Source organism: Orcinus orca, chromosome 20, assembly GCF_937001465.1.
Source record: "Orcinus orca chromosome 20, mOrcOrc1.1, whole genome shotgun sequence".
NCBI classification, from domain to species: Eukaryota; Metazoa; Chordata; class Mammalia; order Artiodactyla; family Delphinidae; genus Orcinus; species Orcinus orca.
Genome location: NC_064578.1, coordinates 33285365 through 33423030, shown reverse-complemented (window position 1 = coordinate 33423030; position 137666 = coordinate 33285365). Strand labels below are relative to the sequence as shown.

At 44.0% G+C, this 137666-nt stretch overlaps 3 protein-coding genes across 23 annotated transcripts in view; 2 read left to right on the top strand and 1 right to left on the bottom strand.

The window, feature by feature from the left end:
* The window catches only part of SNX20 (sorting nexin 20), an 11250-nt gene extending 467 nt beyond the window's left edge, over positions 1 to 10783 (bottom strand). Inside the window, exons 1-5 of one of the 2 annotated variants that reach the window (XM_004264887.4) lie at positions 10569 to 10782; positions 7619 to 7737; positions 4334 to 4472; positions 2716 to 2867; positions 1 to 1451 (exon numbers count right to left, since the gene is read on the bottom strand). The exon at positions 1 to 1451 is cut by the window's left edge and continues 467 nt beyond it. In XM_004264887.4, the coding sequence (XP_004264935.1) occupies positions 783 to 1451; positions 2716 to 2867; positions 4334 to 4463 (951 nt within the window). In that variant the 5' untranslated portion in view covers positions 4464 to 4472; positions 7619 to 7737; positions 10569 to 10782 and the 3' untranslated portion in view covers positions 1 to 782. Of the gene's footprint in view, positions 1452 to 2715; positions 2868 to 4333; positions 4473 to 7618; positions 7738 to 10568 lie in introns of both variants that reach the window. The other variant, XM_033418922.2, reaches the window with a different exon arrangement.
* A 6137-nt stretch (positions 10784 to 16920) lies between these two features.
* On the top strand, positions 16921 to 45660 carry NOD2 (nucleotide binding oligomerization domain containing 2). 15 transcript variants are annotated; one of them, XR_007474077.1, is made up of 13 exons: positions 16931 to 21536; positions 23383 to 23488; positions 26842 to 28657; positions 32532 to 32615; positions 32847 to 32930; positions 35201 to 35284; positions 37175 to 37258; positions 37778 to 37861; positions 39525 to 39608; positions 40862 to 40949; positions 41426 to 41513; positions 42739 to 42822; positions 44310 to 44343. XR_007474077.1 is itself a non-coding variant. In XM_004264889.4 (12 exons), the coding sequence occupies exons 2-12, from the start codon at positions 21078 to 21080 to the stop codon at positions 44380 to 44382; spliced, it is 3042 nt and encodes a 1013-aa protein (XP_004264937.1). In that variant the 5' UTR covers positions 16945 to 20190; positions 21070 to 21077; the 3' UTR covers positions 44383 to 45660. The 15 variants fall into 15 exon arrangements, 8 of the variants coding, with proteins under 8 accessions (XP_033274818.1, XP_033274815.1, XP_033274819.1 ...); XR_007474078.1 differs by lacking the exon at positions 41426 to 41513 and having other exon boundaries at positions 44310 to 44328; XR_007474076.1 differs by lacking the exon at positions 44310 to 44343 and having other exon boundaries at positions 42684 to 42812.
* Positions 45661 to 54110: 8450 nt separating this feature from the next.
* Positions 54111 to 116050, top strand: CYLD (CYLD lysine 63 deubiquitinase). 6 transcript variants are annotated; one of them, XM_004264892.4, is made up of 18 exons: positions 54111 to 54240; positions 54872 to 54952; positions 60578 to 61229; positions 62601 to 62903; positions 65076 to 65181; positions 87143 to 87241; positions 88810 to 88926; positions 93721 to 94100; positions 94992 to 95157; positions 96307 to 96448; positions 97738 to 97860; positions 100539 to 100630; positions 101791 to 101857; positions 106607 to 106739; positions 107645 to 107753; positions 108779 to 108897; positions 109178 to 109394; positions 111042 to 116050. In XM_004264892.4, the coding sequence occupies exons 3-18, from the start codon at positions 60726 to 60728 to the stop codon at positions 111224 to 111226; spliced, it is 2862 nt and encodes a 953-aa protein (XP_004264940.1). In that variant the 5' UTR covers positions 54111 to 54240; positions 54872 to 54952; positions 60578 to 60725; the 3' UTR covers positions 111227 to 116050. The 6 variants fall into 6 exon arrangements, with proteins under 6 accessions (XP_004264940.1, XP_033274826.1, XP_033274827.1 ...); XM_033418932.2 differs by having other exon boundaries at positions 54195 to 54332; positions 54872 to 54932; XM_033418931.2 differs by having other exon boundaries at positions 54195 to 54332.
* Positions 116051 to 137666: the final 21616 nt, after the last annotated feature.

Here is a 137666-nt window from a genome sequence, read left to right as displayed (position 1 = left end):
CAGAATCCACTTCACTTGGGGGGCCTGACAGCGGACTTCGTTAAGGGCATCCCAATCCATTGTCCTTCAGATGGGGAGGCTTCAAGCATTCAATCTCTTCTACCCAGAGGTCCCACCTCCTGTCAGGGCTATGTCTACGTAATCCAGAAAGTCCATTCAAGGGACAGTTGCCTTACAAATGGAAACCAACCCCAGGCAATGATTGCTGGTTCTAGCCCAGGATCCTCTCACCCTTCAAAGGATGACGTATGGCTCACCCTGGGGACAAAGCTGGCTTTGAGGAGCAGTAGGTGACCTTTTGTCTTGCTGAGTTGGGCCTACCAGGGAAGAGCTAGAATACTTAGGATGATAGGTGGGAATACTTACCAGCAAGGTTGAGGGGGAGGAACAAAGAGGAAAGCCTCAGGGCAGCTAAAGAGAGATGTCTCTGAGGAAATGGATCAAGCTTTGTCTGTGATGTGCAGTTTAAACCTCTCCTCCAGCTACCTACAGAAACCTCAGTAAGGTTGATATGACTCTCTAGTGTTTTGGCGGCTGGGTTTGTGGTTTTGAGACGAAGTGGGCCTGGCATCAAGGGGACACAGGACACAAGTAGAGGCTTCCAAGGATGCTCGGAAGCATCTCCGCTCAACATAGATGGGGAGACGGAGGACCAGAGGAGGGGCTTGTTCAAAGTCATCCCACAAGCTAGAGCCCAAAGTGGCTCTTTCCGCTCAGAATCAACCCCCAAAAGCCCACGAGCCATGGTGATCCCCAGTTCTCCAGCTTCCCCGGGGAGTGGCTCAGTACAGATACTCTTGGACGGTGAGTTCCTTCAGGGTGAAGCCCCGGGGGGCGGGCTTCCGGAGCTGGTTCTCCTCCAGTCTCTTCTGCAGGGACACGAAGTCCTTGCCCAGCTCGTAGGCCAGGCGGGCCATGGCGTCCAGCAGCGGGGCGTAGTAACGGTGGCCCTCCCGGGCCTGCAGGCACTGCAGAGCCCTCTCCCCGGCGGCGAAGGCCTCGGCGGGGCACTCCAGGTCGCGGTGGCACACCAGCATGGCGCACAGGGACGGCACCACCATCACGGGGCAGTGGGACGTCAGCTTCTCCTGTAGCGGCACCGTGCGCACCAGGATGTCTAGGGCCTTGGTGTACTGCCCCGCGCGCAGGCAGCCGAAGGCCTCCTTCAGCTCGGGCCGCGTGAGGAAGTCGATGAACTCGCGCGAGCGACGCACGCAGCGGATGGCGTAGAGCAGACCTAGGTACTCTTTGAGGGCCAGCTTGCGCTCGGAGATCATCTCCGGGGTGAAGTTCCCCATCAGGTGCTTTTTGGGGAAGACGACATCTTCGATCTCTTCCCGGAAGGTCTTTAGGAGTTTCTTCTGGAGCATCTCGAAGTCTGAATAACGCCGTTCCAGGATGGCTTTGTCGCTGTCAAAACTCCCCGTCTGGATGACGACGATTTGGTACATCTGCGGTGCAAAGAGAGAGGGCCTTTGACTACACTGTCACGGAGGGTTTGAACTGACAGAGAGAGCCCGGGAAATAAAATAACGATGACCTTAAAGCATACCCTGGAAATGGGGGCTGGTTTTCTGCAATTCTGTTTTAAATTGCCATTAGCCTTTGCTGAGCTGTAACAGCGAATCGTGACAAGAGTCAACCGGAGAATAACAAACACAGCGACGTGGAGGCATCCTGGGGCAGAAAGGCCATACAGGAACCTGCCGTGCGGGGGACCTGGGGCGTTCTTGGTTTTAGTGGTCAAAACTGGGCCTCAGGTTCCTGAACTGGGAGGCTTGAATTAATAAGATCTGTGTTTTCCAGGTGTGGAACTCCTGGGAGATGGTTTTAGGTGATATACTGGCAGTGATGTTATAAGTAAGAAAACTATTCTCTTCTCTTCTCTTTCAAGACAATGCTGATTAAGGGTGCAGACTGCCTGGGTTATAATTCCAGCCCACCACGGTCTAGCTGTGTGGTTTTAGGTAGGTACTTTAACCTCTCTGAGCCTCCGTTTTCTCATCCAGAGAATGAGGATAGTAGCCTGCCTCACTGGGTGAGGATTAAATGAATCAATGCACTGAAACCGTGACGTGCAGTCAGCACTCAGGGTCAGCTATTATTATTACTCCACTCCCATTTGGGGAATGGTGGGGGGCAAAGAAAGGCTGTGTGGCTCTTCCATATCATTAACCTCTCCCCCAACATAGGCTGAAATTCCATTCCAAAGAAAAACAGCCCCAAGCCCAGCTTTCCACCAGTCATGGTAACCAGCTAGAATTTAATAACAGCCCTGAGCTTTCCTTGTATTTACTTTTATAATGACCTTTTCTTATGCTGTGTGATACTGGTTTTCCATTTAAGGTATTTCCCTTTGAAATAAATCCATTCAGTGTTTTTAAAAAGTGATCCACTTTAAAGAAAAACTGAGGTACATAATAAAAATGATATGAGGATATCAAAAACAATGAAGAAGGGACACAGATGATAATACCGGGTAACATGGGATTAAACTGGGCAGTTTGCTTCTTAGCCTTAGGCACCTTGACTCTCCAGTCGTCACGGTGCTGAGCGTGAAATCTCACTTTTGGACCATTTTTTTGCCAGAAGACTTCTGTGAGTTAAAGTGTGTCAATCCATTTCCTGGTCAGGGAGACTGAGGTGCAACCAGCCTTGCCCAGGGCCAGGAAGGAGGCCGTGAAGGCGCGCCATCACTTTTTGGTCTTTGCTTACCACAAACTTGGAGACTGTCCCCTCCTCGATGCGGGCGGAAGCGATCTCGAAGAGCAGTTTGACGTGCTTCCAGCAGCGTTTCTGGGTCCGCCAGTACTCCTGCAGCTCCCGTGTGGTCATGCTGGAGTTGGAGCTTTGGCTGTCGTGGGCATCTGGAAGGACCACACTCTTAAGGACTAGCACAGGTCAGTGTGCTTTGGGGGCAAGGACTTGGGGAGATGGCTGGGTCTGTCTGGGATGAGCCGTGGGAATCTGGAAATGCTGTGATTATCCCTCTCCTCCATTCCACCCTGGAGAGGCCCAGTCGGGCATCAGTCAGACCCCTACACCCAACCTGGCTGAATCCATCTCGCCGTGGGCAACCTGGAAGAGCCCAGCATCCCCAAGAGGCTCCTTGGTTGTGAAATGCAGTGTGTTTGTGGTACGTCGTCCACTTCTGCCTGTTGTGAAACCCCATGCTCCGGAAGAGCAGGGATGTGGCTGGTGGCTTCCCACCCTCCCTACTGTCGGCTGAGCGCACACCAGCGGATGATGGGGGGAGCTCTGAGGATGCTGGGCTCCAGGTTCAGCTTGGTCGGCCCTTCCTCTCTCCTCTCATTTCCCACACTCCCTGCTTTTTCTTGCACATACCACTTCTTCTGCCTCAAATGCCATCCTCTTTCCCTGCCTCAAAAAGTAAGTATTTCTTAAACCTCACTTGAGCCCTAGGCCATTCTGAGAATCTTGGGAAAGCTTAGAATCCTTCCTCTCCCCAAACGCACAAACCACTGTACATTTTATTTCAAGGGACATGTGTCCCAGGAGCCCTTCTCCAATGTGTCCTTCAAGACCCAACCCATATATCATTTCAACTGCCCTTTGGTGTTAGAATGAGAGCCTCCCACCTTGTCCCTGTGCCTTTTCCATGGCATCTTACATTGTTTTCTACAGATCCGTTTCCTTACTAAACTTGAAGGCCAGCACGGTGTTTGACTGTTCCTGCTTCCCCAGTGCCTGCACAGGGCCAGGAGCAGAGCAGGCGGTCAGCCAGCACATCTTGAAGGGTTGCATGCACATGGCAGATGTTTGCTCCAGGAGCTGGCGCTATAGCAGACACTGTCAGTGCCCGGCCATGCCCCCTCACTGGCATTGACTGTTGTGGAACATCCCACTGGCTTCTTTCGGAAGCACCTGGGACTCTCCCCGTGAGGGCTTTCTTGGGCCATTGCAGCACGTTGTGGAGCGTACCTCTGCCAATGGAGGATGGGACCAGGGGATAGCAGGCTGGCCTCCTCGCCGCCGGGATGGGACAGCTCTAAGGTGTGATCCATACGGTCTCCCAGACAACCCCCATTGGGACAGAGCCCGAGTTGCCCACAGTGGTAATCTTTTCATCGACACCCCGTACTGGTTTCCTGCCCTTCCTTTCCTCGGTTTCCCACTCCCCTGCCATACCTCCTGGCCTTGTCTCCTGGATAAACCACTTGCACCGAATCCCTGTCTCAAGTGTCTACTTCGGGATAACACAAGTTAACTGAGCTGCCCTGTTTCTCACGGCATCCACTGAAGTATGCACATTTGTATTTCAAATGTCTTCAAACCTCTATCCCCCCGACCAAGCCCCAAGCCTCAAGCCCACCTAAGTGCTCTTCAGGTCCTGGACGTGGGAGGTCTGGGCCAGGGGCTGATGCTTTCGGCTTGGTCCCTGCCATGCACTGGGCTATGGGTGTTGTCCATCCAGGGCTCCTGGCGTGCCTGGGACTTGCCATGCTCCAAGGCTGCCAGGAAAACAAGAGAGAACAGTGAGTGCCCACTTGTGTTGGGGTTCCTGGTGGGTCCTGGTGGGTTCCACAGTCCCCACTGCTGAGCCCTCCACTGCCCACCTAGCCATCCGCCCGACTGTCAGATGTGAAACCTGGGCCTGGCTCTTTGCTGGACTGATCGCTCCCAGGCTGAGCATGACCTTCTCTTAGAGTTAGCATCCTTATATTATCGAGTTGCTCTGAATTTTAAATGAGGTGACTTTAAGCAAAGGTAGTAGCTTAATGATGACTTGAGAGAGAGCTGCTGGCGTGTCCAGAAAAACCAATATTTCATTTCATATTACACGTGTAAACAAAATCTCAGTGTCCAAAGCAAAGAGGCTGGAATGTATCCTTCCCTTTTCTCTCCCTTCATCTTGAAGCAAACATTTACTAACAACTTGTTATACCCACTTCACATACACGCAGGCTCTTCACAGCCACTATCTGATTTGACACCCACGATAATCTATCGGGACTCCAATAACACATAAGGCAACCGAGGTTTAGCCCGAGTCACGTGGCTCGTGAGCGTGACCAGCCAGCCAAGCCAATGCCTGTGGTGTGCACGCTACACATCCTGCACTCAACACCCACCCCCTCACTTCATCTGAAGCTGTGCGTGGTAGGAGGTTTTTGTCTCCATTTTATGGTAAAAGAACTGAGACTTTGAGCTGCCCAGGATCGAGAGCTGGTAAATGGTGGGCAGGGCACCAACGCAGGCTGGTCTGACTTCAGAATCATCTCCCTGGTACTCAGGGGAGGGTGGGCAGCGGGAGTCCTGGGGTTCATTTTATGCATAACTCTGTCTGTGACCCAGGTAAGTGAACAAGATAAGCTGGTGCCTGGAAGTTATTTAACTTCTCTGAGCCTCAGTTTCCTGCAAAAGGGGCACAATAACCTTCACGAAGCTGGTGTGAGTGTTAAGTCAGGCACCAGATCAGGGCTGCGCACACACCAGATACCGTATTAGTCCCTTTTATTAGTACCTGACCCGTGATAGATGCTCTAGGAAATATTTGAGAAATAAATGGCTGAATGAAGATGTGAGTTGGAATACAAGTTAAAATGTCTGAGACAAATTAGAAAAAGAGCCAATTAAAACATCAGCTCAGGGGCTTCCCTGTTGGCGCAGTGGTGGGGAGTCCGCCTGCCAGTGTACGGGACGCGGGTTCATGCCCTGGTCCGGGAGGATCCCACATGCTGCGGAGCGGCTGCGCCCGTGAGCCATGGCCGCTGAGCCTGCGCGTCCGGAGCCTGTGCTCTGCAACGGGAGAGGCCACAGCAGTGAAAGGCCCGCGTACCGAAAAAAAAAAACCAAAACAAAACATCAGCTCAGATGGAGCGAGTAGCTGGGGCACCATTTAGGCACAGAAATTCAAAATAAGAAGGGTGCAAGTGCCCTGACCTCCTTCTTAACGTGCTCTTGCTGTGTCAGGTGAAAGGAACCCTGGGGCATCCTCCAGGGGGCTCTGTGCTGGTGTCCAGTGGGGGGCTCTCAGGGACCCTCTGTCCAGCCTCATCCTATATAGATGGGAAACTGAGGCACAGAGCAGGGCATGGCTGGACCAGGGCTGCACACGCTTGAGTACCCTATAGCTTTCTCCCCTTAAGGAGTCAGGTCTTCCGTTCTGACCAACTGTGGGTCCGTAGGCAAGTTATTTAATATCTCCAGTCCTCGGTTTCCCCACCTGAGAGGTGTGGCCACCAACCCTGTCCTAGATGATGGATGGCTAGGAACAGGTTCCCTATATTCTGGTAGGTGCCCAGGCAAGACAGCAAGTGGTCCACACACTCTTATCCAACGGACTTTGGGTAGCCAGGACTCTTGGGGGCTCAGTGATTCCTGTGGGCACTCCTATGTACCTGCTTCAGTTAGCTCATCTGTAAAATGGGTGATGGCGAGTAGAATTGGCCTCAGTGGTCCCAGCCCTTCCAGCTCTGCTGTCTTGATCAGGCAGCTGGGGCCAGGTCAGAAGCAGGGCACTGTTTGCCCAGAGACCCCATGAGACCCCAGGAGTGATGGCCTTGGCTGGGTATCCCAGGAAAGACCTGGCAAAGCTGAGCATGAACGCAGAGCTTAGAATAAATATCAAGTTCAGCAGCCAAAGCCAGCTCCCTTAGGTTTTCTTTCATGGGATTGGCTGAAACTGGAAAGCGGCGGAGAGAAAGTGGTCACTGGTGCATCTATGGAGTCTCTAGTCCTCAGTTTCCCCATCTGTGAAATGGGGAAAGCAATCCTGTGACTCCAAGAGCTCCTTGGGGACAGCTGTACATGGTGTTCTGTGGGCCCTTCCCTCCCATCTCTACACCCCACAGAGCAAAGATTTCTAGGCTTTACGACAAAATATGACAAGTGTTGGTACTCCTGGCTCGAGGGCCTGTCCTTGGCCCGGCGGACAGCAGCGCCCAGCCCCTCCACCATCCAGCTCCGGGAGCGGTCACCCTTGCTCCTTCCTTCCCAGGTGCCCTGAGCATCACTTCTCCCTCTAAGGGATGCCTGCCATGTCCAGGCTTCTTCTGATGGGCACACAGGGCCCCCTTTGGAGCCCATGCTACCTCTCTGAGGGGGCAGGAGGGGACATTCCATCAGGGGTGAAACTCCAGCAGAGTAAAGCACCCTGGTCCAACCTAGGAGACAGAAGATCCTAGACACTGGATGGGCACACTCCCAAATGTAAGCATATATCAGAACTTCCTCAGGCGCGGGGGTGGAGGTGGAGGTGCTGAGGGGCAGACTTCCTGCTCCCAACATCAGAGAGTCCCATCTAGCAGGTCCTGCGGTGAGCCCTGGATTCTGCATTTTGCACCAGTCCCAAGGGCTGTGCTGATACAGGCTTTCCCTGGTACCACTTTTTGAGAAACACAGGTTTGGTAGATTATTCCCCAGGCTCAAGAGAGGTTGGAGAAGCATCTGGTACTTCAAAAGGCATTGATGAGATGGAGGGTCGAGGAGCTGCTCCCTGCTCTGCCCCAATGCGCTGAGGGGAGTCCTGCGTATCTGTCACCAACCCTTCTCCCTACCACCCTGCCCCCAAGAGGTACCGAGGGACGGTTACAGGAGGCAGGGCCTCAGGCCACAGGTGGGCAGAGGCCCACTGAGCTTGGGGTCAGACACTGACCTGAGGTCTCTGGTCCTGTGCGTGTCCAGGGGTCCAGGAGGGATGTCACATGGCCCCCTTCAGCTCTCTGTTCCAAGCTCTGGGTGAGCAGGCCAGTGGCTGCCACTTTGCTAAGTTCCCTGTATGAAAACAGGAAATAAGCTGTGTGACCCGCTCCTGGTTGCCCCAGCCCATTGGCTGATGAAAGATGCTAGTGAACTCAGCTAACAGTCTGAGGCCGCCCTGCTGGGCAGGACCTAGCATGGCAGGGCGGGCCTGGATCTCAGTTCCCACATCAGCTTGTCTGACCCTCAGGGTCCTTGACAATCTCTGGCATTTCGGACCTTAGTTCCCAAAGCTCTTTAATGTGCATTATCCTACCCTACTGAGCTAGGCATGATGGGGGCCATCCTGCTCTAAGGACAGATGGGGAAACTGAGGCTTGGAGCAGAGAGCTGGTGGGATGCAGAGCCAGGGCCGGATTGGGGGCGGGTAGACTCAGAGTGCCTTTCTCTGGTGGAAGCTGCATCCCACATGCCAGAAAGTACCAGGGAAGCCAAACCTCTGGGCAGTTACGTGATTTGTAGCCAACCGTACTGTGGCCTGGAGTGCAGGAGGCTGGAACAAGACAAAAAATTAAACCTCTCCTGCTCCCCCCGCCCCCAAGAAGTCTACCATGTATCTCTCCCCAGCTATGATTCCTCCCCTCCCCAGTCCTGATTTTGATGGGGAACAATTCCTTGCTTTTCTTTCTTTCTTTTTTTTTTTTTTTTTTGTGGTACGCGGGCCTCTCACTGTTGTGGCCTCTCCCGTTGCGGAGCACAGGCTCCGGACGCGCAGGCTCAGCGGCCACGGCTCACGGGCCCAGCCACTCCGCGGCATGTGGGATCCTCCCAGACTGGGGCACAAACCCGAGTCCCCTGCATCGGCAGGCGGACTCTCAACCACTGCGCCACCAGGGAAGCCCCCTTGCTTTTCTTTGTAATTTATCACCTACTAACAGACCCCAAAACAATAGTTTCATTTGATTCATTTTTGAGTTTTATATTAATTGAGCCACACATACTCTTTGTATGCTTTGGTGCTTTGCTTCTTTCATTCCGCATTTATGTGAATAAGATTCATCAGTTTTTGTGTGTCGCTAAAGCTTTTTCCTTTTTACTGCTGTATTGCTACATTACTTGAATATATCAGTACTTACCTTTTTTTTTTGTCTATTGGTGCACCTTTGGGTTGTTGCTAGTTTGGGCCATCATGATCAGTGCTGCTGGGAATATTCTTACACATTCATCCAATGCACATATTTATCTGGAGCGAAATTACTGGGTCTCAGAGTATGAATAGCTTCAGCTGTACTCAGTCATGCCAGACACTTTTCCTGAGTGGTTGTGTCATTTTGCAATCCCACCAGCAGTGTATGCAGGCTCTAGACGTTCTGCATCCTCACCTACACTTGATATGGTCAATATTTTTTGTTTCAGCCATTCCAGTGGGTGTGTAGTGGTATCTCGTCATGGTTTTTAGTTGCATTTCCCTAATGACTGGCGATGTTGAGCATCTTTTCGTGGGCTTATTTGCCATCCTTATATCCTTTTTGGTGAAGGATCCTTTTTGGTTCAAGTCCATTGCTCCTTTGTTTGATTGGCTTCTTTTCTTCATGGTTTATAGGTGTTCTTTATGTATTCATGTGGGTATATGTGCTTCTCAATAATATCTTTCCCATCCTATGGTTTGCATACTCTATTATAATGGGGTCTTTGGATAAATAGAAGTTGCTAACTTTAAAGCATTCAACTGTGTCAATCTTTTCTTTCATAGCTGGTGTCATGCCGTAAGACCATGGACATTACTCCTTTATCGTTCTTTCTGCAGCCACTTCACAGGCCACTGTGAGGCTTAAGATGAGTTAAGATGCTCAAAGCACTTAGGACGATGCTGGTATCTCGTAAGCACTGTACAAGGGTGGGCAATTCTTGTTTTTCTACAAACCTTTCTAGTTTGCCTTTCTTACTTGCGGCAGTATAATGCCCTTAGAGTAAGTAGATTTTTGTGTATGGTGTGAGGTAGGAAGTCCATGTTTTTTCCCCACATGTTCACCTACTGGCCTTATTTATTGAAATGGCCGTCCAATCCCACTGCTTTGCAGCGCCATCACTGTTATAAAAAGAGTATCCACACATGTCAGGGTCTGTTTAGCTCAGCGGAAGGGGCATCAGTCGTGTGCCTCTGGCCTGCTAACTGGTGAGCCCCTGGGGTACAGGGGCCGTATCCCGTTCACCTCCACCTTGCACTGCCCCATAGAACACCTGGTGTGGCGTGGAGATGCAGGCTGTGTATAGAGAGAGGCTAGAACTCCGTCTCTCCTCCTCTCTGAGTCCTTTCCTGGGCCTGGAACCTGCGAGATGCCACCGTAGACTCTGAGCCCTTCTCTGCAGCCCTGAGTGCCTCTCACCCCCAGCCAGCAACCATGGGGAAGAGTGTGTAGAAGCCACTGCTTCCTCTTCTCAGGGTGGGAGATGCTTTTTGGAAACCCCCAGGCACGCAGGAGCGTCTGGCCTGCATAGGAAGGACCTAGCTGGACCACAGTAACCAGGAGAGGCCACACTTGGCCACCTGCCGGGTGTTGGCTTTTCTCTGCAGGACAGGGCTCGAGGTGGCAGAGGACTTCTATATGTCTACAAAGACAGGCAGGGTCCCGCTGTCATGGTGGGGGGGGACAGGAATGGGCATCCCCGCACTGCACTACTGAAGCCAAAGGGGACACCAAGGGGCCTTGGGAACTGAGGAAGGGAAGTGCTGGCAAGTCAGAGTCTAGGTGTCTTCCCTAGAATTCACCCTGCTTGGACCCTTCATTGGCCTCCACCCGCATTCCGAGTAAACCCAGCCCCCCCACATCCCCCCGCTGAGGCCTCCGTAATCCGGTGGTTGCTCCCTTCTTAACCTCATTCGCACCCCTCCCAGCATCACTTACCACACACCAGCCATCCGGACTACTTTCTGTTCCTCAAATGTGCTTCACAGCCTTTGCGCTTGCAATTCCTTCAGCCGTCAACGTCCTGCTCTCGGTTCCTTCCACGACAGCCTCTTTTCTCTCTCATCCTCAGGGTGCAGCTCGATTGTCTCTACTTTGTGCAGCCCTCCTTGACCCCCCATCAAGAACTATCATTGTCTCGCTTATTTGTTTACTTGTTTAGTGCCCGTCTGGGACGCCTCGATCACGGGGACTCGGTCTGTGGCAGCGTTCTGTCCCCAGTACCCACCGCAGCGCCTGCCACCTAGCGGATGCTCGGTAATTGTGTGAATGAATGAATGAGTGGGCGAACGCAGAGAAGTGGAGATCGGGCTGGGACTCCAGATCCGCCCTGACTCACTGTGCGACCTGGGCAGGCCACTGTCCTCTCTGAATGTCAGTTTCCTTAATTGCGACATGAGATTAAGTTAAGCATCCTCCCGGCACCAAAGCATGCCCCACTGGGCAGATAACAATACGGTAAACTACCACTCACTGCTGCTCTGGGTGTCTGACAAGCTTGGGTCTCCAACACCGAAACGCCGCTTTTGAGAAATTCAGTAAGAATTGATTGATCACAGGCGCGCCTCCACGTGTCTGGCAAAGAAAACCCAAACTGGTGAAGTGTTTGTTCGTAAGTAGGTGATGCAAAACCTGGTCACGTCAATCTTGTTTTTCCATAGCTGGGTATACAAACATTAGCTTTTAAAAAATCTCAAAAGTTCTTAATACTGCAGGGTTTTAAAATTAGGGCCACAGACAGAGTGCGCTGTGGGGCACCGATGTGGTTATACTGAGACATACCAGAGCGACGGGTGGGCCGGGGGTGGGGTGGGACTGGAGTGTGGGTTTGTATTTCTATACTGCAGGCTGGGGAGACACCTCAGCCCTTCCTGGGCCTCACACAAGCTCTGTCAGTCCTTCTGATCTGTGTAAGAATTCATGGCTAAAATGTGGAGAAAATCTAACTTTAATTATCAGCAGGACACAAACATCTTGTGTTCCTGGGAGATCTGTTTGCTTAGGTAAAAGGCTTTGGGCTTCCCTGGTGGCGCAGTGGTTGAGAGTCCACCTACCAATGCAGGGGACACGGGTTCGTGCCCCGGTCCGGGAAGATCCCACATGCCGAGGAGCGGCTGGGCCCGTGAGCCATGGCCGCTGAGCCTGCGCGTCCGGAGCCTGTGCTCCGCAACGGGAGAGGCCACAACAGTGAGAGGCCCGCGTACTGCAAAAAAAAAAAAAAAAAAAAAAAAGTCTTTGATGAGTTTGCCTGGGAGTTTAGGGCCATCGCACGTAGTTTGAAGGTTTGTGCCCTGCCGAGAGCGCCTCAAGAGGGCAGGAGTGGGGCTGAAATCCAGCCCTCACTCTGCTTTTCCAAGCTGGCTCCTGTGTTCCCTCAGGTAAAGGGGTCGCCTTTTTCTAATCTGAAAAGAAGGGTGATGCGAGCTGGCTGTGAGTGAACTAATGACGGAGGATTGAGAAACTGTTTTTCAAAGACACTAAGTTCAGCTGATGGAATATTCTGTTTTGCTGAAGTGGAATTTTTAAGCTTGGGGCTAGAAGGGAAGGGTTTGAGAAACTGAAGGTGATTCTAGAAAGCATATGGGGGAGGGGAAGAAGAGAGGAGACACTGTAAGGGGTCTGCAGAAGAGGAGGCCCACCCATCAGGGGAGCTGGATTTGTTGGGTGTCTGATCTGCAGCAAAACCCGCCTGACTCACTGATGAGCTTGGAGTTGGTTAGGGCTGGAGGTGGGGGGAGGGGACAAAATGTGGGTCTGGTCTTGAGATGGGGATGGGTAAGACCAGAGGCCGTCCAAAGGCCCCAGGTGCATGGGGTTCCCCAGGCTTGAGGCAGCTCAGTAAAAAGATGCCTTCTCTGCTGTGCCTTTCCCTCATGCATTGTCTCTCTTTTAATAAGTCACTCAACAAACTTGGGCCAGGCACTGGGCCAGAGGTGGAGATCCGGCAATGGCGAAGGGATGTCTCAAGCCCTCAAGGACTCACAGTCTGGTGAGAAAACAGGATAGACGCATGAGCTGAAACAGAACACCATGTAGGCTGAGAGCAAACAGGAGCACAGGCAGGCTGCTCCTTGGTAGCTCAGAGGACTGGAGAGTTCCGTGGGGACAGTGGAAAGCTACCTGGAGGCAGGTGGGCATTGAAGGATAGGTAAGTCCCAACAAAAGGAGTGAAAGAAAGATGTGGGCTTGATTAACAGCTCCACCATCCTGTAGCTGAGTCATCTTAGGAAAATTATTTACCTCTTGGAACCTGTCTCTTCATCTCAAAAGAGTGGGGACAAAGAATAGTACCTATTCCATAAAGAGGATCATGTGATGGATGAGAGTACAGTGCCTGGCATATAGTAAGTGCTCAATAAATAACATTCATATTATACAGAGTTTAGGGCTTACTCTGTGCCGAGCTCTATGTTTGTACTCCTCACGACAAGATCTAAGTGAATTGTCAGCACCACTGAGCTGTTAGGGAAACTGAGGCCAAGGTTAAATAACTGGCCCAAAGGTATAGAGAGCTGGGATTCAAATCCAAGTTCGTTGGAGTCCAAAGTCTATGCTATTCAACCTGTTGCCTCCCACTGAGGCCCAGAGTGAGCAAAGCACAGAGGTGGGGGGACCAAGAGCTATAAGGGCACTGGTGCATCATTTGGGCCTGGTTGTAGAAGGGTTTGGACACTGGTGGGTGGGTAGGCTGCTAGGAGCAGGGGACCAGCGTGGAGACTGCTGCACAGTGTGAGGTTGAAGAGAGACTAGTTAGAATCATGGGGAATGGCTGTGTGCTCTTGCCAGGTGAGAGATGACAGTGATTTGGACCCAAGTAGTAATAGTGGCTATGGTAAGAAGTGGCTGATTCTGAATATGTTTTGAAGCTCAGGTTGACAAATTTGCTTCCAGGTTGAGTGTAGAGTATAAGAGAAGATGAATCGGGTAAGTTTTCCAGGTTCAGTTGCTCTGTTACTTTTCTTAAGTAATCTGCTATTACTGGGCATTCAGAAGGCTTCCAGCTTTTTGCTGTTATAGATAAGATGGTGGTGAACATCCTTGCAGACGGATCTGTACACCATCTGGAATGATTTTCCTGGGGTTAGATTCAGTGCTTCTAACACAGCATTTCCCAGCCTCAACCAAATGTGCACCAGCAGTGCAGGTATTTACCTGGAGGCAGTGTGGGGTAGTGGTTTTGAGCATGAACTTTGATGTCAGACATCTGGGGGGCAAATCTCGGCTCCGCTGTCATGACTTGGATAAAGTAATTAACTTTTCTGTGCCTCAGTTTCTTCCTCTACAAATTAGGGTAAAGATAGTCAATATCCTGTAGGTAGGATTAAATGAGTTAGTATCTGTAAAGCACTACGTCAATGTTAGTTATTTTCCTTGAAATTGACTTTACATTTAAAATTTTCCAAGTACAAATTTTTTTTTAAATTTATTTTTATTTTATTTATTTATTTTTGGGTGTGTTGGGTCTTTGCTGCCGCATGCAGGCTTTCTCTAGTTGTGGCGAGCGGGGGCTACTCTTCGTTGTGGTATGCAGGCTTATCATTGCGGTGGCTTCTCGTTGCGGAGCATGGGCTCTAGGCACATGGGCTTTGGTAGTTGCAGCACGCAGGCTCAGTAGTTGTGGCGCATGGGCTTAGTTGCTCCGCGGCATGTGGGATCTTTCCGGACCAGGGCTCGAACCCGTGTCCCCTGCATTGGCAGGTGGATTCTTAACCACTGTGCCACCAGGGAAGCCTCCAATTACAAGTGTTTTAAAAGGAATGTTTATATTAATACCTTCAATGAAAAACTAGCAATCACTTGCCAGGAATAAGAAATCATAAAATAAAATAAATCTAACGTGAATTCTAGTTAGATAATGTCACAGAGCCAAGTAGACTAGGCAGCGTTAGAGAGGAGTTCAAGCCCTATTAGTACTAAACTGAGATGGCTTGCCTCAACTTAGAAGAATGGAAAGAAAAATGTAGAAAGAGGAAGTTTAAATGCCCTGTCCACTGTTACCTAACACGGAACCACACTCCAGAGAACTCCATCCTGGGACTTCACAAGAGTAAGGCTTTAGATGACTATGAACTTCCTGACCCACAAAGGGTGCGTTGGGTAATACTGACCCCAACAGCTTTCCTAGCTTTTCAATTCACAGGATACCTCCGCCGCCCACGGTCCGGCTGGCTCTCTCGGGAGGGGCGGGGCTGCCAGGCAGAGGGTGGGCAGTGGGGGTGGGGCACGTCGGGGGCGGGGCCGGGGCCTAGCGCCCGCGCAGCCAAGGCTGGAGCTGAGCCGGGGAGTCAAGACTCGAGCTGCGGGGAGGAATCGGGGGGCCGGGGGTGAGTGGTCCTGAACCCCGCGCCGGGGCTGCAGGTGTCGAGGGTCCCGCTCCCGGGACTGGGACACCTGACTTCTGAGCGGTCCAGGCCGCCAGCCTTAGGATGGGGCTGCCTCGGTTTCCCCTTCGGGAGTCCCGGGGTCTGGAAGGAAAGGGGGGTGTTTCGAGGTTGGGGAGCCTCCTGGTGGGCTGTGACTACAAACGATGAGGGGGTTTGGGAGAGTGGGCAGAACTTCTGCCCCAGGAGCCTCTGAGGTCTGGAGAGAGACCATGATTTGGGGATCAAGGGGTTTGTGGGGGCAGAACATGCAGGTTGAAGTTTCGAGGCACCGGGCCGGCCTGGGAATGAGGAGGCCAGGCTTCAGGTCTGAGCGGGAGCTACTCTCCGTTCAGTCCCCTCCTCTCTCCCTCAGTTTCCCCATTTTCACCTTGCTTGTGGATGGGTGGGTATAAATGAGAGCGCCTGGATGATCTCTAACCCTGCCTGTGGCCTTGTAACTCTCATGGGGGTCTCCTACCTCCTCCTCCTCCCCCGTGGTGGGTGTGGAGACCCCTGCCCATTCTGCATCCCACCCCTGCCCAGACCCCCACACCAGGGCCTGCCGGCATCACATCCTTTGTGCTGTTCATCCTCTCCTCTCCTAATGTTGAGGAACAGCCATCCGGTCCTACTTGCTTTGCAGCAAACTCAAAAGCCTCCCTCCATCCCCTCCAGGGAGGCCTCCCACAGCTGGACCCTTGGTCCTGAGTTTGCTCTTGCTTCTCTCTCTCTTTTGGAGCTCTTAGTCTCCTCCCTTTGGTGGGCTCCATCGCCCCATGGGCTGTTCCCTGGCCACAGGGTCCTTGTTCCATAGAGGGGAGAAGCCTGCCATGTCACCCGTCTCCTGACCCCTTGGTGAAGACCCGAGTGACATTCCGGTTGCTTCTGCTCTCCTGTCCCAATCACTCTCCCCCTCTCTTGGTTACTCAGATCCCCTTAGCCAATTGGCACTCTGAGATCTGAGGCAGGAAGGGACCCCATCTAGCCTACTGACCTCCCACATAGCGCAGGATCCCTCTGTTGCATACGCTCAGTGATGGGAAGCTCATTCCTTATGAAGCGCTGTTCAGCGTCCTGCAGCTCTGGCTTCATTTAGTCAAAATCTGTGGCTTGCAGATTCCACCCCTTGGCTCCACTTCTGCCTCCTGGAACCATGCAGAGTTAATTCATTCTTTTATTCATTCACACAATCTTGATCAGTGCCCTGCATGAGACACTGGGGATATAGCAATGAAAAAAGCAGACAAAATTCCCTGCCCTCATGGGGTTGGTTTTCTAGAAAGGAGTTGGACAGCAGTCCAATAAGTAAATACAAGGTATGTCAGGTGGTAAGAAGTGCTATGGAGACTAATAAAACAGGCAAAGGGGATGAGGTATTGGTCTGGGGGTATTGTAGTTTTATATAGCTTAGTCAGGGAGGGCCTCTCTGAGATGGTGACCACCGAGCAAAGCCTTGAAGGAGGCGAGGGGGGAGCTATGTGAATAACTGGGGGGAAGGACAGTGCACCCACAGAGGGAAGAGCATGTGCAAAGGTCCTCGGGCAGAAGCATGACAGGTGAGAGCAGGTCTGGCTTGTTCTAGGAACAAGCATGGCTGGAGCAGCGTAGGTGAGGAGCCAGTGAAGGATTAGTAGGAAATGAGTGCAGAGACATAAGGGGTGGGGAGGTGGGGATCCATTGCATGGGGTCTCGATGGCCACTGCAAGGGCTTTGGTTTTCACTCTAAGCGCACTGAGAGCCACTGGAGGTCTTTGAGAAGAGGCGTCACCTGCTCTTACCTAGGGGTTAGCAGGTTCATCTGGCTGTGAACGGGAGAGAGAATGCAGGGAGGTGAGGACAGAAGGGTGGGGGGACCAGTGAGGGGACCACTGCTGTCATTCTGGGTAGAGACCGTGGGGGCTTGTTACCCACGGCATAGAGGTGATGAAAAAATATCAGATTTTCAGATCTGGGATATATTTTGAAGGTAGGGGGTGATAGAATTTGGGATGTGAGAGAAAGGTGGAGTCAAAGGTGACGCGGAGGTTTGGGGGCTGAGCATCTTGAAGTTTAGAGCTGCCATCGGCTGAGATGGGACCTGCTTAGGGGGAAGATCTGGAGTTTGGCTTTGTGCTTGTGAAGTTTGCGATGCCTATTGGGCATCCACATGAAGATGTCCATTAGGCAGTTGCAAAAGTTTAGTGGGGGGCTTCCCTGGTGGCGCAGTGGTTGAGAGTCCGCCTGCCGATGCAGAGGACACGGGTTCGTGCCCCGGTCTGGGAAGATCCCACGTGCCGCGGAGCGGCTGGGCCCGTGAGCCATGGCCGCTGAGCCTGCGGGTCCGGAGCCTGTGCTCCGCAACGGGAGAGGCCACAACAGTGAGAGGCCCGCGTACTGCAAAAAAAAAAAAAAAAAAATGTTTAGTGGGGAAGTTGGAGCTGGAAATAAAATTTGGGGCTTCATCACCATATAGCTGGTATTTAAAGCCATAATAGCAGGTAAGCTCACTTAGGGAGAGTGATACAGAGAAAAGAGGTCCCACCAGAGAGTTCTGGGGCTCCCAGCATTAGGAACTAGCCAAGGAGACAGAAAGAGTGGCCAGTGAGATGGGAGGAGAAAGCAGAGAGTTGGGGTGTTCTGGACGGCAATGAGGCAGGTGCTTCAAGGAGGAAAGAGGGAGTGACTATGACAGATGCCTTTGCAGAGCCAGTGAGGTGAGGGCCGAGAATCCAGCAACCTGGAAGTCACTGGTGACCATGACAGAAGTAGCTGGGGGCCAGAGGGGACACGATCGGAGGGGACAGGAGGGGTGAACTTCAGGACAGCAGTATAGACAACAGCTAAGGAGTCCTGCTGTGAAGGGGGCAGAGAAATGGGGTCAGATGCAGAAAGTATAGTACGTGTATGTGCTGGTGAGAACTGCTCTCCCAGAGAGAAGCCCGGTGAAGGGGGCAAGAATGGAGGATGCCGCAGGAAGTGAGAGGGATGGGTCCACTGCCCCAGCAGGGGCGTGGCCCCAGCTGAGAGCAGGACAGTTCGGTTGAGCTTCCAGGGCCTCCCTCTCTTCTGTCTGCAGTGGCCCAGCAGGCTGAGATTTCAGCACTTAAGGAAATCAACTGGCTCATGGCTCCAGAGGAACCAGACTGGCTGTGTCTCAGGAGGGAGGGAGATGTCAGGGCTTGGCCTGGGCTTGGGGATAAGGGGTGCCCACGTGGGTTACCCCTTCCACTTGACCCTCTGTTTCAGCAAGGAAGTGCCCTATTCTTTGCACAGGCCTCACCTTCCTCGAGAAAAGGCTACGATGACTCCAAAGTTGCAGTAATTGAAGCAGAGAAGAAAAGGCAACGGAGAGAGGCTGATTTAGTCTGAAGAGGGGAAGTCTGAGCAGGGAGTAAAGGGGCAAGAGGTAGGATTTTAGGGACAGTTTTTATGAGATAGGTGATGAATGGACATCTGTTTTCTCCCATTCCCAATGTAAACTGAAGCAGGAAAAACTTCGGTTCAACATAATGAGGAACTTCCTGTGCTGGTTAGTGAGGACAGCAACAGGCCAGGTCCTCTGCCCTGGATGTTTAAGATGGGAAAGAACAATGCCTTCTTAGAGACAGGGTGCTGGCCAGATTGGCCCTTGGGGATTCTCCCACCTCTGAGGTTTCCGGAAGAAGGCCAGGACAGAGTTGGGACTTCCCAGCTACTGGAGGGGAGATAGAGCAGCAAACCTTCTGGCTTGGGCCTTCCTCTTTCTCCAGGTGCCCTGACATCACGAGTTGGATATGTGTGGCTCAAGCGTCCATCTGCTGACCCAGACTCGGAGTGTTTGGGAAGGGCCCCTGCTTCCCTGTAGCTTGTCCACTTGTGGCCTGGCACGTCTGCGGGTGTGTCAGAGATCACTGGGCTTGGTGGGGTCTCCCAGTGCAGCTAATGGTGGAGGGTGAAGGCTCTGTGCCAGAACTGCTGAGAATTGTGGAGCTCTTCACAGCTGGTTGGCCACCTCTGGCTTCTGCCCATCTTTTCGGGGGTTCCCCCGGGAGAGATGTGGGATCTGTGGGCAAATCTAGCCCTGCCAGTCCTGTGCCACTCAGCCTTGCCTTCCTGCTCAAGGCCTGCCTGCAGATGACTTGGCCATGCCTACTCTAAGCCTAATGATCTTTGACGGGGCGGGGAGGGTGGTCCAGGCTCTCCCGATGCTGAGGAGAGGACAGCTGTCCGTCCTTAGGCATCCTCTGAGTAAAAGGGGCAGGGAATGTCCTATCTCATCTTAACTCTTCAACTTCTTTAATTTCTGGCTGCACACATGCCCTCCAGGCATTGGGTTGGAAAGAGAGTGCTGACCCCATTTCTGGGCTGTTTCCGGAGGGGTGGGTGGTAGTTCTTTTCCCCAGGACCTGGGCAGGGGTGGTGATGGGGCTGAGAACCACTCCAGGGTCAAGCCCAGAGCTCTTCCTACCCCATCCTGTTCTCTCCTCTCCCGTCTCCCCACCTCTCCCCTCTTGACTCCTCTGCTTGGCAGTGGGCTCAAGAAGGAGACCTGCTTGGCCAGAGAGAACTATTTTCCTTTCTGGTATATGGTGGCCTCTGCACTGAGGATGCCCTCCCTCCCAAGCTGCCAGACACATGGGTAAGCTCGCTGCCTCAGTTTCCTCATTTGGCCAGCGCAAGGCTTCCAGCCTAAGTGTTGGCAGCATTCCGAGCTGGTGATTTCTCCTTTCCCTTGCTTTGGATGGCATATGAGGACAGGCGCAGGAAGTTCCAGCCCCACCCCTTCCCTCAGTGGGTTTTTGATTCATGGACATTCCCACTGTACTTCCCCTTGGCCCAGCCCCATGCCAAGCTTAGTGATGCCAGGATGAGTAAAACCCAGGCTTCCGCTTGGGCCAAGATGGGAGTTAGACGCATAAACAACCAATAGGAAATACACAGACTTTCCAAGCCCCTTGGCGTCTGCTCCTTTGAGTATCCTGGAATGTCCCGTTTTTGTAGAAAGAAGCTGGCGTTCCTCTTCTTTTTCCATGCCTACCTCCTTTCACTTTCATTTTCTGCGGGCACTGCCCCAGCTCACAGCCCTAGGTTCTGTGACTGTCGCAGAAGGGGCCCCGCTGAGAGATTTTCTCTGCCGCGTGGGGACACTCCCAGGGCCTGAAGCTCTGTGAGATCGCTTCCCCACAGATTCCCAGGACCCAGAGTCTGAAGGCTGAGCCCAGAGCAAGCCATCGACAGAGGTGACGGCACGTAGTGTGTGGTGGAAGGCAGTGGGGAGGTGGCAAGGGCCTGGGCATTTGGGGAGGGGGCAGTGGACTGGGGTCAGTACACCCATAAGCTTTGAAACGTCTTAGTTTGTACCATGAGTTTCGCTTCACCTGGGTTGGCATCTTTATAGCAATGTTCTGGGTCTGTCCCTGGCGGTAGCAGTGGGTTACCTACACAGGCCTGGGCTTGGGCCCCTGTGGAGAACCCAAATATAAGGGAATTAAAGACACGTCTTCTGGAGTTGCACTGCTTGGGTTCAAATCCTAGCTCTACCTCGTCTACCCTGTACCCTTGTTCAAGCCTCAGTTGTACTCAGTCCTCTCTGTGCCTCAGTTTCTTCACCTGTATAATGGGGCTGATCCTAGTACCCACTTCAGTGGTTGGGAGGGTTAATGAAAGCACTTAGAATAGTGCTTGGCACGTTGTATGTGGTTAATAAATGTTAGCCATTGTTGAAAAGAGAGCTGCGGTAGCCTGAATCCAACCAGCATGTAAGGGCCCTCTCATATGGCCTCAAAGAGAATTGATTCCCTGATCCCTTGGGAGACATCGCTCCTAGTATTAACTCAAGCCTTTTAAAACTTCGTAAAGCAGGGATGAAGCATGGATGTGGGAGCCAGGGGCCTTGATTTAACTCCTGGCTGCTTCAAACCCTCTGTGGGAACTCAAGCCAGTTTCTTGCCTTCTCTGGGCCTCAGTTTGTACATCCATACAGTGGGGAGCTTGCATTGGTAATGTCTGAGGGTAGAACTGTGGCCATCTTGGTCTCAGGGTGGGGCTGACTTGCCCTCTCCACTGCCGCCTGCCTGCTTCCTGAGAAGTCCTGCACTGGACCTCATTCTCCTCCACAGATTGTGAAATGTACGCACAGGACGCTTTCCAGGCACAGAGGAGCCAGCTGGTGGAGCTGCTGGTCTCGGGGTCCCTGGAGGGCTTTGAGAGCGTTCTGGACTGGCTGCTTTCCTGGGAAGTCCTCTCCTGGGAGGACTACGAGGGACTCAGCCTCTTGGGCCAGCCTGTCTCCCACTTGGCCAGGCGCCTCCTGGACACCATCTGGAATAAGGGTGCTTGGGGCTGTGAACTACTCACTGCGGCTGTGCGGGAGACCCAGGCTGACAGAGAGCCCCCCGAGCTTCCCGGCTGCTGGGAGCCCCACTCACCCCACCCAGCCCGTGACCTGCAGAGTCACCGGCCAGCCATCGTCAGGAGACTCTACGGCCACGTGGAGGGGGTGCTGGACCTGACACAGGCGCGGGGTTTCATCAGCCGGTACGAATGTGATGAAATCAGGCGGCCCATCTTCACGTCATCCCAGCGGGTAAGGCTCTTCCCTCTTTGCTCATCAGAATTCAAAGGAAAAGCGTGCTTAGTTACCGAGACTGGTTTGTGAAGTCGGCCCTGCGGGGAGACCTGGGTCGTGGCGCTTCCCCTTTAAGGGAAGCCAAGCAGGAAAAAGGTGCTCTGGATTTTTGGTATCATGCCACTTCTGACGAGAGGCAGCCTTATATGGTGGCGAGCATCTTGGATTCTGGAGTCAGGACGACGCAGGCTCAAAGCCTGTGACTTTAGGCTTCTCTATGGAAACTCACCATCCTTCATCTCTCCTGTCTCGGATTCCTCATCCGTGAAACACAGATGGGAGCATTCAATGAGGTGAGCTACGTGACTCTTAGCACGGTGTCTAGCACGGAGTAAGCGCTCCTTAACGTTACCGCTGGCTACTATCAATTCTGTTATCAGTGATATTCTGTACTTGTACACTTTTAATGCTGTCTGCTTTAAATGAATAGCTCAACAGATGATAAAAATTCATTAAATTAAACCTGTGTTTAATAATGAATATAGCATACTATGTACTAATATAGTTTAAATGCCCACATAGGATTTCTAATAGGAAATTGCATTAGATCATAGACGTTTGGAGTTGGGATAACTGCCTCTGAATGTGACATTCCACAAGAACAGAGAGTGTCTTTTGGGTATTTTTGAAACTCTTTGTTTTATTTTCCCCCAAATAGTGAACCTCAGGCCTCCCATGATGCAGATGGAACAGTCATTAACACCTCACTTTATGGATTGGGAAATTTGAGTCCCAGAAAAGTGGTTTGAAAAAGCCCACAGTAGGGGCTTCCCTGGTGGCACAGTGGTTGAGAGTCCGCCTGCCGATGTAGGGGATGCGGGTTCGTGCCCCGGTCACGGAAGATCCCACATGCTGCGGAGCGGCTGGGCCTGTGAGCCATGGCTGCTGAGCCTGTGCATCTGGAGCCTGTGCTCCGCAAGGGGAGGAGCCACAGCGGTGAGAGACCCGTGTACCGCTAAAAAAAAAAAAAAAAAAAGCTCACAGTAGTTCATGAGAGGGCCAGTGCTGGACACAGTGCTTTGACTAATTCATTCACCATTAATTTATTCATCCAGAATCTATTTTGATGCCTACTACGTGCCAGGCTCTGTCTTAAAGCGTATTGTGTTGAGAGCCTTGTACGTGGTAGGCACTCAAGAAATACTTGTTGAAGAAATAATGAATTATTGAATGAATGAACTGGAATTACATTGCAGTGTTAGGAGGGGCTGGGTTGGGGAACTTTCTAGTTACCGTTTTTGTCTATTTTTTAAAATATGTATTTGGTGTCCACGTGAGTTTAGGTAAGCCTGGTTGAGACTGATGGAATAAGTCTGTTCAAGGCTGGTTTAAAGTATTTGTAGTATTTATGTTCAAGTATTTATAGAGCAGACATGTTCTGGTCCTCTCTCACTAGTGCACCTGAAACCTACAGTTGTACCCTGAGCACTAGCTCCTTGAGGCTGGCCCTGGAGGGATTATAGAGACTCAATGAAATCACCTCTCAACCAAGTGATTTACATCTTCCAGAATTGTTTTTCCTATCCTTTATAGGGTTATGGCTCTTTTTTTCCCCCTATTTTCGGTTATTCACTCTTTCAATGGGTCCTGAGCGGGAACCAGATTGGATGTGTATATTCAACTGTTCATTTCACTACCGGATACTGTATTGACTTCTTTAAATGCATCTTGTTTAGGGATGTCTTTCTGGCCTTTTATTGTGGTGGGAGAGAGATGCCCATGGTATTGTCGTAATCAGTAGAAACCATCCCACACTTCTCCATCCGCCTTTCTGGAGAAATAATGACTTTTGCTTTCCCCACAGGCAAGAAGGCTCCTTGATCTTGCCACAGTGAAGGCGAATGGGTTGGCTGCCTTCCTTCTACAATGTGTTCAGGAATTACCTGTCCCGTTGGCCCTGCCTTTTGAAGGTATATATGTGTTCTTCTCAGTTCATCAGAAAGGGAGAGAAAGACTTTCAGATTCGTGCTTAAGAGCAAAAACTCCAGCATGAGACTTGTCAGAATCCCACTTACTGGCCGTGCAAACCCCCCTAAGACTCAGTTTCCTCATTTTAAGGGCAGCATCACCACTGTTTCACTGGGCTATTGGGAGGATTAACTGGATTAATGTATGTAGTATTAGGGCTTGCTTTTATTTCTTCCTGCACTGCGGAGTGATCACTGGAGGTACCTTGTCCTGAGAGCTGATACAGCTGTTCCTTACTAGCCATGCTCTTGTATTGGAAAGATGCGGGTACACTTTTTAATGGCTGGTATCTCTTGATCTCTGCAGTTTAGCTACTCATCATCAGAAACTCGGGAGCCAAATGGATTTAGATAATGTGATATCTCTCATTTCACATGGTCACCGACCCAGTTCAGGAATGGGAGAGGCTTGGACGGCCCAGCTCGAACATCCTAGGCATCCTGCCAGGTGCTTAATTTACGATGTCTGTCCTTGGCAACAAACTTGAGAAGTAGGTGTTGTTTTTTCCACTTTACAGATGTGGAAACGGGGACAGGGAGATTGAGTGACAAGGTAGGGGAGGATGGATCTGGTTTTAGGCCGTCTGCACCTACACTTCCTCTTTTCCTGGGAGAAGAGCTTGTCGGTTGTAAAGAGAGGATGCAAGCCTCGTGTGTCTTATTCCCACGTTGCCGTCAGGAAGCCTCATGAGCACCCAGGGTCCCTGAACTGTGCCTGGAGCTGACGGATGGATTTATCACCCTGGGCCCTGTCGGAAGGATGTCGGAAGCCTGTGCTTGGCACCTGGCTGTGCGCCCTCTCACCTGAGAACAGAACACAGACGTCGGTTTGTGACGGGGATGCTGCCCAGAGCGTGGTACCTGGCTTGACCCTTGGTTAATGTTTAATGTTGATATCATCAAGCACAGCTGGCTCTTCACGCATTGTAACACTGTGTCATGGTGCCAGATTCCCCAGGGTGACGATTCCAAAAGTGATGACCGACATGTGTTTGTTTTTCAAATGAGAGATATAGGGGCTTCCCTGGTGGCGCAGTGGTTGAGAGTCCGCCTGCCGATGCGGGGGACACGGGTTTGTGCCCCGGTCCGGGAAGATCCCACATGCCGCGGAGCGGCTGGGTCCGTGAGCCATGGCTGCTGGGCCTGCGCGTCCGGAGCCTGTGCTCCGCAAAGGGAGAGGCCAGAGCCCGCGTACTGAAAAAAAAAAAAAAAAAATGAGAGATACATTTTTTTTCCTGGAGAATTTTGATAGCAGCTGGAAAACCTGCATGGGAAATCAGAGTATTGAGAAAATATGTATATTTCGGTCTCCGTTCAGTGCTCCTAGTTTATCCAGATGGCGTTAAGAGCAATGACAGGGACTTCCCTGGTGGTCCAGTGGTTAAGACTCCACACTCTTAATGCAGGGGACCTGGGTTTGATCCCTGGTCAGGGAACTAGATGTCACGTGCCGCAACTAAGAGCCTGCATGCTGCAACTAAAAGATCCCACATGCTGCAACTAAAGATCCCGCATGTGGCAATGAAGATCCCGCTTGCCACAGCTAAGACCTGGCACAGCCAAACAAACAAGTAAGTAAGTAAGTAAATAAATAAATAAATATTTTTTTTAAAAAAAAAAGCAATGACAATCATCAGCTTTGGGAACAGAACAGGAAGCACAATCACAAGGTGTGTCCTTTGGACGACCATAAGTACAGCTTCAGTGTGCTCAGAGCGCTCGGTGAGAATTATCTGTTAGTCTTTGAGCTGAGAACAAATGGGTCAGTACCTGGTTGGGGGCAGTGAGGCTGTGATGCTCTGAGGTCCCACCGCCCTGGGCTTCTGGACCATAATTTCCCCATTTCCTATAAAAAGAACTAACCCCTGACACAGGGAGTGTTTTGCTCAGGCTGGTATTAGGATGATAAAGGAAAAACAGCAGCTCTGTGGACACATCCTAGACATGAGAATTTTTATTGCAGAGGGTTGTATGAGGAGGATGGGGAAGTGTATATTTATCAGGGAATCTTGTCTAAGTCCTTGCCTGGAGCATCCCAGCGACCCTGACACAATCCAGTGCTAGCTCCACCCACGTAATCCAGGATACTCTTCCCATCTCAAGGTCTTTAGTTTAACCACATCTGTCTAGTCCCTTCTGCAAGTAATTTAACATTCACAGATCCTGAGGATTAAGATGTGGGCCACTGTTGTGCCTATCATACCCAATAACAATAATGATAATCAACACCATTTTGTGAGAGTTAACCATATGTCAACATTCTTCTAAACTCTATTTTATCTCATTTCTTTCTAAAACAATCCTTCAAGGTGTGAATTGTCTCCAATTTTAGAGATAAGAATACTGAAGCCAGAAAGGATGAGAGGCTTGCCCAAGCTGATGGTGGACCCAGATTTCTTTCTTTCTTTTTTTTTTTAGATTTATTTATTTATTTTTGGCTGCATCGGGTCTTAGTTGCGGCATGTGGGATCTTTCGTTGAGGCATGTGGGATCTTTCGTTGCAGCGCGTGGCCTTCTCTCTAGTTGTGGCGTGCGGGCTTTCTCTCTCTAGTTGTGGCGCGCAGGCTCCAGAGTGCGTGGGCTCTGTAGTTTGCCGCACCCCGGCTCTCTGGTTGAGGTGTGCGAGCTCAGTAGTTGTGGCGCGGGCTTAGTTGCTCCGCTGCATGTGCAATCTTAGTCCCCTGACTAGGGATCGAACCCGCGTTCCCTGCATTGGAAGGCGGATTCTTTACCACTGGACCACCAGGGAAGTCCCTGGCCCCGGATTTCAAACTTAGGTGTATCTGACTTCAGAAACCGGGCTCCTAAGCCCGGTTTGTTTGCCTTTAGAAAGAACAACTGAGGCTGAGTGGTGAGGGGACTTGTCTAAAGCTCCTGAACCAATATGGTGGGACAGGCATCAGAATGTGGGTCTTCTGACCCCAGCCTGGTGCTCCTTCTAACCTTCTACAGCTCTTTCCAATGTCAGTAATGATAATGGTGCTAGGCAATGTCTTTTGACCACTTTGTGTGGGACGCTGAACAAAGAACCGCCATGCGTGATCGTCACTGGGCCATGGTTTCTTACATGGGTCCCTATCCCTGTAAGGTAGGAACCACTGCTTCTCCCATTTCACAGGGGAGAAAACTGAGTCTTGGGAAGGTTACGTGACCAACCTCAAAGTCCCTAGCTTGTGAGTGGAGAGCCAGGATGAGCACCGCCCGTGTGCCACATCCCATTCCCCCAGGCAGCCCACCCTCTGGTCAGGTCCCATCTTCATCATGGTGCCACCTCATTTGTTTCTTCTGTCTTCCAGATGCCGCCTGTAAGAGGTACCTGTCCAAGCTGAGGACCATGGTATCGGCTCAGTCTCGCTTCCTGAGCACCTACGATGGGACAGAGAGCCTTTGCCTGGAGGAAATATATACAGAGAATGTTCTAGAGATCCGGACGGAGGCGGGCATGGCAGGGCCTCTGCAGCAGAGCCCCGCCACCCTGGGCCTGGAGGAGCTTTTCAGCACCCGCGGCCACCTCAACGAAGACGCGGACACTGTGCTGGTGGTGGGCGAGGCGGGCAGCGGCAAGAGCACGCTTCTGCAGCAGCTGCACCTGCTCTGGGCTTCAGGGAGGGCCTTCCAGGAATTTATCTTCGTCTTCCCATTCAGCTGCCGGCAGCTGCAGTGCCTGGCGAAACCGCTGTCGGTGTGGACACTGCTCTTTGAACACTGCTGTTGGCCCGACCTTGGCCAGCAGGACGTCTTCCAGGTCCTCCTCGACCACCCCGAGCGCATCCTCTTAACCTTCGACGGCTTTGACGAGTTCAGGTTCAGATTCACGGATCGAGACCGTCACTGCTGTCCGACCGCCCCCACGTCTGTCCAGAGTCTGCTCTTCAACCTTCTGCAGGGCAACCTGCTAAAGAATGCCCGCAAGGTGTTGACCAGCCGTCCGGATGCGGTGTCGGCGAGCCTCAGGAAGCATGTGCGCACAGAGCTCAACCTCAAGGGCTTCTCGGAAGAGGGCATCGAACTGTACCTGAGGAAGCGCCATCGCGAGCCTGGGGTGGCCGAGCGCCTCATCTGCTGCCTCAGAGCCACCTCGGCCCTGCACAGTCTGTGCCACCTGCCCGTCTTCTCCTGGATGGTGTCCAAATGCCACCGGGAACTGTTGCTGCAGGGCGGGGTGTCCCCGAAGACCACCACAGATATGTACCTGCTCATCCTGCAGCACTTTCTGCTGCATGCCTCCCCGCCAGACTCAGCTGCCCATGGGCTGGGAGCTGGCCTGCTTCGGGGCAGTCTCCTCACCCTCCTGCACCTCGGCCGCCTGGCTCTGTGGGGCTTGGGCACGTGCTGCTACGTGTTTTCCCCCAGGCAGCTGCAGGCAGCACACGTCGACAGTGAGGAGGTTTCTCTTGGCTTCCTGGTGCGTGCCAAGACGGTCGTGCCTGGGAGTACAGCCCCCCTGGAATTCCTGCACATCACTTTCCAGTGCTTCTTTGCTGCGTTCTACCTCGCTCTCAGTGCCGACACGCCGCCATCCTCGCTCAGACACCTCTTCAACTGTCACGGGCCTGGCTGCTCGCCGCTGGCCGGGGTGCTGTCCAAACTGCACATGCGGGATTCCGGGTGCAAAGAAGGCAGCGTGGCCGCTTTGCTGCAGGGGGCCGAGCCGCACAACCTCCAGATCACAGCGGCCTTCCTGGCGGGGCTGTTGTCCCAGGAGCACCGGGGCCTGCTGGCCGAGTGCCAGGTGTCTGAGAAGGCCCTGCTCTGGCGCCAGGCCTGCACCCGGCGGTGTCTGGCCCGCAGCCTCCGCAAGCACTTTCGCTCCATCCCACCAGCCGTGCCGGGCGAGGCCAAGAGCGTGCATGCCATGCCCAGCTTCATCTGGCTCATCCGGAGCCTGTATGAGATGCAGGAGGAGCGGCTGGCGCGGGAGGCTGTACGTAGGCTGGACGTCGGGCATCTCAAGCTGACATTCTGCAGCGTGGGCCCGGCCGAGTGTGCTGCCCTGGCCTTTGTGCTGCGGCACCTCCAGCAGCCTGTGGCCCTGCAGCTGGACCACAACTCTGTGGGCGACATGGGTGTGGAGCAGCTGCTGCCTTGCCTCGGCGTCTGCAAGGCTCTTTAGTGAGTGTTGCTGGGCGATGCTGGCTGGGCACAGGGGGAATGCCACCATCGGGGTGCAGGTAGGGGAGCCCCATGCTGGGAGCCAGGAATCCAGGCCCAGCCCCAGGCCCTGCCACCCCTTTGGTGCAACCCCAGCCGAGTCCCCTCCCCAGTCTGGGCCTTAGTTTCGACTTATGATAGCGATAGTCGTAATTCATGAAATGGTCCACGTGCCAGGCACTGTGTTACGCTCTTCCCAGAAATACCTCCTTTAACCCCCATGACCACCCTGGGCTATAGGCAGGGACATTATTTTCCCCATTGTCCTCAATTAGAGGCTCCGAGAAATGAGGTAACTTGTCCAGGGTCACATAGGAGATGGCAGAGCTAGGATTCACAAATCACATCTTTCTGGTTACCAGTCTCTGCTCTCCACAAGCAACCTGTGTATGGACGGGCTTCAGAGGCATCAGGGCAACCTTTAAGTCACAGGCAAAGTTGGGTGTAATATGTGTAGGAACCACCTCCAAATCAAAGGCGACTTGTACCCCATGAGAGATTTTATTTTATCTTTTAAAATGTATTTATTTATTTATTTTTAATTGACATATAGTTGATTTGCAATAGTGTATCAGTTTCAGGTGTACAGCAAAGTGATTCAGTTATACATATATATGTCTATGTCTATATATTTTTTCTATTCTCTTCCATTATAGATTGTTACAAGATATTGAATATAGTTCCCTGTGGCATCCAGTAAATCCTTGTCGTTTATCTATTTTATATATGGTAGGGTACATCTGTTAATCCCATAGTCCCATGAGAGTCTTTAAAATCCCAATGAGCTGGAAATTTCGAGACCCAAGAGATAGAACGTGGCCACAGGGTTTCACCTGCTTTTTTATTCCTTATGTAGTGCAGAGATTTGGGCCTGGCCCTTACCGCTCTCAGCCCCTGTCTGAAGGTGTGAGCTTTCCCATGTTTCTGCCCCAGCCCCCGTGGGCTCTCTTCACATCTTGGGCTGGATGAGGGCAGAGGGTGTGCCCAGGTCAGGTGGCCAGCATGCTGCAGGCTCCCCAGCTTCCCTTCCAGCCTTCCTGCTCCCTGCTTGAAACCTCTGAGAATGCAGAAGTTATAGCTTTAACTTGAAATGGACTCACAGCCTCTCCAGGGCTTTTGGTCTACCCCAGGTGACCTTAGATTGACCCTGAGCAAAGAAGAAACCTCTCCTTGACTTTATCAGGGTGACCTACCTTCTCTGGGCCAAAGCAGCGAGATTTTTTTTTCTGCACGGAGCCAAACACATGGATCTCTACTAGAAACTGTGTGGTGGCCTTTGTTATCAGGACCGTGGTCATAGATTTATAAATACAATGCAATAATAATGTAATATATAACATATCATAGAGAGTTAATATGTATATGGTACATAGTTAATGTATGTGATAAACGTGTATATAGGGAGGAAGCTGATTTGGATGATTTGAGGAGAGTCTAATAAAGGGACAGCTTACAAAAGCTTGGGCAGGAGTTAGGAAGAGCAGGTAGAGATGGTGCAGGGTCCTGGGGCCGCTGGCAGTGGGGATGGGGTAGGGACAGGGCTGTTGGCCTTCTTAGACCTGAAGGGGTGGGGGATGGGAGGAGTGGCTCTTGGCTAAGAGGAGCAAGCCCAGAGGTCTGTCTGGAAGGACCGAGGCTGCAGCAGCCTGGAAGGGCGAGAGCTGGGGGTAAACCCTGGCCTTCCTGTCCTCCCCACTGTCACCTTAACCCACAGGGAGCTGGAGCAGGGTGTCTGCGATGTAGTCCACTGGCATCAGCTCCCCACTGAGAGCCAGGCAGAGAAGGGGGAGAGCGGATCTGGCCGGGTAGACGGAAGATGGCAGCACGATACCCCAGTTCCCCAGGAAGTAGGAATCATGATATATTCACTCAGGAATTTCGAGACCTGTCTGTGGGAGCTGTTCTGATAGAAATATGAATGTGTGTTTTTCTGGATAATGGACCTCCAAAGTAGTTCTCCAAAGGGTCCTTGAACCCCAGGGGGTCAAGAACCTCTGGTCTGGATAATCCTCATAGATGGATCCCTAGAATGAGTGGCTCCCCTTCTCCTGGGCTGGGAAGGCCCACGTGACTGCCACGGTGTGTGGAAGGGTTGGGTGGAGGCTGGGGCCCTGCCTCGATTTTCAGAGAAAGACCAGGATGGTCTGGTTCTAATGCTCAGACCGGAGTGTGCAGAGGGACTTGTGGAAATGCAGATTCTTGGGCCTGTTCCCAGTGGTTTCCATCCTGTAGGTCTGAGGTGAGGGCCCTGGAATCTAGGTTTTTAACTCAGTGATTCTGCTACAAGCGGTTCAGAGGCCACACTGTGAAGACTGCTGCTCTGTGGGAACCAGCCTGATTTTCCATTAACAGTGAAAGTCCCTGACCAAGTTCCACCGAGATTTACCCCCCACACACTTGGTATTGAAACCGCCATTGCTACAGGGGAGGGGCAGAAACCATGAGGTGGCTGCGTGGGCATTTCCTGTGTGTGACAGAGAAAGAGACAGAGACAGATAGTGAATGAGGGAGCGGGGCAGAGGGACAGAGGGAAAGAGTCAGAGACAGGGAGGGCAGGCGGGAAGGGGGGAAGAGAGAGAAAGGGAAAGAGAGAGAGAGGTTTCTCTCCCACAGTGCCAAGCTGCATCTCTCCCACTTGAAGCTGTTTCCATGCCAACCAAAGCCCTCAGGCTTCAAGAAGCCCCATACACAAAGTGCCCCAATGCGTGTAGGTTTCTTTAGACCCCGATTCTGACTCTAGGGCGATGGCTTTCGAAGTTTTTTGACTGTGACCCACAGCGAGAGAGGGTGTGAGCAAGCACACGGGCATGTCAGGTTGAAATTTCACAAAATGACTTATTAACCGTGATACACTCTGCCCTCTTTTTCCTTTCTCTTCTTTTTCCAATTTAAAAATGCTGCTCTAAACCTTCTGGGTTGATTTTGTGATCCACCAATGCATGAATCTGACGTTAAGAGCCCAGAGCAGGCCGGAAGGGAGAGGCTGTACAACGGCATCGTTTAGAGTGGCCTTTGGAGCCAGAAAACCTAGGCGGCAATCCTTTAGGTGCTGTGCAACCTTCGTGAAGGCGCTTCACTTGCTGGGCCTCAGTTTCCTTCTCCCTGGTGGACAGAATAGTACCTACTTCATTAAAGATTAAAGAAGAAAAAAAAATGAACAAAAACAAAAAAAAAAGGTTAAGGAAGATTAAATATTGTTACTATTGGGAAGGGCTCCACACGTGCCAGTGATCATATTACAGGTAGCTTTTACTATGTGCCAGGTGCGCACAGGGCTTTATGTGCGCTATCTCTTTAAATCCTCACCAAGAGCCCAGTGAGGTCGGCATTACCATCCTTCCTTTTCTACAGATAAAGGGACCAGCAAATAGCTAGTAAGTGGCTGCCAGGATCAGAACTTCCTTTGAGGGACTCCAGAGAGCTTGAGGTGTTAACCTTTAAGTCAGGGCCTCCCAAGTCGGCCTGAAGATGCAGAATCATGGGCACGGTTATTAAAATACACAGGTCCCTGAGCCCCTCCCCACACTTGCAGACTCACCAGCTCCAGGGGAGGGGCCCGAGAGTCTGTTTTATTTATTTGTCTATCTATCTATTTGCGTGGGCTCTGGGTCCCCACTTCCGAAGCCCCCCACCCTACAGAGTGAGTGACGTCAGCACCCTGGCCAGGCGTGGGGGAGTCTCCACTTTTCCGGGGTGCTCTTTCCTTGCGGCGTTTCCCAGAAGCACAGGTGCTGGTACTTCTGGCTTGAGCAAAGGTCTCTTTTGGGGTTTTGTTCGTTTTTTCCCCTCTCTCATCGGCTCTGTTTTCAAATTTATTTATTTTGTCCTTTTTCAGCTTGCGAGATAACAACGTCTCAGACCGAGGCATCTGCAAGCTCACTGAACATGCTCTTTGCTGTGAGCAGCTGCAGAAGTTAGCGTAAGTCAGGCTGGGCCGTGGACGTTTGGCCCCGTGTCCCCAGCCTCACTCCAGGCCATGCCGCCTGGGCAACAGCTGTGAGCAAGGGACAGGCTGGGACAGGGACGTTTGCGTGGCCGGAGGGCACAGGGGACTCCTGTCTTGAGGGACCCGGCTACCCGGGCTTTGGGTGGCCGCTGTCCACCGTGCCTCATCTCATCTCCATGTCTCTTCTCTCTCGGAACTTTCCAGTCTTTTCAACAACAAATTGACCGACGGCTGTGCACACTCCATGGCCAAGCTCCTCGCATGCAAGCAGAATTTCTTGGCTTTGAGGTGAGCCTGGGGCTTCCCTACCCCTGGAGACTGTTTCTCATCCCCACAACTGAATCAGTTTGGTCTGGTCTCGGCTCATAATGGGGCGTGTGATCTCCTCGCTGAATACAGGGGCAGTGTCTCGTTGTGAGCAGGGTTTCACTAGTGCTGTGACCGCCCCAGCAAACTCTGGACCAATTCCGCTGAGGCTTCCTGCCCTTTGACCTTTATCTCCCAGGACTGAAGAGGGTTTCCAGGACCTTTCTCTTCCCTGTGTCTAAGAGTGTCACCAGCTCTCTGGGGTGCCCGAGTTCCCTGATGTACATTGAGCACGTGCTTGGCAGGGGGCGGAATGCAGCCGTCACTTGTTACCACAGCGAGGCAGCCAGTTGCCAAAAAGTTTTCAGAAGGTCCTTTTACTGCTTGGGGGGCTCCAGTCTGGGAAGTCTGCGTTTCTGCTGCTCCCAGCCCTCTCGGCCTCAACTGGAGTCTCTCTCCCATCTGACACTGTTGTGTCGCCCCTCCAGCTAGTCCCTGGGTTGGCCTGGCTTCTCTTTCTCTCTGGGATATTCTTGCCTCCTGGATTTATGAGGCAGTAAAAGAAGACAAAGTGAGGAGTTGCCTCCATCCCTTCTTTCTACCTGCTGGGCTGGGTTTAGGGATAGGAGCTGCCATTTTGAAATTGTTGACTCCGTCTCAGGCAGGGCTGCTAAGGCCAGCACCGGAGGTGTCATTCTGTACCAAGGACTCTCTTTTGCTGCCACCACCTGCTCCTCCCAACTCTGGAACCCGAGAGCAGCTGTGGCCAGAGCTGGGCTGGCCCAACCTCCAGGGAGGGCTGTAGGGTAGCAGAGGGGTGGTGCACCCAGAACTTGAGACCTGTGTTTTTGGTCAATATAGCATCATAGTTGAGAGCACAGGGCTCTGGAGCCAGACCAACCAAGGTTTGGGTCCAGCATCCCTGAGATTTGAATTCTTATTAGCTGTGTGACCTTGGGTCCGCCCACTATCGCTGTGTCTCTGTTTTCCCTTCTATAAAATGGAGATAATGGTTATAGCTACCTCATAGGTTGTTGTGATGATTAAGCAAGTTAACATACATCAAAAGCTGGCACAATATAGTGAGTGCTTTCTATAGGGAGCTTAGTGCCTAAAAGATGGTGGGTAAATCACGTAAGTTCTCAGCACGTTTATTCTGTTCATCCAGTGCTCCCAGGAGGGATTAGATGTGCAACACATTTACTGGGGAAAATGCCTATAAGGGAAAATTGGGGAAGAAAGCTGGGGGAGGCTGGGAGAGTTGGCCGACTGCAGTGTAGGTCTGACCCTGAGTGAGGGAGAGAGGGAAGGAAGGAGGGGTGGGAGGAAGCATCTTAGACCCCAGTGCAGATCGGGGAGAGGACAGAAGGCTGTTGGGGAGTCCTCCAACCAGTGTGCCCAGCAAAGGAGTCTCAGGTCTTCCAGTCCTTGGCTGGGAGCAGCCTGTTGGAAACAGGCCTTGGTGCAGAGGGGACGTCGGACTTCCCAGCACGGCAGCTGGGGCCTTTCGTTACCCAGGAAGCTCAGAGGTTTGAAAGGCTGCCACACCCCTTCCGGAAGGGAATAATACCTGCCCTACAGGATTGTTGCCAGCCAGAGTGGCTTAAAGTGTATGAAAGTGTTTTGAAAGATGAAACTGTATTATTATTCCAGGAAGCCTCAAGCTGTGAGTGAGAGTTCTGGGAACCTCCCTGAAACTCTCTGAGGTGTCTGGATTTTGCTGAAACCCCCTCCTTGGCCCCTGCCCGAAGGCTTAGCAGGATCCCTTTCTTTCTTTCAGCCACCTTGGCCCGCTCCAGGCCCTTTCCAAACAGGTGGAGGCTACTGGGCAGCCACAATGAATCTGGGAAGGCTGCAGGGGGGAGGCAGGGTCTAGCGAGGAGAGAGTGGAACAGTGAGTCACCCTTGCTCCCTGGGGGAAGCCTCCTTCCTGGGCGGCTGCCTGTTGTGGTTCCTGCTCAAACCTGTCCCATTGCTTTGCAAAACAGGCCCTTCCACTCCTTTCCCTTTGCTGGTGGAAAATGAAGTCCGCAGGAGCCTTGAGGGAGCTCCCCCCGCGTGAACAGCACGCACTGCGTCTGCCCAGCTGGAACTGGAGGGCTGGTTCCTGCATCCTGCAGAGAAGTCCTCAAAGCTTCCTTCCCTGTTTCTCTGTCCAGGCCGCACTTCCCCCACCAGACCCCGGTCTCGGGGGCACTAACGGTCCTCCCATCCTGCTCTCTTTCTCAGCCTCCTCTGTCTTTTCCTTCCAGGCTGGGGAACAACCACATCACAGCCGCGGGAGCCGAGGTGCTGGCCCAGGGGCTCAGAGCCAATGCCTCCCTGCAGTTCCTGGGGTAGGTGGGATTCTGGGGCGGAGGGGCTTGTGAGGATTCAGGGGCAGGCGAAGCCAAAAGGCCCCAGAGGCCGCCCAGGCTGCAGTGGGGAGGGCGAGGCAGGGAGAGCGTGGGCGGCCCTAGGCTGCCTCTGCCTTGCTTCGAGCTCAATAAACAGGAAGTTCAGGATGTCAGGGTTGGGGGAGGGCAGAGCCCATGAGCGGTGGCAGGAAGTCCTCAAGGGTGCTAGGGCTGTGCTTCTCACCTTTGTCTATAGGTTGGAACCACTTGGGAGCTCCTGAAGAATGCCACTGCCTGCCCCACACCAATTAAATGAAATATCCAGATACAAGGTCCAGGAATCAGTAATTTTAAAAAGCTCCCCAGATGATATGCAGCCTGGGGTGAGAGCCAAGGAAAGAGAAGGAAGTGGGGAAGTTCGGACACTGGACCCAGGATGGGAGGGGCTGCACCAAGTCCTGCAGAGCCCTTGCCACCTGTAGGGTCATCAGGCCTGCCAGGGAGGGGAGAGGGGTCAGACGCAGGCAGGGAGGGCAGTCCTGCAGACCTCAGGGCCCCTGAGTGGGGCTTCCTCTGTTTGCTGGGCAGAGCGATAGCCTCCAGTGTTGTACCTGTACAGTTCCCTGCAGACCCTCTCCTGTCCTATCTTCTCCTGGTGTAAACTAGGATCCATTTGATAATAACTGGGGACTTTAGAACCCAAGACTGCAGGAAGAGAGAATGACCTTAGGGCTGGGTGTTCCAACCCATTTTATAGGCAGGCAAGTTGCCCTCCAGCTTGGTTTGAGCCCCGAGTGGGACCGCATTGCTGGAGACATCAGCACCTTTTCCAGGATGCATTGGTAGCAGCACAGAGTCTAGGAAAGGGTGGCCACGGCCCCGCCGAGTTCCTTCCTGCTTGAGATCACATCTTGCACATCGGGGGATGTTTATCTTTCAACACGTTATTTATTAAGGTACCTGTCTGGGCCTGGCCCCGTGCTAAAATCCCAAACACTATCATATGATACAAACTGTTCTGTAGCTTGCATTTTGTTTTTCTTGTAGGCATTTTTCTCATATGACATGATCTCATTTTTTAAAGAACAGCTGCCTCAGTATTCTGGTGGATGTCGTGATGCGTTTAGCTGGTTGCATGTCGATGCACACTTTAGCTTGTTTGCAGGGTTTTTGCTATTACAGTGTCACATCCCCGGAGCACAGAGCAGTGCTGGCACAGGGCCGGAGCTCAGTAACTATTCACCTAATGAGTGAAAGTGCAGTGAGCATCTCAGGGCCACTGTCTCTGCTCACGTGGGCACCTACAGGTCCAGCCTAACTTCCCACACGTAAAATAGCCAGGTCCCAAGGTGTGACCGGGGCTTCACCTTTGAAAAGGGGTGTGTCCAAATTAGCGTGTGTCTGAGGTGTATGAGCCAAAAGGTGGAGTCAGATGCCGTGAAGGGCCTGGGGATGTGAAGAAGGAGGAAGAAATGAAGAGCTGGCTTGTGGAAGAACAGTTAGCCTTGTTCTGGGTGGTCCCAGAGGTAGTTAGGGACTCGTGGGTGGCAGTTAGCACAAGCACATCTGATCTAATGTCAGGAAAAAATATCACAACCATGAATTGGCATTGAGAATGAGTTCCTCGTCCCTGAGGGTGTACACTGGGTGGGTCTCTCACTATTTTGTAAGCCTGATTTAAAGAAGCTAAAGAAACCTGAGTGAAGTTTGGCCATCCCTCCAAAAATGGAGGCAAGTTCACTTTGCTGGGACCTAGGAGTCCCCCTGAGACCTTTCTGGGATTGGGTGGTCCTGTCCCTCTGATTGGGGCCACAGAGAGGAAAGGCACATGTCTAGAACACATGGCAGGTTCTCACTGACACTGTCTGTTGGCTCTGTTGGACTTTTCAGGCTCTGGGGCAACCAGGTGGGCGACAGGGGAGCCCAGGCGTTGGCTGAAGCCTTGGGTGATCACCAGAGCTTGAGGTGGCTCAGGTATGCCTCAGTGTTTGTCCTGAAAGTGTCATGGGGGAGCCAATAGGAGGAGGGAGGCGCTTGGGCCAGTTCTGAAGACCTTTGAACTTCATTTTTAGCCCCCTGTATTAGATAATTGGATGATAAAGAAAAACCACTAGATTTGGAATCAGGACACTTGAGTCTTTCTGGGTGACTTTGGGTCACTTCTCCTCTCGGGGGTCTTGATTCCCTATCTGTACACTGAAGGTCTTGGGCTAGATCAGATACACTTTAGCTCAAGGGCCAACTCCAGTCTGTTAGTGGGGGCTGCCCAGTACACTATGTTGGGAAGGATTCTAAAGCTACTTCTGGGCTTAATGAAAAAGAGCACTGTAATCAATTAGTGATGTCTGGCACTGTAATCAATTAGTGATGTCTGACACAGAGCAGACTAGGACATGGGGCAATGTGTGCCATGCATTTCGCACTTCATGGGTTATCTTATCTCTGAGGTCCCTCCCTGCTCTGACATATTTTTTGTTCCTTGATTACATCCAGCCTGGTGGGGAACAACATTGGCAGTGTGGGCGCTCAAGCCTTAGCATTGATGTTGGAAAAGAACATGGCCCTGGAAGAACTCTGGTGAGTTTGGGAGATTCATTGCTCTAGAGAGGCAGACATCAGCCTTTCTTCATTCTTTGGCCTCATCTGTGGAAGCCATTGTGCGTGTAAGACAAAGGTGGATGACTGAATGATTGGGTGATTGTGTTTGTCTTTGTCCTGGGTGACATGAAGCTTACAGAGCCTGGCATATAGGTGCTAATTCTTTTCATTTAATTATATTGATTGGTTTGTTGGTTTGTTTACTGCCTCCCTGGGGCATAATGGTTAAGAGAACAGACTCTGGAATCCAGCCAGCTGACCTTCAAGGCCTGCTGTGATCTTAGGCAAGTTAAGTAACAATCTCTGAATCTTAAGTTTCTTACCTGTAAAATGAGAGTACGGATGCTTTCCACTATAAAACACTTTTGTAAGAATTAAATGAGGTAATGCTTGTGAGGAGCGTAGTACAGTGTCTGGAGTGTGTGTAAGCACTCCATAAATGTGAAATTGTAGTAGTGACAGTATTTCTACTACTCTCGCTGCTGCTGCTGCTCCAATGACTGCTGTTTTGTCTTTTCGAGGTGAATGTGAGTGCCTGAGGACACTGGATATTAAAGTCAGGTGGAGTGGAGTTTGGCGGAAGTTAAAAGATGAACCATGAATCATATTTATCCTGATTCCAAGCTTTTCATCCTTTAGCTGCCACTTGTCTAGCCTTCTTCTGACATATTCTGGGCAGTTCCAAATTATATCAGGGAGATAAAATGCTGAATGTTTGATTTTTCCGGGAAGCATAAAGGCACTGAAACCTATGAGCATGGCCACAAGATGAATATTGCCAATGGGCCTTGCAGGGCCCACTAGCAGGGCCCAGGGCTCACTAGCACTGCCATTGTACCATTGAGTATACCCTGATTGGAATTTCTTGTTAGAGGAGTGCCTCACTGTGAGTGTATCGGTCATGACTGCATTAGGCTGCAAGTGATGGAATACCTTTATTTACAGTGGCTTAAACTTGTAAAGGATTGATGTTTTCATGTACATGCAGTTTGGAGGTAGGCATCATAGGGCTGGTATGGCAGCTACATGAGGCCAGCAGGGGTCTGGACTCTATCTCTCTAATCTTTCACATCCTTAGCGTGTGGTTTCATCCTCATGGTTGGTTTCCTCATGGTCACAAGGTGGCTGCTGCAGCACCCACAGCACTCCTTCTGCAGTCCAGGTTCAGTCTCTATATCCAGGAAGGGCAAAAGGCTGGGTCTCTCCCCTTCAAAGAACATTCCCAGAGGTCCCATCTGTCAGTTTCTCCTTATGTGTTGGTGGCCATGTGGATGTCACTTGACCAACCCTGGCTGCAGTGGAGAGCAGGAAACATAGTTTTTCCACCAAGCACGTGGCTGCTCCCAATGACGTTAGCCTTCCATTAATGAGAAAGAAAGGGAAAATGGTTATTGAGTCACTGGGACATGAGGGAACTTCTTATGTGAAGGAGCCCTGGGGCAAATTCTCTCCCAGAGATGTCCCAGGAATTGAGAACCCTCATACCCTGCTTGGCCTGTTCTTACTTTACTGGTAAATGTGGGTTTTCAGATGTTGGGTATTCTTAATTGGGGGGGGGGGCACATGCATTCATTTTTATTGGCGTCATCTTCCATAATAAACATTACCATATCAACTGGGTTTTCTCCCTTGTTCTTCCCAGCCTGGAGGAGAACCATGTCCAGGATGAAGGTGTGTGCTGTCTCGCGAAAGGACTTGAGAAAAATTCAAGTTTGAAAGTCCTGAAGTAAGGAACCTGTAAGCAGGAGCTGGGCCAGTAATGACTGGCCCTGGGAGGGGGTGTTTCTGAATCAGAGATCTGGGAGGCTTCCCAACCTGGCTAACTCACAGGAGGTGGCCTGGTAGAAAACTGCTGTTTTTTCTGCGTTCCCCCAATCCCAGGCAGGGGTTCCAGTGTACATTGTTTACTTGGGAGGTAGTCCCCGCAAACACTGGCGAGAGGGTAGTGAAATGAGGCCGGGGAGGGACAGTAACCAAAAGAAGGTGTGTTATCAAGCCGGTTATCCCTGGGGACCTCTGGGGTACAATGCTGTGGGCGAGAGGCAGCGGGGGTGTTTGTCCACCAGCTGCTGTCCTTCACATATTGAAGTGTGCTTGCGGGGATATTCGTTTTCTGGCACATCTGGCTTGCCCCGAACATGGCTGAGCCTGCTCCTGGGGTCAGCAGAAAGGCCTCAGGCAGAGAATGGGGGTCTTCCCGGCAAGCAGCCCTCAGAGGTAGAGGTGAGAGCTGAGGCAATATGGGTGGGTTGCCCACAGCATCTGCTATAGTGACTTACAGGCTGGGCCCTTCCCCCGCTCCAGGGGTCCTCTCTGACTCAGGCTGGAGAATTTTGATGGTCATTCCCAGTGGCTCCTCTTGGTGTGTTATGCAGGCAGGCATGCTTGCTCTTACTCATGTGTGCGTTCATCCATTTATGTATTGATGCAAGAAATGTTTCTGGAGCACCCAGTCCGTGCCAGGCTCTGTTTGAGGCACTGAGGATAGAGTGGTAAAAAGGCCCCTGCTCACATAGCTCTTAAATTTGAACAGGAGAGACAGATGATGAACAAGTAAACAAATGAGACCATTTCTGTTAGTAATAAGTGCTCTCAAGAAAATTCCAGAGAGAGATGACAGGGAGTGACTGGAGAGGGTAGGGGAGTTGCTGCTGGGTAAGGCCTATCTAAGAAGGTGACATCTGAGTTGAAACCTGAATAACAAGAAGGTTCCCGCCATGCTGAGGTCTTAGGGACGTGCAATCCAGGTGGACAGAACAGCAAGTACAAAGGCCCTGTGGCAGAAACGAGCTTGGTGGTTTTGAGAACAGAAGGAGGGCCTGTGAGCTTGGACTGTAGTGGATGGTGGAGTGGGAAGGAGCTGGCCACAGCAGCCTCAGAGCTCTGGGAAAGATTCGGGAGTTTATTCTAAGGACACTGAGAAGGCTTCGGTGGGTTTTAATGAGGGCAGTCATGTGATCTGATTTATATCATCCAAAGATCGTGCTTATTGCTTTGTGCAGAACAGGTGGAAGGAGGGTAAGATGGAAGCAGGGAGACCAGCCAGGAGGCTCTTGCACCCTTCCAGGTGAGAGATGGAAAGTGGATCAGGCTGAGGGCAGTGGAGGAAGCAGGTGAAAGGGGATGGCAGCTCATGGAGGTCCTGCGGGTCCAGAGCTGGAGGGCTGGGCAGCAGTGGTGTCGCCGGGGAGGCGATCAGGGGACCACTAGAGGCGCACTCGGTGGTCAGGGACCCACGCCACAAGGAGAGGGACGGCGGGTATGAGCAGGGGCCCAGCCAGTGGTCACCACAGGCTTGTGGAACGGTGCTCTCTGAGGCTGGCGTCACACCAGCCATGGTGCCAAAGGTCTCATTTCCCAGGTATGTCAGGGCACCAGCAGATGGCCCTTTTTGCTAGAGGAGACTGGCCTCTGCCCTGGCAAGCGTGGCCCGGGGAAAACACTCACCTTCCGAGACCAGCAGACAGCTGCAGCCGGGAGAACGTCTGCTTTGCTGCCAACCCGCGATCCACTCTGGCAACACTTGTTTGTGTTGCTTCACAGGGGCTAGGAAGTTGCCAAGTGTTTGGGGAAAACACTTCCACTCGTCACAGGGATGAAGCTTGGGCTCGGAGGCCCTGGTGAAGCTTGGGTCTGTCTGCGCTGGGATCCCAGGCTTTGCACGCAGGGCGGCTCTTGGCAATACCTGGTTTATTATCGACCGTGTGCGGATGAGGCGCATTTGTCCTCCCTCACTGTCATAGACTTACCCCACTCGAACCCCACAGATGCCAGGCAGTGGGAGCCGCCGATGTCCCACGCTGCTCTGTCGAGAGTCTTATAATTCAGCACCACTGAACTGTATCCTCCTCCACTGTTTCCCCATAAAAATCAAGCTTCTCACATATCCTAAAAAAGAAAAGCAAAGCTTACATCCTTCTTCCAGACGTGGTCTGTGCCAGGCCTTGGTTAAGACTGCAGGCTCTGGAGCCTGACAGCTGGGGTTTGGGCCCCAGCTCCACCATTACCAGCCGTTCCCGCTTGGATTTGTGCCTCAGTTGCCTCAAGTATAAATGGGGTAAAAACTGAACCCTCCACATAGGCTTCTGAGCGTGAGCCCAGGTGATGTAGGTTATGACGTGGCACATAGTAAGAGCTCTAAAAATATCGCCTGCTGTTATTTTTAGCACTGCCTTAGGGTCAGCTTCTCCGAAGTTCCTGAAATTGTTGAGGGGGAAGCCAGGTAGTGGAGATTATAGAAGGCCAGCTGTGAGCAAAAGAGCAGTGTGGGGACCACTTGGCTCTCCCCCTGCTGTCCCTGACTGTATACCATCTTCCCTCCCCATTTCCAACCTCATATTTTCTTTAGTCTGTGTCCTTGTGCCCCCAAGGCTCTTAAATGACAATATTTCTGTTCATCGATTATTTTCTATCAGTTAAGTACAGTGCCCAGTGCTTTAGAATATGCCATTCTTTGTTTAATTCTTGTACTCCATGAGGTGGGTACTCTTCTAGGTCCTTTTTACAGATGAGGAAATTGGGACTCATCTGCTTGAGATCAAAAAGGGAGTAGCGTAAGGTGGATTTGAACCCAGGAGGTCTGGCACTAAAATGCATGTACTTAACCACCATGCTCCTTCCTAAGGGAGCAGCTTCTTAATACTCATCTGGTGAATGGAGGAGAGAGGGGTGCATTTCACTTTGGGCATTGAGCCTTTGCGGATGAGCTCATTGGGAATCTCTGGCAGGAGAGGGACATGCTGAGGGGGCAGGTGGGCTTCAGGAGGCTGGCCGGCTCCCAAAGCCTCCTTTAATTAAACAGGCTCAAGAAGACAAGCAAGCATCCTGAAAGCTCACCACTCCATCTTCCTCTCCAGGCTGTCTTACAACGGCATCACCTCCCTTGGGGCAGAAGCCCTCCTGCAGGCCCTTGAAAAGAATGACACCATCCTGGAAGTCTGGTAAGGCCCCTGGGCAGGCCTCTTTAACCTCCCTCAGTTTTCCAATCTATAAATTGGGGTGAAGGGAGAGAGAAACTTGAGAATTTCTAAGATCTCTTATGACCCTGACATTTAGTCCCATTCTGCATGTGATGGGTCTGGTTCCCTGGGAAAGATGTCATCATGTTTCTAAGCTGGGACCAACTCTCTCATTTTTAAATCATGAGCGTTTATTCAGGAATGTCTCTGTTCTAGGCAATCGTGTGGGATTTGGGGTGTGGTTGAAGAGGGAAACGGAGAAAAGAACTCAGCCCTTGCCTTCCCTGGGTATCCCATCTGCCTTCACAGGTCAATGCTCTTGTATTAGACCCTCTGCAGCTCTGGGTGGCTGTTACACAGGATGGGAACTGTTGGCCAGTGTTTCCAAGTCTTATATGTAATGAAAAACCATGTTCCTTTATGTATTTGAAAAGAGCAGTGCATCACAACTTCAAAGATTTCTCCCTCTTCTTTTCCCCTGGATAAATACATATTTATCACTCAGATTAGAGGTAGAAAGGTTTCTCCTGATTTAACATGTTATGAGTGAATGACACTATATATGTTTCAGGCACTGGGCTAGAAACCAATATCTTAAAATGAGGACATTCCCTATAAAAATCTATCTTTCAGGGGTTTCTCAAAAAAAGCTGGCCACTCTGGAACTCCATTTAGAATGCCAGTAGTTAAGCAGAGTAGAGGACAGGCTGACCCCACTCAGCTGGGCAAACCGGCTCAGGCTGACCCTAAACCCCACCATGCCGACTGGCTTGGGCCAGGCCCCTTCGGCTGCTGTATATTACATGCCTCATCCCTGAAAGCTCGTGAACCCTGCTTTACATATGCAGATTTGTCCCTCCCTCAAAAAGCACATCAAGGCAGTAGCAACTGTAGCTATCAAATGATGAAGTTAAAAATAAAGACTTGTAAAAATCTGTCCTACGATGGAGAGATTTTTCCTTTCTGTGCGATTGTGTAATCCCTGTAGCCTGTGAGGTCCTCGGGTCCTGGGTAGAGCGTGGGCTTTATTTTTTTCTTAAAGCATTGCACAGTTCTGAGAAATGTCACATTCTGTGTCCGGGGGGGGAGCAAGCTAGCATCAGGTTGATATTTTAAGGGTTCTGGTGTTATTGGCAGAGCTTGGGAGGACATTGGGATTTGCTCATTGCATTCTTGACAGATTCTGCTGTTGCCTTAAAAAGAATGGCCAGCCTTGGGAGTCAGGGCTGGCTGGGCCCAGTGTGGACTCTGCAGGGCCATGAAGGCTTGTTAAATCGTGCACAGTGATTCATGAGCCATCCTGGCTGACAGAAGGTGAAACCTGCATAGACTTCTCTCCCAGGAGAGCTGCAGCTGGGCCGGAGGGCCAGGCCATCCAGGCATGAGTTCATAAAGCGGCAGCTTCCCGGTTGAAAACACTGCTCTGGTTCTGGTCTTATTCAAACCTCTCTTTGCTTTATCCCCTTCAGGCTCCGAGGAAACACTTTCTCTCCGGAGGAAACTGAGAAGCTCAGCCACAGGGACACCAGACTCTTGCTTTGATGTCTCCAGGTCAACGTTCATCTCAGTTTGTTTGGGAGCAGGCCGTGGGTCTGGATCCCAGAAACGGGATGACATCTGACAGCAGTCCACTCAGATGGAACCTGGTCCTGCCCAGGGCCAGCCCAATAGGCCACCTTTGTCCTGGCAGAGGAAGGCGCATCAGTGCCCCGCAGAGCAGACTTTCCCAAAGCCTGTTTTTCCTGTCAAGTTCTTCCCAAGATTCAATCCTGGGATGTAGAAGAGGGGCAGCCCCCCTCTACATGATGGGGCTGGTCTCGGGCCAACCTGACACGGGTCAGTGGAGCCACGGATGCCACTGCGTGCTTATTGGTGCAGAGAGCTCCACGTGAGGAGGGGTATTCAGGAAGCAACTTTCTGCTGTGTTTCAACTCATGGTCACCCATTAGGTTGTTCTCTATGTCTAGTTCCTCCACTCATCCTGGACCCCTGTACATGGCGCTTCCTCTGCGGTTGAGGACTCAGAATACTGGCGTTCTCATCTTTGCTCCTTCCGTTACACCCCAGCCCTCCTCCCGCCCTCCCACTGCGCTCAACGCCCCACACATCCTGGATGGGAAGGGCTTCAATTTACCCTGCTCTCCTCTGGTACTTAAGACATTTTTGAGAGGGGACACATGACAGCCATGTGTTCCTCAAGACATTCTAGATTTTCAAGAAAAATATGACCACACTACAGCTGGTATCACACCTGGACCTTTATTTCCAGTGAAATCAATTACTTTTCAGTTAAACCTTTGGAAACCACTCCCCGTCCAAATGCAGCTTTTTAAAATTAATCTGGGTCAGAAGTTTGAACAGCCCCACTCTGATGCCTGTGAACTGAACTCTGGAAGCAGACTTCCAAAATATATTCATAAGAGACTGTTCAGTTTTATATGTGCCAGAATGCTTTAGGATATAAAGTTATGGATCAAAAGTTTACAGGGCAAAATCAAAGGCCCTTCCTTATAAAGCAAATGTTTATTCTGAATTTTTCAAAATGATGCATGTTGAAGCTTTTCTAAACTGTCAGGTGCTGTGCAAGTGTTATTATTTTAAACACTGTTATCTGTGAAAAACTGGTTAATATTTATAAACCACTTGGTTTTTTTCTCCCAAGTTTATGTTTTTATAAAAAAAATAGGGCCATGAATTTTATGCCGCACATAATCACAGAGGAGAAAACTATTGAGTCACCGAAGCTATCTTTGTTGAGACCAAACATTTAAAAATATTCCTGAACATCGTCAAATATTAAAGCACAATTTTCTACTTGAAGGGGGGAAACATGATGTTTCAACCAGATAGTTGATTGCTTAAGGCACAAGCAGGTTTTAGAAATAGGCTTGCAATCAAAACACATTTGGCTTTGGTTTAGAAAAGTCTAATCCAGCATGAACTTTAGGCTGCGGCAAATGTGAGAAATGCGAGAAGGACCCCTGGGCCTCCCTCCATTCTCTCCAAGTGGCTCCGGGAGTCTCTAACAGGAGAAGATTTGAGAACAGTTCTCCTCGGCAAGCAGCCTCCTGAGTGGGCCTTGGCGAAATAATTCTTAGCTGCATTTAATTAGCAAGGACTCACGTGGCCGCTCATCAAGGTGAAATCTGCTTCCTTGAATGGTTTCGTGTGTGTCTGGTTGGTTAAATGTTGTGACATCTCCCTGGGCCCTTGCCCAGGGAGAGCATGTGTGTGGGTTCTCTTTGTTTGTTCGTTTTAGTTTATTTTACTGATGCATGGTTGATTTACAATGTGTTAATTTCTGCTATATAGCAAAATGATTCAGTTACATATATAGGTATATATTCTTTTGCATTATGGTTTATCACAGGATATTGAAATAGTTCCTTGTGCTGTACAGTAGGACCTTGTTGCTTATCCATTCTATAGATCTTATGTCTGCTCACCCCAACCTCCCACTCCATCCCTGCCCCACCACCCCTCCCCCTTGGCAACCACAAGTCTCTATGTCTGTTTCTTTTTTCTTTCTTTTTTTTTTTTGCAGTACGCGGGCCTCTCACTGTTGTGGCCTCTCCCGTTGTGGAGCACAGGCTCCGGACGCGCAGGCTCAGCGGCCATGGCTCACGGGCCCAGCCGCTCCGCGGCTTGTGGGATCCTCCCAGACCGGGGCACAAACCCACGTCCCCTGCATCGGCAGGCAGACTCTCAACCACTGTGCCACCAGGGAAGCCCTGTGAGTCTGTTTCTGTTTCATAGATAAGTTCATTTGTGTCCTATTCTAGATTCCACATATAACTGATATCATATGGTATTTATCTTTCTTCACTTAGTATGATAATCCCTAGATCCATCCATGTTGCTGCAGATGGCATTATTTCATTCTTTTTCATGGTTGAATAATATTCCATTGCATATGTGTGTGTGTGTGTGTGTGTGTGTGTGTGTGTGTGTGTGTATATACTGTATCTTCTTTATCCACTCATCTGTTGACGGACATTTAGGTTGTTTCCATGTCTTGGCTATTATAAACAATGATGCTATGAACATAGGGGTGGGTTCTCTTTGTTGGTGGCATCAGGTTCTGTCTGGACCATTCTTTCAAATAGAGAAGATCAGGAGGAAGATGGGGGGTGCTGCTTTCTCAGAGGAGTAGACAGAGCAGCCTGTTTGCATGGCACGATCTTGCATTGCAAATTCATCTGAACAGAACAGACACCAGCCCTGTCATCAAGGCACTGGTGGGGAGGGCAGAGGGAGAGGCAGGCAGAAAACAAGTAAACTTGAAAATATATAAAATAAGGTCCACTGTGGCAAGTGCTAGGAAGGAAATAAAGTTTCAAGATAGAGGGAAACCTTTGGATTGGAGGTTGTTCAGAGACAGGTTCTGCGAGGAGGTGACAGGTACGGTGACAGGCCCCCAGATGAGAAGGAACTGGCCATGCAAAGAGGGAGGGGGACCTGGGGGAGCATTCCAGTCACAGGGAACAAGCTTTACAAAGACCCTGTCATGGACGAGAGCTTGGTGGGTGTGGTAGGCTGAATAATCCACACACCCCCCCTTAAATAGCCAGGTCCTGATCCCCGGAACCTGAAAATGTTGCTTTACATGGCAAAAGGGACTTAAAGATGTCATTAAGTTAAGGATCTTGAGATAGGGATATTATCCTAGATTATCTGGGTAGACCCTAAATGCAACCACAAGTGTCTTTATAAGAGAGAGGCGAAGGGAGACTTGACACAGAAGAAGAAGGCAAGGTGACCACTGAAGTAAGAGGCTATACTCCTGGCTTTGAAGGTGGAGGAAGGGGCCTCATGGGCCAAGGAATGCAGCTTGAGAAGCTGGAAAGGGCAAGGACACACATTTTCCCTTAGAACCTCTGAAGGGAGTGTAGTCCTGCAGCTACTTTTGTTCTAGCCCCATTTTGGACTTCTGGCCTCCGGGACTGTAAGAGAATTAATTTGTGTCGTTTCAAGGCACGAAGTTTGTGATCATTTGTTACGGCATCCGCAGGAAACTAATACAGTGTGTTTGAGGCAAGCTAAGGGGAGAGTCCACCACATGGGTCTGCAGAGGTAGGTAGGGCCAGTTCATGAAGGGCCTAGTTGGCCATGGGAAAGAATCATGGCAGGGCATTGGAGAGTTCTAAGCAGTGCAATGCAACCCATTTAAAGAAGATCTCTCTTGTTCTGGGGTGGAGAAGCGAGTGGAATGCATAAAGGTAAGGGTGAGGAGAAGAGGAAGTAGAGAGACCACCTAGGAGCCATTGCAGGGGAGAGGCAGCTGGGCAGCATCAGGGGGTATCAGTGGAGGTGGAGAGACAAGGATGGATTCCAGAGGTATTCTAGAGGTCAATTCCCAAATGTTTACAAATGGAATGGATGAAAGGGGTGAGGGAAAGTGAAGACTCAAGGATATCTGCTAGATTTTTGACTTGAGTAACTGGGGAGAAACAAGTTTGGAAGCAGGAGAGACTGCTGTTTTGGAGTTTCAAGTTTGAGGTATCTAAGTAGAAAGGTCAAATGGAGACGCCACGTTCTGGCGTGGGTCTGGAGCCCGTGGGAGAGGTCACCACCAGATATAACACCATGGGCATCCTCAGCATCAAAAGGGGAATGGGGTCTTTGGGCCTGGATGATATAACCCAGGGAGAGATTATGGAGAACAAAGAGCTCAAGAGGGCCCAGGTGGGACTACTCTGGTGGCGCAGTGGTTAAAAAGCCGCCTGCCAAAGCAGGGGACACAGGTTTGAACCCTGGTCCGGGAGGATCTCACGTGCTGTGGAGCAGCTAAGCCCGTGCGCCACAACTACCGAGCCTGCGCTGTAGAGCCCGTGAGCCACAACTACTGAACCTGCATGCCACAGCTACTGAAGCCCGCGCGCCTAGAGTCCGTATTCTGCAACAAAGAGAAGCCACCACACTGAGAAGCCTGTGCACTGCAACGAAGAGTAGCCCCTGCTTGCAACAACTAGAGAAAGCCCACGCGCAGCAATGAAGACGCAACACAGCCAAAAATAAATAAATAAATTTATTTTAAAAAAAATGTAAGAGGGCCCAGGTAAGGGTGGAGCTGAGATCTTGACATGTGATTACCGTCAGAGCTCAGAGTGGATGTTTCCTACCTCACGAAAGGCCAGTAGGTCCACCAAAGGCGTTCTAGGTATCTGCAGGTAACTTGCGAACTAGGACTCTTAAAATTCTCCAACAGGGAGGTTACCTGAAAGATGTGTGCTGGTGGCCAGTGGCTTATCCGGGAGCAGGCAGATTCCAGATCTGTAGCTCAGAATATTTAATTCTTCCACACAGAAAAAAAAGGTATCAGGGCAGAAGAATTTTTAAAGAGCTTGAGACTTTAATTAGATTCACCATCATCTTAGAAGAAAAAAAAATGTCAATCTGAGTGTTTTTTTTCCCAAAACCTAGAGTGCCAAACCCAGATGCTGAAATGAATACACCCCACGGAGATGTGGGAGGCGGAATCCCATTCCAAGCGGGCTGCGTTGAGACTACATGCAGCATCATTTCATTATTGCACCAACACCTTCACGCCTCCTTTCCCGCTGGCGAGATTGGTGCAGCACACAGCGCTCAGGGCACACTCCCTGGCAAGGCCTTACGGGAGGGGACACAGGGCCTCGGGCCCTGGGTGGCAGGTTCCGGTGGGCAGCAAGGTCATGAACAACATCGAGGACCGGCCTGGGCAGTTGCCCTTGGAGAACTACATAGGGGGAGACTGCAGCTGTGCAGACTGGCAATCCAAGCTCTTTGGATTCCCCAAGATTTCTTTTTTTGTTTTTCCTCTAAATGTAATCCCACCTATCATCACTTCCAGAAAAAGCCACAAATCCAATCCCCTAAGTGCTACCCCTGCCCCGTCAATCACCTGAAAATCCTTCCTCACAGGAAGGGCTGCATCTCTTCTTTATCTGGACCTTCTTTCTTGACATCTCCAGTTCCACATTCCCCTCCTCCCACCTGCTCTCTCCCACCCCCCAAGAAACAAGGGGCTCCTTTGGGGCCCACCCTTGCCTGACTACTGACTGGTCTCTCTGCTTTTGCCCTTGTGCCTCTGAGTGAGCCCATTAAAACATAAGTCAGATGAGCCAGGGCTCTGATTTAAACACCTCAGGACTTCCCATCCGGTGCCGGGTAAAAGGCGAGGTCTGCTGCTGGCCTGGACCACCCCTGTGTTTTCTCTGGCCTCACCCTTGTCACTCACACCCCCATTCTCTGAACTCCAGCCACACTGGCTTCTTGGCTCTTCCTTGGCAACGCCAAGCACACCACTGCTTCCAGACCCTCGCACTTGCCTGTCTCCTCCTACTGGGACACTCTTCCCTAGACGCGGCATGGCTGGCTTCCTAGTTTCCTTCGGGTCTTTGTTCGCATGCTACCACATCAAGGGAGCCGTTCCCTGAACAATCTACCTAAAACAGCAGTCCCCAACCACCTCTTCGCCCCTGCCCTGCTTAGTCCTCTCTTCTCAGCATGACCACCTGATGCACCCTTGTTTCTTCCTTCCTCTAGAATGTCAACTCCATGAGAACATGGGCTATGCTCACTGCAGCATCCTCAGAATCTAGAACAGTGCCTGGCACATAGTAGGTGCCCACATATTTGTTGAATGAAGGGAGAATCCACCTACTTAAAAGGGGCAGAAATAGAAGTTTCTGCCCCTGGGGTAGATTCTGATAATGAGTCACTTTTTTCCGACACTGTTAGTGATTCCTTCCTTAGGGAGGAAGGCTTCCTGGGATATGGGATCATTCCTAACGTATCTACTGCTCAAAATGAGATTCTAGATGTAGCACAAAGATCCCAATGGAGAGCACGAAACCCTTTTTCTCTCTGTGTGTGTTTTCTAAATCACACAGAAATCATTTGTCATTGATAAGAGCAAATAGCTCAAACAGGAGAACATGGATTTATAGTTCAGTTGGATTAGTTTAAAGATGATTAAAATAATCTCTTTTATCTGATTAAAAAGAGCTTTTAGGTGACCGGAGTACAAGCCCTCAGACAGAATGTTCAGTTGTGTTTAGCGTTTGCCTCGTTAAGAGAGAAGCACATCCCCGAGATGGAGGGCTCTCGACTCAGCCATTGACTGAAACGCCACACCGGTCTATCATGGAGAGAGCAGTGGTATGGTGTCCTTGTCTGTGGGGACGCCTGGCCCATTTAGCCTCGTGGTTTAGAGTTCATGAATGCACACGTTCCCAGGACTGGACCCACGGGAGGCTGGATGAAAAACTGGCAGTTGCCACTTACTGAGATGGGGGAGTGGAAGTGTGAAATATCAGGATACTCGGGTTGTGCAGCAGGATATAAAATTCACACTGAATTTGGCAAGGCTGGAAGTAGGGGTAGCCTGTGGCAGCGATTTGGGAAGCATGGGGCGGCATGTCATGAATAAACATGACCAGTGCTGCTGTGAAGGTTTTGCTGAGACCTGACTGGGTGTTACTCCAAGTCATAGGCCTCTACCAGGCAACCAGGAGGGTCCCAGCTCCTGGGGGAGAGAGCTCCATTCAGTTCACTGGCTTTTTGTTGGGGTCCTGCTATGTGCCATAAGAGAAGTATGCGAGGTAGTGCAGAATTACAGTTACTACCCTGCTTAACACCCTTCAGAGGGCTCCGACTGCTCTTGGGATATAGACCACCCCTTGGTCCTTGCTCAGCAGGCCCTAGACAGGCCCTTCTGCGCCTACACTTTCTGTGCTCTGCCCCTTCCAGTTCCTCCAATATGTCATGTAACATGTTCCCTTTGCCTGGGGTGCTCCCCTCACCCCGGCTGCCAGTCAACTTTCCTACCTCATCTTAAAGATGACTTCCTCAAATAGGCCTTCCCTGGGTACCAGCCACCTTTGATGTGTGCTCAGAGCAGTTCTCCTTCTGGGGCTCCCTCTAACCGCCCCAGTTAAGCGATGGTGTAATTATTCGTTTAAGGTCTGCCTTCCTTGCCAAAGGACGAGGGTGGCATCTCTCTCATACGCTGCCGTGTTTCCTGCTGCTCGCACAGTAACAGAAGCACCGGTCGTGTGAAGCCAGGGCCAGGCTGAGTGGAAGAGGCTGCGGGGTGGTGGGTAGACAGAGGGGATCAGTGGGGCCTGGAGCCATCAGCAAAGACCCCGGGAAGGGGGTGGACTCTGGCTGACCCTTAAACGAAGGAGGATTTGGAAGGCAGAGAGGATGGGCATTTCAGTTGGAGAATCCATTTAAACAGAGGTAGAAAGAGCCCTGGCTTGCAATTAGGAGAATCAGGGCCCCAGCTCATCTCCTGGGTGACTGTCGACAAGCTGTTTTCCCTCTCTGGACCTTAATCTCCCATCTGTAAAGTGAAAGGCTAGCTTACTAAGGACTGTAAGTAATAGCACCATGACACCGTTTCCCATTTCATCCCCTGGCAGGCATCTCTCTTCCCTGTGAGCCTGAATACAGCTTGAGGATTGTTTTCAACACAATGTTCTAGGCGGTCATTACCAATTGATAGGAGACGGTAATTGAGATAAGCCCTGTTTATCCCGTCTGGCTTGGAAGAATATCTGTTGGATGAATTTGGGCCCTGACACTGATTCAGGGAACCTGTGACAGGAGGGCTGACCACCGCTGTTAGGGAAGAAAGCCCTCCTGAAGCCTAGGGCTCAGCAGCACCAAAGGACACGAGGATGTTCTATGCCAGGGGTGGCAAATTCAAATGCCTTCAGGAACCAGCAGATAATGTAAATGAGAGAAGTGTTCCAGCAGGATAAAATAGGGAATGGTGAGGAGTGTGGCAAACTGGAGAAAGGGAGTGGGCTTGCCCTGTCTAAAAGGATTCAAAATCTTTCTCCCTCATCCCACTTCTTCCTCCTCACTGTATGGGTCAAGCAAAAACAGTCCTCAGGCTGAATTTTTCTTCCCAACAGCCAGACTGTGACTTCGGAGTCCTATTGACTTTTTTTGGAGAACCTAGATCTAGAAGGGAACAGTGTTGCCTAAGGCCACACTTAGAGTTAGGTCTGTTGAGTCTCATTTTATTGCTTTCTCCTGCATTGTGATCATGAAGATGGCTAAGGATGGACTAAAGAGGGACAAGAATGGATTGAGGTTTTCAAAAGATGTCCATTTCATTCTGGGCTCTTATGGCAAAGGAGATGGGTGGCCTGTTTACCAGTAATGTTAATAATCACTCCTGTGACTTATTTTATGGACTCACTCGTTTAAATTCTCCAGATTTTCAGAAATGTCACTTTCCACTGAGGAAAATTTTCCCTCTCATGGTTAAACACACACACACACACACACACACACACACACACACACACACACACACACACCCCACATCTTCCTTCCTCAGTATTAATCACCTTCTCCTATAATTGGTAGTTAAAATGTCAAAGGAGAAGGAATTAATTAACAGGAGTATCCGGTGCAGCAAGGCATGCTGCAAGGCTCTGGGACTGATTATAAAAAGCACTTCCTTAAATATTGTGAGCACTTTTGGGAATCAGAAATCTCCCTTCTAATTGAAAGATCCTTAACTACACCCCAAGTCCTGGCTGGTGGCCAGGGGTGCAGATCTGTGGGAGGCCTTGTGTGGAAATCCCTTCTCCATCACCCTAGGGAGACGTCCCTCCAAACTCGGATAGGTGGCAACGGAGGTTCAGAAACAGCAGGGGTCCCACACAGAATCTGAGGAAGAGGAAAAGACAACATTACTGAGCTCTTAATGTGTGTCAGGACTTTACATACGATTTTTCACAACAATCCTGTAACACAGGCGATCCGATTATCTCCATTTTACAGATGGGGAAATTGAGGCTCAGAGCAGTTGAGTTCCCCGTGTCACGCGGCTACTAATTGAAAGCGCAAAGGATTCAAACTTAGGTCTTATTCTAAAGCTTTGCTTTTTCGTGGAATCCTAAAATCCTATTCCTAGCTTGCGTCTGGGCTCCTCCCCACCCCAGCTCCGAACTCTCAGTCTGCAGGAGTTTTGACAGCTAAGCCAAAAGCCAAGACCCGGGTGGAGTCGGGAGAAGCACAGCGCCCCGCCCCGGCTCTGTTGTTAGCCAATGGGGCCGTGGCACCCGCAATATTTCGTCCAATCAGCCAGAGCCCCCCGCCCCCCATATCTCCAGTTCTCCTCCCCTCCCCTTCGCTTTCCCTTTGGCTCGACCGAGCTTGACGGAGCGGAAAGTCCCTTCAGTCCGCTCCGGGCCGGCAGCCATTGGAGGAAGGTCTGTCACAGGATGGCCCAATCAGAGCGTGCTTAGGAACGCAGCTCGGGCTGCGATTGGTTAGCGTCGGGATTGCCCCCGCCTACTCCTCTCCCTCCCTCTGTCCCTGGGCGGTTCGGAGGCGGGGCAGGTGGGGGCGGGCCCAGGTAGCAGGTTCGGCTGCACTGGGGCTAGCGCGTTGGAGGTAAATACTAGGGCGGCGGGTGTGGGGCGCCGGGGCCGACCCGGTAGGCGGGCTAGCGAGACTGGGGAAGGGGCGACGCCCCGCCGCCCGAGGTGAGTGAATGAGCTGGCGGCCGAGAGGGCGAGCGACTGGCGGCCCGGTCCCTCGGGCGCCCCTCCCCGGCCTCTGGGCGCCTCAAGCTACCGCGGCGGCCGTCGGGCCTCGGCGCCGGCCCGTTACTTGCCCCGGCCCTTAGCCGGCCGGGCCCGCGGGGTGCTGAGCCCGCTGACGTCAGCCTGGACTTACCCACTCCCCGGGGCTTCCCCACCGACACCCCAGCCCCTCCGGCCTTCTTGAGAGGGCTCCCAAGTAGTGGGAGCGTGGTCACCACCGCCAGGACCCCGGGAGAAGAGAGGACTTGGGGGTGGGAGCAGCGCAGGAAACCGTCTGCTCCTTGGGCCCCCCATTTACAGATGGGGAAACTGAGGCACGGGCCGCTGGCTGGCTCCCGACAGCCCGGGTTGGCATCGAGAGCCCCGGGCTGTAATACTGTCACATCGGTGCCTTGGGTTTTGGAGTGTTTGTGGCTCCTGTCCAGGAAGAGCAGTCGGGGTTCTGGCCTCGTTAATGGCGTGTTGTGTTTTTCTTTCAGTTTCTCCCTTTCCAGGGTGAGGATGGTTTTACACAACAACCCGGAGTTCTTTAGTTGAAAGGTGCGCTCTGTTGAAGCAAGGTATTCATTTTTTTCTTTCTTTTTTTTTCTTTCTTGTCATATTAACGATCTCTGGGGAAATCGTGAAGTCTTGACGGAAGATGGTGTTCCTGAGTTTGGTTTTCAGCCGGCTCAACTGCCCAGTTATTCATTTACTTGGCATCTTTTCTATTCCACCCTGTGGCATTTGCATGTTTTAGGATGGTTGTCACCTTCCAGCCACCAAGCTTTTCAGTCCCCGTCATGCCTGCCCCCTTCCTCTCCTCAGGTTCCCTGGAAAGTTGTATGCTTAGCTTAGCTTAGCTAAGGAGCATTCCCTGCTTGGCTTTTGATTTCGGGCTAATAGGGATCTTAATAAGATTGTTCCTTTTGCAGTCATTGGCTCCAGGAGAAATCCAGGCCTTGAGAGAGGGTGTTCATTCAAGCGTTGGTTTTCTGCGCACCCCCTCACGCCCCAAGTAGATTGAATGGTCTAAGAATTTAGCTTGCTAATTCCCTACTGAGTAGTGGGTGGATTTGAACTAGCACAATATTAGGTGAAAATGATTTGCCGGAAATTCTTGTTGAAGTTCATGTACTGTGAATGTTGATAACACCTAGAACATTCTCTAATGTTCTGCTACAAAATTTTACAGTACTCTTTTGAAGAAGCCTTCCTTTGGAGGGTAACTTTAGTGAAGAGCTGATAAGACCAGGGCACTTGTTATATAAAACAATAGACATGCAGCAGGAATGATTTCTTGTGATCTGGCATGCCTAAACTGTGATTTTGTTCAAGGAAGTCTTTAACACAGAAGAAAAGAGTAAATTATCCTATTCATCAAACTTTAGTATTTTGTTCCTGATTTTCACACTGTGATCTTAAATTTGTCAAGGTATTTTCATTGGTTGCGCAGAATTTATAGGCATCAGACATGGTGTGAGAATCTAGGAACCCAGTTTCAAATGAACCTCAAAACAACTTTTCGTAATTGTGAAATATTCCTTATTTGTTTCCTCTTATGTGTGTAACAATGAAGTGATATAAAGACTGACCATTCCTTCATTGAGCCAGAGAATTAGAATTAGCATTTATTTAGGGAATTAGGTAAAAACCTAATTACTCTCAACTCCTGAGTCTTTTCTCTTTTTCTTCTTTTAACCTAAAAGAAGCTTTTAATCACTTAAACGATTAGGATGAGGAAATGGAAGTTTGGCTTTCACTGTTATCACCTGAGTTAACCAAGTCATTCATTCATTTCTTATGTACTGATTGTCTAACATACTGTCAGGCTCTTGTTTGGGCAGTGGAAATATAAAGATGAAGGACTTAGAGAGTTCACAGTTTGGAAGTGCAGAGACCAGGTGTAACTCCAGTGAGACAGGAGTGTTTTAGGTTCTTCGGAGGACGTGAATATGCGGATGTGGGAGCCAGACTTTCTTCCAAACCTCATAAAACCCACTTGTTTAGGTACTGAATAAGTGTGTACTTGGGTCACAAATTAATCTATGAGGAAAACGGACTCTTTTCTGGTCTGGTCTCTTTTCTGGAATCTCTGCTGTTTGGGAATATACGACCTTGTTCTTTTAATGGGAAATATTCTTTCTTAAAACGGTAATTATTCTAGCCATCTAGAAGCATTTGGAAAAAGTCCTGTGTATCTTCTTTTCTTTGGGTATGCACACTGGCCTCCCTACCTGTTTGTCATTTATAATTATGGGCAATTTTTTAGTGTTGCAATGTTTATTCTGGTATACATAGACCCCTGTGGTTTTTAGAACAAGTCATGATATCTCAGGAGATGCAAAATGTTACTGAATTGCATCTGTTTTTGTTTTCTTCGGTGAAGTTCTTTGAACAATAACCTGATAACTTGAGAATCAAAATGACATTGTTTCTTCTAGATAAGTTAACCATTGTCACTTTCATGTAGCTAATGCTGTTCATCTGTACTATATATTATCTTTTAGAACTAATTTGGATTAGTTTAATATTTTCATATGAAACATATTTCTCACTCATCTTCTTTTCATTGCATTTGATAGGAAACTGATATTTGTGCCTTCCCACCCTCACTTGGTTTAATGACTTTATTGTAATACAATTAAATTCTCCTTTACTCAGAATCCAGACCATCAACAAGCTTAGATAACCAGATATATTTTCAAATCTATCTGACCCTGAATCTCATCTGAAGTGTTGTCAAAAGAAAGTCCTGTTCAGTATGGTTTTAGCGTTAAAAATATTATTGTATTCCAACTCTTTGATAATCTTCATTCGGTACTTATAGTATTTATCAGGATATTCATAATTACTCAGTTTTTCGGCCTGAAATAAGTATGATGGTATTTTAGATGAATCGTTTGTGATACATTTACACTCAAAGTGAAGTACAGTATATTGTTAGAGGCAATTTTTAAACAATTAGACCTGGAAGGTAATAAAAGAACACAAATGATGGCAGCCATCAACCTTAAATCTTCTGTATTTTTCAGTGTCTAACACTGTGCTGAGTCCATAAAAATACTAAACTAACAAACCTTGATTGATAAAGAACTCACTGACAATGTGATTTAAATCTTTCCCATGTGGTCTTGAGTCAGTTTTTACTGCTTGGGGTTCTTTAAGACTTAATTTTAGTGTTGTGCATATCCCAGTGAAAGAAGAATGTGGGCATCATATTCATTTCTACAGGGAAGAAAGTCTGTATTAGCATATTCTGCTGTAATGCCAGTAAGTTGAGATATTAATGTTCATTAAATTTGTCTTATATACCTCTAATAGAGCCATAAAGTTCCCTGTTCAACTTTCTCTATCAGTTGCAATGAGGAGAATCAATTTTTAATATGATAATTCCAAACCTATTCTTTCTTCATGTATTCTTTTTCAAAGAGGAAAAACCACATCCTTTTTACTTTTTGGATAATGCTTTTAAAATATTTTATAACTTTTGCTGTTCTAGTTGTCTAACATGACCCATCCTGTTAATGAGTTAAGCTCACTCTGACTTGTGCTAATGCAAGTCAGAAAAAAGTTACTACTACTTGTGTAGTTAACTTTAAAATACAGTTCTTATTAACTATTATTAAATTGCCCTCAACCTTTTTATAAACCAAAGGTAGTTATATTTTACTGTGGACTGTCTCTTAAATGATTTGCAAAAAACCAATCGTAATCAAATTCATTTAAAATAGGGTGTCCTAATGCCTTCCATACAGTGATTTAGTTTTGTCTTGGTAATATTCCATTAGCACTGGTGGTTTTTATTTTAAATCATGACATGGATTGTTAAGCTAGAGCATCAGCAGAGCAGAAGTTGTTGGCATATACTAATTATTAAGATTCAAGGAATTTCTTAATTTTAATATTTGAAGATATAATTTGTAGGAACTTAAAAGATTTCTTTTCAAAATAGAATTGCCATACTTTAAAAACAATTTTTGGCCAAAAATATTTAAATATATTCTAAAGAGAACAAAACAACTTCACTTTTTTAGGAGTTGCTTTTTGACCGTCTCATCCTTCCGGGAGCAACCGAAATAATGTGTATGCAATAAAGCCTATGCACTTTACTCCTAAAAGACCCGTTCAGAATTTATGCATTCCTCTTTTTGTTATTGTTTTGTTTGTTTTTTTTTAAAACACACAACTGTATTTCATCACCTGGCTTCCCAGAACTCATTAGAAGCAATAAGTTGGAAAGCAGCAAGGCTGTAAAATAAGTCAAATGCATGTTGCAGGAAACCACAGAAAATGGCTGATGGCAGGGGAAAACCATAGACTGTAAATCTACAGAAGGCAGACGAAGAACTCAGAAAGCATGACGTAAAGCCTCATTACAAAGTAACGAGCACGCTTGCATAGTGAGGGTCACACATAATAATTTATATTCATGTTGATAATTCAGTGATCAAGATAAAAATGAGGCTATTTCCTTGTTGAAAAGTGCTGACATTTAAAAAGAATTTTAGTCAGCAATAACGAATACTTCATTTGAGGACTTTTAAGGAATAGAGCCAAATTACGGTTTGGGTCGCCTTCCTAAGGGGTTTTGTTTATGTGGGGTTTCCACAGGTGTCTTATATAAGTAGCAAACATAAATTGATCCTATTCCTGCTGAAGAGACAGTGCCCTCAAGTGGAATTAAGACAAACACATTATAAAAAAAAGAAAAGAAAAAAAAAGAGAGAGAACCACTTTATGCTGCTTGCCCTCACTAAATATTGTGCATATATTTGTTGTGCATATATTTCGATAATGTTGGCTTGAGGAGGTGCCAAGCCCTTTACCCTGTCTTGGGTGATCTTCATGTCTCATTCTGGCTTGTAGAGGGACAGACTTTTAAAACTTTACCATTATAGAGAACCTCACTATCTACCAGTGCGTTCTAAAAGAAATGTTATTCCGTGTGTAGATTTGCCAGATTACACATTTAATCATTAAGTTAAATGGTTAAACTTAAAATTTGGCTCTTAAGTTTTAGGAGTATTTATTTTTTAATTCCAAGAATAAAATAGATAAATATGATAGTGCTATCATCTGCTGCTATTACCCAGAATAATGGAAATGGATATGGCTACCTCAGAGAAGGATGGAATAAATACCGTATTCAGAAACCAAATAGCCACATGCGTGTGACAGAGAATACCTAAGAACTATTGTTTTCAGTAAGATAATTAATTAACATAATGAATTAAAGTCTTTACTTGAATTGATGAAATTGTGTAGTTTTAAACCCATGATTCAAGTAGGGTTGCGAAGTCTATTTTAATTGCAAAAGATTAGTATTCTTGTAAAAATTTTTAATGAAAAATTGAAACTGAAAAAGAAATAATCTTTCATGTATTCCTTTCTAGTATACATAGTTAAACTTGTGGTATAAAAACATTTTATATTTGATGCTGTACTGCAGTTATATTTCTTCCCTATGTAGTCCAAGTTTTGATGGCTACAAAATTGATTTTTAAGATATATTTAATATTAAGCAGATTTATAATATCTGATATTTATGATTGAGAGAAATTAAATGATAGCTATGATTAATACTATTAACATTTGCCTAAGGACAAAATGTACAAGATTAAGGAAATGAAACTGAGTTAGATAAAATGTTCCATTATCAAACTGTGGTACACAGATAAATGAATTGTGGTTGAAGTTTCAGAATGTGATTTTATGGTATTTTTATTGATAAAAATGTTCAATATAATAATTGTGATGGGTAACTTTTTACCTAAACTACCTGTACAGATATATATATATAAATAGCCTTTTTGATTTGTGTGTGTTGCCCAAATATAGCAGCTTATCCATTTAAGTTAGGCAGGATCTATTAAAACTTCTACTTGTGAAAGTTTGAAAATGTCAGAATATGTATATAAGGTTATCTTTTACTAGAATTTGAATTCATAAATTTCAATGCCTTGGAAACAAACATTATTGTATTGTCTTTGGAGATAATTTACAATTGAATCTCCTTGATTAAATACGCGAGATTACAGTAGAAACAAGTAATATAGTATATCTTTTAACCTTTTAAGATATTTTTGGAAGTATGTCATTAGTGTGTGTTTTTACTAGTCCAATGAAGAATTTTAAAAGTCTTTGACCGTAATTTTAGCTCACGGTAGAGTGAAATGTAAAGTTTCTTTTTGCTTGTCCTCCAGGCGTTTTGATTTGCTGTCTTTTTACAGCATGGACACCAGATTGCTAAAAACATGCTTTGGGACTGCCAGTGAATTTACCTTTTGCGGTTTTACTACACACTTAGTAGTTCCTTTTTTTTTGAGTTAATGTTTTGGAGTTAATATCACAATGAGTTCGGGCTTATGGAGCCAAGAAAAAGTTACTTCACCTTACTGGGAAGAGCGGATTTTTTATTTGCTTCTTCAAGAATGCAGTGTTACAGACAAACAAACACAAAAACTCCTTAAAGTACCAAAGGGGAGTATAGGACAGTATATCCAAGACCGTTCTGTGGGGCATTCAAGGATTCCTTCTACAAAAGGCAAGAAAAATCAGATTGGATTAAAAATTTTAGAGCAACCACATGCAGTTCTGTTTGTTGATGAAAAGGATGTTGTAGAAATAAATGAAAAATTCACAGAGTTACTTTTGGCAATTACCAATTGTGAAGAGAGGTTCAGCCTGTTTAAAAACAGAAACAGACTAAGTAAAGGCCTCCAAATAGATGTGGGCTGCCCTGTGAAAGTCCAGCTGAGATCTGGGGAAGAAAAATTTCCTGGAGTTGTACGCTTCAGAGGACCTTTATTAGCAGAGAGGACAGTATCGGGAATATTCTTTGGAGTAGAATTACTGGTAAGTTTGATAAGCCATTTTAGTGGGCTGTGTGTATTTGTGTCTGTGTCTGTGTGTGCACACGTGTTTTTTCCCCTTTTAAATACAAAATAAGTTTTCCCAGAAATCTTCTGTAATTTTTAATATTCATAATCCTTAGGATTTACTTTCTAATGGTAAATTGAGATGATGCAAAGATGCTGCATTGAAAACTTTTAAAAACTACCTACTATAGTAGGAAATGCAAGTAGATGATGTAATTATTGAAGACTTTCATATCTTAGAAATTTTAACATTGAATGTTAAAAATGAATTCTATCAATTGTAAATGAATTCATTACTTAAAATTGTTAATTATCCTGTGATATTATCACCTGTAGGTTTCTCACTTTTTCTTAAAGTGTACTATTAAGTTGTGAATTTTGGTTATATAAGTTAACAGCAGTTTCAACTTGCTTATAGTTGTCCCTGATAATGTACGTGAAAATCATCTTGGAATTTGTTTCTACTGAAAAGAGAACCAAGAACTCTGTGATAATGTTTCCAAAATTAATATTAATTCTCAAGAACTTAAATGTCAGTTATATTTTGACATTCTTGCAAGTAGAATTTCATGCCTTGTTTGCTTTTGTTTTTGTTTTTGCGGTACGCGGGCCTCTCACTGCCGCGGCCTCTCCCGCCGCGGAGCACAGGCTCCGGACGCGCAGGCTCGGCGGCCATGGCTCACAGGCCCAGCCGCTCCGCGGCATGCGGGATCCTCCCGGACCGGGGCACGAACCCATGTCCCCTGCATCGGCAGGCGGACTCTCAACCACTGCGCCACCAGGAAAGCCCTTGTTTGCTTTTTGGTTTAATTTTTTAAAGCAGCAATTGTAAAACAATTGGAGATTTGCATCCTAACTATGCCATTTGCTAGCTGGGTTACTAGGTTATTTAAGCAAGCCACTTCTCTAAATCTGCTTCCTCATCTGTAAAATAGTAATATTATACACAACTTGCAGTGTTTTTGTGATATATTGATTCAGGATTTAGCACAGTGGCTGGCACACAGTAAGCGCTCAATAAATGGAGCTAGCATTACTGTCATATTAAAGTAAAGTTTTCTTTTTATGACAAAATTTTTGTTAAAATCACAATGTAGAATCTAGCCCACGCTCTCTCACAGTAATGATTTGAAATTATCAAGTAATTTTATTTCAGCATCGGATACAGTTTCTTCCTTATTTTTTAAACACCCTAAATTCAATATCAGCTTCTAATAATTATATTTCTTATATGTGTCATTTAGAATTTGTTCAGTGATTTCTCTGAAGTCCCCAGAGTGGATCTTTTTCCTTAGGGATCATCTTTCTCTATCAGTCAATCATTTTTTTCCTCTCATTTAAAAACTAGGAAGAAGGTCGTGGCCAAGGTTTCACTGATGGGATATATCAAGGGAAACAGCTTTTTCAGTGTGATGAAGATTGTGGAGTATTTGTTGCATTGGACAAGCTAGAACTCATAGAAGATGATGACACTGGATTGGAAAGTGATTATGCAGGTCCAGTGGACACAATGCAAGTTGAACTTCCCCCTCTGGAAATAAACTCCAGAGTTTCTTTGAAGCTTGGAGAAACTATAGAATCTGGAACAGTTATATTCTGTGATGTTTTGCCAGGCAAAGAAAGCTTAGGATATTTTGTAGGTGTGGACATGGTAAGAAACTTTTGAATTATGTTATCTTTATGAATATATCTATTAGCTTTACGACCAATTTAGGTACAAATTTAACACTTAGAATATCTAAAATGGACTAATTTGTAGTAATTTAAAGAACACTTTATAATTTGTCTTTGGTAGAGGAACATTGATAGGGGACAGGAGTCTAGCTGTAGATTTACACTTACTCGTTTTTCCAGTTTGAATAAACTGGAATAATGTTTTCAGTCTTTAAATTTGCTCTATAATAGCTGACCAATAAACAGAAAAAAACCCCACTGAAATATATTGCATGATGTCTTATTTTTCTTTATTTTGAAAAGGTTTTTTTTTTCTGTAATCTGTTTCTCTTTTTGTAATATTTTGCTGAATTTAATTGGCTGATCTGATTTTAATGAGTAGTGTGTAAAAGTCATTCCTGGAAAATATCAATACCTGAATAGAGGAAAGGCACATTGCTTTAGAGGAAAAGACAATTAGAGTGTCTTCTTAGGATGTAATTCACTCAAAAGAGGTTTTTTTTTTTACTGTGATAAAATATATGTGACATAAAATTTACCAATTTAACCACCTTAAAGTGACACTGAGTACATTCACATTTTTGTGCACCCATCACCCCTATTCATCTCCAGCCCAAACTGAAACTCTGTACCTATTAAACAATAACTCCCTGTTACTCACTCCTTTCAGCCAGTGTTCTACTGGTAACCAGAATTCTTTCTGTCTCTGTGAATTTGCTTATTCTAGGTGCTTCATTAAGTGGAATCATACAATATTTGTCCTTTTGTTTGTGTCACTTATTTTTAATGTTACCTTACAATCATATTTGTTAATTATGGTTACATCCCAATATGGCAAATTGGACGATACCTGTGAGATTAAGAGAAGGAGAAGAAAAAGTCTTGAGAACATTTTTCTCATAGATTGAAAATACGGACAGGAATTTGTTAGATATAATGAAAGAAATTCGTACGGAATTATTAAGTACTAGAAAGAGTTGGGAGAGGATGTGAGTAATAGACTTGTACTCACGGTGTTTTTCGTGATTATTTTTATCAATTCAGGTACACTTTTTAGTAGGATATGAATGTTCTAGCGTAAGTTTCTCTTACGCTGTGCTTGGAAATTCTGGGAAATTCTATTTGATATCCATTAGTTAGACAAACGTTACTATGTTGTTTAGGCAAACACTTACTGAACATTTACCATGTGAGAAGTTAGAGCCAGTGTAAAACATGTGGGTCCCTCGGGATAGCTAGAAATAAAGCACATCTTTAAACCATTATTCTTTAAATATTCAGAACTTGTTTAGAGAAGAGGTTGTGGGCTGAGTGGAGGGAAGGTTGGAGAAAGAGGGCCACTGGTCATTGGGGTTAGTTTCCTCTTGCTTTAGGTCATTTGGGCCTTAAACTTGGCAAAAGCCATTTAGGCCTGTCGCTCCTTAGATGGCAGTCTAGGGAGCATCTTGTTTACTTGGGGCAGGCTGCCTAGTGATTGCACCGCCAGCTTCTCCCCCTGCCTCTGTCTGTCTTCCAGTTGGCTTGTGCAAGCATTCATTCCAAACCCCTCTAGTGCACTCCTTGAAAGGAAAGTTCTGGCAAATGCAATAGTGTTCATCTCCTATTTCTGATGACATTTCGCATGCTGTCCATATTGGTGCTCAGGGCAGTTGTCTGACTGGGCCATCTCTTAATCTAGCTCTATGAACAGCACTTGTACAGTGCTGTTCATGGAGTACATTTTTATAATTAATATAAAAATCTCCATTTTGGAGGGAATTCTTGCATACCCATAAAATGACAAAAGAACAGTTAAAAAAAATAGACTTTCTGTCTACAGAAAGGCACACAGGAATTCAAATGGAATATTTAAGTGCTCAGGGAATGTGAAGTGACTAGAGCAAGCTAGGGTTAATTAGGGGCAGATTTCTGGCTGAAACAGTGTATGATTAATACATCTACCTATGTAGATGGATTGTTGTTATATAGATAACTATTGTCCAGTGTAATATGACAAATGCTTTTGATCCCTTGCTCATCCATGGGTTTACTATGGCTTGATTGTTCTTGATCTCATTTGTTGGAGGATCTTTTTATGGAAAATACAGACTTTCATATTTATGTTTTGTTGAGGAGGTTTTTAAAATTTATTCTATTATTTAATTTCTAGGATAATCCTATTGGCAACTGGGATGGAAGATTTGATGGAGTACAGCTTTGTAGTTTTGCAAGTGTTGAAAGTACAATTCTCTTGCATATCAATGATATCATCCCAGGTATGTTTTCTTTGTGTTTTAAATATTATGAAGGCAGAGCTTCTAAGGCATATTTAGTTATGAGGATGTAAATATAAGCTTCAAGATGCATTTTTGGAACTTGACTTTTATATTATGGAATTGTTATTACATAGAATATCCTTCCTTACCCCCAAATAAAAACAATATTTAAAGATTTGCATTTCTAAAAGTGTGTGAGTGTGGGGTAGCATTTATCCATTATTGTTCACTTTTTCATTACGTTTCCCTTCTCAGTGGGTGAAAAAAAAACCCTTTCTGATAATTGCAAGGGTCAGAAAATGTAATAAACTGCTACCTGTTTGAGTGAGAGCCTGGTTTAAACTAGAAGCCTTTAAGCAGAAGTTGGTCATTTAATATAATCTAATATACTGTGGAGAGGATTCTTGCTGGATGCCCTACGATATCCCTTCCAGTTTTGAGAATGGCATAATTGATCAGGCTTCATGACTCTGTAGTCAGAAACAGATCACTCAACTTTTACATCTTAAAAATAATCTTAAGCAACCTTTTATTTTACCTTAAACAAGTAGCACCTAATGGCTGCTGTCAACTAATTGATAAATTCCTATCGATAGCAGCATCAACATCACCTTCTCCCTGCTCCTAGTAGAATTCCAATTATCAGCTAGTCTGTTGGTAGTCATGGAACTAACAGAGGCAATCAGAGGTGGTGATTCTTATTGAGCATTGAAAGTCTGCATTCAGTAGCCACAAATTATGAATCTCTTAATTAGATTGGACATTAATTCTTAATTAGTTTCTACATTCTTGACAAACTTATAAGGTAGGTCTTAATTATCCCCATTTTGCTGGTAAAGAACTGAGGATTAGATAGAGATAAGACTGACTAGGATCAAGTAACATCCTAGTTGATTCTGTTAGAGCCCAAATTCAAATCCAGACTTGTCTGATTATAAAGCTCTGACCTTTTCAGTACCTCCTCACCCCGAATCCTGTGTGTGTACTTAGGATATGAAGCCCTGCATAGAAGAACATGATTCTCAGCCTCACATGTATACTTGGGAATATTGTTTCCATGGAGATGTATTTTGTCTTTAATTCTTTAAAAGCTGAATTTTACTACAGCAAGGATCACAACTGAACAAAATGTTTTTTTTGCTTCCAGTGTTATTTCATTATTGTTGATTTTGACACATAACACTTTTGAGTTCCCCAAAACTCAAAAGGTCATTTCAGGTCCTCAGTTTCTTTTTTTGTAAAAATGAAGGGGCTAATACTAGGTGATCCTTGAGATTCCTTCTAACCTGCCCTCTTTGTCCTTCCTGTTTCCCTGTTGGCTTGGCAAGTAATAAATGCTTGTTTTGCTGAGTTAGGAAATGCTTTTTATGTTAGCTTTTAGCCTTACAGCAAGAGTACATTAATTTAGTTGGAGGTATGGGATTCAAATGATAGCTTTATGTTGATTTTGCTTTGTAAACTCTGACATACTTGGTTTTCCTTGACTTCTTTAAAATGTTTTTAATTTCTTACACATTGGATTGTTAGCTGTTTCTTTGCTTCTCTTTGGAAACAAATGGTTTACATTCAGTGGAAAGTATACACGTGCTTTATATTTTACCTAGTAATATTTAATTTACCTTTTCATGACTGCTTATGGAAAAACACAATTTGTGATCTTATAAATCAAAATACTTTTTAATGTTACAATAAATGCTTATTGTTTAAAAAGCAGTTTTGTAAAAGGTTGTTCCTTCATCAAATATTATTAAAGCCTTACTTAGGCTTCTTTTAGGTGTTGAGGATATAGTAGGAAGCAAAACAGGTAAAAGGTCTTCCCACATGGAGGTTTTATGCTAGTGAGTGAAGACAGACAATAAATAAGACATATGGTCAATTAGATGGTGATTGCATGGAGAATGACAAGGCAAGGTGGAAGGGGAGTGCTGGGTTGTGAGGGTGGGATTTTTCTACTTTATATAGGGTAGTCCTAGTGAGCCTCTCTAATGTGACATTTGAGCTCTTGACATGAAGGAGATTTGAGGGCTTGGCCAGCTTGAGGAATAGCAAGGGGTTCATTGTGGCTTGAATGAGGGAGAGTGATAGGAGAGGTAGTGGAGCTGGACCAGGCAGGGCCAAGTGGGCTGGTGTATGGATTCTTGGCTTTACTCTGAGGGAGATGGGGAGCTCAGGTGGGTTTTGAGTGAAGGACAGCTTAACCCTAACTTACATTTTAAAATGATCGCTTTGGCTGCGTGTTAGAAGGCAAAAACGGCAATCAGGAGGAGGACTGTTGCAATTATCCATATGAGAGATAGAGGATGGTGGCTTGGATTGAGGTGGTATATTGAGGTGGTATATAATATATTGTTTAGCCTGTTTTTAAACTTAGTATAAACAGAGTCACAGTGATTGTATTCTTTAATGCTTGCATCATTTACTTAAAGTGTATTTTGAGAGTCTTTCCTGTAGATGATGGTATTAGTAGTCTGTTCACCCTCACTGCTTCATAGTATATTTCATTGTGTGAATACTTCATGATTTAATAACCCATTCTAATGTGAATGGATGTTTGGGTTTTGCGTATTTCCGTATCCTCTTCACCACTTCACCACCATTTTTGCCAATCTGATGCCTTTGGGAAATGGTATCTCAAGGTGGTTTTAATTTGTAGTTTCCTGATTACAAGTAGGGTTGAATAACTTTTCATATGTTTATGGAACATTTGTGTCTTCTGTTAAATACCTGTTTGTGTCTTTGCTCAGTCTTCTGTTGATTTGTTTGTCTATTTATTGATTTATGAGTTCTCTATTTTAAACTTTTAATAAAATATTTTTTCAACATTTTATTATGAAATTTCAAACATATGGAAAAGTTGAAAGAATTTTATACTGAACATCCCTATTCCTATGACCTAGAGTCTACACTTAATATTTTTGTACTTGCTTTATCATCTATTTATCCATCCCTCTATCCATGCACTGATCCACCATTTTTTTAATGCATTTCAAAATAAGTTACAGACATCAGTACACTTCCTCCTAAATACTTCAGCGCGCATATAATTAGCTAGAGATAAATATTTAGGGTTTTTTTTCCTTTTGAGATAAAAGACATACATGTAATGAAATATACATTGTATCATTTGAGTTTTGACCAATACAAATACCCTTGAGTTTAGTAACTATCAAGTTACTAAAATAATTTTTAATAAGAAATGCATTCACATAGCTCAAGTCAAAATAATGAAACAGTATAGGAGGGTATCTTGTTTCCATTCTTATCCCCTCTGCTCCAGTTGCACCCTCACTCCTCTCCTTGCCTCCCATTAGTAACTATTTTTTTTAGTTTCTTGTATATCTTTCCAGAGTTTCTTTACACACTATAAATACATAGTCTTTCTTCCCTTTTAAACAATGCTGCATAGCCTTGTACATATATATTTTCCACATGTGCTTAACTTATCTATAGGATAAATTCCCAGAAGTGGGATTGTTTGGTGAAAAGCTGTATACATTTGTATTGTTCTAGATACTGCTAAACTGCTTTCAGTAGTGGATATAACAATTTATATTCCTACCAGCAGAGTGTGAGGGTGATTTATTTTTATTTTTTTATTTTGTTTTTTATTTTTTTATTGAAGTATAGTTGATTTACAGTGTTGTGTTTCTGGTGTACAGCAAGGTGATTCAGTTTTACATATATATATATATATATATATATTATATATATATATATACGTGTGTGTGTGTTTGTGTGTGTGTACACACACTCAAATTCTTTTCCATTATGGTTTAATACAAGGTACTGAATATAGTTCCCTGTGCTATATAGTAGGACCTTGTTGTTTATCTATTTTATATAGTAGTTTGTTTCTGCTAATCCCAAACTCCTAATTTACCCCTTCCCCACCCCCTTTCCCCTTTGGTAACCATAAGTTTGTTTTCTGTGTCTTGTGAGTCTGTTTCTGTTTTGCAAATAAATTCATTTGTATAATATTTTAGATTCTACAAATAAGTGATATCATATGATATTTGTCTTTGTCTGAGACCTAGAGATTATCATACTAAGTGACTTACTTCACTTAGTATGATAATCTCTAGGTCCATCTGTGTTGCTGCAAATGGCATTATTTCATTCTTTTTTTATGGCTGAGTAATATTCCATTGTATACATATACTGCATCTTCTTTATCCTTTCATCTGTCGATGGACATTTAGGTTGCTTCCATGTCTTGGCTATTGTAAATAGTGCTGCTGTGAATATTGGAGTGCATGTATCTTTTTGAATTAGAGTTTTCTTCAGATATATGCTTAGGAGTGGGATTGCTGGATCATATGGTAGCGCTATTTTTAGTTTTTTTTTTTAAATATTTATTTGGTTGCACCAGGTCTTAGTTGTGGGAGGCAGCATGTGGGCTCCTTAGTTGTGGCATGTGAACTCTTAGTTGCGGCATGCATGTGGAATCTAGTTCCCTGACCAGGGATCGAACCTGGGCCCCCTGCATTGGGAGCGTGGAGACTTATCCACTGCAGTGCCAGGGAAGTCCCTCTATTTTTAGTTTTTTAAGGAACCTCCACACTGTTTTCCATAGTGGCTGTGACAGTTTACATCCTCACCAACAGCATAGGAGGGTTTCATAAGGGGGATTTTTTTATAGCCTTGTCATAGATTTTTTTTCCAATCTGATAGGTGAAGGATATATTTCAGTATAGTTTTAATTTGCATGTCTGTGATGAATGTGGTTGAGCATCCTTTTGTATGATTAAGAGAAATTTGTATTTCTCTTTCTGTGGACTGTTTATACGTATTTATTGTCTATTTTAAAAAGTTGGATTATCGTTTTTTTCTTACCAATTTCTTCTTTATGTGTTAGGGTTGTAAACTTTTTTGTGATATGAGATGCAAATGTTCCTGTTTCATTTGTCCCTAACCCTCATTTGTCATTAGTGTTTTTAATTGTTTGCTTATCTGATTGTCCTCATTTTTAAACATTGTGATAAAATATATGTAATAAGATTTACCATTTTAACCATTTTTAAGTGTACAGTCAGTGGCATTAAGTATATTTACAATGATGTGCAACCATCACTGCCGTTTCCAGACCTTTTTCATAATCTCAAACAGAAACTCTATACCTATTTAGAAATAGCTCCCCATTTCTCTCTTCCCTCAGCCCCTGGTAACTTCTGTTCTCTACTTTCTGTCTTTATAAGTTTGCCTATTCTAGATACCTCATGTAAGTGGAATCCATACAATATTTGTCCTTTGTATATAGCTTATTTCACTTAGTTTAATGTCTTTTGACTTTGCTTTAGGTGATTTTTGTCATGCAGGATTTAAAATTTTTACATAGCTGAATTTATCAAATTTGTTAGAGGCTTCTGGATTTTGTCATTCCAAGGTTATAAAGGAATTTCTCCATGTTTTCTTCTAGTACTCTTGTGGTTTTATTTTTTACATTTATTTCTTTGATCCATTTTTATTTTATATGGTGTATGATGTGAAATATGGATCTAATTTAGGTTCCAGCCCCCTGCCCAGATAGTTACCCACTTGTCCCAACACCATTTATTAAAAAGTCCATCTTTTTCTTCCTCCTTTGAGATGCCACTTTCATCATACTGAACTCCCACATATACTTCAGTTATTTCTGGACTTTCTATTCTGTCTGTTCATGCTTCAGCACCACATTGTTTTTAATGATTCTTTATAATATGTTTTAATAAGAGCCCTAGTCCTGTCTCATTGCTCTTCTGAGTTTTCCTGTTATTCTATATTGTCTTCTACAAGTTTAATAGTTTTGCTTTTCACATTTAAGTGTATAATACACCTAGATTTTATTTTGTGTAGGATATGAGGTACATATACCCAATTTTCTCTACCATGCTTGCTGGGTATAAATCAAGTTTTAACATATGTATATATGGATCTCTTTCTGTGCTCTACTCTTTTTCTACATTAAGACCTCTAGGCCTTTATCATCATAGCTTTAGCAGAAGTCTTACAGCTGTAAGAGTACATTTCCCTTCTTGTTCTTTCTCTTTTTTTTAATAACTAAAAAGGTTTATTAAAATTAATAACCAAGTGTTTTAATTGACATCAGAAGAGCAAAACAATAAACCCTGAGCTTGTTCTTTTTCTTAATGAGTGTCTTGGCTGTGATTGGCCTTTGACTCTTCACTGTAAATTTAACAGTCAGCTTCTCAGATACTATGAGAGTTCCGTTGGGATTTTGATTGGAATTGCAGTTAAGCTGTGGAATAATTTGAGGAAAATTGACATTTCTATTATATTGAAACTTCTAATACATGAACAATGTATAGCCTTTCATTTGTTTAATCTCTTTTTAGTAAAATTTTATAATTTTCTCCATTTCTTGCATGTATTCTGATACATTATAAAGTAAAACATATTTTCTAATAGTTTTTTGGTTATAAGTAGAAATATAGTCTACTTATAAAAACAGTTGTATTGAGATCTAATTCACATACCATATAATTCACTAGTTTAAGCCATACAATTCAGTGTCTTGTAGTGTATTTACAGATATGTATAGTTATCACAACAGTCAATTGGAGAACATTTTCATCAACTCAAAAAGGAACCCTGTACCTTTTAGCTATAACTCCATTATCCCTTCATCCTCCTCAGTCCTAGGCAACCGTCAGTCTACTTTCTGTCTCTGTATGTTTGCCTATTGTAGACATTTCATATAAATAGAATAATATAATCTGTGCTCTTTTGTGACTGACTTCTTTCACTTAGCATAATGTTTTCAAGGTTCATCCATGTTATAGCGTATATCAGTACTTCATTCTTTTTTATGCCTGAATAATACTCCATTGTAATAATATATCACATTTTGTTTATCCATTCATCTGTTGATGACACTTGGGTTCCCTCCATCTTTTGGCTATAATGTATAATGCTGCTACAAACGTTCGTGTACAGGTTTTTGTGTGGATGTATGCTTTCATTTCTCCTGGGTATATATCTAGGAATGGAATTGCTGGGTCATATGGTAGCTCATGTTTAATCATTTATGGAACTGCCAGACTGTTTTCCAAAGTGGCTGCACCATTTCGCATTTTACAGCAATGTATGAGAATTCTGATTTCTTCATTTTTTTGTTGTTATTTGACTTTCTGATTCTAGCCATCCTAGTGGGTGTGAAGTAGTATCTCAGTTGACTTCTGTATGCTGAGTTTTGTTATAAACAATCTTATTAAAATCTTTTATTCACAGTTTATCTGTAGATTACTTTTTTAGTAGCAAGTCATTATCATCTGCAAATACTGTTTTACCTCTTCCTTCTAATCCTTATATCTTTCATTTTTAAAATATGGTTTTGTTATCCTAGTGTCCCTGTAAATATAATATTGGATAGACGTGGTGATAGGAGGCATCTTGGCCTTGCTCCTGATCTCAAAGTGAATGCTTTCAGCATTGCACTATGAAGTATGATGTTCATCATAGGATTTTATTGTTGTTGCTGTCATTTATCAGGTTATAGAAGTTACCCACTATTCTCCATTTTCAAAGAGTTTTATCATGAGTGGATATCGAATTTTTTTTTTTTTGGCTGTGTTGGGTCGGGTCTTTGTTGCTGCACGCGGGCTTTCTCTAGTTGCAGCGAGCGGGGGCTACTATTCGTTGCGGTGCATGGGCTTCTCATTGCGGTGGCTTCTCTTGTTGCGGAGCACAGTTTCTAGATGCATGGGCTCAGGAGTTGTGGCTCACGGGCTCTAGAGCGCAGGCTCAGTAGCTCTGGTTCATGGGTTTAGCTTGTCCGCGGCATGTGGGATCTTCCCAGACCAGGGCTTGAACCCATATCCCCTGCATTGGCAGGCGGATTCTTAACCACTGCGCCACCAGGGAAGTCCCTAAATTTTATCAAACTTTTTTCTTTATATATTGAGGTAGTCCTATGTTTCTTTTCTTTTAATCTGCTAATTTTCTAATATTAAATTAGCCTTACATTCCTGATATAAGTCCACTTTTATCATGAGTCATGCATTGCTTGGTCCAGTTTGCTAATTTTTGCATGTTTCAGAATTAAAGAACAAATTTGCATTGCATGTTTAAAAATTTTTTTACATAGTGCCCTGGAATGGGCTTGCCTCAGGAAGGGCCTGTTCCTTGGAAAATGTTGGGGTAAAATTTAAAAAAAAAAAAAAAATTTAAAAATGCATGTGTTTAAAATAAAAAAACATTTTTGTTTGGTAAAGTACATATGGCATAAACTTACCATCTTAACCATTTTTACATGTACAGTTCAGTGGTATTAAACACATTCATAATTTTGTATAACAATCATCACCATCTGCCTCCTTAATGCTTTTCATCTTGTAAAACTCTGTACCCATTAGGCAGTAAACGTGCATCTCTCCCCTACCCTCAGCCTCTGGCAACTGCTGTTCTATTTCCTGTCTCTATGATTTGGATTACTCTAAGTACTTCATTTAAGTGGAATCGTACACTGTTTCTTTTTTAATGATTAGCCATTCCACCCCGCCACTCCATGGTAACCACCACTCTACTCTCTGTTTTTCTGAGTTTGTCCTTTTCAGATTCCACATATAAATGAGATCGTACAGTATTTGCCTTTTTCTTCAAAAAATTAAAAATAGAATTACCCTACAATCCAACAAGCCCACTTCTGGATGTATATCCAAAGGAAATGAAAACAGGATCTCAAAAAGATGTCTGCACTCCCATGTGCATTACAACATTATTTACAGTAGCCAAGGTATGGAAACAACCAAAATGTCCATCAACGGATAAATGGATAAAGAAGATGTGGTGGAATATTATTTGGCCGTGAGAAAGAAGGAAATCCTGCCATTTATGACAATGTGGTTGGACTGTGAGGGCATTATGCTAAGTGAAATAAGGCAGACAGAGAAAAACAATCTTGCCAGAGGATTCTCACTTTCATTTATTCAAAAAGCCATCTTTTGGATTTCTTAATCCTTTCTAGATATATTGATTTTCTGTTTCAGTAATTTTAAAAATTATTTTTTCTTTGACTTTTTGTGGATTCTATTTTTTTCTAAACTGTTTAGTTTGAATGCTTATTAGCTTGTTAATTTTTAGTCTTTTTTTCTAGTGTAAAGCATCTAAGGCTATAGATTCTCTCTATGTACCCAACTACCTACATTCCATAAAATTTGATATATAGTAATCTTGTTACCATTAAATTTGAAGTGTTTTGTAATTTCCTTCATGAGTTTTTTAATGTAATTCATCAACTATTTTAAAATGTACTTAAAAAATTTTCAGGTGTCTGTTTTTATCGTTATTAATTTTCAATTTGATTGATATGGTGAGAGAATATGATACTAATCCTTTGACATTTGTTGAGGCTGGCTTTATGGCCTAGTACGTGATCAATTTTCAGAAATGTTCTGTGTGTACTTGAAGAGAATGTGTTTTCTTCAATTTTAGTTGAATGTAGTTCATGCATATTTTATATGTCCCTTAGGTCAAGCTAATTTATTATGCTATTCAAATTTTATGTATCATTACTGAGTTTTTAATTGTGAGGTCTAACAGTTACTGAGCAAGGTATATTAAAACATCCTCATATGATGATGGATTTGTTAATTTCTTCTTAGTCTATAAGTGTTTCCTTTAATTTTGAAATTGTTATTTGCTACATACAAGTTTAGAATTTTTATATACCTAGAATTTAGAATTGTTGTGATTTAGAATTGTTGTGATTTCTCATTATGTGGTGACTGCCTCCATCTCCAGTAATTTTTTCTTTTTTTTTTTTTTTTGCCTTAAATTCTGTTTTGTATGATATAGATAGGTTTTCTTTTGGTTAGTATTTTCCAGGTGTGTCTCTTTTTCATCATTTATGTTTTAGTTATGTCTCTTATAATCACATATAGTTGGTTTCTTAATATAGTTCGACAATTTTTATATTTTAACTGAAGATTTTAATCTATTAATAGTTATCATTGCTGACAGTTGGATTTATTTCTACCATCTTGTGTGTTTTCTATTTGTGCTACTTTATCTGCCCTATCCCCAGTGTGTTTTTTTGGATTGAGATGTTTCCCCCCGCCCCACCTTCTTTACTCCATTTTCCCACTCTATCCCACTTGTTTTCTTTTAGACAGCATGTCATTTTTTTAAAAAATCCATTCTGATGATCTCTGTCTTTTGTTGTTGTGTTTAATCTATTAACACTTAAAGTAATTTTTGTTTTTTATGTTTTCTATTTGTCCCTCTGTTTTTCATTCTTCTTATAGTCATTTTCTACCTTTTTGGTAGATTATTTGAAAAATTTTAAGAATTATATGTTAATTAATCTGTTGGTTTTAAAGCTATATTTCATTGTAATATTGCTTTTAGTGGTTTCTCCAGGGATTATAGTATATATCCTTAATGTTTTAGTTTAGTTCGGGTTAATATTGTGCCAATTATATACATCAGTATAAGGTGTAGAAACCTTGTAACCATGTAAATCTAGTTACCTCTTCCTCATTATTTATGCTATTAATTGTCATGTACATTACATCTGTGTACTTTGAAAATGCACAAGAAAATGTTATATTTTTTGTTGAAATAATCATTTATATTTTAAAGAATTAAAAGATCTGTGCATCTATTTATCATTTTCCTTCATCCTGAAGAACTTCTTGTGGTGTTTGTTGAAGTGAAGTCTTCTAGAAATGAATTTCTCTTAATTTTCTTTGTCTGAGAATGTCTTTATCTTGCCTTCATATTTGAAGGATATTTTGGGTATATATAGAACTCTGCTATAAAGTTGGTTTTCTGTGATTTTCTGGCCTTCACAGTTTCTGATGAAAAGTCATCAGTAGCCTGAATCATTGTGACCCTGTATGTAATGTAATATGTTGTTTTTCTCTGTGTGCTTTGAAGACTTTATATTTGGCTTACAGCATTTAACTATGATGTGCCCAGAATGATTTTCTTCATCTTTATCCTGGTTGGCATTTGCTAAACTTCTTGGATTTGTAAATTTATATTTTTAACAAAGTAGGAAACATCTAGCCAATTTTCCTTCAAATGTTTTTTCTGTTCCTTTCAGTGTTCTCTCTTTCTGTACCTTCAATTTGATATATGTCAAAATTTTTGGTATTGTCCCTTATCCTTAAGGTTCTGTTAATTTTTTTTCAAATTTTAGTCCCTCTGTTCTTTAGATAATTCTATTGTTCTACCTTCAATTTTATTCACTTCCCCCTCTTTTATCCGCATTGTGCTTTTAACACATCCAATACATTATGTTTTGAGATATTGTATTTTTAAGTTTTTAAAAGTATTTTAAGACTTTCCGTCCAGTTCCTTTTTTTGTTTCTCTAGTTTTTATTTCTCTGATGAGATATTCCTATCTTCTCCTTCACTATAAGCATATTTTTCTTTACTTCATTAAGCACAGTTGTAATAGCCTCTTTACAATTCTTATCTGCCAATTACAACATCAGAATCATCCATGCATTGGTATCCATTGCAGTTTTTTCTTTTTAGACTGTCAGTTTACTGTTTTGTTTTTTTTTTTGGTATGTTAAGCAATTTTTTAAGTTTTTTGTTTTGTTTTACTTTTACTTTTTTTTTTTTTTTTTACGGTACACGTGCCTCTCACTGTTGTGGCCTCTCCCGTTGTGGAGCACAGGCTCCAGACGCGCAGGCTCAGCGGCCATGGCTCATGGGCCTAACTGCTCTGCGGCATGTGGGATCTTCCCGGACCGGGGCACGAACCCGTGTCCCCTGCATTGGCAGGCGGACTCTCAACCACTGCGCCACCAGGGAAGCCCTTACTTTTACTTTTAGCATTAGTACAAAACCTTCATAAGAAGGTCATTTTAGTTGTAAGCCAGTAGTAGTTCTCCACCTGTGGTGATTTTGCCCAGAGAAGACATTTTGCAATGTCTGGAGACATTTTTGATCAACGCATCTGGGGTAGGAGTACTGCTTGAATCTAGGGGATAGAGACAGAGATGCTGCTAGACATCCTACAATGCAGCAAGCAGCCCTCCACAAAAAAAGATCTGGTCTGAAATGTTAGCCTTGCCGAGGTTGAGAAGCCCTGTCCTAATAAGCAAATTCTGTGAGTTATGCTAATTTTATAATAACTTGCTGGATAGCTAAGGGGAATCCCTTGTAAAATCAATTTTCTTTCATTATTTATTCTTACAGGAATAATCAACTCTATGCTAATATTGTCTCACCAGAACCACATGGATAAATGTAATTTAACTTGTCTTACCAAATCAAATATCTCTGTGGGTATTTCTTTTTCTTTCTTTACCTTTTTTTTTTGTTTTAAATGTCCAAAGGGTACTTTTGAAAGCTCAAAACCTTATTAGTATAACCATCCTTTTTACGTACCTTAATTGAATTTCTTTGAATTTTCCATTTTACAACTAAATATAATTCATTATATCAAGTAAGTTGGGAGGCTGGGGAAATCATTAGTTCAGTATTATAATTTAAGAAAGAAAAAGATACCTGAAATATGAGGTTGGCTTATGTATAATTAATTGTGTTTTTCTCAGTTTGCCATAGAATAAAGATTTGAAATGCCCCCACCCCCTTTTTTTCCAACTCCAGAGCTGTATTTCTTTCTGTATACTTTTTCCATATCTCGATTTGGTTTGAAATGTAAATGATCTTGGGTTCTACAGTAGCACTTAAGAAGAAAAGAAAAGAAAAAGCTACCATTTCTATTTTTCATGTGATGGAATTATATATAACCTCACAAAGAATTCATCTTTAGTAGTATTTATCTTCAAAAACATTTACAATTACATTTTATTTAAATAGTGATGTAAGATTAAAATAATCAAAATTAGTTACATGAATCTCTTAGGAATCACTTGTCAGGCAAACTTTGATCTTATAGATCAGTGGCAATCATTGTCATTGTTACTGGCTCTCAGAGCAGTGTGACAGGCAAGGCAAAGAATGCTTTTTTTTTTTTCTTTCAAACCTTGATTTTCATAAACCATGAATAGAAGATAATTAGGAATGATACCAGCTTTTATTACATAATACACCAATTATACTTTTTTGCCAACAAAATAAAGCCTGCAAATAGACTTTAAAAAGCAAAGTTGTCTAAACGAAAATTAATTTCATTTATTTAAATAGGTCTTCATCTATATTTCATGTCATCATTAACACCCATTTCTTGAGAGAGAAGAAAATAGTCATAATCTCATTTAGTTTCTTATTTTTCTTGCCCTATTACCTTCACTCGTAGGACAAAATTATTTACAGCATTAAAAAATTTTTTTTGGAAGTGGTTGAACAGTTGATGAGATTAGGAAAGAATTCATCCTATTCAGTTGCTTGTTACAGTAGGCTTCTGAAGAATACCATTGACTAAAAATGCAGGAGTCTTCAGCCTGTTAAGAGTTTTTCATCTCTTCATTACTGTTTTTTTTTTTATTTTTTAATTTATTTGTTTTTGGCTGCATTGGGTCTTCGTTGCTGTGCACGGCCTTTCTCTAGTTGTGACGAGCCGGGGCTACTGTTCATTGTGGTGCCTGGACTTCTCATTGCAGTGGCTTCTCTTGTGGTGGAGTATGGACTCCAGGCACGCGGGCTTCAGTAGTTGCAGCACACGGGCCCTAGAGAGTGCGGGCTTCAGTAGTTGTGACGTGTGGGCTCAGTAGTTGTGGTGCGCAGGCTCTAGGGTGCTCCGGCTTTCAGTAGTTGTGGCACGTGGGCTCTAGGGTGCAGGCTCAGTAGTTGTGGCACACTGGCATAGTTGCTTCGCGGCATGTGGGATCTTCCTGGACCAGGAATGGAACCTGTGTGCCCTGCATTGGCGGGCAGATTCTTAACCACTGTGCCACCAGGGAAGTCCCGTTTGTTACTGTTTTAAATGTTAAAAACCTCTAACATAATCTAATTTGACATTATATTCAGGTTCTTAAACCTGTTGTGATGAAGCATATCAATTAGTGCCTCCCCTAAATTTCTGCTTTTTTTAGTCCAATCTGTGTTGTCTTTTTTAGTTTTGGGGGTTAGGAATGTAATACTAATTTTGTTTTTCAGATTATGTAGTACATTCATGTTCGCACAGAATTTTCAAAGGGTGTATGAGACCTTTTCCTCCTAGCATTGCCCCCCAACTACCTAATTATCTTCTGCATCCTTCTTGATTAATTCGTTTCTTTGTTGTTCAGTGTTTGCATATTTTATACACTTTTTTGTACCTTCTTTTTATAATCTTAACAATTTTAGTGAGTTTTAACTGACATACAGTAAACTGCACATATTTTAAGTATATAGTTTGTTATGTTTTAACGAATGTGTAGACCAGTGAGACCTTTACCGCAGTCAAGATAGTGAGCATGTCCATCACCCCGAGGTATGCCCCTTGTGTTTGCTTCCTTCCATCTGCGTGTCCCATCCTCCAAAATCTAGGCAACCATTGATCTTTTTTCTGTCAGTGTACATTTGTTCACATTTTCCTAGAATTTTATATAAATGGAGTAACTCAGGATGTATTCTTTTTTTTTTGGTCTGACTTATTTCATTCAACGTAATTATTTGTTGACTCATCCACGTGTCCCTTTTGTTGCTGAGAAGTATTCCATTCTATAGTGAGAAATAATATATATATATTATATATGAATAATACATATTATATATGTATAATATATATTATATATATGCATTATATATATTATATGTGTGTATAATGTATATATAATATATATAAATGTATAATATATATATATGTGTCTGCCCCTGAGTCTTGCTAATGTTTGGTCTTTGACCCAGGTTCCTGACACAGAGCTCCTAAAATCCTTTGGAATTTTCTGGGTGATAGAAGTGTCTTTTGTTCTTGTGAGGTGATTCTTAGTGGGCTCCTGGATGGAGGCTGGTCACTACAGAGACCAAGCCATGATTAGAACTTTCAGCCACAGCCGCATTCCCTGGAGAGGGGAGAGGAGCTGGAAATTGAGTTAGTAATCAAGCATGCCTATCTGATGAAGTCTCCATAAACATTCCCATAGTATGGGGTTTTGAGAGCTTGCAGGTTACCGCAAAGCTTACGGTCTTTTGGGACTGAGCCCTTAACTTGTGGGATTTGCCACTAACCCCAGGTAGATAGCGTCAGAACCAAATTGAATTGTAGGACACCCAGCTGGTGTCACAGCTTAGTGTGGGAAAACTCCTCACACATTTGGTGGCCAGAAGTGTCAAAATTGTTGTGAGCATGAGAACAAAGGGAAAGACAGCGTGTTTTCCCTATAGGCATAAGGATATACCATTTTGTTTTTTCATTCACTTGTTGGTGGAATTTGGCTTGTTTCTGTTTAGTTTGTGGCTATTATGAATAATGCTGCTATGAAAATTCATGTATAAGTCTTCGTATGGACATAGGTATTCATTTCTCTTGGGTAAATACCCAGATGTGGAATGGCTGGTACTATTGTAGGTGATTGTTGAACTTTAAAAACAAAACAAAACAACAGCAACCTGCCAAACGGTCTTTCCAAAGTGGTTATACTATTTTACATTCCCAGCAGCAGTGTGTGAGAATCCCAGTTTTTGCATATCCTTGCCAGCGCTTGGTATGGTCAGTCTTATAAATTTTAGCTATTCTAATAGCTATATAGTGGCATCTAGTTGTAGCTTTAATTTTCATTTTCCTGATGGCCAGTGATGTTGAACATCTTTTTATGTGCTTATTTGTCATCTGTATGTCTTCCTTGGTGGAGCATCTCTGCAAATCTTTGGCCAATTTCTTGTTAATTTATTTTTATTATTGGGTTTTGAGAATTCTTATAAATCTGAATATAAGCCCTTTGTCAGATACATGATTTAAAAATATTTGAGATTATTATATATTTGTATGCAGTTGTAAGAAATAATACAGAGAGATCTTGTGTACCCCTTACACAGTTTTCCCCAAAGGAACATCTTATACAACTACAGTGTAAGATCACAGCCAGGGTGTTGACATTGATATGGTCAATATACAGAACATTCCCATTACCACAAGGATACTTCATGTGGCCTTTTTATTGTCACACTGCCCGTCTTGTCCCCAACCTCTCCTTAACCCTGGCATCCACTAATTTGTTCTTCATTTCTACAGTTCTGTCATTTCAAGAATCCTTTTGAGCTTGGCTTTTCTCATTCAGCATAATTCTCTAGAGATTCATCCATGCTGTGTGTGTCACTGGTCTGTTCCTTTTTATTGCTGAGTTACAGTCCATGTTATGGCTGTCCCACTATTTGTTTAACAGTTTACCCATTGAAGGACATCTGATTTGTTTCCAGTTTTTAGCTGTTATAACTAATGCTTATAAACATTTGTGTAGAGTGAACACAAGTGAACATAAGTCTTCATTTCTCTGGTATAAATATCCAGGTGTGCAACTTCTGGTCATGTGGTATTTGCATGCTTTTTAAGAAACTGCCACACTTTCCCAGAGTGGCTGTACCATTCTACATTACCGTCCACAATCTATGAGTGATCCAGTTTTTCCACATGCTCACCACCATTTGGTATGGTCACTATTTTTTACTTGAGCCATTCTGAGATGTGTGTAGTCATATCTCACTACGGTTTTAATTGAATTTCCCTGATAGCTCATGATGTTGAATATCTATTTTCATGTACTGATTGCCATTTATGTATCTTCTTTAGTGAATTTTGTTTTCATCTCTTTTGCCCATGTTTTCATTGGATTATTTGCTTTTTTACTGTTGAATTTTGAGAATTCTTTATATATCCTAGACACTAGTCCTTTGCAAATTTTTTTTCCCCAGTCTGTAGCTTATCTCTTCATCCTCTTAACAGAGTCTTTCACAAAGCAAAAGATTTAGATTTTTATGGAGTCCAGTGTTTCTGGCTGTTTTTGTATTTCTTCTCTGTTCCCTTCTTCTCTTGCTCTCTTCCTTTGTGGTTTGATGACTTTGTTTAGTGGTATGCTAATATTCCTTTCTCTTTATCTTTTATGTAAAAAGTTTTCTATTTTTCATTTTTTCCTAAGTGTGTTTGTAATTGCTTATTGAAGCATTTTTACCATGATTGCTTTACAGATCTTTGTCAGATGATTCTAACATCTCTGTCATCTCAGTGTTGGCATTTATTGACTGTCTTTTTAAATTCTTTTTGGCATCTTCCTGGCTCTTGGTATAATGAGTGATTTTTATTTGAAACTTGGACAGTTGGGTATTATATTCTGAGATTCTAGATCATATTTAAACTTTGTTTTTGCCGCTTCAAGGGGTGTGTGTCACCTCATTATGGTCAGGTGGAGGCAGAAGTCCAGACTCCCCGCTTGGCCTTTGTTGGAGTGGGTGTGGCCGCTGTGTTTGGTTGCAATAGAGTGATTATTGTCTGAAAGTTTCTGTCTAACTAGGGTTTGTCTTTTCTCATTCTTTGACTAATGAGAGGATACCTTTGTTGGGAGTTTCTTTTGCCTCTCCCCGTTGGCATTTCCAGGTTGCTGCCTTCTTCAGCTCTAAGTCTAAGGTATATGAGGCAATAAGAAAACCCAGGGAAATCTCGTGTCACTCCTTAGGTCCTGTGCTCCCTAGCTCATCTGCCTTCTCCTCTTTGCCTTTCAGAGGCTTCTCAGTTTTGTTTTATATGTTACATCCAGAGTTTTTAGCTGTACTTATCAGGAGGAATAGGAAAAAGTACACCAACTTATCTTCCCAGAAGAGTAAGTTGCCCCTTTTTAAAAAAAGCTAACAGTAGATCGATCATAGGGATCATTTTATATTAGTACATAAATTGCATACTTAATCTTTTGCTTAAATTATTGCATTGTATTTCATTTTATAAATGTATCAATTTTTTTTTTTTAGATGTTGGGGGTAGGAGTTTATTAATTTATTAATTTATTTTTGCTGTGTTGGGTCTTCGTTTCTGTGCGAGGGCTTTCTCTAGTTGTGGCAAGCGGGGGCTACTCCTCATCGCGGTACGCGGGCCTCTCACTGTCGCGGCCTCTCTTGTTGCGGAGCACAGGCTCCAGACGCGCAGGCTCAGTAGTTGTGGCTCACAGGCCTAGTTGCTCCGCGGCATGTGGGATCCTCCCAGACCAGGGCTCGAACCCGTGTCCCCTGAATTAGCAGGCAGATTCTCGACCACTGCGCCACCAGGGAAGCCCCAAAATGTATCAATTTTTTGAAACCAGTCCCCTACTGATGGGCATTAAGGCTGTTTTCAGTCTTTTGCTATTATAAACAATGCTTCAGTGAGTAATGTCATATGTATGTTTCAGTTTGCATGTATGCAGTATAGCTAAAACATTACTTACGTGTTCATTTGATAGAAGAGTCACTTTGTCCTGAAGAAAATTAGAGTATTTCATTTTAGAAAGATGTAATTGTGAAAAGGTCTCTCCTTGGATACGTGCTTACCTCTACCTCCCTATAACTTCCCTCATTGATTCTACTTCTAACTGGGGATGAAGTTAGGACAAATCCAGCCCCTCTTCCTTGTAGCAACCCTCAGATATTCAAAGATGAGTGTCCTTGACACCTACATCTTCTGTTCTCCAGCCTAAATAGTTTGAGTCATTTTAGCCATTTCTCATATCGCATGCCTTCCAGATATTCTGAATAAGACCTGGTTTGTTAAAGACACCTTGACACTTGGACACCTAGAGGGGAACAGAATACCGTAGTCTGTATGTAGACTAATTATTGCAATAGAACAGGACTTTGGAAGAAAAGATTTTGGGACTGCCCTGTCACAGTTTGAATTATATTCCCAGAGACACGGTAATGCCTTCCTTGCGTGGAGTTGGTAGTATTTCTTGACTAAATGAATGCACTTATAAACTAATGAATTAATGATTCCTGAACTTACGCTTGACTTAAATCCCCAATTTTGTTCACATGTACTTCTGCTTCTGATCTATATTTGTATGGTTGATTTGGGGGACACATGGCAGGACTGTACATTTGTCCCTGTTTAACTTCATGTCGTTAGAGCTATCCAGTCTTCCATTTTCAGATCATTTTGGATACTAATTCTGTCCTTTTGTGTTTTGTCTCTCTCAATATCATGTCATCTGTAGATTTTTCTTGTGTGCCATCAATATACTTTTCTGAGTATTTAAATGGGATATATTATACTCATATTTACATTAAAATATTTATAAGATCTTAAAAAAAAAGATAACTTCCTGGAAGTGGACTTGCTGGGTCAAAGGGTATGTGTACGTTACATTTTGATAGATAATTCCAAGTGGCCTTCTGTAGAGATTTGTCAGTCTGAATCACCCTGAATGTTGTCTGTATAGGCAGGACTTCTCTCATATGAGACAATTAGAGCCCAAAAGGTTATTTTGAAGCACTAGATCACAGTATGCAACCCTGATGTTATCTCTATGGACCTTCCAGGATTTCTTGAACAATTTTTCATATAAAATTGTCTAAAATATAAGGAAAATATTTACTTTGATCAGTAGTCTCACTGTAAGGAGATTTTTGCTTTGTTGTTGTGTATAGTATGTTTGGTATTGGGTTTTATCATTCTTCATTCTACCCAAGTAAACTTACATTTTCTTCAGTAGATTTCTCCATGGATATTAAATTCTCATTTGGGTTTGAATTATGCTCTTGTGGCTGATGATGTTAAGCAGTACATCAGTTAAGCAATTTTCTCAATTTAGTGGGTCATTCAAATCCACAGACATTTCTTGTGGTTTGTTATTGTTCACTGGTTTATTGTTATGATTTCCAACCCAAGTTTCTTCCAGAGGTTTTTCTTTTTCTGATTAAATCGATAAGAGTGATGGGCAGGCTTCTAATTTTATCATTTTGAATGCACTCCTGCTGTGTATATATAATGGGTACTTTTGGCTTCATTTCTTTTCTCAACACAGTGTCCATGGTGTTTTGTATATCAGTTGTTTATTCTTTTTTATTGCTATGTAATATTCCATTGCATGAACAGATCACAGTTTGTTTATCCATTCTCCTGTAGAATGCATTGTTCCAGCTTTTGTTTATTACAAATAAGGCTGCTATGAACATTTTATACATGCCGTTTGGTGGACGTCTTGCTATCTCTTTTAATATCTTTTAATCAGGATTGTTTTAACCTCACAAAATTGCCTGCCAAATTTATTCCTTACTTTGTTTACTTTCTCATACTTGCCTTTTCCTGAGATGGTAATCGCTTAAAATTCATTTAAGATGGAAGGCTTTGATTTTGGATCATGAATACAGTTGTGATAAGGAAAGAATTAGTTGGTATGTAACTGCTGGAGGGCAAGTTAGATATGGCATGTGACCCTTTATCTGCATAGAATTCTGCAGGACTGTCCTATTCCTCAAAGTTGATATTTGAGCCCCTACCTCCCCCATGACAAAGTCTTTGGCAGAAGATAACCACCATTTCCAACTCCAGTGCCCTGCATATTCCTAACCCTTGGAGCTCTCCCCTAGCATCAGCATCAGAGTTGTCACCACCGGCTCATCCATTTGGCCTTTTGGTACTGCCAGGCGGCCTTAGTTAAGACCATTTTCTGCCTTTATTATAATCACCACTAACTGTATAATGTATATAGATTATGGTATACATGTGAAGATCTTTTCAAAATGTACTTACATGCAATTAATTACAGTTAATAGTGGGAGTTAGTTTTCTTTAGTCAATTTGTATGCTGTAATTTGGAAACTTTTGCCAGTGACTAAGAAGTTTTACTTTCACAGTAGCTGTCACATGTGGTATTTAGAGATATTGGAATGGTAACATCATAAAAATATTGGTAAATAGCCTTTCATTTACTATATCACTTGGTTAAACACATGGTTATTCAGTATAATTTTTGAACTAAAATAATATTCCATTTGATCACATTATGAGACAGTTAAGATATAGTTCAATAATGCATTCTTCTCCCCCTCCAACTGTGGAAAAAAGTTACCAAGCATCATTTATATATAATTAATTCAATATTATTTCCTTTTTCTTAAAAAAAATAGCCCTTGTGTTTAAAATGTAAAACTTTCCCTCTTTTTCTCTTTCTGTTCTCAAAAATCCACTGTGGGTGATATTGTTTTTGCTGATACATAGCTTTATCAGGTAGGAGTCTTAAGTGTCATGTTGGACTCCACGGATATGTTGAACTTTCCAGGGGAAAACTTTCCAGGCTGACTTTTCTACATTTGCTTGATCAGTTTTTGTGAATATCTTATGAAAATCACTGGCCTTTAAGGTTTAAAGTAGTCTTTGTATCAAAAACAAAATTATTGCACCAATTTTTCAAAACAGTTTTAAGTGTTTTCTTCAGAAATATTGTTGCTATTTATCTCTGGCTTTCTGCATTATTCATTTGTGTATTTCTCTGTGTTTTTTCTCTTATATGTATATGTGTTTGTGTTATTCTTAACATGTATATATAGTTTTAAAAACTGATACATATACCTAACCAGACTTTTTCCAATCTGTGTCCCATGAAATATATTAATCTGAGATGCTAAGTAGAGTGGCACCAAAAACATTATCAGATAAGTTTATTATATCCCTTTTTGAGAGATTCACAATGCATATTAGCATATTAAAGGTTCTGGGGTTATGCAGTAAAGAAGTCTGTTTATCTCAGCATCTTCTAGAGATATTTGAGAGTGGGACACTTCATAACACACAGGGGTGTTCTGGGGATACTGATTTTGGAAATCCTGCAAAAAACTGAATAAGGTTTTCTTGGTGGTGTTTCAACATATCAAATAAAATTGATTAAAAGTGGTTAAATTTTCAAGAAGTTTAAGCACATAGCTGAATTGTACTTGGGGTGTATTATCTTGTAGAAATTATGTTTTGAAATACAGCAGTGATTTTTTTTTGGTATGATCTTTTTCAGTACTTTTTATGGCCTTGACGAATTTGTAAAACTACTCTGAAAATCCTGTTTTTTCATTGGAAAGGGATTGTTGTTGTTATTGTCATTATTTGCTCAATTGTTTCTCTTCTATAAGAATTTGCTTTTATCTTTAAAAAACATGTTTACTGTTTCAGATAGCGTTACACAGGAAAGGAGGCCTCCCAAACTAGCCTTTATGTCAAGAGGTGTTGGGGACAAAGGTTCATCCAGTCATAATAAACCAAAGGCTACAGGTATGGATTAATAGAATACAGTTCTTAGTTATTTACATGATTTTTTATTTGCCATAGCATTGAGAAAAGGTTAAAAGGTATTACTCCTTACTGTATACGTAGACTTTCTTCTTGCAAACATTTTTAGTAGTTTACTAAAAAATGTTTATAGATGGTGTTGCTTAAGCCAAGGGTTCGCAACCTTTTCTAAATGATGAAAAGTTTCCTGTGGGGACCTGTGTCTTTTTCTGGTCCATATACGCTGGTTTTTGGAATTCCCTACTTGTAACATTTGTATATATAGTTTAGAGTCACACTGTACAAAATAATCATTTATGGATAATGTTTATAGGATAAAATATACTAGAGATTATGTGGATTTTGCTAACAGAGGTGGCACAAATTAAATTCCAAACCACTAAGCAAAAATTTTTGTCTTTCTTCCAGAGACTCCCTTACAATACATGTGGAGTTTTTAGTTGTTTTTTGGTTAGCTTCCACATATTTCATAGATGTATAGGGTGGTAGTTATACAAGCTAAACAGCTAATTTAAAAAGCTGCAAGAATTTTCAACTCAGATGTAGGTTAAGAAAAGAATATTTTTTCCTCAATTATCTAGTGAAGAAAACTTTTTCAGCTTATTTAAAAGGAAATTGTACTTTAAGAAATATTTTATGTGACATTGGACCCTGGGAGATGTAGAATTAAATAGAATATATAAGTGATAGATAGTATTTTTTATGTTAACCTATGGATCTAGATAGGTTAGCACCAATTTGCTACTCTCACTTAAATATGAATAGCCTAAAGATTTTCTTAAGATATGTGTACTACTTATGTTGTAGCAGATCTTAGTTATAGGTATGAAGTGTAAAGTTATCTGCTTTAAATTGAAAAAGAAATCAGATTTTGTTGTAGGTTCTTCAGACCCCACTACTCTCAATGATAGCATGTCCTTTTAGTAATGAGGCAGGGGGAATGTCTTGATGTGTCTGTGGCATAGCTACACTAAATTTTCTTACATTTAATAAATCTAATGTATAAGAAATAATACTGCTTCACTTTTTCAGAGACATGAAGAAATTCAGCAAGGGATTTGTTGACTAAATTCCAAAATGTTTAAACCTTAAATCTTTTAAACTTAATTTATGCATCTATTTATATACATTCGAAGACTGCCTTCTTTTGAGGGCAACCGTTTTAAAATAATATGTTAAGTTTGTGAACCAAGAGCTTCGTTAAATGAAATTGGGGAATGGTGATTTTGACATTTGGAAATAAGCCATAGTACGTGAAATGATTTTTTAAAGCAGTTTGTTTAAAAAAAAAAAAAAAAGCAGGCTTTTCTTTTAACTTAACTCCTGTTCTCCTCTTATATTGTTTCTTGGGCTGAAGAATCTTTTTGACACTGCAAAAATGGTTACCAAAATTTTAAAAGCTGAAGGTACTAATAAACTATATTGTGTTTGTATACATCTGTTGGTTGTGTAAATAATTGTTAACACCATATACATATTATTTTCTCTTACGGAAAAACTTTCACATCATATTGACTTTATTTTTAAAAGGAACTTTTCTTGTTCCATAGGATCTACCTCAGACCCTGGAAATAGAAACAGATCTGAATTATTTTATACCTTAAATGGGTCTTCTGTTGACTCACAACCACAATCCAAATCAAAAAATTCATGGTATATTGATGAAGGTAATCTATAATTTTAGTGTTCTTTATAATGATTCTCTCCTTTTAACTCACTAGAGAAAAAATGGCTTTTTCACCAATATAGATAGTTTTTGGAAACAGAATGAATAGACCATTCTTTATTAATATTGCTGAATTAAAATATTGTACACAATTTGAGCTGCACTGCTGTTAAGGCTAATGTAATATTTAGAAAATGTATTAGCAGCTTGTTCTCTGCACTTCATTGATCTGTTTAAGGTAGAAGATCTCTAGAATCAGTTGAATCATTTAAAGACTTTACTATCTTGATATCCTTTTTTTTGATACCACTTTTAAAAAACTCTACCTTCCCTTGGTTCTGGGACATCACTTTCTTCTGGTTTATTCTTTTTTCTTTTGTTCATCTGTTCAACAAGTATATATCGAATGCTTACTGTGTGCCAGAAACAAATGAAGAATTGCAGTCTTGATGGGTATAATGAAGGCATATGATGCTGTGAGAGTATATTATGGGATGCTTTTACTTGAGGGGGCTCAGGGATATTTCTAGGAGGAAGTGACATGAGCTTAGATTTACCAGGGGAGTGATAGATAACAAATTGAAATGGGGCAGAAGAACGTTTTAGGCAGAAAGAACAGCATATGTAAAGGCCTTGTGGTAAAATGGAGCTGGTGTTTGCCAAGGACTAAAGAGAGCCAGAGTAGCCAGAACAGAGAGATAGAACATCTTATGAGATGAGAATGGAATGGCAAACAAGGCCAGGGCACGTGGAGCCTGGTGTATCCTATTAAAAGGAAATGGCAAGCCACTGAAGGATTTTGCAAGGGATTTGCAGGGTTTGCCTTTTGAAAAGATGATATTGGCTGCAGGGTGGACAGTGGACTGAAGCAGGGGCTGTGTGAATGCAGGGACACCGTTGAAGGCTGCTGATAGGCTCAGCCGTAGATTATAGTTGCTGGGGCTAGACTTGTTGGGGAAGGGATGGGGAGAGGTGGATGGCTATGAGATATCAGAAGTGAATTGACAGGATTCACAGATAGATTGAAAGTGAGAGGTAAGGAAGAAAGAGAGGTGAGTGATGACTCCTAGTTTTCTGGCCTGCATACGTAGGTGATGATGGAGGAAGGTGATGGATTAGGTGATTGTGGAGGAAAGTGATGGATTTGCTTTGAATATGTTGAGTTTGAGGAGCCTTTTAAACTTCCCAGAGTTGATTTGTCAAGCGGGCAGTTGCATATGCAGATCTGGAGCTTAAAAGAGATGTTAAGAGCTGGAGAAATAAATTTGTAGTTTGCCTTCACGCATGTGGTGATTAAAATCCTGTGAATAGTGTCACCTATGGAGAAAGTAGGGATGGAGGGTGTGGCTGAAGTCTGAGCCTTGAGGAGCATAATGGCTGGGAGGAGGAGAAGTCTTCAAAGGAGACAGAGAAAAGGTAACCAGAGGATGTGGGCAAAACAAGAAGTTATTAGGCCAACAAGCCAAGGAGCTAATAGACACCAGTGTCGAATGCTTCTGAGAGGGCAAATAAGATAAAGACCACACAAAAACCCATTGGATTTAGCCAGTGGCAGTCGCTGATGGCCTTGTGAGTTATGTTTTTACGGAGCCAGGAGATGGAGACATGAGTCCAGTTGCCTAAAATGTAAGTTTCTGCTTCATCCTGGACTTCCTCTCTCTCTCTCATTAGTCACATCCAGATGTCACCAAGTCCTAGGGATTTCCTTCTCTTTAATATCACTAGAATCCTTCCCCTCTCTTCATTTCTGAAACCACTGCCTTAGTTCAGATCCTTTCCTTTGTTTTTTGCTGTCTGGATTAATATAGTAACCTTCTAACTGGTCAGAAAGACATATGAAGTAATGAAATTTGTATGGAATAGGTCTGCATCCTTAAATTAGAAAATAGAAGCAATTTACTTGTAAAAGAACATCATATCTGTAGTTGTTTTACTTACACATTTTAAAGGCTATTCTTTATAACATTTGATTCATTTATTCATTTTTTTAAATTAAATATTGAGTATTTTATTGTGTTAGTGGCTACACCAAGTGTTATGGATCCAACCATGGAAAAGACTAACAAAGTTCCTCGTTGTAGGGAGCTTATATTCTAGTTGGTATGATAGACAATAAATGTATAGACAGATAAGGTTAACTATGACATGTGGAATGAAGGAAATGAACAAGGTGATAGCAGCTGGTGGGAAGCTGGCTCCAGAGATGGTTTGGAAAAGAGTCTTTGAGGAAATGATATTTATGTTGAGATCTGGATGATGTGAATGAAACTTCCAGAAAAAGAGCTTGAGAAGAGCATTCTAGGCAGAGGAAATAGTAAAGGCAGAGGTCCTGAGGTGAGAAACTATATTTGGGGAACAGGAAGTAGGCCAGAGTGGCTGCAGCAGAGTAAGCAAGGAAAAGAGGTGTATGAAATGAGTTTGGAGGGGTAGGTAGGAGCCGGATCATTTAGGACCTAGTAAGTGTTGGTAAGAAATTTAGTATTTATTGTAAGGTACTGGAAAGCCATTGATGGTTTTAAACAAGGGAATGATACAAGATCACGTAAGATCTTTAAACTTTAAAAAAGATCTCACTAGTTGTGGTATGGTAATTAGATTGGAGAGGGGCGAGAAGAGGGACAGAGAGTCCAGGTAAGAGACTGGTTGCATGGTGAAAGATGATGGTGGCTTTGACTGGGGAGATGATGGTAGAGGGTAAGAGGGGTGGACAAATTTGGGGTATATTTTGGAAGTAGAAACAACAGATCTTGCTGTATGGAACTGAGTGTTGGGCTTGGGGGGTTGAGGGTTTGGGAAAGAAAATAATAACTTAAAAAATTTTTAGATTAAGTATCATCAGTAAAGAATCTTAAATGGATAAGTTATAAAGTACAGTGAACACCCATGGAGTCACTACCCACTTTAAGGCAAAGAACATTATCATTCCCTTTGAAATCCCCTCAGCGCTTCTTCCTGGTGGTGTTCTTTTCACTCTCCTCTGAGCTACCATCGTCTTTAATTTAGTGTTTATCGCTCTCTTGGTTTTCATTATCGCTTTATGAGTTTGTCCATCTAAACAGCATACTGTTAGTTCTGCATGGTTTTGAGCTTTATATACAAGGAATCAGACTGTATGTATATTGTGTAATTTCCTCCCTCAACATTATGTTTCTAGATTCATCCAAGTTGTAGTATGTGATGATGATTTATTTGTTTTCGTTGCTGTATAGCATTGCGTTCCATTCCATTTCATTTCTGTGAAATATGGTATTTAAATATACCACAATGTAACTATCCATTCGACCACTGATGGACATTTGAATTGGTTTTATTTTCTGCTATTATTAACAGCTCTGCTATTAACATTCTTACCCATGCCTAGGGTATGTACCTAGGAGTGGAATTACTAGATGTACATGGGATATGCACATCTTTCCTTTACTAAATAATGCCAAACTGTTTCCCGGAATAGTTAATACCACTTCACACTCCCATCGGCTTTGTGTAAGGGTATCATTGACTCCTCATCCTCACCAGCAGTTAATGTTCTAAGACCTTTACCTTTTGAAAAGCTCTCTCATGTTGATTTTGACTTTCTTTTATGTATTTACTAGTGAGGGCAAGAACCTTTTCATTGATTTGTTGGTGATTTAGGTTTCTTTTTCTGTGAGCTCCCTTTTCAAGTCTTTTGCCCATTTTTTTTCCTATTTTTTTCTGGTCTTTAAAAAAAATTGATTTATAGACCTTTTTCGAATTCTAATCCTTTGTCAGAAATAAGGATTACAAGTATTTTCTCCTTGTTTGTGGCTCATATTTCTACTCTTGCTATGATGCCTTTTAATGGACAAGTATCTCTTAATTTTAATGTGGTCATATTTGTCAGTCTTTTCCTTTTTGGTTTGTATACTCATGTTTAAGATATTTCTCTCTACCCTAAAGTCATAAAGAACATTCTTCTATATTCTCTTGCAAAATTTGTAGGTTTGCCTTTGACATTTTTCTTTAAGACATCTGGAAATTGTTTTTGTGTAGAGTATGACAGAGGAGTCCAATTTAATTTTTTAAAAATATGGATAGTTGATTATCTCAACGCCGTTTATTAAGAAGTTTGTTCTTTCCACACTGATTTGCAGTACCTGCCTGGCAACTGTATTAGTTGTTTTAATGAAACAGCTTTTGGCTTTGGTTCTTTTTATTGGATGTTTGTTTTCTCTTTCATTAATTTCTGTTTTTGTGTTCTTTCCTCTTGACTACTTTTGGGGAGGTTATTCTGTTGTTTTTCTAACTTCCTAAGTTGTATGCTGAGTTTATTAATTACCTTTCCTTTTTTTCTAAAATGAACTATTAAGTCTATACATTTCTTTTATAAGTATTACTTTAGTTGTGTTCAAGTGTTTTTTTCTTTATTTTAAAAATTTACATTATCATTTCTTCTTTGATTCATTTGTTATTTAGAAGCATCTTTCTTAAATTTTTTGCTCTCTTTTTTGTATTGGTTTTTGTAACTTAATTGTATTTTGGACAAAGAATATAACCTATACAATTCCAATCAATAACATATTTTATTGGTTTGAATAATTGGGTGCCATTTACTGACGAAGAAAAATTTGGAGGTGGGGATGTGAATCAAGAACACTGACGTGGAGGTTGAATCAAGAACACTGACGTGGAGGTAGTAAGTTTGTGATGCTTATGAGAATCATACTAGAAGAGGTCAGGTGGGCAGTTGGACTTACGTATATATTAATCTTTAGAGATGTATGGCATATTTAATATTCTTGAATAAATTTCTCTAATTAAGAATAATTTCTTATAGTTGCTGAAGACCCTGCAAAATCGCTTACGGAGATCTCTCCAGACTTTGGACACGCTTCACCACCACTGCAACCTCCTTCCATGAACTCACTATCCAGCGAGAACAGATTTCATTCTTTACCATTTAGTCTGACAAAGATGCCCAACACCAATGGAAGTATTAGCCACAGTCCGCTCTCTCTGTCCGTTCAGTCTGTGATGGGAGAGCTAAATAATGCACCTGTGCAGGAGAGTCCACCCTTGGCCGTATCTTCTGGTAACTCACATGGCCTGGAAGTGGGCTCGCTGGCCGAGGTTAAAGAGAATCCTCCTTTCTATGGGGTAATCCGTTGGATTGGTCAGCCGCCAGGACTCAATGAAGTACTGGCTGGACTAGAACTGGTAATTTAATTTCACCTAAAAATTGCATTTCTTTTCTGTCTGGGGTTTTGTACAGATCTTTCCCTATGCTTTGCTTTTTGGTGAAATATTTTATTTATCCACAAAGCCATCACTAGAGAAAAATTTTATTACCACGCTGCCCGACATCCTTTGCCACCCATTAAGCATCTGATCCACTTATTCTTAATGTTAGTTGATCTATGTTCAGGGAATGAAAGTAGATTTTTAGGCTAATATGTTTAGGCTCATTATATTAAACAGAATGCAGTAAGGAAAGCAAACTGTTATCAGTTTTTCTTTTTTCTTAGCCTCCCTCCTGCAGTCAGTTCTAATATTTCTATCATTGACTTTAAGATTAATCACCATTTTTAGTGACCTTTTGAGATCTTTGGTAGAGGGAAAGATTTTGGAGATTAGAAAGCATATTGTTTGACATTTCATAATCAGAAAGAGAATTTGAGTACATTTAGCTTTTATTTAAATATATTTCTTGCTTTTTTATTTGTTGGTTTACAGGCCAGTGAATGCTATTTTTCTCTTTGGGTTGTTAAAATAAACAGCCCCTTCTGGCCTCCTGTCCCCACTGGTTTTAATGCTTTTGGAAATGATGCAGGGAAGTCAGTTAACCAGGGAAGGTTTAACATGTATTCTGAAGGGAAATACATTGAAGATTTTATGCTGGAATAAGGCATTAATTTCTCAAATCGTCAGCTGTGGGCTGAAACACTGATTAGTCAACCCCTTTTTCCTGATGGAGTTCTCAATACAGGTGTGACAGCAGAATTCTAAGAAAGGGTAAACTTGAAACAAGTCTTAGTTCTTTGTATACCATCTTTGCAAGATGGAGAATAATGCATGTTTAAGCTTTTTTTTTTTCTTTTTCTTTTTCAGGAAGATGAGTGTGCAGGCTGTACAGATGGAACCTTTAGGGGTACTCGGTATTTCACCTGTGCCCTGAAGAAGGCGCTGTTTGTTAAACTGAAGAGCTGCCGGCCAGACTCTAGGTTTGCGTCCCTGCAGCCAGTTTCCAATCAGATCGAACGCTGTAACTCTTTAGGTATTTGTGTGCCTTTCATTTATTCATCAATCTGGAATGACTCTAGTTCTGACCTCATGTCATTTTGCAGTAGTTGGTAGTAAACAGTGTTTCTTTCTTTCCTGCCAGTTTTCATCAAGCTTTTAAATCAGAAAAAAATTATTACTTGGTGTATGAGAAAGTTACAGTTATCCTAAGAGGGGACATTTAGAAAAAGTATTAGCCAGGAAACCATGCTTGAGACTTAAAAATTGAGAAATAGTGGGATTTATTTTCCCCTTCCTGTTGATTACAGACATTTAATTTTCAACAACCCAGGAAGTAGAGATTGAAATGTGGCCTTCGTTATGGCACTGATTTTCCTCTCTCTGTATTGTTCAAGTACATCAATAAGCATGTCTTATCAAGAAGTCAGCATTATTATAAGAAGTAGTTTTAATTGCTTGATGAACGACAGATCTCATCACTTATAGTAGGTGGCAGTTTCCTGATACGGTTCCTTTCCAGTTTTGGATAATTGTGGTGAAACATCTTGAGGGTTAAACAGGTATAAATAGGAAAGCCATCTTTATGAAAAACAATTTTTCTTACAGTTGAAGTAGTGCTTTGGAATTTTTTGTTTTCTTTTCCAACTTGAAAATGGAACATCTTCAGACAAATAAGATATTTGGGGAACAAAATATTTTACTTGGCAGATGCTTTTTTATGTTACTTGATACTCTAAAATGTTTTTTAAATTGTGGAGGAAGTAAGGTTGAAAACGAACATTAGCATTTTTTATAAGCCAAGCTGAATAACAATTAACCAAAACCTACCTTTAACTTAGTTTTAAGTTGGGTAATAAATTGTGCATCAAAATACAAAAAGATTTTTTTTGTTGTTGTTTTTGTGCGGTACGCGGGCCTCTCACTGTTGTGGCCTCTCCCGTTGCGGAGCACAGGCTCCGGACGCGCAGGCTCAGCGGCCATGGCTCACGGGCCCAGCCGCTCCGCGGCATGTGGGATCTTCCCGGACCGGGGCACGAACCCGTGTTCCCTGCATCGGCAGGTGGGCTCTCAACCACTGCGCCACCAGGGAAGCCCCAAAGAGATATTTTTAAGTGAAGAAATATGTATGGGAATACATAGCTATAATAGTTTAAAAGAATTATTTTCATTTTTATCTTTGCAGCATTTGGAGGCTACTTAAGTGAAGTAGTAGAAGAAAATACTCCACCAAAAATGGAAAAAGAAGGTTTAGAGATAATGATTGGAAAGAAGAAAGGTATCCAGGGTCATTACAATTCTTGTTACTTAGACTCAACCTTATTCTGGTAAGTTTAAAATTAATGCAGTAGGAATATAATGCCATGGGGGCAGGTGTGTGTGTTTCTTTGTATGTGTGTCGGAGAGAGAGAGAAAGAGAGAGAGAAAGAAACTGCTAATTGCCTCTGAGTGGAGAAACTGGGGGCCTGGGGTTCAGGAGAGAAAGGGAGATTTGTATTTCACTATATACTCCTTGGAAGCTACTGAATGTTGCCTTATGTGCCTGTATCCAAAAAATTAATATAAAAAATAATGCAGTGAATGATGGATAAGAGGTGAATGATAGTGTTACAGGTGGTACAGATATTCTGAGGGTATGTGGGAAATCATAGGACTGAAGAGAATAAGTACAGGATCTTTGTGCACAAATGAAATAACTTGTCATAAGCCATTGACTGGCTTGTGTGTTTGTTTTACTAGGCAGAGGCAATCATAAAACTACTTCATTTTAAAGAAGTATTTTCAGTAGAAGCACAGTTGCCCTCGTATATGTAGTTTGTTCCAAAGAAGAACAATTTAACATGGCAAGAATTTTTACACTCTGAAGCTTGAACCAAGAACATCGCCAGTTAAACTGAGCATAACCTGCCAGCTCTGTACAGCCATGTTGTAAGAATTAGGAAGTTAATGGGATGTTAAAATTTTAAAGACAAGGGAGAAGAATAAAAGTGGTGGGCCATTTTTGGGGCAGAATACTTTGTCTCTCAGAGGTGTTGACAAAAGCAAGAATTGATGTAATATTCTTCAGATTTTCTGATAAAAATCTGTTTAGCCAAATTTTCTTTTTCTTTGATATCAGCAAGTCACTGCTGTTAGTCACTCACAAGTGATTTTGACATTTAAAGGAATTCAGATTTCTGCAAAGGGCTGTGGAGAGAGAGAAGTATAATATCTAGAGTGGGTTACATATTGGCTACGTGTTTGCCTTGGGAAATTAGTTTCCAAACTTTCTCCTCTGTTGTAGTTTGACTCAGATTTGTAGGCCTTCTTTCAGCTTTTGCAAAGAAGTTTTCCAGTGTACTGAAGGCGTATTTTTAATCCTTTAACACTGTCAATCTATAGTTTGCCTTCTTGATATTAGTATTCTCCTTAAGGATCTCTAGGCCCTGATGATTGAACCATGAACCATGGGAACCTTGACAGGGGTCTTGGTTACCTGTATTAATAAAAAACACTAATTTGCATGTTATTTGTTCTCCAGAGTTTGTGATTTTTCTCTTCATATTCTTTTTAGTATGGGTTTCTCAAAAATTAGTACATTTACAGCATGAGGAAAAATATTCTTTTTATTTTGCAGCTTGTTTGCTTTTAGTTCTGTTCTGGACACTGTGTTACTTAGACCCAAAGAAAAGAATGACGTAGAATATTATAGTGAAACTCAAGAGCTGCTGAGGACAGAAATCGTTAATCCTCTGAGAATGTAAGTAGAAGATAGTTATTTTTGCCTTTAGGTGGTATCCTAGGTGCTGTTTTTTGGTACAGTAATTAATTTATTCCCTGCTTTCCTTTAATGAGAAATGGGAGAGAATTAGTTCTCTCGATGATGTATTAACATCTTTTTTAACTTTCGGTCCTTGTATTGTCTTTTTTTTTTTTTTTAAGAAGGTTTCTGTTCAGTCTTTGTTGCTACTTTTATTTATTTTTTTTAATATTTATTTTATTTATTTAATTATTTTTTGGCTGCGTTGAGTCTTCATTGCTGCACACGGGCTTTCTCTAGTTGTGGTGAGCAGGGACTACTCTTTGTTGCGGTGCACGGGCTTCTCATTGCGGTGGCTTCTCTTGTTGCGGAGCACAGGCTCTAGGTGCACGGGCTTCAGTAGTTGCGGGGTGTGGGCTCAGCAGTTGCAGCGCACGGGCTCTAGGGCACATGGGCTTCAGTGGTTTCAGTGCGCGGGCTCAGTAGTTATGGCTTGCTGGCTCCAGAGCACAGGCTCAGTAGTTGTGGCGCACGGGCTTAGTTGCTCCGTGGCATGTGGGATCTTCCCGGACCAGGGATCGAACCTGTGTCCCCTGCATTGGCAGGAGGATTCTTAACCACTGCACCATCAGGGAAGTCCCGTTGTACTGTCTTTACTTCTTTAACATTTTAAATCTGGCCAAAGTGTAGCACATAGTGTATGCCATGAAGTGATTAAACCATTTTGGTAGAGTGTACTACAATTCAGCAATTACAGTAGGTTTATAAAAGCTGATATAAGGTATTTGGGATTCTTATCTTCAATACTACCCCTAATGTAATCATGCTTATTAGTTTAATCGGTATGATCTGGCTTCTTAAACTTAATTTTATCTGAATGAATAGCTGCAAGGGACATTTTTATTTATAGAGTAGCAAGTATTTAATAGTTTTATGTTAGAAATAAGATGTATTTTATTAACACATTTCTTGGTTAAAGGAAGATATTTAGGCCTCCCTCCACTTCTCTTAAAAAGGTGATGTTTTTGGTTATCTCCTAGTTTAAGAATTATAAGTATGTCTTTCTTTGGCCACAGGAAGCAATTTGTAATGGTATAAGTACAAGACATCTAGTAAGGACTTTTATTAAGTGGTAGGAGGAATGTGTGATAATGTCACAGTGTAAAATTTAAACTATGAAGAGTCAGGGCCATAGATCACAAAACAAATCTGTTCTTTTAGGAATATAGGGAGCAAACTATGTAATTTAAAGTCCACATTAAGATAAATTTAAATTTTGTGACATACTTTTATTATTTAACAATTAAAATAAAAAATAGTTTGATATAAGATTTTGACCCCAAAATGCAGAACACTGAAATATAATGAGCATTTGGAATGACCTACTATATAACGTGACTAGGAAAGTATATTATAGGTGAACAAATTTCCCACTTGTATCTTTTGTTTTCTTTGAATTCTGTAATGATGAAAATAACTGTAGTTTTTACCCCCTTAAGATAATTATGAATCTTGAGTTTTACATCAGTTATTTTGTATTATATTTGTATAAATGCAAAATTTAAACATACTGTCTATTTTCTCCCCAAGTGATTGATACTAGAACGAGACAGATTAAATCCAAAGCTCTAAGGCATGTTACCACTTCCTTCTTTCCTTCCAAAACACCATAAGTCCGTTAATAAACGTTCTTTGAATACTGTTGTCCAACCAGTCAAGGATCATGGTTCATCAGACTTTGTCACCCTGTCCACAGCAAGAAGCTTGTCAGATGCCCTGTTTTGATCAAGATTCCCTGTGTCTGCAGCAGTCATATCTAGATTATAGCTGACTGGTTTTACTTGGTACTGAAACACGTGCTTTCTCCATTTCAAGCTTCTCGCAGGCAGAGACCCTGTTTTTTCACCTTATTCATTTTTGTATTCCCAGTGACTGAAAGGTTAGATTACTATGTAAGTGGTAGATGCTCAATATATGTTGGCTGCAAAGAGCTAATGAGTGAGTGGATAGCCGGTATGAAAAATGGATATAAGATTAGGTGGTTCTGACTTGCTCTTATGAAGCCCATGGTGGCCTCTAAGCTGTCTTCTGAAGCCATTTTTAGAATTAGAATTTTGTCAAGGATTGACAGGAAGCTTATTGAATGTATCCTGTATTCAGAGAAAGATAAGAGAAAGTGTCATAGTTATGATGACTGGTTTGATTGCAGAGTTTAGAATTTCACTTTCTTATCACTGCCCTTTTCCATCCCCCTTGGTAGCTATTTCATCCTTTAGTACAACATTAAAAGGATTCTCTCTCAAAATTGTATATCCTGTTTTGTAAAGTACATGTTTTAATTCCTTAAGTAAAATAGTATTAAAAAAACAGTCATCATAAATGAAAAATATTTTTTTCTTTTATTAGTATATGATAGTTATTTTTAGGTTATCATAGTGTCTGAGATAATTCTGATTATAGATTTAAAAATTTTCAAACCTCAAGAAGAAGCTTATAATTGTATTTTCTGAAATACTTATTAAACTTACTAATTTATGACACACTGGAGTTACATAAGAAATATTTGATTATCAAAATGTGTTATGTTCATTGTAAGCCAACTGTCCTTCAATAAAAAAATGTGTTATATTAATTTAATATATTTGCTAATATTAATTAATAGTTTCTTACTAACATAGATATGGATACGTATGTGCAACAAAGATTATGAAACTGAGGAAAATACTTGAAAAAGTTGAGGCTGCATCAGGATTTACCTCTGAAGAAAAAGGTGACTGTTTTTTGTTTTTTTTAAAGAAGATGTTGGGGGTAGGAGTTTATTAATTAATTAATTTATTTTTGCTGTGTTGGGTCTTCATTTCTGTGCGAGGGCTTTCTCTAGTCGTGGCAAGCGGGGGCCACTCTTCATCGCGGTGCGCGGGCCTCTCACTATCGCGGCCTCTCTTGTTGCGGAGCACAGGCTCTAGACGCGCAGGCTCAGTAGTTGTGGCTCACGGGCCTAGTTGCTCCACGGCATGTGGGATCCTCCCAGACCAGGGCTCGAACCCGTGTCCCCTGCATTAGCAGGCAGATTCTTAACCACTGCGCCACCAGGGAAGCCCAAGGTGACTGTTTTAATTTATAGGATAGGCATTAAAAATAACTTGAAAGCATAAATGCTAAATTGTTGGCTGAAATGTTATATCTGTGTAGTTTGGGGGATTATATTTTAAAATATAATTTTTTTCTATGTGATGTACAGTTTTCTTTTTGTAAATGCTTTCTCTCTTCTAAAAGTGAGTGATATGTGGAATAATGAACCCCTTTAAGAAGCTGGCTGGTTTTAGTATATTATGAATAAATAAGGAGATCTTTCCGTCCAGCGATGATATTCGGAGTTGTTTTCTTTTCAGGGTTGAAGAGTTGCACTGAGTCATCCACATTTCTCACTTAGCCTTCCTTGTTATAAAGGGAGTTACAAATGGCTGATTAGGATTAAGTTTATGGTCAGAGACAGTGTTTTAATCTATTCATAGCTAATGAATTTACTCAGAGATTCAACTCCTGACTTTGAATGTATTAACAGCATACTAGCTATAATAGTTACAGACTTGATAATTATTTAAATAACAGGAAAGATAAGGTCATACATCAGGTTTTATTACACTTATCTTAAGCCCCTCCCAAAGAAATTAAAATTATTTCCCTCTATGTGAATTATTATACCCTTTGAAATATAATAAAGTTATAACAAAATTGGCACGTAATACTTTATCATATCATTTAAATATCCTTTGTAGTTTGTTAGGAAAACTTGAGAACTATGCTTTTAATGGAAATAATATTGATTATGAAATTGAATTCTGTATAGGAATATGACTGTTATAAAGAAAAAATAGAATGATTTAAAAATCTTGTCTGTGACTTATTTGATTTTTTATTTTCTCCTAGATCCTGAAGAATTCTTGAATATTCTGTTTCATCATATTTTAAGGGTAGAACCATTGTTAAAGATAAGGTAATTTTAAACTGTTACAGAAGCATTGGAAAAAATAGACAGTCCTCATTTCCACTGCCATCATTCAGTAGAAATGATTTCCTTAATGATTACTTAATATTGTATTTATTTAGGGATCTCAATATGTTAGGTTTCTGCAATGCAAATTAATTTAAATCATTATCTTTGCCATAGTATCATACTTAACTTGAGGAACAAATCCAGTGTAAATTTGTGCTTTTAATTTTAACCCCAGTAATAAGCATTATTGCAAATCGTTTTCTTATAAAACTGTATATAGATATATATATTTTTTTTTTTCATGGTACGCAGGCCTCTCACTGTTGTGGCCTGTCCCGTTGCGGAGCGCAGGCTCTGGACACTCAGGCCCAGTGGCCATGGCTCACGGGCCCAGCCGCTCCACTGCATGTGGGATCTTCCTGTACCGGGGCACGAACCCGTGTCCCCTGCATCGGCAGGCGGACTCTCAACCACTGTGCCACCAGGGAAGCCCTGTAAATATTTTTGTAATTTAAATTAATGAATCCTTTTAAGAGAATATTATCCAAACTCAATCAAACACTGTGGGAGCACTGTTTTTGACAACCCATTAGTCAAAGAATTAATTTAGCTCTAAATTAGCTCTCTTGTTCTCAGTTTTATAACTTGGTCTTTTTTCCCCCCATCTTCAATGAAAGCCTTGAATCTAATACAGTGAAGTTCTTAGTGAGATGTTCTAAATTGATGAACTTTCCAGATTGAATGCTGGGCCTTTTTACATTTTAGTCTGGGTTTCTTTGTTGAAAAACCTTGCTTATATACTATTTACTTCCTTAAAACCTAATCACAGACAAGTATCCTTACTCATCTCAGTGTCTTAAGTGATGTTCTTTGATGCCAGTGTCAAATTGATGAGTAAGAAGGATGGAGGGAAGGGTGGACAGTACTGAAGTTATAGTTTGATATTATTTTGGAAGTTCTAGCTAATGAAATAAGATAGGATATATTTATTATCTATTCAAATAAGGTCATAGCTATATGTATACCCAGAAAATCCTAGAGAATTGTTTAGAAACTACTAGTATTAACACAAGAATTTGTAATTTGACCATGCAGGAAAAAACCATGGAGAAATCAGTCATATTCTGGTATCCCCACTAGCAAATATGAAAAAGAGATAATTTCATACTTCATGAAAGTATAAAATGCTAAGAAATCAATTTTACTGAGATAGGTTCTTAAAGAAGACTTGCACAGAGCTAAAAGGTGATTTAATTAATTAGTGAGAAAGATTGTGTTCCAGGTAGGAAGATTAAATAACTTAAGGATGTTAATGTTTACAAAATAACTTGTACATAATCAAGATCTTAACTTTTTTTTTTTTCCTGGAACTTAGTAAAATGATTTTAGAATTCTCTACAAGATGAAATGGGTGAAAACATTGCAGTTTTTTTTTTTTTTAAAGAACTCTATTATAAGCTATAAAGACAAAACAACAGACATTTAAAACCGTGTGATACTGGTATACAATTAGAAATTGGATAGATAGAATTGAATAGAAAGCCCAGATATAGAATTAACTATATGTGGTATTTCAGTATTTTATAAGTCGACCTTCAAACACAAAGGAGGAAGGAAATATATATTGAATACATGATGTAGGAAATCTGCCAGGCAGTTTGGGAGGAAAAAAATCACTTCTGTTTTTCATCTTGAAGAGATAAATTTCAGATGATTAAAACAGTTTTCATTCTTTTTTTGCATAGCCCAACACACCTTGGGTTGTAATACACTCCTGGTGTGTTACATAGGATGAATACTGCAGTGCACAGGATGTACATAGGATGAATACTGCAGTGATTCTCAGAGTGGGTGAAGAAGGGTCAGTCACATATAGGAATATGTCTCAGTGTCTGAAGGTCTTGTGGAGTTTGAAGAGGGCCCTGGGAAGCTCTGCCTCTCCTCCCCATTCAGCAGCCTCTTCATACTGAGAATCATTAGTTTGAAGATTATAAAAAGGTAAAAAAAAAAATACTTGAAAAGTTAGCAGTTTTTTCCCAAGTGTCATTCTTCCCCTCCATGAGCCTGTCTTCCTGACTGAGGGAGCATCAGCTGATGCAACAAATAGGAGGATGAGTACCTTAAAACCTTGAAATAGTAAAGTAGTCTAAAAGAGACTATTCTAAAATGATATTCTTAATATGAATATTCTTAAATAGCTTAAGAGAAAAAAGAAGAACTTAGATACCTATGGAGGATAAATGCAGATTTGATAACAAAGAAAAATAAACAAAAATAAAACTCCCCAAAATAGAATAAAAAACTATATATGTAGTTATATATATATATAGCCATATATGTATATATGGCTGGGAGAGGGTACCTCACTGAATGCAGTATGCACAGCTAAAGAGAGAATTGCTTACTTGAAAGATAGATCTGAAGAAATTACCCAGAATGTAGCCCAAAGCGATAAAGAGTTAGAAAACAAGAAAGAGTAGATAAGAGACGTGGAAGACAAATTCTAATTGTCATTGTAGGAGGAGACACTAGAGAGAATAGGGAAGAAGCAATATTTCAAGAGATAATAGCTGAAGATTTTTTGGAATTTTTGACAGACTTAATTTCTAAGAATAAAGATGCATAAAATTCCTGAGCTGGAAGAACCAAGACTAAATTACCAGTCAGAGACTTATTACAGGGTGTACTTTAATAACATAAAACTGAATTTAGAATAAAGGGGTGATATGCAAGAAACAAGAAAGCCAAGCAAGAAATTGGTAAATGTGGGTAAGTAAAGCCTTCATACTTAAAAACAATAACAACGATGGTAGTAGTAATAATAATTACTGTGTATGGGGTGCTAAGGTGAAGCTAAAGTCATAGCCACTAATACGAGAGGCTAATGGATGGAGGTAAAGCATTACAAGAAAAATAACGGAATAAGATCAGCATCAGGAAGCAGATATAAGGGAATATTCAGGTTGTATTACTGAGTACCTCTCATTATAGAACAATAGAACTGGCAGTTCTTATTACATGGATATGCTATATTCCATAGTACTAGATAATCCAGAATCTGTAAAAAGTTTTAGTTGACTACCCATTATGGTCTGTGTTACAAAGGTAGATAGACCAATATTATGCAAACCCATGGATACTTTTATCTTCTCTGTAGACGTCTGTTTTCTTTTAAGGTTAATACAACATTTGTACCCTTCTGCTCTTAGATGTTTTTGGTGATAAACAGCAATGTAAATTTCATGGTTTTGTACAACAGCACCAGTTTTGTTGTGATTCTTTTATGTGTGTGTCTTAATGCCCAGCTAATTACCCTAGGATATTAGCCTTCTAAAACTTTAGTTATGAGGTTTGAGTGGTTGCTGCCCCCCTCACCGCCTCCAGTTTTTCTGTCCCAGTATCCCAAAGCTGTTGGTATTACATCCTCATTTCTGGTTCCCATCTCTCGTGTTTGCCACTCCATGCTCCCTCCAACCACCATCCCCCTCCCCATCACTATTATTATTTCTAATTTTTGCAACTACTGACCTCTACTACTTTCTGCTTTCTTAGTTTCCAGTCTTATTTTTTCTGTTACCTATTAATTTTTTTTAATGCTTTTTGGCTTTTTGGCTTTTTTTAATGGCTTTTTTTGGTAATGCTTTTTTGCTTTTTGGCCAGAAAAATGCTGGCCTTTTATTGTCATCAGTAACCAATTAAAATATTGGTACAGCATAACCTTCAGGTTTTTGGGCTATCATTTTTTTCTTTTTTTGTTGTAGCTTCCCAAGAATCTTTGCTTTGTTACCAAATAAGTTGTGTTTATTTCAGGCTATAAGTTGCTTTGGGAAACTGAGGGTTTCTGAGGTTGGCCTCTCAATAGCTGAGATTTTATTGTGAAAACTATGTTAATATTTTTCCCTCAAAATCTTGAACTGTACTTATAAATCTAATTGTAAACAGTCTGATTCTATATGCAGAAATTCTGCTAAAAAGGGTAAATAGTAAATTGAAAGATTATTGATTCTTTTAGTAGAGTTAGTCTTGAATTTTCATGCATTCTGAAGTAAAATATTTAGAAGGGAAAATGTTCAATATAAGGGTAACACGGTGATTGGCATATAGTGGGCCCTAACTTGGTGTTTGTTGAATAAGTGAGTGACCATCTAAAGAGACAGCATGCTTTAGTGCAAAGAATAGTAAGCAGTTGTTAGGACACCTGGGTTTTATACCTGGCTCTGATTTTGAGTTACTGGGAAGGATTATCCTTCCCCAGATCTCAGGGCCTTTATTTTAGAAATGAAAAGTTGCATCTGGAAGGTCTCTTAGGGTCTGTCCCATTCAGGCATGTACAAATTAACTTTCCTGTTTCAAGCATTAAATGCAGTTTGCTCCTTTCTAGCTTCGGTGGTTAAGTTGAACCAAGTGATGTTAGCTTCTGGTTTTTATTGTTCACACAGTGCTTCTTGACTGTGGATGTTATTGCATTATTTTTCTTCTAATCATTAAGGCAGCTTTTCAATATGAGAACTTAAACAAGAAATCATTTGCAAGGTCTTATGCATAAGTACATTTAATTATTTTATCTAAATGATTGTCTCTGCCCCTGTTGTTCTGAGTGTCAGAGTTGCACCATTGGTTTTATGGTCAGAGTTGCACCATCGGTTTCTGTTCTCAACAGTTTTTCTGTTCTCAAATGCCTCTGGAACCACTTCACTTTTTGATGCATTTCATAAATAAATTATCTGGCTTTTTTCTGCATATTTTTAGATCAGCAGGTCAGAAAGTTCAAGATTGTTACTTCTATCAGATTTTTATGGAAAAAAATGAGAAAGTTGGAGTTCCTACAATTCAGCAATTATTAGAATGGTCTTTTATCAACAGCAACCTGAAATTTGCTGAGGTTAGTGATAATTACTTATTGTATTTTTTATGCAAGTCATTAGGGTTCTCCAGACAACTATAGCTTCTATAACTATTACTTTTAACCCACTGAGAACAGTTATGAGCACAAATTGTTAACAAAACACAAATTTTAAAAAAAATATGCCATGCTTCAACTTTGTCCATGTAGAAAATACCTTAGAATTGATTGAACTTTTTAGATTTTTGGTGCCATAGAAAATATCATTCTAATTTGTAACTTGAAAACTTTTAAGTAGCTTAAAGCAAAGAAGATTTGCTTTTTTTCGTTGTTGTTGTCCTTTCACCCAGCTTAACATTTTACCCAATTAAAAATTTTACCCAAGCATATTATCCAAATATATCAAAAAAAAGTTTACTTTTCCTCCTTCAATAAAAAACAAAATTCACTTACTGTAAATGAACAAGTGATTCAAATTACTTTTCTTTTACTGGTTACTGAGTATCTTCATGATCTTAGTAGTACATGCTTGTGGTTCATTTTCATTGTATCCATCTCTGAAGGAATGTTCTGGTAAAACCTTAACAGCTACCGTTATTTATTTGTTGAAATATAAGGAATAGTGTCCTTCAGGTTTTTCCAAAGCCTTAAAAAAATATAAACCCAAAGTAGATGACTCTGCATGGTCATCATATTATTCGAGACCCAAGGTTGTTGAACTGCCTGACTTCCGTGTCCACATGTCCATAGATCTTGGACTACTTGAGGCTTGGGGCTCCGTGGTGCTCTGCCTTCACAGTCCATTTCACATGTGGATCCCATTTGTGAACACGGAGTAGCCATCCATGTTATGGTGGAACCACTGCTTGGTTTGACAATCAACTATTTCAGGGAAATTTTTTTTCAGTGTTTTGCTTCTAAAATTATGTATCTTTTTTTTTTAGGCACCATCATGTCTGATTATTCAGATGCCTCGATTTGGAAAAGACTTTAAACTATTTAAAAAAATTTTTCCTTCTCTGGAATTAAATATAACAGATTTACTTGAAGACAGTAAGTATAAGATTATTTTGTTTGTTTTTCAGAAATAGTCTGTCAGGTCATTCACGTTAATTGTGAATGTGAGTCTAACAGGATATGAGTTTCCTAAAGGGCAGTTTGGTATCTGAAGAGCCTGGAAATACTACACTAAAATTTATTCTGGGGGCTTCCCTGGTGGCGCAGTGGCTGAGAGTCTGCCTGCCGATGCAGGGGACACAGGTTCGTGCCCCGGTCCGGGAAGATCCCACATGCCGCGGAGCGGCTGGGCCCCTGAGCCATGGCCGCTGAGCCTGCGCGTTCGGAGCCTGTGCTCCGCAACGGGAGAGGCCACAACAGTGAGAGGCCCGCGTACCGCAAAAAAAAAAAAAAAAAAAAAATTTATTCTGAAAAAATAATCAGACATGTAAATCAATATTTCATATGTAAATTGTTTATGAGTAAGAAATTAGAAGCACTCTATATGTTAATGAGAGTAGTTAAGTGAATTATGGTGTATCTCTACAACAAAACTACTGCCATTAAAATTCATGTTTTTGAAGACCAGTGTTATATGAAAGTGGTCATGATGTAATGATAAGTGAAAAGGAGAGTATGCTGATATTTTCTATAAGAGGAGCTACACACACACACACACACGTGTGCCAAGTTATATGAGTGTGCAGATATAAAATTATCTGAGAAAATTCACAGTTGTATTGACAGTGGTTGTCTCTTGCTAACTGAAATTGTAGATGCTTTCTGTTTTCTTATTTATACTCTCTTGTATCTTTGCATATTCATCAATAGAAATTTTATTATCGGGGAAACACTCTAGAATATATTATTTTTAAAAAATTGTCATTTGGTCAGAGAAAATGTTTTTAAAGATACCCTGAATCCAAGAAAATCCAATAAGTTTATGGGGATGGGGAGGGGTGGACTTCACTGAGTCCATGAGCATTATCCTTTTTAAAGCTTAACTTTTCTTTTTAATCTTTTTAATGAAAGAATGCATTTTTAAAGACCCCTTAACTCCCCGCCACCCCCAACGTTTTCAGCCCCTAGGCAGTGCCGGATATGTGGAGGGCTCGCAATGTATGAGTGTAGAGAATGCTACGATGACCCTGACATCTCAGCTGGAAAAATCAAGCAGTTTTGTAAGACCTGCAACACTCAAGTAAGTTTGACTTCACTTAATGGATATTCTCTTAATAAACAGTGAATCATTTGTAGTTTAAACAGATTTCAGGTTTTGAAAAGTTTTCAGAATCATAATTAACTTTAAAAATTCCGTAATTAAATGGTATTGTTTATGCCTCCTCTGCTGATTTGATGGACTTCTGTCAAGTACGCAGTTGCTCTTTGTGAGGGTGTATTCAATTAGAGTAAGTGGCATTCATTCCCGTCCAACATTGAGTTTGGCTTCTTAATGGCATTCTCTTCATGTTCCCTTTCAGGTCCACCTTCATCCCAAGAGGCTGAATCATAAATATAACCCAGTGTCACTTCCCAAAGATTTACCTGACTGGGATTGGAGACACGGCTGCATCCCCCGTCAGAAGATGGAGTTATTTGCTGTCCTCTGCATAGAAACAAGCCACTATGTCGCTTTTGTGAAGTACGGGAAAGACGACTCTGCCTGGCTCTTCTTTGACAGCATGGCTGATCGGGATGGTACTTTCCAGACCTTTTCTACATGTGGCGACATTTGAGTTTGTAGTGGGATAACCATAGTGGGCTAGCCTGGTCTGAGTAATAAAATAGTGTTGGGAAAAGCCGTTCAGGAATATCTTGGTGACGTAGTCCGAAATCTTGAAATGCATTAACAGCCCTGCTACTAAACGAAGGGATAATATTGTTGTGATATTTTGACATGCATAGAGTCTTTTAAAAAAAAGAAAAAAAAATGAACCGGAAATTTCTTTCTTTAGGGCTGAAAGGTTTTCAGCTTTGTCGTCTTTGACTTTCAGGCTTCTCTTATTTTCTGTACCATAGTCACCATTTCCTAAATACCTACGTGCCAAGCTGTCAGGGAGGTACCTTACGTCATTATACCTAAATCCTTGCAAGATGGGAATGATTCCTATTTTTCTCTTACTAAAGCTGAGATTTAAGGTGCCTAAGGTCTCAGAGCTTGTATTTAATTCAGTCTTTCTGACCTCGGTGCTTATGTTTTTTCTGTTGTCTTCTAGATGACAAAGCTAAGAATAGAAGTAAATGTCTTCTTTGGAAAAATAAGCTTATTCTGTGTGTAATGTGTCTTCCTTAAGTGGGGAGCATACTGCACCTTCTAGGCTGCTTTCTAGGATGTTTAGTCATTATTTAACAAATACCTAGTGAGTGCATGTGAAGTGCCTGGGGCTCTAGTAGGTTTCAAAAACGAAACAGTTGTCAAAACAGCTGTACCCCTGCCTGTATAGAGTTTACAGATTAGGACTGGTCCTAGGCCAGGTTGTGAAGTATGACTTACACGTACTTCCAGTTCTCTTCCATTTTTCCTTTAGTCACTCTCACGCTCCAGACCCCGAGTCTTCTGGTGTGGCCCTCTGGTGACCTAGGACGCCACCTAGTGGCAGCCTCTTGATCAGATGCCCAAGCTGTACCCCAAGGGTTCTCAACGTTTTCTCAACTCTCAGACGGTTGAGGGATATAGCACAGCCCCAACTGTAAATAGGTCCTTACCCCAGTTAAAATTTGCATTTAGCCATGTAACTCAAAAGCACAAGGGTTCCAGGCAATTTTAGAAAAGCCACTGGGAGGCTAAAGCCTTTCCTGGAATCCCTAAGACCACGCCTCATAGCATCTTCATTCAGTCTAACGAAATGTAGAACAAAACCTTGCGAGAATCACACAAATACATATTTTAAATTTAGCGGGATAAAATGGTATTCATTTTACTAGATCTGCCCTGAACTGGACAGGCTCATGGTAAAGCATACAGGGAGGGGTGCTTGCGTCTGGGAAGGGATTTGGGAATGTGAAGAGTTGAGTGCGTGTACGTATGTGTGTGTAACATTATTCCCTGATTGAATACACAGAGAAGCCTGGGAAGTAGGTTTTGGACTTTGCTCAGGATATGTGTCCTTTTATCAATAGTATTCACTGTTGGTCCCGGAATCCTTTCAGAAACCAAGAAATGAGACTGTCAGGAGTTAACAAGAGGATTTAGCTTCTAGAAATCAGAAGTAAAATAAGGTCTTTCAGGTCCTGGGAATTAGCCTTAACTAAATTATGGAATTGTAAAATTACTTTGGTGGGGCAGGACAGCAAAAGGGTTTAGAACTTGACTGCCCTAAATACAGCTCTTCCTCTTTTCCGTAGGTGGTCAGAATGGCTTCAACATTCCTCAGGTTACCCCATGCCCAGAAGTAGGAGAGTACTTGAAAATGTCTCTAGAAGATCTGCATTCCTTGGACTCCAGAAGAATCCAAGGCTGTGCACGAAGACTTCTTTGTGATGCATACATGTGCATGTACCAGAGTCCAACAATGAGTTTGTACAAATAAACGGGGTCATCTGGACAGGTGCAGAAACCCAATGCACAATTTTAATGTTGCATTTCACGCGAGCTGGCAGATTTGTTCAACGTCCATTGCCGGCAATGGATGTCTTTGTGGTGATGATCCTTCAGAAGAGGATTCCTGCGTTTAAAAACAAATTGCTTTTGTGTTACTAAAGTATTTAATAAGAAGCATTTTGCACTCTAGAAAGTATGTTTGTGTTGGTTTTTTAAGATGCCTAAATGAAGTTATTAATACCTGAAGCTTTAAGTTAAGTGCATTGATCATATTTTTGGAAGCATAAAATTTTAATTGTGACAGTTTAAAACCTCTTTTAGTCCATTGAGAATGTAAATAAATGTGTCTTCTTTATGGACCAAGGATATGAAATCATTTTTCCTTTGTAGCTGATGGTTGCCTTGAGGAGGATATATTTTGGTTTTATTAAGAGTCTACTTTCAATCCAGTTATTAAAGTTGTACTGAGTTTGATTTGTTAATTCTTCCCTGTATAGTGCTGATTCCTGCATGTCTGAAATCTGCTGAGTTTCTGTGTTTCTGCAGTAGTGGTCAGAAAAGTATTTAAATTCCCTTAGTGGTGTTTTCTATTTGTTCTGGTTTTGATATAAATGAGTGATTTTGTCATAAAATGTCCATTTTGGATGTAGTTTTCCTGGAGGATTAGCGTATACAGCAGTTGAAGCTCTACATTCATAGTAGTAACTGTCAGCTAACAGCTTTTTTTTTAAGGCTCTCTATTGTATGCAACAGGGCACAGTAAGTTTTATTAAAGCGTTGGGGTGATAAATATATTCCTACACAAATATATATGGTTCATAAGAAAATAAATTTGGCATATAGAATCACTCATTAAAATTTCCCTGAAGAGATGTATTGGATATCTAAACCTCTACTATTTTAGATAAGACTGTCCAGAACTTAGATCAGTACCCGCATTAAATTCCATCTGATTTCCCTTGAGATAATGACCATTACGAATCAGATATTTTATTGAAGTGTTAGCAGCAGCTTTGCCTTCCTCCTGATTAGATAAGTAGAAGATGAATGTTTTTGTAGCTAATATCCGTAGTGTGTGTCTGTTGTAGACTAGAAGCATAGGCTGTAAATGTAAGTGCCGTGGGATGTGTTGTATGGCGTCATCGTCTCTCTGGAATGACTTCCCAACCGCGCGGAAAGGCAGAGGCTGTCGTGTGTCTAGCATATGACTTCATAAAACATTGAATGTCCAAAAAACGGGAGAGAATCCTTGCAAACCCTGCAATTGTTTCTTTTTCAAGTCACGTTTACTTTTTGGTTCTGTCATTCCATTTTCCTAATATTTATTAGCTTTATAAATCATAATAAGGTACAAAAAGTTCTTTCATATCGTGATTTTTTCAGTTTTGGAAGGAAGAAGTCCGCAACTTGTGCGTGAAGTTTTGCTCAGTGCCTGGATGGGGAGTGAGATGGTTCCTAGATCGGGGGGGTGGGGGTGACCCCGCCCTGTCACCCCGGGGCAGGTGAGGAGCATGGGACACAGAATGTCTGTGGTCCCACCCAGTCCTGACCTTCCGGAAGTCCAGTCACCGCGTAATCAGTACGTGCTGGGGAGGAAATGGATGAAGGAGCTTATCAATGTGATTTGAAAAGGCTGTCTGGAGGAGTGACTAGGACTCTATATCTGGGTAGGACTGGACTTAACAGTTAAAAAAGAGAAGACAGTGCCTTTCCTGTAAAAATTACAACAAAGTACAAGTTGAGGAAGCTCTGCCGTGCCCGGCCCCTCGCGGCGGAAGACTTGAAGAGGACTTGTGAGGGTGCCTGTGCCGTGTCCCGAGGCGGGTGGAGGCGCTTTCAAGTGGGAGGGGCCTCATCCATAAATGATTTCTAAGGACAGACTCTTCAAGCATTAGCTGAAGAATGCTGACTGTTCTTTTAGCATTAGCTGGGGAGGGAGTACCCAGTAAAGGGAGGCAGGGCCTGCTGTAGTGGTTCCTGGGGAAGCGGGGTCCTTTCCGGCCCTGGGTGTCCTCCCTGCTCCCCTGCAGTCCTATCTTGTTCCTGGTCCAGCAGAGGCCCGTGTGTCAGGTGGGCACAGGCAGGGCTGGGCTGTGTGGCACCAGTGGCCCATGTGCCTGTTGATTTATTTACTTTTCAGCCTTAAATTTTCTTTAATATTTTCCTGTTGGCTTTTCAAATGTTTTTGTTATCCTTTCTTCCTTATCATATCTACAATCAAGATGGCAATATAGTAGAATCATCTTATTTATAAAACAAGTCATGTTCCCCCACCTCCATTAAGTACACACGTGTAAGTGTGTGTGTGTTTGTGTGTGAGAGTTTATACATGTGGGGTGGGGAGGGAGAGCAACCATGCCATAATGTGTTCAGTCCCTCGCTGTCAGCTTTCTGAAGGAGTTTGACTCCATCCACAAAAGGATGTTTTATAAGACTAGGGATACACATTGCAAACCAAGAGAAACAGTAACAAAACTCAATAAAATATAGTTGTTACAGTTGCTAAGGATTATCTCCCTGGACTAGTTGAGGATTTTTATAATTCATATTTGCCAAATATTATAGGTAAATAACTTCTTTCTATCCCATGGATTCATTTAATATTATTTTTTTTTCATAATTCACGTAATTCAGGAACAAGGGGAAGACATGGTAGTCCTTATGGAACTTGCATAGTCGTTCAAATTCCTGTTGTGTGAACATGGCACCTTCATAAATTCAGAGGCGTTACTGCCCTCCTCAGGTGGATCTCGATATCCAGCTAGATGATTTTGCGTCTATGTGGATGATTGCAGACAGAGATGTGAGTGGAGAATACAGAATGAGGCCTTAGCTGAGGGACTGCCTGCCAACAAGTATTTCTTAGACACTTATAACCTAGGATTGTGTCAGAAGGAACATGAGACATGGTCCCTGCCCTCAGGCAGCTTACCACCTACTTCTAACAACAGAATGTCTACTAAAGGCTGCTTAGCCTAAGTGTAAGGGTACCAGGTCGAGGGAAAGCTCTGGGACGCAGTGAGGTGTGACAGAAAAAGTGGTGGACAACGGGACAAGAGAGCTGGTGCTAGCCCTTTCTCTGTCGCTTGCTCTGTTAGTCTTGGGCAACGTCTTTACTTCTCTGGGCCTTAGTGTCCTCCTCTATATAGCAAGAGGGTGGGACTGTTGAATTTTATAGGAAAAAAAGAAATTTCTGGGTCCCTGGCTATGCATGCTGGATCTGACTCCTCACAGGTGGGGTCTAGGAAATGTTAAAGCCCAACCAGGTGACCCTGATGATCAGCCAGATTTGAGAAGCACTGAACTGAAAGATCTCGCGAATACCTTCTCCTTATGTGATTGTGTGATCATAGAATGTTATTGTGTTAATTACTCTACAGTCACGTGGGTAATTGTATGTTTGTCATATTGTTTCTCTGTGTTTACATGTGAATTTATATAAGAAATGCATTTTAGTATCTATGCCTCAGCCCGCTGTTTCCTAGAGGTTTTAGCCATCTTTGGAACACACTTAAGACTTAAAGAGGGTATTGGATGTTATTTACCTGGCTATTTGCATTTCATTTAATTTCTTTAGGGGAAATTGAGACTCTGGGAACCAAAGAAATGGAAAAACAAAATTCTTATGCAAAGTTATAGAAAAAAATGTAAACTAGCTGCTACTTTATAATGAAAACTTGAACCCTGTATGAGAAGATTCTGGTCATAAACTGTCCTTGTTAAAGTAGGGGGACTCTAAGGCTTATAATGACGAAATAAAACTACCTTTTCTAGGGGTCAGTGATGTTAACACACCCACAATTCTCCTTCAGTGAAAATAATACTGGAATTTCCCAAGGCGAGTTGGGGTGGTGGAGGAGGGAAGGCCACCAGGTGTGGTACCCAGCCTGTGAAGGTGGGTTCTCTGCTCGCAGGCTTGTGTCGCTGCTCAGAGACTGGGACTGCAGAGAGCGAGGCTTCCTGCAGGGAGTCAGCACTGCATTGTCTAGTTTCCTTTCAGAAGCTTTATTGGAGGGAAAAGAGAGGAAAAAAGACTCTTCATCTTACTCTAAATCCTGGAACAGCTGAAGGGTCTTTCTTGAGTCAGAAAGTGGTGGTAAAAAGCTAACCAGCAAATATGGCCAAGGATAATGAAAAAGGGGGAAAGAAGGACATTCCTTCTTCCTGTTCACAATAAACATCAGTATTTGGAGCAGGTCACTCAAGAACCCCATTTGCTTTCCTGACTCTCTGTCTTGTCAGTGATGCCAGTTATTTTCACTGTATTTTAAAGTCTTTCTATAACACAGGTTGGGGGAAAGGCCAGGTATGGTGGGATCATCCTTGGGGGCATCGCCGTCTCAGATGGAATTCTCCTGCACTTTTAAACCCTGTCCACTTTTGCTTTTCATTTTTTCAATAGAGATTGTGTTGGAGACTCAACTGTCCTTGGTTTTATTTTCTAAAATGGCCTATAGTACTTCAGAAAGTCATAGTATCCTGTCAGAAACATTCATTAAAAAAAAAAAAATCCCATTTGGAACCTCCCAGGGAAGTCGTGGTTATTAGGAAATTGGTATAAAGGAGCACATTTTGTATTGCATTTCCCATATTTGGTATCTCGTTCAACATTTTTTTTTTTTGGCCTGATGAACATTCTATATTTATGAAGACATTCTTTAAAAATAAAACCACATAAAATATCCCTTTACTATCAGATTGCTCTGATTTAGCCTTAATTTTGTTAAATTTTTTAGAGATGATTGAAGTGCAGCTGTGGAAAGAAATGTACTATATACTATTTCTGTATCATTAAAATTAAATTTGTATGGTTCCTTTTCCTTGATTTCTTTGGGGAAGGGTTTTGGGTTATGGGAAGACTAGAATTGAGTACAACTTCATAAGTTTTTGCAGTGGTGCCGGGAAAGAAGATTGCTTTGGGAAAATGCTGTACCGGGCACACCTGTGTCTTCCTCAAGTCTCTGCCATCATCACAATTGTTTTAGAAAACCTTACAGACTTTTCCTGTTGTGGGAGATATGCCAGTGGCCTCTGGGTCGCCTCCTGACATCATGACTCCTTGTAGTTTCTTGAAATAACCTGGTACCTCCAAGCTCTGATCCACCAGTCTCTAATCCAGCCAGAAGTTGTTCATCTCTAAACATGGGCACAAAACTGTTGACACACTATAGAATGGTGTGTCCTGGTCCCTCACAGCTGCCAAGGAGGCAGTTAAACAGTTTACTTTTCTGTATAATCCAGAGGCATGATTACATGATGCTATAAGGACCGAAACTTTTACCTTCTTTTAGGTAACTGATATAACAAGCCTTCTACAGGAATTACTACTTGGATTTTAAGTCACTTGTTATGCCAAGGTAAGAAAGCCAGAATGGTCTGAGTTGGCAATATTCGTATGAATATAGAACCTTCAAGAACTTTCCTGTTTCAGAAATGCGTAGCTGAATGACACATTGGTGATAATGAAACTTTGCCATTTTAACATACTCAGATTTTCCTTTGTTCAGACTCAAGGGTTTTCATGCTTTTTCATAGATCCATTCTTTCTCTTTGTGGGTGTGTCAGTGAGACAGTGATAGTTTATACGCTTGTGTCCACCTTTGGATGTGGACAGTCAAAGCCAGACCTTGCTGGAGGCAGGCTACCCGGTTGGCAGAGGACCATGGCCTCTCTAGGCCTCTTCTCCTGGGTCCTGGCTCCCTGCTCCTTTCCTGACTTGCTGAGGCCTCTTGTCCCTTGTCCTGAGAAGGGCTGTGCTGCCTACAGCAGCAGTTCTCAATCCTGGCCGCGCACTGAATTCACGGATGGAGGCTTTTAAGATAACTCATGCCTGTGCCCATCCGAACCCACTGGAGTCTGCAGATGGTGCTGCCAAACGCAAGTTCCTGTGCCTGATGCACAGTGAGGCCAAACAAACTGAAACAGAGTCAGAGCAGAGAAAGGTTTATTGCAGGGCCATGCAGGGAGAACTGGTGGCTCGTGCCCCCAAAGCCCCCAACTCCTCAAAGAGTTTCAGCAAAGCACTTTTAAAGGCCAGGTGAGGGGGGAGGGTCCCAGGGTATGTGATCAGCTCATGCACAATTCTGATTGGTTGATGGTGAGGTAACAAGGTGTTGTCACAGGGGTTAACGTCATCAATCCATAGGTGCCAGAAGGTCTGGGGGCTACTGCTCATGATCATCAAGTAGTAAACTTCTTCCATTTGGTGGTGGTTTTAGCATCTGAAAATCTCAGGAAATATGCATCAGATGCTATTATCTAGGTGCTTCAGAGAGGAGCTAAAGCAGAGGATACAGGGTAGGTATCTGTCCCAGGAAGGTTCCACAGGGTCCTGCTTGGTGACAACGGGGCCACAGGCACATGGCATTTTTCACAGCTCCTTTCATTAGTCCAACATGCAGCCGGGATCGGGGGACACTTGTCAGGGGGAATGGAGTTTTCTGAGGGAAACATAATCCACCTGTCGTTCCCTGGTGGAACTTCTGCTCTGATAAAGAGGACTATGGACTTGGACAGGCTCCAAAGGGGAAGTAGAAAGTCTGTTGTAAAGCTCATGGCCCAGACTATTGAGAAAGAGCCTTGGAAATCGATGTGGGATGTATTCTAGAGGCCAGAGAAAGGATTTGGAAACAGGGTGAATGTCACTACTTCTGAAGAGGGCTTGAATGAAGATATCCTTCAAGGGGCATAATGAAGATGCTATCCTGTTCAGGAAATATTCCAAGGTGTGTAGAAACTTAGATGTCATAAACAGAAAAGAAAACCCACCAGGTTGATTAGGTAAGAAGGTGGGAAAGCTCTTAGGAAGGGGCTCAGTGTTTTGGGGGGCAGCCTTTACACTGAACTGTGGACAGTCAGGTTTGTGCAAGTTGCCACTTTTGGAGGGCTGTTGCGCAATGCTGAATTTTATCGGAAGAGGGAGTAGTTTGTGGTCTCATTGAAGTAATTAGGTGAGTGAAGACTGAACTGGACGTCATAAAGGTAGAGTAATTTACCCAGCAGTGACCTCCATTACAAAAGCGCCACAGAAATTTGCAAGTTGCATCCACTGCTTTGACCTTACCCTTTGCTAGGAGTTTATGAAAACTCGTAAATTTTATACATCAGACCATCCCCTTACAAATAGCACCCAGGTCTGTTTCAAATACTGCCTTTTCCAAAGCAGTCTGAACTCAGGTTTGAAGAGTTGGATTGAAATTGACTTCCCCAGGGAGGCCTCCTGAGTCCCTCTCTGCCACCCTTCCCTACTTTGTGAGAGGTTGAATGTGACCTCCGAGGTTGTACCTATTGAATCCCATTTGACAGCAGGCAGAGTCTCACCAGCCTGTGGAATACATGAGGCCAGGCCTTGGGGCATGACACATGGCTTCTTAGCTGTGCGTCCTACATGGCTCAATACAGACAAGCAAGGCTGCTCCGTGGAGTGTGTCGTGGTGGGGTTATGAGACTGGAATCTCTACGTTTTAAACTAGTGTGTGTTTTACTCTTTCTGGCCGTCTCTGCGAACTTTAGACTGTTTTGTTCAGATCTGTTTCCAAGTTGTGTCCTGTATATTACCTCTGGTGGGTGGGATGGGCGGCTGCAGGACAGAAAGACTTAAGTGCAGTTTCAGGTTCCCGTGCAGAGTTCACGTCCCCAGAGAGGCCTTCTCAGACCACATTAGCCGCTGGTGTGCTGGTAAATGTTTAACAGCCAGCTCTCCAGGGAGAAAAAAAAGCCCTGATCTGCAGCGTTTGCCAATTTTGAGGTGTAAATACTTTCACAGCGGCTGATTGCAAGCTGCCAGTGTGACATCCCTGAAGGTGGCACCGGGAAGAGATGTAGCTAGGATTAGCACACAAGTATCAATATATAGCATATCCACCAACCAGATACGACAGACAGGAATAGCTGAGTACAGACCGGGGGCTGCTGACTATGGCTGGGTGACCAAACCCAGCCCACCGCCTGTTTGCCTGTTTTCGTAGATAACGTTTTACTGAAAGACAGTCACGCCCATTCATATTACATATCTGTGGCTGCTTTCAAGATACAAGGGCAGAGTTGAGTAGTTAATGACAGAAACTGTATGCTCCGCACAGCCTAAAATATTTACTATCCGGTCCTTTACGGAAGAAGTGTGCTTCTCATTAGATAATTGTAAAATGTAAAATAATTAGGAAGGAATAAGTTTTAAATATGACTTATTTAATGATAACTTTTAAATATAACAATTGTAAGTTCATATAATTTAACATTAATAATGGATGTGTTTAAGACCGGGCTCACAAAATTCCTGAAAATTAAACAATTGGTTCTGAGGGTCGGTGGGACTAGCTCCAGCTCACCACCAGCATCCTCTAAAATGCCCCTGCAGGCGCTTTCTGGCCCTGGGGTTCTTCAGTTTCTCCATGGCACCCCTCCTGGCACCTGGTGCTTTACTGTGGTCTCTCTGCACTAGAAGCAGGGATTTTTCTCTAGTTCCTTCAGTTATCTTTCCTTAGCACCTTGAACAGGGCCAGGCATGAGTAGGCACTCAAATATCTGCTCAGTGAAAGGAGGAACCCTCAGCCTTTTATGCATATAAGTCACCCCATTCACTATTGTTGATGTGGCCAGAATTAGATGACTGTCCCCATTTCTTTTGAGAAAATACAAGAGGTCCCAGCCTCTGGTGTCCCACATAATGCTTCCTCTCAGAAGTGGAGACATCGTGGAACTTCCCTCATAAGCTTGATGAACTTGAAATGAAACTGTGTATGTATGTAGAGTGCTTGTCACAGCCTGGTACGTGGTAGCCCCTCAGTAATGGCAGCCGCTGGTGGCAGCAGCTGTCGTGGTAATAGCATAATCGTGAACTCTGAGAGACAGGCTGCAAATCTAATCAACATGTCTCTTTCCCCCTCTCTTCTCCCTCCATGATCTTATTTTCAAGACATATTCTCAAGCCTTCATATTGCCTTTTAGACATAGATTTTCCTGTGCTTCTGGTCCTCCTGGCACAGCATCGCCATCTTGTGGTGATAATAGGCTATGCAGCCAGATCCCAGGTTTGGGAAGCAGCAGGTGATTTTTGAAAACAAGTGTGGCAATTAGTCAAGGCTACACACCAGATTACAAATTACATCCAGAAGCGTTTAAGCTCCCTCTGTGTCACTTCAGGACGTTTCTGCTTGTGACTGTCCTCTCACTGTCTGTCTGTCTTGCCCTTTCTCTGTCTCTCCATCTGTCTTGAGCTTTGTCTCCTTTTACAAATGGTATTTAAAATGAGTTAGTGCCATCTGCTGGGTGAATGCCGTAAGGTCGGGTGTGAGCGCTTCTCTCAGGGATCTGCTGAAGAATAGAGTACTAATCCCTAGCTTTATGAGAAGAAAGTAGGTAAATCATGGGATCCTGATGTCAAGCCCCTAAACTGGTATGCATTTCTCCCTTCATTAGAAACATGCTTTTCTGGGGGCGGGGTGGGAACAGGGTGTGGGAAAAGACTGTCAGGGTGAGCCTAATATCTACTAACTTTACTACAGCTAAAGTTGTCAGGGTCTCCGTATGAAAATCAACCACACTCTCATCAGTGTTTCCTAAAGAGTGGGCTGTGGCCCACCTGCATCTGAGTCATCTGGGACCCTTAAGAATGCAGGCTCAGGGACTTTCCTGGCCGTCCAGCGGTCAAAACTTCGCCTTCCAATGCAGGCGGACGTGCGGGTTCGATTCCTGGTCGGGGAGATAAGATCTCACGTGCCTCGCGGCCAAGAAACTAAAACATAAAACAGAAGCAATATTATAACAAATTCAATAAAGACTTAAAGAAATATGTGATGGGGCTGACACATCCGTCGCTTAAAAAAAAAAGAATGCAGGCTCAAGTGCCCCATCTAAAACTACAGAATCATACTCTCAGCATGGGGCCCTGGAGTCTGCACTTTGAACCCCTCCCCCTCACCCCACCAAGTGAGTTTCATACACTCCTTGTGTGTGTTTGAGAACCACTACCCTAGACTCTGCCACTGTGGCAAAGACTTTTTTTCAGCAAAATCCGGGAAGGATTTGCATGTGGATGAAGGCTCACATAAACTGCTTTCTGTGTGAGCGAGAGCTGGAATCTCTTGCATCGCCATAGCTCCTACCTTCACTCACTTTGTCATCACAGACCCAAACGCCTGGACCAGCGCCTGGCACATCACAGGCGCTCAGGCTGATTATAGCCACTGTATGTCCGTGACCCCGGCTCATACCCACCATCTCTCCCTGGCTCTGCTTGGCAGGTTGGATACGACCAGTCCACACTCCCACACCGAGGCGCAGCCTGCTCTTCCCCAGCAGGGCTCGCTTTACAGAAAGCACAGGGCTCTGTTGGAAAGACTCCAGAACTGGAGGTCGCCACCTTTCTGGGTGGTGTCTCTCTGGCCTGTTTCTCCACCCCTTAATATAGGGGGATTGGAGCTACCCTCTCCGCTGTCCTCTGACACTCAGGGGCCCCACTGCTTTCTAAGCCCCCTTCCCCATGTTCACATCTGAGGGTGCTTTGGCCTGGTATGTGCTCAGACCCCTCCTCAGACCACTGACTTCTCTTGCTTTGGTTCTTCCTCAGCCCCCTGACCTTAAACAATCACACACAGGTTGTGAGTCAATCCACTTGTGGGGTTCCATCCACGTGTGCTTAGTTTTCAGAAGCCTTGATGTTTTTCTTCTACCTGGCAATTCTGTTGCTAGGACATCTTTCTGAGGACATGATCACAAGGATGCCCAAGATTAGCTGTAAGACCACAGGCAACATTGTTCGCAACGTGGCTACACTTGAGAAGTTTAAGGGTGCAGGACCTTGATCAATTTCTGGTATAGCTAGACTACGGAGTACTCAGCAGCCGTTGAAGATGCTTCTAGAACATCATTTTTTTTTTTAAATGACATGAGCCAAGTTCCACAATATATTAGGTGAAAAAAAGCAGATTATAAAACACGTTTCATAATAGATCTGTCTAATTTTGTTTATACAAGGTTTTGTACGAGTGTACTGAAAAGTTTGCAGTGAATACACTGACTGCAGAGATTACAGGGACGGCAAATGATTTTGATGTTCTCGTTTTTTCCCTGTGTCAGTTTATCCAAATCAAAACCCGTGTTTGACTGAATGATGGGATATGCAGGGAGGTGGCTGGGCAGGGGCCACGTATCAGAAGGAGATAATGGATGTGGGAAAGTCTGTGGCTGTAAATCAAATACTGCTAGGATGTTGGGGAGTTTGGGCGGTGATTTTGGAGGTCATTTGGCATGATGAAGACAGGTGCACGTCCACCAGTTTCCAAGTTCTCTCCTGGCAGTCCTGGGGAGAAAAGACGGCTCCTGGGGAAACGGAAGGGAGGTGGGAGGGGCCTCGGAGGTCAGAGGGCGTTTAGGACCCCAGGGAGGGAGGGGATTGCAGCTGGCATGAAGGGTGAGTCAGCGAGGGCTCGGGGGTGCTGCCAATGACCCGATCAAGACAGAAGCTATTCCCAGGCCACGACGACCGTTCTGGGTGAGGGGGTCTTGAAGGGACAGCAGGAACCGCCAGGATCACACTGGGGAGACTGAGGCAGCCCATCAGGCATGAGGTGGCCAAGGAAGAGAGCTGTGTTCAGGATGGTTTGGCGTAAACAGACTCGGCTGTGCCCGGCCCTGTCCGCTCCAGTCTCTGCTCACTCTTCAAGCCTTGGTGTGACTGCCAGAGCTCACAGCCTTCACCCTCACCCTCTGACCTCACAGAATGGAGAGGTGCGCTTTGGAGAAACTGAGGCCGAAGGAGCTGGGATTTGGCAGGAGTTACGGGTTAAGCAGACTTCTACTGCGGTGCTCCTGAGCATATAAGCCGGCCTCTCCCGGGCGGGCAGGACCAGAAGCGGCAGGCTGAGCTCCTCCCCAGAGGCCATGGGCACAGAGCCTGCTGCTTGCTCACTGCGGAAAAGTGGGAGGGGAGACCCAGGGGGTCCCTGCTGCCCCCAAATGTCACTCCCCTTCCAGCCTTGCACGCTAGGAGTCTGGACAGGCAGGGCTGGGGAGGCGTGCGGGGCATCAGGGATGCGCGAGGATGGAGGAGGCCAAGAGACGGGGTAGCTGGGGCCAACGCAAAGGGCCGTGGTGGGCAGGACTGGGTGTCCCGACACCCAGAGGAGGGGACCAGGGTGGAACCGCAGGATTGAATGTGTTCCTGCTGGTGGCAGAACGGCCTGGGGGGAATTGGGGCTGCAGGGGGAGCCAGCTCGGAGCTCTGCAGCCACAGGGTCCTGACACATGGAGGGAAGCGTGTCTGTCTGTTCCCTGGGTCTCAGTTTCCCCATCTGGTGAACATCTGGCCCTGGGTTAGGTGCTTCCTATATGTACTCTCCCATTCTTACAAGAACCTCACCCCACTTCCCAGATGAGGAAACTGAGGCCCAGGCAGAGCCAGTGGGACTTAAATTCAGGGCTGCCTGGCTCCAGAGGCCTAGCATTGACTCTAAAAGGAGGTAGGGTTGGGGGACTTCTGCTCAAGACGGTTCCCTCTGGTCCCACTCGTTTCTGCCATTCTTCTGGACACGTCTGCGGGACCCTGCCCGATCCAGGTCCCCCTCTGACAGAGGGCCCTGGGCAGGGTTTCCATGCCAACGAGGTAAGGTCTCAGTCTGATGCTCTGTGGTTGTGGCCCTGCGTCTGGAGTCGTGCTCTGGCCCGCCTGCAGAGAGCAAGCCATCACCCCGGCCAGGGAGGGGCGCCAGCGCTTAGGGGCGCTGAACTGGGATCTATTCAGGGATCCGCGGGAGGGAGCCTGGGGGATGCCCCGCCCACCGCGGGCATGACTGTGTGGGGCTGCGGCCTTTCTTATTGAGATGTACCTTGTTTAAGCACGCTTGTTTTCTGTGCAGGGTTCCGTGAATTTCACGTGTCCGTACAGCCCTCAGGTCAACTTCCGGGGCTTTTCCAGCACCTGGTCCTTCTCCCTTTGCCCCTCCCAGGCAGCTCCTTCCCCTCCCCCAGCAATAACCACTATTTTGACTCCTGTCCCCATGATTCATTTTGCCAGGTTTGTGACTCCATGTAAAGGGGGACAGGCTCCTGTACACTCCGTGCGGTGTCTGTGATTTTCGCTCATTTGTCTATATCCGTGGTTCTAGTTCACGGCTCTGTAGGGCTCTCACAGTCGTCTGAAGCTTCCCAGTTTTTTTTGCCAGCAAAGCCTCTGGGGCCTCAGACCTGCTCCATCATCCCTACCTCTCGCTACTCACCAACCTGCCACTTCCTGCAGGAAGAATTCAAGACTTTCCCTAGAGGAACGCTACTCTCACTTGCCGGAGTGCAGAGAAAGGCCCAGCCTCACCTCTAGAGCTTCTGCCACCCTTATCCTCAAGGGGACCCTTCCCCAGGCACTCCCAAGACTCCTGGACTTCCACAAAGCTTTATATCCATCTGCTGGCTCTGGTAGGAGGGCGATCAGAGGGCGAGAGCTGCGTGGTCCCTGCTGCTTCAGCACCCATCCCAGGACAGCCCAATGGGAAGCACACCATGTCCACTGGAGGACTGGACGGTTCACACGAAGGTCATTTTCATGGGCATTTCCAAGCTGAATATTCTCTTTTGCCCATGCCATTTTAGTTGTCAGGACTTTTCTCTTCTGGTTCCCTCCTGCAGCCACATGCCTCAGAGAGCCCACGTGGGGGTAAGGAAGAATTTCCCCCATCCTTCGCCAGCCCAACTCAAAGAATCTGCCATTAGAGGGACTCAGTCTGTGGTTTCCAACTGCAAACATCCAACACGGTGATGTTGGTCCATCTAGTCTACAGCAGGGACAGGGTCCACTCACGGAGAGGCCCACCTCCCCTCGGGCCCCCAGCTCCACCTAGATACTTGTGAAACCAGCCATACCCAGACTGCTTGGGGCCTGGTCACCACATGCTCCTTGACGAGACTGTCTCTCAGGGCCTCAGTTTCTTCACCTATAAAAGGGGGAGGCGTCCTAGACCTTGGCTCTCAAGCTCACCGCCTATAGGGAACAGGCAGGTAATGGAAGAAGGGAAGGAAAGGCATGGGGGTGTTGCAGGGAATGGGAGAAGCAGGCCCAGAGGATTCTGATTTTTCAAAGTCAGGAATCTCCAGGAGATGTGAGATTTCCCAAATTTGTAACAATTCTGACCAAAACATGAGTTTTTTTAGCTAGTTTGTTTTTAGACACTGTGTGGACCACCAGTTCATGAGCTCTGGCCTAGGCATTCTGTCCCAGGCCCTCTATTCTGCCGCTCTGAGCCTCCGTTCCTTCTGCACCGGGCTTTGGCTGGCACTGGCGGGGTGGGAAGCACAGAAGCTCTCGGGGCTGGGATTCTGACTACGTCTCCTCCACCCCCAGCACGCCAGCTGTCACATCACAGGCACCCTTGGTAGGAAGATCGCCCTACTTTAGGGGCGCCCGAGCTAGCATATGAATTTTTGATCAGATTGCCTTTTGAATGAGTTGACTGTAATGAATAATAGGGCAAAGGGCGCCAGCATTGTGTCTTAACTATAACTGTTCCAATTAATTATGGGTTTAATTAGCATACATCGAGAGCAGCCGTGGAAAATAATACTTCATGGGCTACAGATGCCCTGGCAGCTGTTACATGAAGTGTGATACCGGGCTGGGGTAGAGATAGTTATTAATAAATTACTCCCATTGTCAGAGACCCTTATTTATACAAATTAGCAGGGGATACATAATCAACTTTAACTGTATAATTTATAATAATTGATTTCATTTTGACTGACCACTAGTCGCTTACCAAATACCCTCGGAAGAAAAATTGCCCTATTAGGGTAAGTTTAATCCTAAACATAGCTAATGAATCCTATTACTTTAAGGTCATATTTGAAGCTTTTGTTAATTGTCAGAACCATTTTAAATTGATTAGAGTTAAATTAAATCAATGTAATGTTTAGAAAAACAATATTTCTAATGGATGAGGCCGGGCTGACCTCGAATAAACATATTTATCAACCGATTCTTGGTGACGAGCAGGGGAACAGCTGGGCCCATAATTCACATTTGTCTATAATATGGGAAATGTCACCAGGCAATTAGTTATGTCAGGTAATGAATAGGGAGCATGGGGACTCCCCTCTGGCAGCTGGGGTGGACAGGGGTAGAATGTTCTGGACACAAGCTGCTGCTCACCTCCCGATGGCTTCCCTTTCCCTGGCCAGAACACAGGGCTCCCCATTCCCTGGAGCTCACCTGGCCCAGCCCCTCCGCTTCCCTCTCTCAGGCACATGGGCCTTCCTCCAGGAGCTGAGATGCTGGTCTTTGGTCTGGTCCACACCTCCTCACCCCTCATCACCCGTCAGGTTTCACTTAAGCATCACTGGCTCATGGGGGAGCCTCACTTGACCCACCCAGACTCCACCAAGTCCCCCAAGTATGGGCTCTCAGGGCAACAAGGTTCACCCTCCCAGCTGTCATTTTGCATCATGTGACACTCATGGCATCTGGCTCCTTGCAAGCTCTGTGAGAGCCACCGTGTTGCTTTACTTAGCACTGGGTTCCCGGATTCTGACCCAGAACAGGAACTCCATGAGGACTTGATGGGTGAGCGGAGGGTTGGATGATGCAGGATGAGGTTGAGCTATTCCGTGAGTTCTGCTGCAAGGAGAAGAGTGTACCGTCTACCACTTTCTAAACGTTTACCAAGGCCAAGTGCTTTATATATATTCAGCTAGTTTTGGTGACATTCCCACGAGGTGGGTACCTCCATTTCACGAAGTAGGTAATTCATCCAAGATGTCTCAGCTCGGGAAGTAGGTAATTCTCGCAAGATGTCTCAGCTAAGCAATAGGGAGCCAAAATCCAAACTCGGGTCCAAGAGAATCCAGAGCCCTTTCTGGAATTTTCATCTGGTCAGTAGGGCTTCCTTGAGGAGGTAGTGTGGGGAAACTTGGAGAAGGGTTTGGATCTCCAGAGGGGGCTGAGTGGATGCGCTAGGCTAACTCCCGAGGGAACAAGATGAGGGCAGGAAGAGCAGATGTGGAGGAAAGAGATGGTTCGCTCCAGTGGCCTCCTGCTACTTCCCCAGCCCAGAGGGACGATGACTGCGGTGGGATGTGCAGAGCGGAATCCCTGGGGGAAGTCTAGACCTGGGTTGAGTCCTGGATCGGAAACTTATTCACCATGTTGACTTGGGTGGTTCACTCTGGCCTCAGTTTCTAGGGCTGTGAAATGGGCTCCCAGCCATTCAACACTCAGGGGAAGGGCCTTGAGGGCAGCCCAGCTACTGTCACCCTGGCCTGGCAGGTCAAGTGAATTAGGTGTGGGCAATGGGGATCTCACACTTTATTTAGTTTCTGCTTGGGACCCTGGGGGCAGAGCAGAGGAGGCAGGCTGGCTGGAGTTTTTCAAGGCTGCTGAAGGCTGAAAGAGGACCCCCTTGAACAGGCTAGGGAAAGCATCTGGACCCCCTGCCTGGGGAGACAGCTTTGAGAATCAACCGACTTCTTTGGGTCCCCTGAACTTGGCAGTTTCCAAAGCTCTCATGTATCCATTGTTGAGAAAGGCAGCCCAGCTTCATGAGCCCCCTCCCCACAGGTGAGAAAACTCAGGCCCAGGGGGGCTGACGCAGCGTCCACCCCAGCCCCCTGCGGCGGCAGAGCCAGAGGTGGGCTGCACTGGAAGTCAGACCTCCTGCCTCTGACCCTTCCATCTCCGCCAAGCCTTCCCTTCCTCCTGCGTGTGGCTGGCCCTCTGCCCACTCTTGCTGACGACCAGGACTGATGGGGGGAGATGAGTGTGCAGGGACCCCCAACTGCACCCGGCGCCCAGCACCCCACACCATGCCAATGACAACCACGGCTTACGGTTACTGGGTGCTGTCCTGGTGCCAAGCAGCGTTCTGAATGCTTCCCAGATACTGTTGTAATTGTTTCTCACAAAAACTGGGGAGTAGGAAGTATTATTATGTACCATAATCATCCCATTTTTTAATGTTTCACCTAAGGCACAGAGAGGTTACCCCTTGCCCAAAGCTGCACAGCTCCTAAGTGGCAGAGCTGGGATTTGAACCCTGGTTCTCACTCTGGGGCCTGAGCTTGTCATCCCTCCCCAGTACTTTCTCCTCTGGTATGGAAGATTGAGGCCCGGGAATAATTTCTGATGATCTCAAGCAACCTTATCTTTGATCACAGCCTTCTTAAATGACTGTAGGTTTTTATCATCAAAAACCATTAAAAACCAAATGTAGGGCTTCCCTGGTGGTGCAGTGGTTGAGAGTCTGCCTGCAGATGCAGGGGACACGGGTTCGTGTCCCGGTCCGGGAGGATCCCACATGCCGCAGAGCGGCTGGGCCCGTGAGCCATGGCCGCTGAGCCTGCGCGTCCGGAGCCTGTGCTCCGCAACGGGAGGGGCCATAGCCGTGAGAAGCCCGCGTACCGCAAAAAAACAAAACAAAACAAAAAAATGTAACCAAAGCTGGAATAATTTGGATGACAAAACGAACAGCTGCAGTATTGGATTGTAACACCCCAAATACCCATATTAATATAAAGAAATGATTGAATACATTAAAAAATGGGGGAAAAGGACCAATATCTCTTTTAGAAAAGTACAAATAACACATGTAGCTGTTGCCGCGTCTGGAGGGGGAGCATCCCCTCTCCCTGCCTGCGGGCTGGACTCCGGGACTCCCGTCAGAAGAACAGAGTGTGGACAGGAAAGAACAGCCATGTTAGCGGGGAAACTGACAAAACAGACTAACCAGCTGACCTAGGTTAACCTTACCAGGGGTAAGCGTGGCAGCACGGACCCCGATGTGGTATGGCAAGGAGAGCGCATCACCTTCGGGCTGTTTGTGCCTCACACCTACGGTCCAGACTAACCATGAGGAAACAGGAGAAACCCAAACTGAGGGGCACCGGACGAAACATCTGACCACTACTCTTCAAAGGTGTTCAAGTTCACGAAAAACAAGGAAAGTCTGAGAAACTGTCACAGACTTAGACTAAGGAGACATGATACCTCAATGCGACAGGGGACCCTGGATGGGTGCCTGGAACAGAAAGAGGAAATTTGTGTAAAAACCAGTAGGACCTGGATAAAGTCTGTAAGACGGTACCATTGTCAGCTTTTTAGCTTTGACAAATGTACCACTGTTAGGCTGACCTTAAGGGGAACTGGAGGAAGGGTACATGCCAACTGTGTCATCCTTGCAAATCTGTAAGCCTAAAAAATATTCCCAAACAAAAGAAGTTTGTGAAAAAGTCACTAATATAACAGTAAGGTTAAAAAGATGTCAAACAGTATAAAAGTGAAAGGCAAACCTCCCTCCTACCTGTGCCTCCCTGTTCCCAATTCCCTTCCTTAGAGTTTAACATTTTCACCAGTTTCTTATTTCCTTCCGGAAATATTCTTTTCATGAATCAACTCGGGCAATTAAATATCACCATTTTGTGGACAGAAATGGGACACACTCTGCACTTGGTTCTGCGCTTTGCTCTCTTCATGTAACCACATAACAGAGCTCCTTAGCTTTTCACACGGCTGCATAACGCTCTGTTGTCTGGTTGCGCCCCGGTTAATGTAGCCATTTAGGTTGTTTCCAGATTGTAGCTTTTTCTTCTTTTTTTTTAAGGATTGGAATATGGCAAGAGAAGAACTGCTTTTCTAGGTGTTTGATAATGTAATAAGCTCTCTCCAGGCTGTCTGGAAAGCCTGTCCAGAGGCCAAATGGTCATCAAGGGGAAAAGTCTTTTTTATCAACTCTGAGTCTTTTCATACCACACAGCTCTGTCACTGGGGGGACACGTGCGTCGCTTTGAGCAGAGGTGGCCAAGGTGGGGAAGAGCGTAGCTGGGAGAGCAGTGGCCATGCAGGCGGGCGGCTGGCAGGGCAGCGGGGCCTCAGGGAGGGAGGGGAGTCCTGTTTGTTGTAAGTGGCCCCTGCACGTGGCAGGCACCTTGCAGCCCTGTATTCATCTGTGTCTGCAGCGAAGAAAGGGCACTTTGGTCAACATACTCCAGAGGCAGAAAGAGCTGGGATCTGACATTTCCTTACGCAGGAGTGAGGGTATGGGGAGCGGCAGTGGATATAACAAGCATATATTGAGAACTGAAGAGGCTCTGGTCGGTGTGGACTGTGCGCCCAGGAGGCTGTGAGGATGGGCTGGCCTTTAAGGATGAGGTTGGTCTGTGTCTCTGAAAATTCTACCCCTGTGAGGGGAAGCGGTGAAAGCTGTGAACCACAGCCTTTTCTCCGCTGTGTAGAGGTTGCAGACTCAAAGTCTGCATGGTGTTTGGAATAAATGTGAAAAGTTGCCCTTGTTTAAAAACTAGAAGCTTTTACAAGAAATCTGGACGTCCAGCTTTTCTTGAAACACTGGGAAATCTGGCCTGTTGGGGGCTGTTTTCTGGAAGGGCAACCAGGGGCTGAAGCTGACCACCGAGGACAAGCTCTGCGCTCTGCTTGCGCCTGGTCACCTTCCCCAAGGCCTGGACACCAGAGATAATTGAGTTTGCAACCCCTGACATAAAGAGAGGGGTTGCCAGGGTCCACGTATCCTATTTCCCAGGAAAGGCTAACACTGGTCTCATTTTAATGGAAAGGAAATCTCAGAGCCTGGTGTGCTAACGGGAAGAGAAGGGACATTTTCTGAGCCAGGCACCATACAGGACACTTCAAGGACACACAACTTATTCTGCCAACAGCCCATTTTACAGATGGGAAAACAAAGGCTCAGAGAGATCAATACTGCACACCTGACGTCTGGCACAATGTCTGGCCCTTTAATAAATACTTTTCAGGATGAATGAATGAACAAATTCCTGAGTGACTGAGAGTGTGAATCATGTGATAGTTGAACCAGTGACTATCAAAGATGGGCTGAAGTCTGTGCATGGGGTGGGGGTGTACCATGTGGAGTGGGCAAGTTTGCCTGAATCAGAGACCCACCCACCCAAAGAGCCCTCTCCCCCTACTGGTGTCCCGCCCTCCTTGGGCCATGGTGGGTTGTCAGATAACCTGATGTTGCTGAGGTGTCAACGAGTGATCCTGGCTTCCTGGGTCCTCTGCCAGCTGATGGGTTTGCATTTTAGAGGGTGGTGTCTTCTGGCTTTTCAGAGGCGCCTTCTACTGTGCAAGTTTAAAGGGTTGGGGATAGATTCAGACAAGTGGAAACTCTGATTCCTGTCCAGTGAAGAAGCTGTAAGTAGATAAAATTTTGCCCTATTAATAATGCTTTATACATAATTCTCATTTAGTAGGAATAATAACTCTATGAGCCAGGTATGATTAACATCATTTTACAGCTGAGGAAACTGGGTGCCCAGAAATTAGCTACTTGACTGTCTCTTGTTCATATTTGTAACTAGTAAGGTTGGAGCAGAAACCTCATAACCAGGCGTATATATTATGACGTTACCGAAGACTGACAACATATCTTCCAAGAGAGTTCTGGTTGCTCCCCATTTTCACCATCACTTGGATTGTCAGTCTTTTTTAAAATTTTAGCTATTCTTGTACGGGTGTGTCAGTATCTTCGTGTGGTTTTCATTTGCGTGTCTTTAATGACTAATAAGGTTGAGCATCTTTTCATGCGTTTGTTTGCCATCCATGTATCTTCTTGATGTAGCATCTGTTCTGATTTTTGCCCATTTTAAAAATTGGATTCTTTGTCTTATTATTGAATTGTAAGAGAGTTTTTATGTATTCTAGATACAACCTTTTTATCCAGTGTTTATCAAGACATATTTTTGAATACTACCCTTCCCCCAACCCCTGAGCCTTTTTAGACATTTTCCCCTAATGCCTGCACTACCCCTGCCCAAGAAATTTAATGCCACAGATATACTGCATATCTGTTTATGCACTATTGCTCTTTGGAGGGACATATACCATTGTGATATTTAAACGTTTTTTAGTCTCCTGAGAACAAATTTTTGCCGCTTTAGTGAATCAGTTATACATATACATATGTTCTCATATCTCTTCCCTCTTGCGTCTCCCTCCCTCCCATGTACGTGGTATTTTAAAATTTCAGTTTCCAATGGTTCATTGCTAGCACATAGAAATATAATTGATTTGTGTATACCAATCTTGTATCCTGTGACCCTGCTAAACTCACATACTAGTTCTAATAGCTACTTGGTAGAGCTTATGGTAGATTTTTTTTTAACGTAGATGATCATATTGAATTTCTTCCTTTCCAATATATATGCTTTTTATTTCTTTTGCTTTCCTTACTGCACTGGCTAGGACCTCCAGTACAATGTTGAATAGAGGTGGTACACGTGGGCATTCTTTGAATCTCTGTTGTTAGAGCGATTGAAATGACCATTTTCCTTTTTTCAGCCTGTCGATGTGGTGAATTTTTGAATGCTAATCAACTCTTGAATCTCTGGGATAAACCCCACATAGTCATCACGCAGTGTTCCTTTTATATATTGCTGAATTTTATTTGCTCATACTTTAAAAAGTATTTTTGAGGTTATGTTCATGAGGGACATTGATCTCTAGTTTTCTTTTCTTGTTAGATTTTTGTCTGGTTTGGGTATCAGGGTACTGCTGGCTTCAGAAAAGGAATTGGAAAGTGTTTGCTCTTCTATTTTCTGAAGGAGTATTATTCCTTCCTTAAATGTTTAGCACAATTCACCGGTGAAGCCATCTGGGCCTGGAGTTTTGCTTATGGAAAGATTTAAAACTATAAATCAAGTTCCTTTATGGAATATTATCTATTTCTCTTCATATAAGCTTTGGTAGTTTGTGTCTTTTAAGGCATGTGTCCATTTCATCTGAGTTATTAACTTTATTGCCGTAAATTCATGCTTAATATCCGTTTATCATTTTAATTTCCATAGGCTCTCTAGTGAGGTACGTGCTTTCATTCCTAATGTTGGTAATTTGTAGTTTCTTTATTCTTGATCATTCTGCCTAGAGGTTTATCCGTTTTACGGATCTTTTTAAGATTTACGTTTCCTTGATTTCTTAAAAATTGTTTTTCTGTTTTCTATTGTATTGATTTCTGCCTTAATCTTTGTTATTTCCTTTCTTCTACTTTGGTTTAATTTTCTCTCCTTTTTCTAGTTTTTTTAAGGTAGAAGCTAAGGTCATTAATTTGAGACCTTTCTTTTTTTCTAATGTCAGCACCCTGGGGTCCATCGAGTCACATGGCACAAGATGCAGGACTTGTAGCACAACCCAGACTTGGGGTAGAGCCCCTTCTTGCTCTGGACCTCACTTAAGACCAGCATCCTTCCACATAACCCAATGGATGGGCAGGAGCCGTCTTCCCAAGTGTGGGAGTATGCTGCCTCCAATATCCAAGCAGCCTCCAAGCATCAGGCTTCTTTCTCAGTGATAGGAGGTACACGGTACCATCCTTTTTCCTTTACTTTAGAGGGAATGTTCCACTGCTCCAGATAACCCTTAAAAACTTTGCAGATGCACACCTCTGAATCCTTTCCTTCTCATCCTTTGGAAAGCATGTATCTTATGAGGCATCCGGAAGACTTGCCTCTTCTTTCTTACCCGATCCAGTTGACATGACATCGTTGAGACAGGGAACTAATGTCAGGTTCTGGGAAGTGTCCTGATGATTTAAGTCACTTTAGACTGTATTATGACGGAAATCAGAATTACCATATTCCAGGGCCAGGCTGTAAATGTATGCTCTTTTTCATTGGATGTAAAGGCATCCTCCTTTGTGATGGGTAGGTGTAATGGGTTGAATGGCGGTCCCTCCTTGCCCCTGCCCAAAAGATATGTCCACTTGGAACCTATAAACTTGACCCCATTTGGAATAAGGGTCTTTGCAGATGTAATTAAGGTTTCAAGATCAGATCGTCTTGGGTTCAGATGATAATCCAATGATAAAATCCAATGATAAGTGTCCTGAGAAGAGAAGGGAAGACACACGGGGAGAAGGTGACGTGAGGACAGAGGCAGAGACTGGAGTGATGTGTCTACAAGCCGAGGAGCGCCAAGGATGCCGTCAGGCACCAGAAGCCAGAAGACGCAAGGAAGGATGCTGCCCTGAAGTTTACAGAGGGAGCAGCGCCCTGTGCACACCTTGGTTTCAGACTTCTCTCCTCCAGAACTGTGAGAGAATACGTCTCTATTGTCTTAACCACCAAGTTTGTGATAATTTGTTAGGACAGCCCCAGGAAACTAACACAGTGTGGATTTGCTAGATCAGAGACTGCAAACCACATACCCGAGGTTGCGTTAAGCTGCCCTAGTAAATATACCCCACTTGGCCCAGGAACTGCACTTCAGCTACTGCCTGCTTGGGCCTTCCCCCCACCACCTGCAAGGATAGTTCTGGCATCTCTACTTCATTTAATGTGAGACATCACTTTTTCCAGGCTTTTAAGAGCCATCTCAGCTGTGTATTAGACTCAGGGTGTTAGATCCCATGTCAAAGGAGAGGGCTCCCTTATCAACAGACGATCCCTTAACCAGCACTGTATTCTGTGTATGTCACCCAGCGTTGTAACCAACACCCTCAGGATCCACCCCTGGGCTCACTTTGCCAGTCCTGCTGGGACCCGTTCATGAGGTCTTTCAACTCCTTTGGCTTTTCAACCCCACGTTCCCTTTGCAGGCCTGGCACAGTTGAGTCATGCTGAGATTGGACCCTAGCAATTTTCTGACGGTCAGCAGATTGTTGGAAGACCAGCACTGTCTTATAAGCCCCATCTGAGGCTTTTCCCATAGTCTCCACACCAGGGGGAGTGGGCCACTTCTGCAGCTGCCGAGGCTTCAAAGTTCTCCAGTGCACAGACTCAGAGGACCCTAGCCCAGGTTTCGGAGTCCTGAATCCTTCTTTCCAGGGTCCCGACTTTGGTGTAGAAAACTTGCCTGGGCTGGGAGCTGAGATTTCTCTGCGGTTCAGTTCCTGGTGGTCAGCTTCCTCTGCCCATAATGCTGTCATGGGGGCTCCCGGTCTTTCATGGTTTGTTCCACCTTGTGACTGACCACCCCGAGCCTGGCTTTTTGAGCATCAGGGGCGCTCATCAATGGGTTCCCGGTTCCACAGTCTCAGTCCTTTTCCTCCCATACTGCTCCAACATCAGGGCTCTTGCATGAGGCAGTGCACCCCATCCACATGTGTTCCATGCCCCAGGGGACCCACAGGCGGGAGTCCTGGTAACCGCGCTGCTACCGCATGCTCCAGACGATTCTCCACTCCCGCCAACGATGGGGTCATCATGCTAGTCCGCTCGCGACTGCAGAATTCCATTCCCTGAGCCTGTTTCTGAGGACCACTCCTGGTCCCGACTCTGCTGGCTCAGGTTCGCCAGAAGCAGAGCCTGAGATGAGAATTCAGGAGCACAGGATTAACAAAGAGGGTTCTCTTCCAGAAAACCTGTAAGGGAGGGAATCGAGCAGGGTAATTGTGGAGAAGGAGCGGGACAAGGAGGTAACCTCAGTACAGCCCAGTCTTGTCTGAGCCACAGTGATGGAGCTCTAGCCCATAGATCACACTGCAGCTGGCCCCCCTCGAGACCAGAGTCTTTTGCACCTCCTGTTCGGCCAGTCATTTGCTATGGGCTGCCCTTGCCGCATGCTGGGGTTCAACTTCCAGGGCAAGGACCTCCCATCAGCTGAAGGCAATTCTCCAGAAAAGGGGGCCACTGTGGGCCATTACCAGCCTACCTCATAGCAGCTGGGGTCCAGAAAGGGGCTCTGGGCTGCCGGGGTCCAGAAATCTGCATCCCAGAGATCTCAGCTAATTCAAAGCTAGCATCATTTAAGACTAATTGTTCCACGAGGTGGCGTCTATTGTACTCTTGGAACACACAACTCTATAATGATGATGAATCTTTTCCAGCAATGTTTCTGATAGTTTACAGAGCACGCACTCCTAAATTAACAGCACACCATGGTGATTGTTTGGTCTTCAAAATAATCTTATCCCCTCCATTCTCTAGCCCAGAGTTACTGATGTTTAGATGTGTGTGTGCGGGGGGTGTTTTAGCGCAAACCTAGCACTACCACTCTAACAAATGCTTGGAGGGTGTTGTTAAAAGATTAAACTATATTTTGAATCATAAGATCAGTTAATGTTAATGCACATTAGTCATCAAACTTACTGTTGGAAGTCGTGACTGGAGAACCACTGCTCAAGTAATAACAAAGGACAGCAGGCCCTTGTTTCTACCTGCTAAAGAGTCATCACCATGTGGCACTAATATAAACGTAGTTCCAGCTCACTTTGCCCTAGTTTTGAAATTCCACAATTCTTTTTTTAAAAAATACTTATCTATTTCGCTCTGCCGGGTCTTCGTCGCAGCACCTGGGATCTTCGTTGCTGCGTGTGGGATCTTTTTTAGTTGCGGCATGTGTGAGGATTCTCGTTCCCTGACCAGGGAAAGAACGCAGGGATAGAACGCAGGGATAGAACGCAGGGATAGAGCGCATTGGGAGTGAGGCGTCTTAGCTACTGGACCACCAGGGAAGTCCCTTGAAATTCCACAATTCTTGATGAATTGTTGCTGTTGGGCTGCATCCCGCAGGCCTGCAAGCCTTGTAGTTGTCCAGCCTGGAGACCTAAGAAAGAGCCCAGGAACAGTGAGAGAGACAGCAATGGTTTATTGGACAGGGCATCTGAAGCAAGGTCCCGGGGTGACAGCAGACAGCAGACAGCAGGCAGGACACGGCAGCAATCTTCACTACATGAGGGAGAAGGAGGCTACCATTTATAGGGGGAATTGACATCAGGTTGGCTCATCAGTTACCATGGAAACCAGAGGCTGGGGCAGGGGCAAGCATGTAGGCAGTTACTGATCAAGCCCTATAATTAAGAAGATTGGAGAGTCCTGTGAGTGAAGCGGGCCTGGTCCAGCAGGGGATGTACAGAGAACAAGAGAACAGTCATCTTGAGTGGCCTGACCACACGGTTATTTTACTTGAGGGGAGTTTCAAACTTTGTATGTAACGTTGAGACATTATTGTTTTTCATATTACATGATTTCAAAACCACATCATTCTAATTTATTTCAAATACGACACGTGACATTGTCTAATACTTTTCTAGATTTGTCTTTCATGTTTAGCTTCTTAATCTGGTAGGAGTTTATTTCTATACACAATGTGAGGTAGGGATTTGACTTTTTTTCTTTCCAAATGAAGAGCCAGACGTCATAATCTCATGTATTGAAAACTCCATCATTTTCCTGATTTCTCTCTCTATACATGTGTCTATTTCTGGACTTTCTATTCTGTTTCTTTGGTTTCTTTGTGTAATCCCATCTGCTTCATGCTCTTTTAAATACTTCATGGTCTGTTTTCATATTTGGTAGAACAAATGCCCAAACTATTTTGTTTCTTTTTCAAAGTGTTCCTGGTTATTCTCTTGCATTTTCTTTTTCAAATGAAATTTAGCTTGGGCTTGTCCAGTTCCTTTAAAAACTCCTGTAAGGATAGTGATTGGGATGGTAGTGAATTTATAGTTTAATTTGGGAAGATCTGACATTTTTACAATATTGAC

Excerpts from the sequence above, each read along its gene's own strand:
- NOD2 (XM_004264889.4), top strand. The coding sequence starts at position 21,078 with ATGTACGCACAGGACGCTTTCCAGGCACAGAGGAGCCAGCTGGTGGAG. Across the intron at positions 32,931-35,200 it reads CAGAATTTCTTGGCTTTGAG|GCTGGGGAACAACCACATCA; the intron begins GTGAGCCTGGGG and ends TTTTCCTTCCAG. Across the intron at positions 42,823-44,309 it reads GACACCATCCTGGAAGTCTG|GCTCCGAGGAAACACTTTCT; the intron begins GTAAGGCCCCTG and ends TATCCCCTTCAG.
- CYLD (XM_004264892.4), top strand. The coding sequence starts at position 60,726 with ATGAGTTCGGGCTTATGGAGCCAAGAAAAAGTTACTTCACCTTACTGG. Across the intron at positions 97,861-100,538 it reads ATCGTTAATCCTCTGAGAAT|ATATGGATACGTATGTGCAA; the intron begins GTAAGTAGAAGA and ends TTACTAACATAG. Across the intron at positions 108,898-109,177 it reads GTAAGACCTGCAACACTCAA|GTCCACCTTCATCCCAAGAG; the intron begins GTAAGTTTGACT and ends GTTCCCTTTCAG.